Raw genomic sequence first — 107,335 nt, forward strand, 5'->3', positions numbered from 1 at the left:
TCATGGAGTGTCAAATTCCTATCTTCTTGTTCAATTCCATATTTGTCTCTTTTTGTCTGTATGGAATTTCATAGTTGTAATCTTGCTCATGTAGGACTACAGATTTGTTAAGTCAACTACGTGTCATCCGTTGTCAAAGCGCCCTCTATTATCAAGGTATCATGAATTGCACTTCATTTCTATAAGACTTGACGGGTTAGAACTTCACCAATTGGCACATCAACATGGCTTCATCAATAGCAGGCCCTCGTAGACTTTCTATGGTCCGGGGTCTCTAGGTCCAGAGCTTTGTTGGCTTTTGGGTTTGAGGTCTCTTAGATTTAGGGGTTAGCCTGCATAAATATTATTCACCAGAGTCACAACATGTAGAGCTTCATCGGCAACATGCCCTTGCAATCTTTCAATGGTTTGAGGTCTCTAAGTCTAGAGCTTCGTTGGCTTTCGTGTTTGAGATCTCTTGGACTTAGGGATTAGCTTGCATAGAGATTCTTCACCGAAGAGTTGTAGCATGCCATGCTTCATCAGCAACAGGCCCTCGTAGACCTTCAATGGTCTGGAGTCCTTGGGTCCAGAGCTTCGTAGACTTTTGGGCTTAAAGTCTCTTTGGTTAGTGATTATCTTGCATAGAGCTTCTTCACCAAAGAGTGTCATAAATATCTTGTTTTTTTAGTTTAAAATGAATATTTCATATGGTATTACACTCATATGGAAAAGTTATTTACCCACCTAGGAGATGGGTATCACTTACCCAAGAAAATAATGGGAATCAAAATCCCATTAATCTGAAAAAATAAACATGATATCTTCCCCCCCCCCCCCCGCCAGGGAAAATAAACTTTCCTTGGTCCCTACATTAATTTGAAAAAGAACATGATATTCTTGGTTAATGGGAACTAAAGTCCCATTGACCAACTATCTTCCCTCTCAAAATCAAAAAAAAAAAAAAAAAAAGAAATGCCTCCTAATGTTATTTGGTTTCTTCATTAGAAAAAGATTTGAACAAAATAGGAAGAAGAAACCCTTCTAACCCCTGTTTTTTATTTGTTTTAAAATTTTATAAAATTTAATATATTAAAAATAGGATGAGAGAATAATTGTAAAATATATTACACTCACTTTCACTCGGGAGATTTAAGTATGAGAGAGTGCTCATATAGCACTATTTGATTTGATGTATGAGAAGCTCTTGGACGGATATAAGGAGATCTGGACTCGTACAATTCAGCCATTTGTAACTGGACAAAATTTTGGACATCACTCCTTGTGTCATCCTTTGCCGTCTCTCATCCTTTTCACCTTTTTTGAACCAGTTGGGCTACGTTTCTAAATTGAGTTTCGATAAAAATCGGCATGAATGGATGAGATTGTTGCTTTTGCATACATATACCAGTTCGGTCATCTATCTCCACACAATCTCAATCCATCTCTCTCGACACGAACACCCCACCGAATGGGCCAGGACTCAGGATGATAAAGATATATATGGTGGTCTGGACTGCTTGGTCCAATAGCCAATAGTCTTGAGGAGTTTGGAGCACTGAAAGTGAAAATGGTGGGAACGTCGACGTGTTAATAAATTACAGGTTTGCGTGTATAAGGAGCAATGGTTATCTACGTGTCTAAATGAGAATTGGCAATCGGCTGATGGGAATTTCTTTGTTCACAATTGGCACTTGAGGTGTTAAAGCATTTTGTTTTGGAAAAGGATAAAGTATGATTTATAAAATGAAGAAAAAAAAAGAAGGTATACAAGGAGTACACGCTGGGAGATCCTACGACTCCCCAACCCACAAAATGCAAATACAGGCTCCTGTCATTGGGAGTGCAAATGATTTAAGTGTAAATTCTGAGTTATTTATGTTTTAAACTTTAATTTATTTTGTTTGATTGCAATACAAATGTAGTAAATTAAGATATGAAGCAGAATAAAGTAAAACCCAAAATAAAATTAAATAAAAATTTGTATTTTTTACATTTGCACTTTCATGCATTTGTACTACTATAAATAAAGGACTGCAACCGTACACAGCTTTACTCTCATTTTGAATGTACACGTCTTGGAATTTGTGTTTTGTTGTCATGTTCAACGCACAAATGCATCGTTCCTAAACAGCTGGGAAACTAAATTAGAGTGCATATATGAAAGGGACTAGTGTTTGCACTCTTCCCAAATAGACCCTAAAACTCAAAGAAAAAGCATGCTCTTTAATTTCTAGTTTGAAGAACATCTTTTTGTTTTAAATCATACAACATGTCTCATAATCTTTCATAAATCATACGATATATGCATTCCAACTTTTCTTTTATTCAAAAAGAAAAATCATTTTGGTGGATTTAAAAACATGAATTGTTTTTTTTTTAAAGAAACCCAACTCGTTTTTGCTTCTCAAAACAAAAACATGGTTAGGTTAATTGCTTCCTTATGAGAACATACAACATAGACTTTGTAAGGTGGCTACGAGCCGAGGTTTTTACTTACTATTTGAGCTCAGCTCATAAAAAACTTGATTCGGCTTGATCTAAACTGAGTTTCGAGCCTAAGGCTAAGGCTCATCCCATTCCTACCACACAAGAAAAAACAAGGAGGGCTTATTTTGCATTGCAATTTTGGTTTCTTAGATATTCTGTTAGTTTCCTTAAGCTTGCATGCAATATATACATAAGTTCATAGGCATGTTCGTCTAGTTTGCTGAATTTAATATGACTCTAAGTAAGGTGCCAAATGCTAGGTGCGATGAATTTGCAAGTCATTGAGATTAGTACAACTGAGCTTTTGTTTTCTTCTTCCATATGCAAATTTCAAATATATCCTATTAAAGTTTTATGTGCTTCCAAACTTTTATTAAGTTGCAATGTCATCTCATGTTCTTGGCATGGTTAAACTGTTGATGCAGATATGTTGCATCTGAGCTGGCAATAGACATTGTTTTAAATGTTGGGGAGGTAAAGTTTTTTTCCTGCATAATGTAAGACTTCTACTTTCTATCTTAGAACAAATTGAATCTTTATGATCCAAGTCAATACCTTTTTTATCTAAAGTTAACCTGATACTTTTGAAAATGGAATAAACTCTTTCATGCATGGAAATATAGAAATTTGACCTGTGGAAGCTAGAACCTGATGGTTTCTATGAAGCTAATGTAACTTGTCCTCTGAAAATAGCCATAATCTGATGTTTTTGGAACATGTTGTTTTGATTTTTAAGTGGCAATTCATTTACATGCACCACAAATGTTGAATTTAAAAGAAAAAATAACATTTCTGCATTTTCGTTCTTACCGGTTGTAGTTGTACTTATGGTTGTCAAGGTGTCTAGACAACATCTAGGGAATAAGGTATTTTTCTTGGGTTTGCTTTATGCCTAATCATGGTGATTTTAGTCTGTATTATTCAAAGCATATCCTGATATGTCTCTTAGAATTGTCTTTCTGATACACTTTGTGATTTGGATACTTTAAACTTTGATTCCATGAGAAAAATAATAAAACTCATAACATCATTTATTGCACAATACATGTAACATTACTTCAATATCAACCTTTTGGTTCAACCATTGTCTTTCCATGACAAAAATAAAATAGTCAAAATCTGATTGGTCCCATACCTCTTAATTTATAACCTACTTGGACATCACTCAAGGCTTTTTCCTATATGTATGTTGATGTTGTTCGATCCAATGTATCCCGAACTAAGGTCACAGCCAAATAATCTTGCCAACTGGTGAGGCCAAGGTGGAAGGACGAAGCCATGTAGTAAGTTCTAAAACAAGAAGTGATAAGAGGCCCGACTTTATATTCCCTAGGTAGACACTTTGATGCTCAAGTCAATAAGAAGAATAGGTGGTCGGGTCAAGCAATTAAGAGAAATTTGTTGGTCGGAGCAAAGGCAAAGTAACAATGTGAAGGCTGGAGAGTCCAAAGTCCCTTATCTTGAGCAGAGGTTACCAAATTATAGCTAAAGATCCATGTCTGATTCGGATGAATCTTCTAGGGTTGTCGGGATGAGGTTGTTTGTCGAGGTCTTCGGGATCAGACCTAATCCCAGGCAAAGTTGCCCTCCCTGTACGGGGTTCTCCTTTCTTGGTTGCACTTATCCATCTTACGTGGTGCCCACATGGCCAAAGAGATAAGACGGCCGCGGAGGTGACACGTGGCACCTAGGGCCAACTTAACCAAAACCCAAACTCCACTCCCCTAGTTCTGAAGGCAAGGAGTGTGGTGATCGGTCGTGGTGTGGCATGGAAAAGCTCTAAAGTCTTTGGTTGAGGAACTCCTTAAGTGTATTTCTCTGATCTGAATGACCCAGGGTGCAATCGGTTTTGGGTGAATCGAGCAATATGGAGCTCATACCGTTTTTGAGATGAGTTAGTGGAAGCGTCGTTTCGTCTCCCGAGAGCATGCGCGTGCATAGGGCGGTGGAGTCATTTCGTCTTCCCGAGCTATCAGAGGGCGGCGCCTAATCTACGCCGTTGGTTTGCCTCGATCTGGATCACTGGGATCGATTGAGTGCACCTCATAAAGCATCGCAACATGTCGATCGACAGGATGCTACTTCATGACACAAGCCCAACATTGTTTAGGTAACTAAGGATCAAAGTATTGGTATCGAGTATCATATTGGATAAGTTGGATAGAGATATGAATACGGATACGGATATGGATATACGCATGGATACGAACGAAAGATATAAAAATGCTTGGATACGCTAATGAAATACATACAAATCACATAAATACATTAATCATACTAAACCAAAAGCTGAATTATCTATGAATAAGATATAAACACATGATACTTCAATAGGTTATATGAAGAGAAATATTACAATAAACAATATCGGGACTCTAGAACATTCAAACATTGTACAATAATTATCACTCTTTCAATTTTATAATTATAATTTTCAATTTTTATTATTATTTTTGGAATATTTATTAATTTAGTATTTTATTTAAATAACAACTATTTTTGAAATAATAAATATGGTTTCATTTTTAACGTATAATGTTTTTATTTTACACATAATTGTAAAATAAAACAAATAAACCATTTAAGGTAGATAACATAAATTATATTTAATTTTTTTATTAAATTATTTTGAAAAATTAAATCTTAAATTATTCATTTCAGTTTTTATATTTATAATTTTCTGTTTTCCATTATTTATCTAGTATCTTTATATAATAACTCTATTTTTTCAAATAATAACTATGTTTTCATTTTTAACATATAATTATGTGTAAAATAAAATATACAAATAAGCTAAGGTAGATGAAATATATTATTTTTATAACATTTAGTTTTTATTAAATTTTTTGGAAAAATTAAATCTTAAATTATTTATTTCAGTTTTCATATTACTATTTTTTAACTTGTATTAAAGATAAAAAACAATCCAAAAGTACTCAATATACAATTTTACCAAATTAGACACGGATTCACCTCCATATCGATGTGTATCAGATCATATCCACCGATATGATGCAATACAACCGCCCCATACCGGGAGTATCATCGATACCTTAATCATTGTATGTAAGCTTATTTAAATTCTAAGTACAATCATGCTTTTATTTCTAATTTTTCACGCTAAGAAAATCAATTGTACAAACCAAACAGAAAGCATGTCAATTAATTTGTGTGGTCAATGTGGAACATGCTGCCCTAAAAAGGCTGGGACAAACTGATTAAATCAACTCTATGGAATCAAGTATTTTTCAACTATGTTAATCATCACTCTCATCTATCCCTTGTGGGTACTTATCACATGGATGATGAAAAAGACGTATGTTGACCCATCAGTGGCCAATGTTTTCCTTCATGGGTCCCATTCTTAAGGTCTGATCTGTTAGGAATTATTTATTAATTTCTTCACTTGCAAAAGTATCCCCATGGGCATGATTGACGTGGTCAGTTGATCATTAAAAAGGGGATCAACACTCACCCCAGAACAGACAAGTCCATGTGAACAGAACCAATTGGTTTTCAAACCCATAACCAAAAACTCACACATACAGAAGAATGTAAATATAGGTGTATGTATTGCAAAGTATGAAAGTTTATTTTAGATTATGTTTCATTTGAAGGAAAACCTTATAAATCTTGTATACATTTTTTTTACTTTTTTTTTTATTTTTTCCTTAAAGCCAAACACAGCCTAAATGAAAAACCTCAAGTAATGAAAAGATAAAAAGAGAAAGAAAAGAAGTTTAGGCTTAGTTTGGAAGGAATATATACAAATATGTAAAATGAAAAACCTTAAATTTCGTATTATTTTATAGATATTTGCACTATACAAATTTGTATTTATATTCATTCTAAACTTGCCTTAAGAATAAAACAACATCTGAGTGCCGCCAGTGTAATAATTCCGAATGATAATTGATGAGGGTGGATTTGGCCCTCCATTGACATTATGACACATGGCACCTCGACAAATAGGTGCAGCCCGGCACATCACAGGCAGCTTGCCACCAAGTAGATTGGCACTTCACTGGCAGCCCGACACTTCATAGGTAGCTCGCCACCAAGCAGCTTGGCACCTCACAGGCAGCTCGCCACCAAGCAGCCCGACACTTCACAGGCAGTTTGCCACTAGGCAGCTCGCCACCAAGCAGTTGGACAACTCATAGGTAGCTCGCCACTAGGCAGCTCGCCAACGTGCAACCCGACACCTTACGGGCAACTCGCTTCCCAATCAGATCGATCGCCACGTGGTGATTCCAAGGATCTCACCATCGTACCCCGCGTCTTACGGGATTGTACCTTGTAACGGCTATATTAGCTCATCCACTCCCTGATTTAGGTGGAAATGGGCAACCTTACCGGTTGGTGGCGTTATCCCCAACTAACACGGAAATAAATCCCATCACAACGGGGATACAAGAACTACTCCACCAAACCCGCGAGGACTCCAGTATATAAAGACCTCACCCCCTAGGGGCGAAGGTATGCGTGATCTCTGCTCTTTAGCTCTCTCACAATCCATTATCATCTTCAAGCTCGCAACTAAGTGCTAACTTAAGCATCAGAGCGACCCCGCCTGGTAAACAACCCCGAGTTCTCTGATTCATCTCTTGTAGGTCCATCTATCCTGTCGTTGCTGGTAGCCAGATCATCTCCTACAGGAAGTAGCCGGATTATGCTACATCATTTGGTGCCGTCTGTGGGAAACTACTACTAAAAGCCCTTGTCTCCATTCAAAAATCTCAAGCTCAGAAACAAATCCATGGCTTCCTTCAGCAACGACCGGACAAAACAATGAAGTGAATGTCTCCGAGGGGCAACCTCAGTTCCTCTCTGTCCGCATAGGTCAGTACACCATACCGCTTACTGCGGCTGGGGTTCCAGCGCTGACGATGCCCCAAGTGACTGCACAAGTGAACACGCCACTCCCTCCTGTAGTCAGCGCAACATTTGTTGAACCCTCTATGGTTATGTGGGATACGCTTAAGTTCTCATCTTCTGAACGATGAAATCCTCTTCGTCTAGAAAGCTAAGTTCTCACCTTTTAGAAACTAAAGCTCTCACTTTCTAGTTTTCATTTTTTATGAACTCAAAGACTATGCAGGAAGCTAACAGACTAAGCAGCTCTACCGACTTTACTTTCAATTTAGATAAAACCTCGTCAGTCCTCTTCGTGATGTCCCATCTACAAAGATGAGCTCTTTGTGGCTTCCATGGGAGTTGGTGGCCAACGGACTGCATGGGTGCCCTTGCTGGTTGAGCCTTCCAAGGCTCTCGTGCGAGCTGGCGACCTAAAGTTAGTAGTGCTGCCCTCGAAGGTCGAGCTCCTAGTAGCTTCTTGTAGGAGTGGGTGACTGGCATCACGAGGCTGATGCAGTGCAATCATAGCTCTAAGGCGCCCATCCGGTGGCCTGGCGCAGCCTGGTGACCTGCGCGCGGCCTGGCAGCATGGCAGCCTGGCATATGCGCTGACCTGGCGGCCTGGCCCAGGTGCGAACTGACAACTGATAAAAGACTTCCTCATCACATAAGTCCCAGTCACCTCTTCGGCATGGGCGAACTAGTCCTAGTTGCCTCCTTGGCATGGGCATATAAGACCCGGTTGCCTCTTCGGCATGGGTGAACTAGTCTCAGTCGCCTCCTTGGCATGGGCACATAAGACCCAGTCACCTTTTCGGCATGGGAAAAATCAAGGAGAGTGGATTAGAAGTCGCTCCCAGCGCCTAAGGGCTAAAGTACCGAACTGGCAGAGACCTTAGCACCACATAAAACCCAGTCGCCTCTTTGGCATGGGCAAAATCCAGGAGTGGACTGTGAGTCGCTCCCAGAGCCTAAGGAATTGAATCAGCGCTTACGAGCTCATCGGATTCCGAGCCAAAAGGAGAAATCTACTCCCTTTGTTGAATTACTTTCAGCTCGGGAGTGGGGGGCAAATGATGAGGGCAGATTTGGCCCTCCAATGACATTGTGACACATGGCACCTCATGACAACTAGGTGCAGCCCGACACATCATAGGCAGCTCGCCACCAAGCAGCCCGACACTTCACAGGCAGCTCGCCACTAGGCAGCTCGCCACCAAGTAGCCCGACACTTCACAGGCAGCTTGCCACCAAGCAGCCTGACACTTCACAGGCAGCTCGCCACCAAGCAGCTTGTCACTAGGTAGCTCACCACCATGCAGCCTGGCACCTTACGGGCAGCTCGCTTCCTAGCCAGACCAACCGCCGCGTGGTAATTCCAAGGATCTCGCCATCATACCCCGCATCTTATGGGATCGTACCTTGTAACGGCTATATTAGCTCACCCATTCTCTGGTTCAGGTGGAAATGGGCAACCTTACCGGTTGGTGGCATTATCCCCAACTAACACGAAAACAGATCCCGTCACAACGTGGATCCAGGAACTACTCCACCAAACCCGCGAGGACTCCAGTATATAAAGACCTCACCCCCAATGGACGAAGGTATGCGTGATCTCTGCTCTCTAGCTCTCTCACAATCTATTATCATCTTCAAACTTGCAACTAAGTGCTAACTTAAGCATCAGAGCGACTCCGCTGGATAAACAACCCTGATTGTGAGATCATCTCTTGCAGGTCCATCTAGTCCATAGTTACTGATAGCCAGATCATCTCTTAGAAGGAGCAGCCGGATTGCGTTACATCAATAATCACGCAATCAGGCTAGTTGTTCAACTCCCCACAATACAGTAAGAACTCTTCTCTCCCTCTGTTCCAAAATCTTTTTTTTTTTTTTATTACATGTTGGACGGAGAAGGAAAATAATTCAATTGTAAACTAACAAACAGCACGAGAAGGCAAAAAAAATCCGGAATTGAAACCAGCTCAAATTTCAACCTACATCAATCAAACTCTCCCACCCGTAAACAGAAAACAACAAATAGAATAGCCCTCCTTCCTTCCCTTTCACCCAACTTATATAGGGGGTAGTTGAGTGCAAATGATTAATATTTACATAAAAAAAAAAGTGAAAAAAACTTCTAAACGAGACTCATCTCGAGAGAAGTTTGGCGAGGATCAACACTCACCACAGAAAAATGAAATTTAGAAAAAAGAAAGAGCAGCAATTGAATTGGCTATGTTAGGAGATAGGACCACCGCTCCAAAGTGTGCTTATTTTGGTTGGTGTAGCTTTCTTGCTCCTTGTGTAAGTCAATTAGGGTAAAATGTGCCTATGATGGCAAATTTTCAGGCTTATTTCGAAAAAAAAAATTAGGGTAATATGGCTCTCCAGGGGATATTTTCATTTTTGGAAACCCAAGAAAAGTGCACTTATTTTCCTGTTTGTATTTGTAGCATGGTTTTCAAAATTGGATTGGACTGGACAGTCGGATTGGAAAAATTGAGAACCGATAAGGTGACTGGTTCTATTTTTCTTTAAAACTGGATTTTTGTCAAAAACATTGATTTGGTCAATAAATCATTGACCCCGAGTGGTTGAACCGTTTGAATCATTCAATGATTTTGACCATTTTTTATTTTTTATTTTTTTGTCAAAACGAATCGACCATTCAACTCGTGAACTGGACCCTGACCGGTTCATTGTCCGAATTGATTTTAAAAACCTTAGTTTGTTGTAAAGTGGTAAGTGTTGCCAACTATTTGGAAGACATTAGAGAGCGCTCGATAGAATTCGAGCAAAAATGTTGAAAATCATTCAGATCTAAAAGCCTAACTAAAGAGGGGTGAGGGAAATCAATAAGCCATGGCTGCTGCAAGAGGAACATCCACGAAGACAACTATATATGTATCAACGTTTATTAAACAGTTCTACTTAATACATTTTTATAAAATAATTAAGATAATATTGTGTGTAATGTAATCTTTGAATCATTATTTCATAATGGAGCATGGATTCTCATGTTTCATACTTCACCTGACGTTATCATGGCAGATGACCATGAATTTAAACTAGGTTTTTATGAACTGTTTCTTGTTTTTTTTTTCTTTTGTTATTTACATAAAAATGTTGATTTATTTCTGTTTTTATTTACATTTGTGATGCTTAATTTGCTGTCTCTAGCAACTTATATCTAATACTTTTTGCTACATTTAAGTTTTTAATTAAATACCCATTCATGTACAAATATCTTTGGTTAAATAGTGGTATTTGTTCATATCATTCTTCATTATCTTTTGGTTTTAATAATATTCTATTGCTTTTTTATTTTATATCTCCTTGTAAAATCTGAAGTGTAATTCTTTTTCATTCCTCATTCAGTTCTTTATACTATACTTGTTGGAGGAGGCATTGAACCCTGAACAATTTATCATCTTGTTATTTGGGTATAGGCAAATGTTTGACTTTTAAATCTTTACCATTTTACTTAAATATGTGCTTTGATAGCTTATTTATGCCCTTTTATTGTTAACTTTGATAGCTTTTTTATGGTTTTCTATGTAAATTTATTTATTATTGTTTTCATCCTTTGTGCAGGTATTCATCTTCCTTGGATTTTGGGAGAAGTTTTTGAAAATCAAGTATTTTGAATTTTGAGAATTGATGATGGAATTTGTATTCAAGGGTTTATCAATTTGAAACTAAGATGTATTTGTAATTCAAATGTTTTGAATGTAGAATGGACTTTTAAATTTTATTTCGAATTGATGTTTTGATTTTTATATTTCATTTCAATTTAGATAAATGTAAAGAAAACAGGTTATTCGAAGCAAATTAGAAATAATTGAAAATAATTATAGGTTATATGAAAAAAATATAGAATTAGCGGCAATCACAGCTACCACTATATATAACCTTTGCAAAAAATCAAAGAGAATTTGTGGTAGTCATGACTGTCGTTAAAAAAAATGTGCCAAGAAAAGCGCACCAAACTTATATAGCGGCAGTCGATTCATCCCTTTACCGGGACTACTTAAAGATAAAATTGTCACTTGGAAGTTGGTCTTTAGTGGAAGTTTACGACTACCGCTAAATGCCCCCTAATTTTAGCGGCAATTTTTTTTTACCGACAACCGCAAAAACTGACGTTAGAATTATTAGGGAATAGGGACACCTGTTTTAACGGCATTTTTTAACTGCCAATAAAGCTTCTAGCGGCAGTTCTGGGGACCTTTAGCCGCAATTTCGACTGTGCTAAAAGTCATTTTTCCTACGGTACCCATTGAAGTGGCCTTTTTGACAGTTCTCAAAGTATTAAACTACTTAGTTAATTAATGATAACATAATTAAGCCATTAATTACATAATTCTTCAATTAGGTCATTTCAAAAATAAATAAGTTTTAATTCAATTTATTGCATTGACTTGCTAAAAGTCATTACGTCAATTGAATTAAATTAAATTAATTAACTAAGATTAATTAATTTGTTAACTTTATATATGCCTAACGTGTACATGGTTATTTAGTCAATTACTTTTATTTAGTTAACTTATTTTTATTAATTAAAGTAGGAAATTTAAAATTAAGTTTCTTATTTACATTAATTAACTTAACAAATTTAGTTAACTTAGAAAATGATTATATAATTAACTAATTATAACTTAATTACTAAAGCATATTTAATTTGTTAACTAATTAATTAATAACATAATAAATTAGTTAACTAATTAAGTTAATAATGTAATAAAAATTATAGATAAAAAATAATATAAATTAACAAAAAATATTTTAATAATTTGTTTATTAATACAAGTTTTTGTTTAAAAATAAAGTTATTACAACATAATACCTGTTTATTAACAAAACAACAAAAAAGTAAGAAAATATTAGTTTCAATATTAAATCTTGTAATTTGATATCCATTTGAAATTCATTAAGAATAAAACGATACTAAAAATTTGTTGATAAAATTAAAAAGTTAACAATATTATTAGTTTTAAACTTAATTATTATAAATTTAAAATCCCCTAATCCCTTTAAAAGTAACAAAAATAAACACTAAATCAAAATATAATAAAAACTAAAACAATTTATAAAAAATAAAAACTAATACAATTAAGAATGTTACAATGCTCCTTAGGGATGTATCTTGAGTCGGTTGAGTCAGGTTAAAGGTTAACCCAAACCCAACCCTAAGTTTCAAACCTCAAGTTCAAGCTTGGCCCGTCTCAAGGTTAGTCCCAAGCTTACCAACTTAGGCCTAACCCGAGCTTAATCCAACATTTCAGGCTAGGCTTGGGCTTGGGCGTGTTGATCTATAGCCCAATTTCTAGGTAGAATAGACTGATAACATGTAAATATGTATATCATAAGATGTTGAAGAGGCTCAATTCAAACCCAACCTTTATTTAAATTAGGATTGTTTATTTGGCCTAAACCCAACTTGAATTTTAAAAACTCAAGTCCAACCTATGTAAAAACTTTGGTTGAGCTAGATTGTGGTCGGGTTAGGTCCACCCGAGTATTTGGCTACTTTCGCCTAGAGATATAAAACGGGTTGTCCTGGGCTTTGCCTCCCTCTCCTGGGATATTTTTGGGGTCAGCCTAACACGACCAATGGCTTGAACCCACATGGGCCTGTGCCATGGGCTATACTGGTATGTGGGTTGAGCCTTGAATTAGACCAGACCATGAACCGAGCCAAAGCTATGTATAGAATAATTAAATAAAATAATATATATAATAAAATAAAAAACAATTATTTATTATATATATAGGGTCCCACCGACTGTTCCGTACCATACTAACCCACGGACCTAAAGCTCCCAACACAGCATGTCGCACATAATCGTGCCGTACCTGACACGACCCCCGGCACGCCCCGATTTACACAATTACACCTATTCTTTTAACAAAGCCTCACGAGGAACCCTTCATGGCACGCGGTGGGACCCAGTAGTGATGACGATGCTTTACCAACACAATATCATGATGACGGACGTGTGGTCTCAACTCTCAATGTCATGGTTTTTCCAAATTTCTGCATACCAACTGGCATTTGCTGAAATTCGAAAACCTTCCAACTTTTCTTTAGGAAAGCCTACAGTACGACATATTACTATAAAACATTATAAGAGTAGCACACACAGAAGCCCAAATAATGAGGTCAGCCAAGAGTTAGCTACTCTCTTTTACGGTCATGGCCAATCTCATCTCTCTTCCCCTCCAACACAGAATCCCTCGCAAGAACATTCTGCAGAGAGTCAAAGATCTCATCATCTTCTTCCTCTTGCTTTCCCTCCTCCTATATCGGTTTCTAACGCTCAGAAACCATGGAGTCCCTTGGCTTCTTGCTTTCCTCTGTGAATCTTGGTTTACCTTCATCTGGGTCCTTAATATGAACATCAAATGGAATCAATTCGAATACAGAACTTATCCTGAGCGCCTCTTACAAAGGTACTAAGTAATATTTCAATAATTTCATTTATATTTATCATTTCATCATTACTAAAGTGTGCAGGCAGGAGCAGGTTAGTACTTAGAACTTAGTAGTATGTTATGTTTTTGCTTTGGCTGAGACCTGAGAGCTAAAGCTAAGCCACTCTTTTTGCTGCGACGAACTAATATCTATGTCATGCCTCAATAGGGGCGTTGAGCTTCTTCCTCCGGTAGATATTTTTGTTACAACAGCAGATCCTGTGCTTGAACCGCCTATCATCACTGTAAACACTGTACTCTCCTTGTTGGCTCTCGATTACCCAGCTAACAAGCTTGCCTGCTATATCTCGGATGATGGTGCGTCTCCACTCACCTTCTTTGCTCTCGTTGAAGCATCTAAGTTTGCCAAGCTCTGGGTTCCTTTCTGTAAGAAGTATGACATTCGAGTACGAGCCCCTTCTGTATATTTTTCCGGCAAGCCTGAGGCATCACCCGTTGATCTTTCATCAGATTTCGGGGGCGACTGGAAGAGGATGAAGGTATGTGTGTATCACCACTTCACACAGCAGCACCATGAATGTTTCGATTAGGTTTTTTTTTTTTTTGTGGATTCTGTTTTTATTTGATTTTTTTTTTTATTTTAAAGGATGATTATTATCCTTTTGAGTCGACTGAGGTTGCGTGCTCTTCATGGATACTTCCAAGTGCTAACAGTAATCTTTCAATCAAGGTTCTCATGGAACCATTTTAGGTCGGGTTGGGTTGGGTTTTATACTTTTATAAAAAAAAAAGTTTGGGTTGGGTCAAAAATCTCTCTCGGGTCAAGAATTATAACCACACCTACACACAAGACATTGGTGCCTAGTGGGCGTAGGTGTGGGTAGAGTTCTTGTGTGCAGGAGATCCATTGCTCCAAAATCTGCAGGTTTATACTTTTCTAACTTTGATCCATTAACCCGATTTTCAATCAAATCCGAAACGCTTTCAGGTTTTTGGCAAACCTGGCTAATGATGTTGCACTTGCATCTTTAATTTCAGCAAACGGTGTATAAAGGGGTCAATTGGGATAAGCAAAAGGGAAAAAAAAAGGCTGTCTGTTAAGAGAACAAGTTAACGTGGTTTTTATCTTCACATGTGTAGATTGAATATGAACAACTTAAGCAAAGAATTGAAGAGGTAGTTGAAAGCCCCATTCCATGCGATCTAGCAGGGGAATTTGCAGCTTTCTCTAAAATAGATCGCAGAAACCATCCAAGCATAGTGAAGGTAAATCTTTTTATGTATGTTCTCCTGTGGTCATCAAATTCTGTAGTAAATTATATATTCTTGAGATATATATATATATAGGTGGCCCTTACCTGGTAGATCGTTTATAGGTTATATGGGAGAATAAGGGAAATCTTCCGGATGGGTTACCACATCTCGTTTATGTGTCCAGAGAGAAGCGGCCAAAGCATCCTCATCACTACAAAGCAGGAGCTATGAATGTATTGGTAAGATGAAATAAGTTGGATCTCCCTCTCAAGATGAATAGCCAAAGGACCTTGACGCACGTTTAAACATAAAATTAATAAGAAATTTATTCATCTGGTGAATTGTTTTGGTTTTATATTTGTTGCCCAATAATTTGGATTTTAAGAATCAGAGCTTAATTAATCCTTAATTGCTAGAAATCTAGCTAGGATGATCCTGAATTCCTGATCGAGGTGCATAAATAATTCTTTCGGATATGGGTTTCTTTAGCCATCTTATTTACATATATATGAGCAGACTAGAGTATCGGGAGTCATGACGAACTCCCCTTTCATGCTGAACGTCGACTGTGACATGTTCGCCAACGACCCCCAGACTGTTCTTCATGCAATCTGCCTACTGTTCGGTTTCCAACAAGAAAAAGAAAGTGCATACGTTCAGTTTCCGCAGGTGTTCTATGGTACCTTAAAGGATGACCCATTTGGAAATCAACTCATAGTCTTACAAGAAGTGAGTAACTAAATTTCAACTTCAACCTTCCTAATTACCTGAACTAACATAACAACAAGCTCAGCTGAAAATGCATTTGTTAATTTCTCATTACTTAATTGATTTATTGCCGGAAATTGCTCTAAATACGTACATTGTTATATATGCTTGTGACATGCATGCAGTTTGCTGGGCGTGGAATAGCAGGAATTCAAGGAGCCCTCTATGGTGGAACAGGATGCTTTCATAGAAGAAAAGTAATATATGGACTATCACCGGATGAAGCAGACATTAACCTAGGAAGAAAGCTTAGTCGTCTATTATTGAATGGTAGAAAAGAAGCCCTCCCATCCCGTTTTCATCTATGAAAACCATTTTCTTTTGTGTCATTAATTACACTTGATTATTTGGACATTTCGATCGTTTTGGTAGAGAAATCACTCAAGGCAAACTTTGGGAATTCAGTGGAATTCATGAAGTCGGCATCTGAGATACTGGCGGGGGTCAAAGAAAAGATGGATGATCCTCCAGCACTCGATGATTCGACCACACTTGAGGCAGCAATTCAAGTTGCTAGTTGCGGCTATGAGCGTGACACCTACTGGGGCACAAAGGTGAACCAACGGCACGCCAAAGACATCCTCACTACACACTAGACAGTATGAAAATTAATGTGAACGGTGGTGGTCCTCTCTTTTGTTTTGTTTTATGCAGGTAGGTTGGGTATACGGTTCCACAACTGAAGACGTCCTCACTGGACTCAAAATCCATTCAAATGGTTGGAACTCCGCCTACATGACGCCGGACCCACCCGCATTCCTGGGCAGGGCACCCTCCGGTGGGCCCGCATGCATGACTCAGCAGAAGAGATGGGCCACCGGTCTTTTAGAGGTTCTCTTCAACAACTATAGTCCCATTCTCCCCTTCAGAACGACAAGACTCATGTTTCGGCAACGTCTAGCCTATCTCTACTTAAACGTGTGGCCTATTCGCTCTGTCCCTGAGCTATGCTACGCACTTCTGCCCTCCTATGCTATCTTCGCCAACAAACGATTCCTGCCCACGGTATACATATATATAGCTCTTTTACTTACTGTCTCAAATTTATATACTACTCAACCAATCAACCATCTCATTTCAACTTTATACTAATGGTATGTTTGGTTTGAAGTAAAATGTAGGAAAAAAAAAAAAAAAGGAAAAATCGGGTAACCTTTACAAACCTTGTATAAGTTTCCTGTCTTTCTTCTCCTTTTCCTGCTTTTTCCTTCAAACCAAATATAGCATAATTTCCTAAGATCTAGATTCAAAAATGGATCGGACTTTGGACTAACCCACTCTGGTACCACCCGTCTCATTCTAACAATAACTTGAAGAGGCCATTTGATACTGGCTGAAATGGCTGGACTGAATGATTTATTGCTTTGCTTTTTAGTGGATTACTTATTAATTAGGTTGTTGCAAGCTACTTAATTAATGGCTTAAAGACTTTAAGCTGAAGTTGGATTGACTATAAAGCCTTACAATATTTTGTTAAATAATTATTTTATTTATTAGGTAATTTACTAAAACACCACTATAGGGATTTACTAAAACTTACCTTATAGTAGTTTACAATCAATTTACTTAATCAACCTTCCATTAAGTGATTATAGAAAATGATAATTTTCAATTAAATAAATTTAATTAAAAGGAACTAAAAATATCATTTTGCCCCTAATAAGACACAAGAAACCACTCTATTTGGTTCTCTTTGGTCTTTTTTTTTTTGTACGAAGAAGTGTTAAGGGTGATTTTGGAATAAACAATCATAGGCTCATGTTCATGAGCATTTTTCACTCAGTTACTATTTCTAGATGGCAAAACAAACACCTCTTAGTGTAAAGGTTGATTAAGTAAATAGGTTGCAAACTATAGGGTGTGTTTTAATAAAAATGAAAACTATAGGATAGGTTTAAGTAAATCCATAAAACTGTAGCAGGTGTTCTATTAAATGACCCTTATTTATCAAAAGGAAAAACAATAAAACATTTTCACAACTTCAGCCATCATCAAACAGATTCTAACATCTCCAAGAGTAATTGAAATTCCTATACACGTATCATTGAAAACTATTACATGAATGCAGGTCTCTGAAGCAGCATTTCTTCTCCCTGTTGCTCTTTTTATCACCTTCAACCTCTACACTCTATCCGAGTTCCTCCGCTGTGGCCTGACCATCCGTGCTTGGTGGAACAATCAGAGAATGGCGAGGATAATATCTGCAACTGCATGGCTATTTGGTTTCTTAGGTGTCATTTTGAAGCTCTTAGGGTTATCAGAGACCACCTTTGAAATTACACGTAAAGACCAGGATACCCCCAACGATAGTGACACAGAGGTCGATGCCGGTGTGTTTACCTTCGACGAGTCACCAATCTTCGTGCCTGGCACGGCCCTTTTGTTGGTGCACATGACTGCACTTGCGGTTGGTTTGCTAAGGGTGCAGTCATGGCTCAATATTAATGGGTCAGCTGGGTATGGGCTAGGAGAGATCATTTGCAGCATATGGGTGGTGCTTTCTTTCTTGCCATTCTTGAAAGGTCTCTTCAGGAAGGGAATCTATGGAATTCCCACCTCTACCATATACAAATCAGCTGCTTTGGCATTACTGTTCGTGCACTTATCTTTGGGGGCTTATATTCATACTTTGTGCAATTGCCTACTATTTCTACCCGCTCCAAGATAAATTATTCATGTATTTCTCAAGGACAATGAAATCATGATTTCACGGCAAGGACCTATTGATTAATCAGAAAATTAAATCATGATTTTGTTTCTTGTTGATACCTACCCATACAGCTCTCTTTCTCCCCGTGGGTTTTGTCAGCTTTCCCATTTTACATCTGATAGGAAGAAAATACTTATATATGAACACTTGGCATAGTTTTGGTTTATTAAATAAATGTTTGTACTGGATTTGTCTTAAAAAAAATGGTTGGTAAAATTTTTTTTTTCTAAATAACTATGTATCACATAAGTGGAACAGTGAACAAATGCTTAACCTTGGGAGAAGTATTAAAATGAAACTTCCTCCAATGATTGGCGTGGATGCACATAAATAAAGACCAACTTTTATCAAAACCTATGCCTATGAATGAACATATATGATAGGATAAATACTGATTTGACGATAACATGGCACCATTTATCAAATAAATGGAAGCCATATAAAAAACCACTAGTACTTGTTTACATTAGATTTCTGTTTCGGCTATGATCTATTAAACTTCAGTTGGGAATTTCCATCCTGACGAATTCCTTTCCGATGGGTAAATATAAGTTGGTGGGGCCGTGGGGGGAAGCTGGCAGTTGACCTCAAGGCAACGAGTGAAGACATATAAGCTGTTGGTACATCTGATATCTGCATTTGGTAGCTGATGTGTTTATACTAAGTAGATGAAAACAAAGGGCCATCTTTGGAACCAATGCTGTTTCCTTGGAAGTGTTTATTGAAAAAATGGTACTGTTGTATTGGTATGCCATTTAAATCAGAAATTCATTTTGGGCCTTTGTTGCCACATAGGCTTTTTTCAGTGCCACATCAACATACTATCGCTAGCAACAGTAAAAATTTGAGAAAACACCAAATCAGAATGATGTTTTCTCATAACACACATTTTTTTATTTATAAGGTATGGTTTGAGAAAATGTTTTTCTTAAAAATGTGTAACCAGACTTTCTTAGACACTCCCCATCCCTCCAAAAACCCCTATCCCCATCTTTGTCACCACCCCTTTCACTGCATGATCACTGTTTCCACTAAAATACAACAAACAAGTCAATTCAGCCCAATTCAACAGTTAAGACATGGAGTTCGGACATGATCCCAACAAAACGTCCAACAACAAGAACGTTTCCCTGTCCTTTATGGCGAAATATTCCCGATGTACGACTGCAAATCTGCAATGGGGGAGACATGCTCCCATTTTCCGAAAACATAGAAGGAAAATGAAATGCCGGGCGAGTCATGACTCATGAACCAACTCGTTCAGCACTTCAGTCTTCAGGTGTGTTAAGTGTAACTCGTATACAGTATAAGGAAGGTGGCCCCCACACTTATCCAAACTCCAAAGTTTCCTCTGCTATGACAGTAAATGCAGGTCACATCATTTAAACGTTTTAACTGATTCCCCGGTCCTCCCATACGTACTACGTAGGCCCCGCCTCCTCCTCGGCGCCTCCCTTGGAAATAATAAACCGGACTCGGGAAGCGAAGGCGGAAGAGATCCTCGATACTGGTTTTAGGTTCTAACTAACTCCTCATCTTCAAGATTTTTTTTTTTCTTTTTTGGTATTAACATGAGAGGCATAAGAGGAAAAGGAAAAAGTAATAAAGAGCATCGTCATCTCTCGTCTTTCTCCCTCCTCCGGCTCCGAGAAGAAACACAAGTATCAGAAACGATACACGACCGCTGATGGCGAATCTGCCCCCAGCACTTTCGCTCAACCCTCCTTATGGCGGTCCCAGCGCTTCTTCCATTAACGCAAACGCTGTTCAGGCCAGCAAAGACCGGAAGATGGCCTCGGCCGAGCAGTTGGTGCTTGAGCTCAGTAACCCTGATCTCAGAGAAAATGCTCTTCTTGATCTCTCCAAGGTAAGCTCCGTTTATTGGGTTTGTTCATTTTTGCATCCACTAGTGTTTGCTCTGTTTTGATATAAGAAGAAAAGGATCAGCCTTTATTTTCGGTTGTCGAAATTCCCTTTTTTTTATCTGCCAAGAATGGGATTTTATTTTGAATTTTTATGATGACCGAGTTGCTTCGAGGGAAATTGAATAAAGGATTTACAAAGCTATATTTTATGGCAATAGAAGGTTTACATTTATATTTCATGTCAATTAGTATATACTTAATGCAAACAAAGTAACAAAATATGTCTACAGATCTTATCTTCTTATTGTTAAATTCACGAGATAAAATTTGTTTATTTTTAACATACAAATTGTCATGAATCGCTATAAGAAAATTTGGTTGGTATAGTTTTTCCGATTGCTTTTAGGTTTTATAGCAATAAAACGACCTTATATTGCCAAATTTGGGTAATGAGATGGTTACTAGGTGAAAAAATTAAAAGAAAATCTGTTGGATAAGATCAATAATAATATCCCCTGAGCCATTAAATCACAAGAAGGATTGGCTTCTATTGGATAAGAGCACTGCACTAGTATCACAAGATGCCAGTGCTTACTGCTAGATGCGTGATATGTCTTATTACAAAATCACGCATGCGGGAAATTCCTTTTACATTGTCATTCAGCACAAAATATTGCATTTAGAGTTTCTCCTTTTGAGAACTAGAGGTGCTGTATTTTTTTAGGGGTGCTATATTTTTTGGTGTCAATTCTGTTAGCATTGTTCTTTCATGTTTTTGTACCATTGGAGATGTTTCAAGTCATAAGATTTAGGGAATGTAAATACCAAAAAAAGTCCTAGGATTTATGTGAAACAACCATGAATGTGTTCTCTCTCTCTCTCTCTTGATGAGTAACAAGTTTCCTTTTTCAATTTATAGAAGAGGGAAATATTTCAAGATTTAGCACCATTATTATGGAATTCTTTTGGTACCATTGCTGCACTCTTACAGGTAAATATATATCCCTTCACTAATGCTGGTTGTGCCATAGATATTATGTGGATAGCATTTACCCATTGTATTAAAACAAATCTTGTTGAAGCCAGTTTTTGGAGGTTTTCAATTATTTTTTCCCTTCTCAGTTTATATTACCTTTTCTTTTCTCTTTCATATTGTTTTGTTTGAACATGCTTGTTTCTCTAAAACTGAAAAGGGAAAACAAAACGTTTTTTTTTCCCTTCTCAATTTTATGCTACATCCAGCTTAACACAACTTTTGAATCCCTTTCAATCACTATCTTCATGATGTTTTTTTATCAATAACAAGAATTTTCATTAATCAATTAGAAAAAATAAGTACAAAGAGGGGGAGATAAACTATCTTAACTCCCCTAGCAGAGGCTAAAGCCCGCAAAAAGAAAAGAAAGCAGAATTACAACTGAGCCCAGAACAGAGATTCCCTAATCATCCCTTGCTTGGCTAATCCATTAGCAAATGATTTAGCAAATCTCTTCACCCAACTGTACTTTACTTCCATATCCTTAAGCCACTTGAATTCTTTTTCTTTTCATTGATGTAGCTCCACAACCAGTCTTATCTTCTTTCAATCACCCTACTACCACCTCCGAATCACCTTCAATTACAAGCGTCCTTATGTTCATTTCTTTCGCCCTTTAGACTCCTTCCAAGGCCGCAAGAATCTCAGCCCTGAGGGAAAATCACATACACCAATTGGGCCTGAGAACATGACTGAAACAGCCCCATTCTCAACCCTGAATACTCCCCCAATGCCAGATTGCCCTGGGTTCCCATTACTACTGCCATCAAAGTTTAGCTTTACAAAACTAGTGGGGGGAGGGATCCAAGAAGGACTTAGGCCCATTTCTCAGCAAATCATCCTAAGTGAAATTCTGTGAATAATTCCAAGGATTTTAACCAATGTGCCACCCTTATGTGGATTAGTTCTATTACATTTTCAATGCTCCTCTCCTTTTCCGAGAAGATTCTTGAGTTTCTTTCTTCCCACAAAGACTAGCATACAACAACCCTTAAGCATCTCCACATAATTCAACCTCCTTTAAAATGCCAACTAAAGAAGGAGAAAGAAAATAAACTTTGCACATTCAATGGGGGATTCCACCTACACCCAGAAAGGGAGAAGAGCCATTCCCAAATAGTTTTAGCAAAATGGCAAGTAACTAAAAGGTGAAAACCAGTCTCCCCATCATCTTTGCAAAGAATGCACCTATGTGTGGCTAACTAATAGGTGCAAAGAATGCACCTAGGAAAGTTTACCAACAAAAATTCCCAACCTTAGGAGGAATTGGCTTACACTAAATCTCTTTAACATGGAAGGAAAATCCAATGGGGCCGGGTGGTTGAGCTAAGATTTTAAAGAATGAGGCACAAGAGAATGAGCCCGAGGGGGAGGGAGTCCAAATTCTGGTATCTTCTTTTGTAGGGTCTAAGAACGCATTATCAAGAATACCTAGTGTTTGCTGGAGAGCAGTTGCAAAAGAGGAGAGAACAGATCTGAGAATGAGCGGCAATAATGTCTCAGTTGGCCTTAGAAGCTAATATAAATATTTACAATAAGAAAATACATGAAAGGACTAGAATGCCCTTGATTAGTGATGGGACACCTAGACATAATAAAGATAAATAAAACATAAAACAGGTTTAGGCCCATTAACAAAGGCCCATAAAAGACTAAGAAACTTAAACATAAGAGTTGAACTAAGCCCATTAACACTTAACCACTCGAACCAACACTCCCCCTCAAGCTAAGTATGGATGTCAGTCATGTTTAGTTTGCCAACTAAGCCTAAGAACTTCACTGAAGATAGTTCTTTTGTCAAGACATCTGCAACGTGCATCTCTGAAGGAGTATAAGGAATGCAAAGTTCACCTGAGACAATCCTCTCTCTAACAAAGTGTCGGTCAATCTCAATATGCTTAGTCCTATCATGTTGCACTGGGTTATTTGCAATGTTAATGGCAGTCTTGTTGTCACAATACAGCTTGAGAGGACATTCAACCTTTATCCCGAGCTCACCAAGGAGAGTCTTAAGCCACAATAGTTCAGCAACACCATGAGCCATAGCCCAATATTAAGCTTTTGCACTTGATCTAGCTACTACATTATGTTTTTTACTTCGCCATGTAACCAAATTCCCTTCAATTTTATTGTGCTTTTTGAACAAAATTCCTTTTCCCGGGCGTGTTTTCAAATATCTGAGGATCCTTTCCACTGTTTTCATATGAGGAATTTTTGGAGAGTGCATGAACTGGCTGACAAAATGCACTGCATAAGCAATGTTAGGTCGAGTAAGAGATAGATAAATCAATTTTCCCACTAGCTTTTGGTATCTTTCTTTACCAGGGTAGTCCTCTCCAATCGATTCCTGTAGACAATGATTATGCTCTATTGGAGTATCAGCATGTTTACTCCCCATCATACCTGTCTCCTCCAGAAGATCAAGGACATACTTCCTTTGACATATATAAATGCCCTCTTGTGACCTTGCAACCTCGATTCTAAGGAAGTATCTCAGATGGCCTAAATCTTTGATATCAAATTTAGATGCCAAGAACTTCTTCAATCTTCTTATCTCTTTTGGATCATTTCCGGTAATCACCATGTCATCCACATAGACAATAAGTGTTGTAAGTCTGCTATCCTGTTTCCTTATGAACAAGGTATGATCTGCACCACTCTGAGTGTACCCCACTTTCTTCATGGCCCCTTAGAGCCTTTCAAACCAAGCTCGAGGGAATTGCTTAAGACCATATAGTGTTGTCCTCAGTCTACAAACTTTCCAATCAAAATCATAACCGGGTGGAGGATTCATGAATACCTCCTCATGTAGATCACCATTCAGGAAAGGGGTGTCAGATAGTACAAGAACGGGTAGGCTTACGAAGAGCAATGGGAAGATCCAACGGGTAGGCTTACGAGTCTGATTGGTTATTGCCATGAGTTGGAGGATCTTTTTTTCTTCTTTTCTAAGGAATTCTCATATCTCTTTGTGGCCTATTGGTGTTATCAGTCACATCCTCAACATCAGTAGCGATAGTAGGTTCAATGGGAGTCCCACTGGATTCACCTGGGTATTCAGGAGCAATAATAGGTCCAATGGGAGTCTCACTAGATTCACTTGGGTTGCTAGAAATGGGAGGATCAGGGGAAGAAGATGGAAGACCCGAGGCTGAAAGAGGCACAAAAAAGGAGGGAGAAGAGGAATACTCTTCCATCCCACTAGTCTCCCCCTGAAGAGGATCCCTGGAAGAATGAAAATAGGACTGAGACTCGAAAAACACCACATCCTTGGTGACATATTTTTTCTTGTTAATAGAATCATAGCACTTATAGCCTTTTTGTGTGGAAGAATACCCTAGAAAGACCCCTTTTGCTGCCCTTGGATCCAACTTAGTCTTCTTAGGATCCTTGACATGAATGAAACACACACAACCAAAGACCTTAGTAGGTAGAGCAAAATCTGAAAGGTTCGGACAAAGAACAGAGAAAGGAGTTCTCATACCCAACACCCTAGATGGCATCCGATTCATTATATACGATGCTGTAAGGACTACTTAAGGCCAATAGTGCTTGGGAACCTTGTGCTGAAATAGTAAGGCTCAAGCTGTCTCCAATAGATATCAGTTCTTGCGCTCAGCAACCCATTCTTTTGAGGGGTACTAGCACAAGATGACTGATGCAACATGCCTGCATCCTCCATGAACAGATTCAAGGAGCTTTCAAAGTATTCAGCAGCATTATCTGAACAAAATTGCTTAATTTTCTTGCCAAACTGAGTTTCAATCATTTTACAAAATGCCATGGTTATCCGTGGTACTTCATCACGTCCTTTTAACAAGTAGATCCAAGTGCACCATGAATAATGATCAATGAAACTGATGAAGTAACAAAAGCCATCTATAGAATCAATATGAGAAGGGCCCCAAACATCAGAATGAACCAAATCAAAAGAAGCTTGAATTTCATTACTTGAAATTGGATAAAGAGTTCTACATTGTTTTGACAACTAACACACTTCGCAAATTAAACTTTGACTCAAAACAAACTTGAACAACTCAGGAAACAATCCTTGCATTGACGAAAAAGGTAAATGACCTAGCTAGCATGCCACAAATGTAACCTAGCTATTCACTCCTCATTATCTTGACCATTGACAGTAGATGATTGTAAGGTTGAATCGATATCTGCATCAAAATAATAGAGGCCTCCAGACTCATGACCGCTCCCAATCGTTCTTTTTGTCAATTTTTTCCTAAAAGACAAAATGAGTAGGAAAGAAAGTTATGCTACAGTTTAAATTATTAGTAAGCTTAGAAATAGATAAGAAGTTGGAAGCAAGATTGGGAACATGTAGAAGAGATTTAAGAGAGAGATATTTACTTAGGTCAACCTCCCCTTTCCCAGAGATGGTGGAGAGGGAGCCATCAACAATTGTCATCTTATCTAGGCTAGACATCAAGTGATAAGAAGAAAATAAAGAAGACACGTGTGTCATGTGGTCAATAGCACTGGAATCAATAATCCACGAATTAGACTCTATAGGACTAGTTACACTGTGAGCAATGACAGTACTTGATTTGGCAAGAGAGGTGGAAGCAAGGGTGTTGTTCCTTAGACGAGCCATGGCCCGACTAAGGACTTTTACCTCATCAGCAGTGAAATCAAAGGACCCAGATGTGTGAGAATTAGTAGTCTGTCCCATAGGAGGAGGTGCAACTATAGATGTGTTCTTTGGGGTCTCACTGTTGTTGCTTATGACAACATTCCCGCTTGCTATTTGACTCCTCCGAGGTTTCTTGTCTTTCCTTAATGCAGTTGGTTTCAGATGAGGATAGAGACTCCAGCAAGTCTCTTTCAAATGTCTATCACCTCCACAATGGGAGCACTTATGATGCTTCTTGTCTGAATGCTTGCTCCCTTTTTGGGTTGAAGTAGTCAAGGCTGAATGCTCATTGTGTGTCAACTTGCATTTCTTTCCTTCTAACCTCTTCCTTCCTTACAAGATAATAGACATGATGTGAATATGGAACTTCATCCCTTTCCAAGATTTGGGATCTTATGCTCTTATACATCGGGTCTAGGCTGGCCAAGAACTTAAAAGCTCTATCTTCTTCAATTTGTTTATCATGCCTCTCCTTATCTCTAATGTTTTTTTAGTCAAGTATAAGATGATGGTCAAGTTCTTCCCACAGTCCTTCTAGAGTTGCAAAATAAGTTGCAACAGACATATCTCCTTGTATCAATGCAACAATATCTTGGGTTAGCCTATAGATTCATGCATTGTTTTTTCTCTGTCCATAGGTTTTAGACACTTTCTCCCAAATCTTTGAGGCAGTAGGGAAGTGCTGAACAGTCCTAGCCACTCTTGGAGTCATTGATGCAAGCAGCCAGGACATAACAATAGCATTTTCCTTATACCAAACTGAGTATTCAGCATCATCCTCTTTAGGTTCTTTTTTCTGTCCATCTAAATAACCCATAAATTCCCGGGAAGTAATGAAAAGATTGGCTGAAACAGACCATTCTCTGAAGTTGTATTCGTCTAACAACACACTGGTTATCTGCAAGCTATGCAGATTTGGGTTTTTTAGGTTTGAAGACCTCCCACCAGTCCTATTGTCTTTAGAAGACCCTTCACCTGATATCGAGGACATATTCCTTCTCTTACAGAAATCACAGCTGAAACCTCAACACAAGAAACTAGATTTCACACTTACCGGAGCTGTTGCAAGGCAAAAAACCACCCTCTAAGACTGCACTGAAGCTCTTATGGGCTGAAAAAACAACACCACTTATGGCTGAGAGCAAATTCTGGACTGAAGAAACAACACTACTTCTGGAGGTCGAACCTGGACTGTGTCCACCAAGTAGAAAGCAGATTCTGGACTGAAAGAAAAAAACACCCTTTCTGGAAGTCGAACATGGACTGTGACCACTCCTACGGTCTGTTTAAGCACCTAGAAAGCAACTAGGACTGTCTACTCAGTCCTTCAGACTAGATCTGTTCTACACAGATCTCTCTAGCTGCCGAATGGCTACTCACTGCTGCAGAACCACTAGTAGGTTATAAGCTTCTGAGAAAAAAACTCCTCTTGGGCCCTACATCCAAGAGACCCCTTGATACAGACCTTGCTGTTGTCTACAGTCAGTCCTAGGGTTTCTTCACAGTATCAGAAAAAAAGAGAATGAAAAGAGAGTAGAAAAGAAGGAAAAAAAGATGAGAGACGCTAGCTGTAACCAGTCAGGCTGAATGGAGCTCTGATACCATGTTTGCTGGAGAGCAGTTGCAGAAGAGGAAGAAGAGGAGAGAACAGATCTGAGAATGGGCGGCAATAATGTCTCATCCGGCCCTAGAAGCTAATATAAATATTTACAATAAGAAGATACATGAAAGGACTAGAATGCCCCTGATTAGTGATGGGACGCCTAGACATAATAAAGATAAATAAAACATAAAACAGGTTTAGGCCCATTAACAAAGGCCCATAAAAGACTAAGAAACTTAAACATAAGAGTTAAACTAAGCCCATTAACACTTAATCACTCGAACCGACACCTAGAAGAGTCAAGGTGCTGCTTAGATCTGTATCCCATTTACCAGCACTGAGTAGTGACAATTCCTGACACATCCTGATCCATTTACACCATCTTTCCTCAAACCCAAAATTAACCAATATCTTCATGATGTTTAATGACTTGAATAGCCTCAATCCTTGTAGTGCTGCTGATAACTCAGTTCTTAGGGAGTCTCCTTGATCAATTGAGCTAGTGTAAACTGCTATTATACTAGCACTGCCATTTTTTAATAGATAATATTAATAGAATTGCCATCTCTAAGGACTCCGTCATTATGAAAACCCTTGGATTATCAATGCATCTTCCATCAATGTTTAACACCATTTAGTCATTGCTTGGTGATATCCTATGCATTTGAGTTGCAAATGTTGTGGTTGATGAATTATCCACCATTTACCATTCTCTGAAAATGTTATCCATGGAATACAGAACACATATATCCATGTTCTTTATCCAACATCACTTTCATTGTTATGCTCTATGACTACCTCTCCTTCCATAGAATTTGTCCATTAAAAATCCTTGTATTGCTTATATAGTCTATGGAACTGCTGCCCTAGTGCATTTTCACATAATTCTCTCATTTCCTCCGTATTGTGAAAGTAACTAGGTTGAATAAACTAGCCATATTTGTTGGTGGTGTCGACCTGCATCAAGAGAGAAAGAAAGAGTAGATAGTGATAGGTAGTCTCCTCTTCCCAAATACTAGAAACAAACAAACAAGAGATTAGTAAATGATAAGTAGTCTCTCCATATGTATTGAAAAAAATGCACATGTGAGGGGATGGGCACCAGTTCAGTCTCCTCTTCTGAAGAGTATCAGAAGTGTTAGTTTTCTCATGAACACCCTTTAAGCAAAAAATCCTTGTATCTGGGGGCATAGTTCTCCTCCATATTTTATGTAATTGAAATAGGCTGCAAAGAGATAGGGGATGAGGAAAGAGCATGAAGGGAGGAGGCTCAAGGGGAAAATCCTATCTATATATTCTTTATGCTCTGGGTTGTGGTTGTCATGGGAGTTCCATTTGTGCTCTTCTACCTCCTTCAAAGTTTAAATTATGTACATCTTGCCATTTTTTTAAAAGGTGCACCATGGGACTATCTAGGGTTACAAGCAGAGCTTATTTTGTGGGATGAATCAACTTGTTACCATGTTCTGATAAATTAACCTTGAATTTGATGGTGATTAGATACTATAGTGTAGTTTGTACCTGTAACTTTTTAAATCTAAACAGTTTAGCGCATGTGGGACTTTGACATACAAGTCTACAACCTTCATTTCAATAACACAATGCTTTAACCAATTGAGCCAGAGAGCTTTTTTGAAATATTTTATTTCTTTTAGAATTCAGATTTGCATATTCTCAAAAGTGGCACCTTACTTTGTTTTGGTGCACATTGCACCATGTGACTTGTACCTCAATTCTAGGAACCCCTTGTGTAATAATTGCACTTCATGCTTTTAAAATACTCTCATAGATGTAATTTATGTGTTAGTAGAATGTAAATCTTTTTCTTATTGTTTGTTGTTATTTTGTGCATTTGTATCTTGTTGTCTTGTGGACCACTCTTTAGATTTTTCACCTAGCTTCCATTAATTTTCCTATTCTTAATGGTTATATTACTAAGCAAGAATTGTATATACTCTAACCTGGTTCAGCGACTGATGATTAGTGCTGGAACTTGTCATTATTTGCAGGAAATAGTGTCCATATATCCTGTTTTATCACCACCAACCCTTACTCCAGTTGCATCAAACCGAGTTTGCAATGCACTTGCTCTTCTTCAGGTCAGTGAAGAGTTTGTTAGTCCCTTTTCTTTTTGCATTTATTTGTTGAGGTATAAGAATATCAGAAGGTGGGATAGGAAAACAAAGACAAAGAGACATTTTAAGAGCTTCCATAGGAAGACAGAAAATTTCACAAGAATAAAAGTTTGAAGGTGTGTTCCATTAACCATCCTATAGCCTTTCTTACAGTGCTCCATTTTCTTGAAAAGTAAAAGAAAAAAATTATTAAAAAGGAAAGAAAAGAGCTAATTACAAACAACAAATAGGGTGCTAAGATAGCACCCACGCCAGCAACCAAACAGAGAAACTTCAAAAACACAAAACACAAAGAAACAGATAAACCTCCCCAGCCAAAAGCAACTTAGTCATCTCCTTCAAACACTTCATCTTTCTTGTCTCATTCCTCACCCCACTCCTGTCCATACTCCCCCTACAGTGGTCTTCTTCAAACTCTCTTCCCTCTTGCTCCTTTCAAATGTTTCAAAAGCCCTTCTGGCAAATTTGTCTCCTGACAAAAACAAGCCTAAGCTCCTGCCAATCCTAACATCTATTTCAGCCAATCTCCACTTTCTCCCCCTTCTCCACGCAGACTGACTAAGCCTCAATTATATTCTTGTCAAAATCTCTACCACTGTCCTTTTTTTCCTCTGGCCCTGACCCTGCCTCCAATCCTTTCTCATTAGAAGGCAACTGTTGAGTCTCCCCTGCTTTGAAACTTGGGAATTGACTACCTCAACAACCCTCTTCTTTGAGCCTTTGACCTTTGTTCCTCTCTTCTTTTAAACCTTCTTAAATTTATTTGTGGGGCCAACACCAATCAAACCATCTTTTAATCTTGAAAAAAAACTTTAGAAACATGAACAATATGGAGCTTACTTGAATCTTTGACTTTCTTCAACACCTTTGAAATGTCATATTCCCCTTCTTTGCTCACTGAATTTATCTTTGACCTATCTCAACTCTAAGCCTTCCAATTTTAGAAAATCCTCACAAACTCCTTGAAGACCACTCTCCACATTGTTGTCCGCAGCCTCAACAATAGCTCTCTTCCAAACTCTTGTTTTTGCTCTCTTCTAAGTCCTCTCCCTCCTCTCCTTCCTTCACACTTCCCCCCCTATAATTTCCTCCTCTCATTCCCCAAGCATGCCTTCTTTCCTTCCCTTTCTCCCCTTAACTGATTAAAACCTTGGTCAGACAAAACCAACCTTCTCTCCTGAGCCGATTCCGAAGGAACCTCGACCATGAAAGAACCAAAACAAATCAACTTACCTGCCTGCCGGTTAAGTACTGTCCTCTCTCTCTCTCTCTCCAATCTCCCATCTCTCTTATCCCTTTGATTAGACTTAACCTCGTAGATACCAAAGTATTGATGCACTTCAGAACCAACATCAACTATCTCATCCTTCAGGCACACACTCTTCTTTGCATAGCTGTCATATTTGGCAACCCCAAACCCATTCCTCTTCCTTACCTTTTTGAGAATAGAGTATCTCTTTTTCCTTTATGTTTAAATGGCTTAAGCCTGAAACCTCTACGTTTGAAAACCTTTATCTTATTAAACTGAATACCACTTTTAAACACTCCTAAGCCTCTTTATTGGGCCATGGTCCCCACTCACACAGCTAGGCACATCTTTAACCGCTTGCGATCCTTTGGTAGCCTCAACTAACTGCCTGCCCTCTAGGACACAATTTCCAAGTTAACATAAATATCCTCAACGTCCATCAAAATTCTTTTAAAATCTATTTTCTCCCAACTCTTATTCCTATCGTCAACTTTCAGGAACTTTTACCACTAGATACCATGATCCCTTTAAAAGAGAATAGGCACTATGCATGCAAAGGGATTCCCAAAACCACAATCCACGTTGCTCTCCTCCTTCGGCCTTCTTGAATAAGACCAGCCACGATATCACCAGCTTAACTGTAAGTCACATCCCCTACTCATCTTACCTTTGAACTGTAGAACCCATTGTGCCTTCTTTTTACACTGAAACATGAACGAAAACAAGTCCCCATTCAGCCTTTTTATTCTGAAGACTCTTTCACCCCATTCAAATGCCACCTAAGCTGTCATTTTCTCCTCCAAATCCAATCCAAGAAACCTTCCAGCCAAACTTGCATTAAAACCTTCATCTTCTCATCAAATTTCCCCGTTTGCCTGGATTCAATCTGAATCTCACTGCTTCGGGCCATGGTGCATTGGGAGGTGCCTGATAAGCTGAAATTGTCCCATGAACACAGCACAATGAGAGAGGGAGATTTATATGGAAGTGCATAAGAGTTGCTTTGTTGCGGACAGTTTGGGAAGAAATAAACATCGGAATCTTTTGTGAAAAAGAAAGGAGCTTCTTGGAAGTCAAAGAATGTATTTTGACAAGGGCAATTCAGTGGCTGAAAACTCTAAAGATCTTTGATGCATACTCTTTTGATGACCTATGGAGAAGTTGGTTAGCAGCGGCTAATTCTTCTACCAGGAAGGACAGAATGGGGTTGAATGGATGCCACCAGGGGAGGAGTTTATCAAGCTGAACGTCAATGGAAGTAGCCGAGGAAATCCAGGACCTTCAGGCATAGGAGGAGTGCTGAGAAACAAAGATAGTAACGCGATATCTTTGTACTCAGGTCCAGCGGGTGTAAGAGATTCTTTAAGGACTGAATTACTGGCTGCTGTACAAGGAATCTAACTTGCAAATCAGCTAGGCATAGAGCATATGATTATTGAAGGGGATTCACAGGTGATAGTGGGTTGGCTGAAGGATCCAAACACTGTGATTTGGGGTTTTAGAGATCTTCTCAAAAAGGTTAAATGGTTAACAAGGAATATGACAATCAGAGTTCAGTAAGTAGGCAGATCAGCAAACTCATTGGCTGATTCACTTGCAAAACAAGGGGTTTCCCGGGATACTTTATTTTGGGCTTCAGTGTAATTTCTTTTGTACTTATGATTCTGTAATTAGCTTTAAAGGAAAGGTCTCACCTTGTGCCTTTCCAGGGGTTGCATGTAACTCTTATTTGCTGGTTTAATAAAATTTCACTCATTTATCAAAAAAAAAAAAACACAGCACAATGAGAGGATCTTCTTACAGTGCTCCATTATAACCATATTACCATAAAGAGGTTAGATAATGAATGCTTATATATTTTATTGCTTATAAAAATGCTTATATCTTTTATTTTTTTCTTGATAAGTGGTGATGCTTTTACAAGTGAGAAACCATTTGATCAATTGTTTCTTTTTTATGTGATATTTGTGTAACTTTAGTACTAATTATTTTCCAATTTAAATAAACTCTTAGGATTTTAGAAATGGATTTATGAATTCTGCAAATTCTCTATTGATAAAAAAATTGCTGCTGTTGAGAGATATATTGTATTTGTTATATTGATAAGTTATGAGGACCTATATGTAATTAGGTTAGAAAAAGGGGCTTATGTGTTATTATGATGTATTTTGGTATGCTTATTTAAGCAAGTGGTTGTGTGAGATTAGGGGGAGATAGAGAGAAAGAGTTGTATCTTTTGCTCTTGTAGTGGATATGCTTCCTCTCCTCCCGTGGATGTATGCTAGCAAGCCGAACCATGTTAAACCTTTGTGTTTCTCTATTCCTTCTTCTTGTTTCCTCCTTGAGTTCCTATTCTATTTTATGTTAGTTGACATGGTGTCAGAGCTATTTTATGTTGTTTAATAGTTGCGAATTCTCTATTTTGCTTGTGTTGCTCATTTTTCCTTTATCTATATTTATTTGTTTTTGCAGTGTGTGGCTTCTCATCCAGATACCAGAACTCTATTCTTGAATGGTACTTTTCATAATCACCTTTGACATATAAGGGTGCTCCATTTGGAGTTGGATGGAAAGCTTAGTTTATATTTTTATTCAGATTATAGAAAGGAAGATATTCTTATGTTGTGAATTGATGCATCTTAAATACAATTTATGGATTCAATTGATAAAAAAATCATTAATGGATTCTAAGGTAACGTTTTGGAGTTTCTGTTCTTTGTTGCATATTGTATGTTTTATTTTCCTTGGAGTAATTTAATATTCTCTTACATGTATAATTTTCTGATCAATGTAGTTGAGATATATCATACAAGAAAGTGTAATTTATCCATTTTGTAAAGATTTCTTTTTTCTTTAATGCAAGAATCTTTGAAAACAAGGAACGATAATAAACATGATTTGATTGAGCTTATCATGGTGACTGATGTGACACTATTAGTAGACAAGAAAAAATGGTGGAATGGGTGGCTCCAGACCAAGGTGGGAGGACATTAATCTTTGATGGTGCAGCCCAAGTAACCCAATTGCATAATGTTTTTGATGGGTGGTAAGAGATGATAAAGAAAACGTTATTCTTAGCTTTTTTGGGCATGTTGGGATTGGAAATTCTTTGAAAGCAGAATTTTGGCCCTTTCAAAGTGCTAAAGTTAGTCTGGGCAACTGGTTGAGAGATATACAGGTGGAAATGGACTGCTAAATAGTGATAAACTAGATGACATTGGGCGAAGAAGTGCCTTTATTACTAAGATGTTTTGTTGGAGAAGTGAGAACTCTGACTACTAACCTGAATTGCTCATTCAGGTGGTGGAAATAAGGCTGGGACAGACCTGGGAATCACCACAACATCTCCCAATTCTAGTTTGGATAAAGCTTTTGGGACAGACCTAGGAATCACATGTATAAAAATAGAGGCAAGAAAGGAATAATAGGGAGATCAAGGTCTGGGAAGGTATCAGAAGTGGTGGAGGAGAGCTCTGTTACCTCAATAGTGATGGGAGGAGCAAGAGGCTCAATTGAAGGTGTGGAAACAAATTGCTCATACACGTGTCTTTGTCTTTGGCACCACCTTTGGACAATTGGATGGGAAACAAATGTGGGAGATGAGTTGGAGGAGGAAGGGGAGTAGGAACACGTGAAGGAGACCCAATAGAAGACTCGATGAGAGGAGACCCAATAGGAGACTCAAGAGGAACCAAAAGAGGAACAATCAGTGGCATAGCAAATAACTTCTCTGAATGCTCCCCCTCATGAGAAGTACTAAAGAAAGGAACAAACTTAGTAAAAAAGGAGACTCCCAGCAACCTCAACCACATGTCAATTCTTCCTTTCCGCCACTCCATTTTTTTGTAGAGTGTAGAAACAAGAGCTCTAATGAATAGCCCCAAAAGTATCAAAGTAGGAGGAAAGGCTCTTCTTAAAATATTCCTTAGCATTATCAGATCGGAATGTTTTGATCCATGTGTTAAAGTAGGTAAGACTAAGTTCATGAAATTTTTGCACAATTGTTGGCACTTCATCCTTGGACCTCATAAGGTAAATCCAATTAAAACGAGAGAATTCATCAATGAAAAGGATAAAATTCTTGTAACCCCCTATAATAGATAAATGATATGGCCCCCACACATTAGAGTGCACAATATGAAAAAGAGAAAATGATATTTTTTACTCACCGAAAAAAATAGTCTACAATGTTTTGCAAGTTCACATAGCTCACAATGAAGACTCGATAGAGACATTCCCTCGAACATTTATGGAAACAAATAACTCAATGCAGAAAAAGACAAATGACCAAATCTTAAATGACATAACATGACTCTATCAACTGACTCTGATATAGACTCTAAAGCTACTCCACTAGGTGGTCCAAAGCTTCAATAAGAGGTATCCAACAAATATATTCCATTCACCTCATGGCCACTCCCAATCGTTCTCTGAGTTTTCAGGTCCTAAAAAACACAATGAGTAGGAAAGAAGGTTACACTACAATTCATTGATTTAGTCAAGCTACTAACAAATAAAAGGTTTGTGTTAAGTTTGGGAACATGAAGGACAACGGACAAAACAAAGGAGTCAGAGGCTCTAATATTCCCTTTTCCAAAGATGGGAGCAAGAAACCCATCGGTCTGATGCACTGGAATGGTTACTGTTAAAGTTCGGCTTGCCCTAGAGGTCTGTTTTGTTTGATAGCTGAAAGGTAAAGTAAACACCAAGAAGGAAGAGAGAAAAGAAGAAGGAAGGAGGAAGAAGAGAAAAAGTCTGGTTCGAAATTAGGAAAAGTCATCCCTAGTTTCGGCCAGACCTGCTATTATATTATTAATGTAATTGGAAAAGACATAAGTGCCCTCATTTAAGTAAGAGGCACTCGAACTAACATAATAGTACACATCAGCACTCTCAACAGGTACAAAGACCAAAATACCCCTTCACTAACTCCCCCTCAAGCTGGTGAGTATATATCATATAATCCCAGCTTGTTACATATGTAGTTCACTCTCCCCCGACTCAAACCTTTTGTAAACAAGTCTGCTCACTGATTTCCTGTATTAACATATGCAGTCTCTATCACTCCATTCAACACATTCTCTCTCACAAAATGACAGTCAACTTCGATGTGCTTGGTTCTTTCATGAAACACCGGATTGGAAGAGATATAAACCGCTGCCTGATTGTCACAATAGAGCTTCATTGGAGTACTGATGTCATATCCTATCTCCTATAGAAGGTTCCTTAGACACACTAATTCACAAGCAGTATGTGCCATGGCCCTATATTCTGCTTCTGCACTGCTTCTCGCCACAACTGTTTGCTTCTTACTTTTTCACGTTACCAGGTTACCCCCCAGGAAGGTGCAATAGCCTGTGGTAGACCGACTATCAGACATAGAACCTGCCCAATCAGCATCGGTGTATCCTTCTACTTCCAGTTTCCGCCACTTTTATACAGCAAACCACGACCAGGAGCTCCTTTCAAATACCTCACAATCTTTAGTACTGCATTCCAATGTGGGACCAAAGGTTTCTGCATGAACTGACTCACCACACTAACCGCAAATGAAATATCTGGCTGAGTAATGGTTAGGTAGTTTAGTTTGCCTACAAGATGTCGGTATCTGCTAAGGTCTTCAAATACTTCACCTATATCACTGCTCAACCTCGTATTTGTTTCCATAGGTGTCTCAGTCGGTTTAGTACCCAACAAACTTGTTTCTTCTAGTAAATCAAGCACATATTTCCTCTAACACAAATTAATGCCATGCTTAGATCTTGCTACGTCTATGCCCAAAAAGTATTTCAATTTGCCAAGGTCCTTTTTCTGAAAGTGTTCTTGTAGGAATGCCTTCAATCTGTCAATGCCCATTTACCTGCTACCTCTTAGCATTGCATTCCCAGTCACAACGATATCATCTACATACACCACCAGTAGTATTTTACCTGCCGAAGAGTCATGACTAAAGACAAAGTGATCAACTTGGCACTGTTTCATACCAAACTTCTTGACCACCTCACTAAACCTACCAAACCATGCTCAAGGGGACTGTTTCCATTTATAGCCTTCTTAAGTCTGCTTACCTTACCATCCTCCCCCTGAGCAATGAACCCTGGTGGTTGCTCCATGTAGACCTCCTCAAGCAAATCACCATGCAAAAAGGCATTTTTGATATCTAGTTGATGTAGAGGCCAATCATACATAGCTACAAGGGAGATGACAACACGAACTGACCCTATCTTAGCAACTGGGGAGAATGTCTCTGTGTAGTCAATGCCATAGGTTTGGGAGTACCCTTTTGCAACCAGTCGCGCCTTCAGGTGCTCAACACGACCATCTGGCAAGTACTTAATGGTATACACCCACCTACAACCGACAGCCTACTTCCCAGGAGAAAGAGCGGTGAAGTCCCAAGTGTGATTATGATGTAGGGCAGAGGGCTCTTCTTCCATAGCACGACACCACTCTAGAGAGGTAAGGGATTCCTGGACATCCTTAGGGATAACCACCGAGGATAACAAGGAGATGAACTGGCGATGGGAGACGGAGAGGTGAGTAAGGGAAACAAAATTGGAAATAGGGTGAAGGGTGCGGGTGTGTTTACCTTTCCGTAAGGCAATAGGAAGATCAAAGTCGGAGGTTGGTGTCGGATCTGTCGACAGTGATGAAGTCGGAGGAGGCGCAGCTGGTACACGTGGGCGATGTGTATAATACACATGATAGATAGGTGGACGGTCAATGGACGGTGGCACCGGAGGCAAGGACGTAGGCACGACTGGAACCAGAGGAGGAGGATCAGCTACAGGAAGGGGAAGAGGAGGAGGTGATGTGGAGGAAGCAACATCATCGGACCCCACGAAGAACGGAGTAGACTTGAAGAAAGTGACATCAGCACATACCAAAGAACGACGAGAACTGGGATGGTAACACTTGTACCCTTTCTGAGTCCGGGAATAGCCAAGGAAGATACACTTAAGGGATCGTGCATCAAACTTGTCAGTCTTGGGACCCAGATTATGGACGAAGCAGACACACCCAAATACCCGAGGAGGAAGCGGAAATGGAGACATGTTGGGGAACAAGACACTAAAAGGAGAACGACTTTCAAGAATAGACGTGGGCATCCGATTATTTAAGAAACAAGAGGTGAGCATTGCATCACTCCAAAAGGGTTTGGGAACATTCATGTGGTGCATGAGTGAGCGTGCCATTTTTACAAGATGTTGGTTCTTTCTCTCAGCAACCCCATTTTGTTGTGGGGTGTAGGTACATGAAGTTTGGTGTATAATGCCATGTTGGTCCAAGTATTCTTGAAAATATGAAGACAAGTATTCACGACCATTATTAGAACGGAAAGTTTGGATGTGAACGCCAAATTGATTGCGGATCTCAGCATAAAATTTTTGGAAGATGGCAAATAATTTACTTCTTTCTTTAATTAAATAGAGCCACATCATTTTTGAAAAGTCATCAACAAAAATAACAAAATATCTGTGTCCTTTATATGACATCACTTTATAATGACCCCAAACATCTGAATGAATTAAAGGAAAAGGACTCGACACACGGTTATCAACCCTAGAACTAAAGGGAACACGATGGTGTTTTCCAAATTGACATGACTCACAATCAAGAACAGACAGTTGACTCAATGAAGGGACCAAGGACTTCAACACTTTCAGCGAGGGATGGCCAAATCTACAATGCCACTGGAGAGGAGAAATAGAGGACTGAAGGGCCGTTGATGTTCTTCCACCACCATCAAGATAATACAGTCTACCGGCTTCATACCCTCCACCAATCTTCATCCCCGTCTTGAGATCCTAAAAAACACACATATAGGGGTAAAATGTAATGAAGCAATTAAGGGACTTGGTCAGCTTACTAACAGACATAAGATTAAATGGAAGCTTAAGTACATATAAAACAGAGGATAGGGACACAAGGTCTAGGTCAACATTACCAACACTACAAATAGATGATGTGGAGCCATTAGCAAGGGCAACGGATTGTGATGTTGAGCAATGAGTGAGAGATGAAAACACACCTGGAGTTCCCGTCATGTGATCGGAGGCTCCAGAGTCAATAATCCAGGGGTTGGGTGTGGATGCCAAACAAGCCATACCTGAGTGTGCAAAGGTAGTTGTGTTTTTCTTTGACATGGATTGAACAAACCTTTCATACTCATCACGAGGAACACTCACCATCTCCTTGCTTGGACCATCTGGAGAGGTAGAAGGCATTTGGTTAGCTGACCGGTTCTCCTGTCTAAAGCTAGAACTGGTGTCACTAGTCATGGCATGGTTGGCCCAAGTCGAGGGTGGACCATGTAAGTCATAGCAGTAGTTAATAGTATGTCCATCCAAACGACAATGAGTACACCTCCGTGGACCCGAGCCACGTCCTCTACCACGAGCTCCCCCTGAATCTCTGCCTCCAGTACGATCACCACCACGAATATGTGTAGATCCACTACTACCACTCCGGTCATACACTGGACCACTACTGCCACCACGGCCAGGCAGGGCTCCTCGAGCCCCACTTCTGCCACCTCGTCCTCTCGACACTGCAAATTCTAATTTATTAGAGATATTAGAGTTTTCCATAGATCCAATGGAAGTCCTCTTAAGACGAGCAAACACCTCCTCTAAAGATGGAAGGGTAGATCCTCCTAGTATCTGGCTCGTACTGGTTCATACTCAGACTTCAGCCCCACTAGAAACCGAGTCACATCAAGCTGCTCTCATTGTTGCTGTTGAACCTTAAGACATCAGAAGTGAGAGGGTGATAGACATTTAGCTCATTACGGATATTTCTCATACTGGCATAGTACTCCTCAAGGCTCTGATTTCCCTGTTGCAGATTGAAGAATTCCTGATACAGTTGATATACCCTAGTTGTATTATCCTGACCAGAATACAATTTCTTAGCATGATCCCACACCTCTTTGGCTGTGTCAAGGAACATGAAGTTCACACTGATTCTGGTTCCATACTGATGAAGGAAGATTTGGCCCGACCTCTTTATTATGAGACACGTGGCAGAAACGACAGCTCGGCAAAAGGGGCCAAGCCTAGGCGGGAATTAGGGGACACACTTCGCCGAACTAACCCACCTTGTAACTGCTCGGGATAGACTTCGCCGAACTGCCACCTTGTAACAGCTCGGGATAGACTTCGCCGAATTGCCACCTTGTAATAGCTCGGGATAAACTCCGCCCGTACTTCCAGGCTCACACCGTCATCGTCCTAACTGACAAACCTCTTCGACAAGTTTTACTCAAACCCGAAGTCTCCGGTCGACTGACGAAATGGGCCATCGAACTCAGCGAGTACGACCTCCAGTACAAACCGAGAACCGCTATCAAGGCCCAAGCTTTGGCAGATTTTACCGCCAAGTGCACTTTCAGCCACGAAGCTCCATAGGTCGAGCCCGAGATCCCCATTTGCGGCGAACCCGGAGCTCCTGAGCCCGTAGAGTTCGAACCCCGTGAAGTAGCACCCAGTGTGGCCTCTCTCCTGATCAGGCGAAGAGCGAATTGGGATGAGGAGCCCTGGATCCTTCACGTGGATGGTTCCTCGAACCGGCAAGGCAGCGAAGCTGGAATAGTCTTGTGCGGCCCGAGCGGCACAAAAGTAGAGTACGCGCTACGCTTTGAGTTCGCAGCATCCAACGAGGCAGAGTACGAAGCGCTAATCGCCGGGCTGGACCTAGCGCGAAAGGTTAAGGCAAAACACTTGGTCATCTGCAGCGATTCTCAGCTCGTGGTAAACCAAGTTACCGGCGAATACGAAGCACGCGATCTCTCCATGATCGCATATTTGGCCAAAGTAAAAGAAGCCCTGCTCAACTTCCGGTCACACATCATCAGGCATTTCCCGAGGTCCGAAAACACTGAGGCCGACACCCTGTCCCGGTTAGCTAGCACGAGTCACAACAATATGAGAACTGTGTACATAGAGGACTTACCTCGGCCTAGTATTCTCGGGGGGACAGAGGAGGTCGCTCCCATCTTAGAAGCAAAGCCGAGCTGGATCGATCCACTCGCGAGCTTCCTGATAGACGGAACCCTCCCTGTAGAACACAATGCCGCCAAGAGGGTGCAGCGCCAAGCGGCCAAATATGTCATAATAGACGAACGGTTATACCGACGGTCGTACACGCTCCCCTATTTGCGGTGCTTGCGACCTACCGAAGCCGAGTTTGTACTCCACGACACTCATGAAGGCCTGTGCGGCGGACACTTGGGGGTAGAGCACTAGCCCAAAAGGTACTTCGACAAGGATACTACTGGCCACCGATGAAGGCAGAAGCTGTCGAGCTCGTCAGAAAATGCGACAAGTGTCAGAAGCACGCTAACATCCACCATCAACCTGCCTCCGACCTCAAATACCTCGCCAGTCCGTGGCCCTTTGCACAATGGGGCATCGACCTCCTTGAGCCATTCCCACCAGCAACAGGCAGAAGAAAATTCTTAGTTGTTGCGGTAGATTATTTTACGAAGTGGATAGAAGCTGAACCTCTGGCAACTGTTATGGCCCGAAACATACAGAACTTCTTTTGGAAGAACATAGTATGTCGGTTCGGATTACCTCGGGTTCTAATTTCCGACAACGGCAAACAGTTCGAGGATATCAAGTTCCAAGAGTGGTGCCAGGACATGGGGATTCGGCAAAATTGTCAGTCGCGCACCCACAGGCAAACGGTCAGACGGAAGTAATGAACAGAGCCATCCTACGCGGACTGAAAGCATGTCTGGATCGAGCTAAGGGATTGTGGGCCGAAGAGCTACCAAGTGTCTTATGGGCTCACCGAACGACCGAAAAAGCAGCCACGGGAGAAACCCCCTTCAACCTCACCTACGACACTGCAGCGGTGATCCCGGCGGAAATCGAAATACCAACGTTGCGATTAGAAACATACGACGATCGGACGAACGGAGACAAGTTACGCACCAACCTCGACCTACTGGACGAGGTAAGGGACCTCGCGCACATCCGTACAGTGGCATACCAGCAGCAGGTAGCTCGCTACTACAATAGCCGAGTAAAGCGACGAAGCTTCCGAGTTGGCGACCTGGTCCTCCGGAAGATTATGGTGCCCGAACCCGACGTCGGCAAGCTTGGACCTAATTGGGAAGGGCCCTATAAAGTAAAAACAGCGCTCGGGGGCGCATACGAACTCGAAACCTTGGAAGGCAAACGAGTACCCCGAACGTGGAACATCGTGAACTTGAGGCGATACTACCTATAAACCACCTAGCGAAGTGGACAAAATCAGGCCATGTGCCACAAGGCAAGCCGAGGAACTTCAGCACATTATCAGCTCGACAAAAATCAGTTCGCGGCATAAAAGGCCACGGAAATTTAAAAAACCCGGCAAAGAAACAACTCGGGGAAGATGAGCAAGGGGAAAAAGACTCCATTGCAAGAAACAGTACACTGGCAAAAAAAAAATTTACATGCCCGGAGCCACTTCTTCGCCATCGGAAGGCACTTCAACAACACCCGAAGGCCTTGCCTCTCCTTCAGAGTCTGGCTCGCCATCAGCAACATTGGCCATCTCCTGAGTTATGCGCGAAGTGGTTATGGCACTTACATCGAGGTCGGGGTATGTATTCCGGATCATCCACCGGCTCAACTTGAACCCCCTCCTGTAAGAGTCCACAATCAGATCGTCAAAACGCGGGGAGGCAATGTAGTCTTCAACTGCCTTCTTTTTGGCGTCTTCAATGCCTTGGGAAAAAATCTGTGTTCTCTCCCTAATGTCCTCCTGAAGATACTCGACTTGATGCTGCAAATCCAACTTCAAGTCCGCCATGTGCTTGACAACTACACCCATGGCCTCGGCGTCACGCTGAGACCTCGCCTGTTTGGCCATCGCGACGTGAGCAGCCTTTTCAGCAGCATAAGCAGCCGCCTCAGCAGCCCGGGTATTTGCCTCTGCAGCACGGAAGGCTTCTTCAGCAGCATGAGCTCCACTTGGGCCGCCAAGGCATGAATCGAAGAATTCACCTACCAAAAGAAACAAGTGAGCAAAAAGACAACAGAAGCAACGGAATTAAATAAGACAGAATCTTACTTACCACCATGGCATGTGTTACGGCGCGGCAAGCGACCTGATTCAAGGGAAGATCGGTCCACGCCGTGACCTCCTTGGGGAAAGTAGCGTCCCTACTCTTTTGAAGAGCGTAGTTCGGCATCAACACGCTCCTAAACTCCCCTTGAGCTCCCGAGCCTGAGGGCCCAGCCCGCGTATGAGCAGACCCGGAGTGAGGAGCACTTGAGTACGCAGGAGCGCCCGTATGAGTGGTTTCAGCGAAAGGCGCCCCGGCAGTCTCGTGCACCGGTGGAGTCACTTCGGGCTCCCTGGGCAGATCCTCTGTCGTATGGTCTGGGGCTTTGGGCTCCTCATCCAAGGGCAGCTCGTTACGAGTTTGCTTGGCGACCCGCTTCCTCCTCTTCATACCTTGGAACAAATGCCCGCCACGAGTTCTCTCCGCATCCATCACACCTACAGAAACGAGTTCGACATCAAAAAAAAAAAAGGGCCGCATAGCCAGAAACCTACCCGAACTCAGGCCGGCTGCAAAAAGCTTAGCCTCCGTTAAGTAGTGGTGGCACTTTAAGCCTTGCCGTGCCCACTGCCAGAGACCCTTCACCGTCTCTTTATCAAGAGTTACGCCCAAGTCTGGAGCGGCCTCACCCCACCCGGTCTGAAAGGACCATCCTTGTGCACTTCGCACGCCGAAGTAGTCCCGCTTCCACGCCGGGACCTTGTTAGGAAGATCGTGCAGAAGCTTAAAACCCTGGCGAGGAGTAAGGTAATACGCCCGTCTCCCCCCAGGAAGAGGACCCGCCTGTCTCTTGAGCATCAAGATAGAGGAGAATATCTCTAAGTCCAAGGGGAAGTTCTGCTCGCAAAAAAGGGATATTGTCCCCACCAGGTTCCGAATAGAGTTCGGATGAAGCTGGCCAATGGTGACACCGAAGTGGTTTATGACTTCGACGAGAAGGGGATGGAAAGGAAGTCGCAACCCTGCAGCGAGCTGCTCTCGGAAAATCACAATCTCGTCGGGACCGTGTTCCCAAGGAAAGCTACCCGAAGGAATGAAATATGTGTACCCCTCAGGAAGATTGTAGGACAGAAGTATGGATTGAAGCCCCTCAGGCGTCATGGTCGAAGGACCAAACCTGTCTAGCATCCGACCTTGGCGGGAGGTAGACGCCAAACTGCCCGAAGCAACTCGGCCCACTGGTTCATAGTCTTCAAGCTCCACCTCAGGATCACTGAGGCAGTCTGGGGACACGGCTCGGTTGGTGGAACCTACGTCAGCCCTACTCGAAGAATCGTCTGAGCTATCAAAGCTAGACATTGGGGGAAAGATAGATTCAAGAAAGTACTCACCGGAAAGTTTGAAGAGCAAGCCAAAGAACCGTGAAGACTGTATAACCAGCCTTGACGCGAGCTGGAAAAGATTTGGACGCGAGTTGAAAGGTTGGATGCGAACTCAGTAGACAAACCGCAGAAGTGACAAATCAACCGGGGTCCCCCACTATTTATAGCTACAGTAACCAAGAATCGACCCTGAAGACTGAAGACGATCCGACGGCCCACGTTCTTACCGACCGCACAACCCTTAAAGTCGAGACGTGATTGGCGCACGTCTTTCCAATAAAAGCGAAACGTCAGCACGTCTTTTTGAAACCGACGTCGCTTCGACACACGTCTTTTCGAAGCTGACGCGCCGCACGTCTCCCTGACAGTCGACGGCGCACATACAACAGTGGCGTGCCTTTTTGAAACGACCCGCTGTCACGTCCCAGCGGCGCGAGTTGGTTTGAAATTTAAAACGCACGGTCACAACCACCAGCGCTCTTGAGTAAGCACGTTTCCAGCCTTCTCGAAAACCGAAAAAACCCTAGCAAAAGCGTCTCGTACAGTGAAGGTTTGAAGGACAGGACAAATCTACAACCACCTCGTGAAAACTCCCCGCACCATGGCAAGGCCCTTGACGCAAGGAGTGAGGGGCAATTGATGAAGGAAGATTTGGCCCGACCTCTTTATTATGAGACACGTGGCAGAAACGACAGCTCGGCAAAAGGGGCCAAGCCTAGGCGGGAACAAGGGGACACACTTCGCCGAACTAACCCACTTTGTAATAGCTCGGGATGGACTTCGCCGAACTGCCACCTTGTAACAGCTCGGGATAGACTTCGCCGAACTGCCACCTTGTAACAACTCGGTATAGACTTCGTCGAACTGCCACCTTGTAACAGCTCGGGATTGACTTTGCCGAACTGCCACCTTGTAACAGTTCGGGATAGACTTCGCCGAACTACCACGTTGTAACAGCTCGGGATAGACTTCGCCGAACTGCCACCTTGTAACAGCTCGGGATAGACTTTGCCGAACTGCCACCTTGTAACAGTTCGGGATAGACTTCGCCGAACTAACCCTTGTAACAGCACGGGATAGACTTCGCCGAACTGCCACCTTGTAACAGCTCGGGATAGACTTCGCCGAACTGCCACCTTGTAACAGCTCGGGATAGACTTCGCCGAACTACCTTGTAACAGCTCGGGATACACTTCACCGAACTGACCCACCTTGTAACAGTTCGGGATACCTCCGAGCTTAAGACCGCCTCGCCCAACACTTCGCATCATCTTCTGGGCACCAATGCCAAACAGGTCGTACCATGCCTGACACCAGGGAAGTCCGTGCTCGAGGGCGCCTCGCCTGACTGACTTGGGATCTGGCGTTTGGCAGCAGCACTCTAAACGACCACTTGCCACCGCCACTGACGCCGCCATCTCCGGTTAGACTGTTAGGCAGTGACGGTTCTGTCTCGGCAGAAGGGATGACAGCCGAGTTGACAAGCGCAAGGGTAATCATACCCGATCTGACAAGGGCCTCGGGACGAGTACACGAAGTGACTATAAGAGCCCCCTGCCCCCCGACAATGGAGGTATGCAAACTTTGCGCTATCTGGTATTACCTTGCTTTTGAAGGATTCTAACTTGAGCTTCGGAGCCTCTACACCGGGTTCCCCCCGGAGCTTTCCCATCTCTTCCGTTTCAGGTTCCCTGCTACCCCGAATTCAGAAGCAAGGCAGCGGACAGCTAAGACTAGCCGGATCACGCTCCATCACATACTGTTCCACAACCATGTGATAATTTGTGCATCTTCCTGTTCCCAGTCTTCATACTTCTGAGAATTAGTGGGGGGTTTCTCCTCTCTTATGTGCTTTACCTTCTTCGCCTTCAGAAAAACCTCTACAGACTTGGCCCAAGGGACATAATTTTCTCCATTCAGTTTAATGGAGGTCATTTGGACATTCAGGTAGTCAGTAGATATCATCACACTAGGTTTACTATCACTGCTATCTGCCATTGCCGAATTCCCTTATCAGTGAATCCTGAGCACTACACACTGCACATTGCACACAGACACTTCACCGAAATCTGCACACTGATTTCAGCAATAACAAAGGCTGAAAGCCATACTTGTAACACCACAAACCCTACTCTACAGCTATCGGAAGTTTCACCATTAAGTAAACACTACTTCCCTTTGAATCACACACAAACCAGCATAAACCTTAGCATACTGCAATCTGAAAACCCATCATGCAATCTGTACCACACCTCTCATGTGTTCCATAACAGAAAAAATGCATAAAAAAACTCCTTACCTCATTGCATGAAGGCCAACCACACGAAGGAATGAAACACCACTGCACCACACGCACCAGCCCTACATTAATTAGGGGAGGGCTTAGAAACCACAACAACCAATCACCAACGACACCACTGTAGGCATAGAAACCTCCAAGGGAAGAGGGCGTTCACTCCTTTTCAGCCCTTTTCCTAAGCTCCAACCAACGGCTGAGAAATCCAAGAGAAACCCTAGTAAACAACAAGACGGAAGAGAGAAAAGAAGGAAGAAAGAGGAAGGAGAAGAGAAAAAGTCTGGTTCGAAATTAGGAAAAGTCATCCCTAGTTTCGGCCAGACCTGTTATTATATTATTAATGTAATTGGAAAAGACATAAGTGCCCTTTTTTAAGTAAGAGGCACTCGAACTAACATAATAGTACACATCAACACTCTCAACAGGTACAAAGACCAAAATACCCCTTCACTAACAGTTTCATATGTTGGTTATATGGTATGATGCACCAGAATCAATAATCCAAGGGATTTTATGATTACCTGAAGTCATAGCATGATTTGTAGAAGCACGAGTACCTGAGTGGGCAAATGCAGATGAAGAGGTGCTGCCTGAGGAGGAAGTTGCAACAGTAGTCTCCAAATGATTAATTAACCTCCCATATCTCTCAAATTCTGCCTTCACTATTGCCAGCTGCTCTATAGTAGATTTTTCTTCTTCGCTTTCTCTATTTCCTTCTTTAGATGCTGTTGCAACATTTGCATTCTTGGGCTTTCCAAGCTGACCATTTTTCTTAAAGTTGTTCTGAATCCTTTCTAGAAGAAGATCTGGATGAAGTTTCCAATAAGTATCCTTAGTATGTTTCGGTTTCTTGTAGTACTCACATATCACCTCTTTCTTCTCAGTCGACACCTTTGGTTTTATTCTAGCATGTGCAAAGTGTTTCGAAGTTGGTCCCTGTACCTGTACTTGCCGCCTACTCTCTTTACTGCTCACCATAGAATATGCTTGAGCAAGTGTTACTTCATCCTTGGCCAGAATATTTTGTCTCATAATATCAAACTTAGATTAAGTCTTATAAGAAACTCAAATGCCCTGTTTCTTTCCACTAATTTTCTGAATGTCTCTACATCCTTGGTGCTCTTCCATACAACTGTTTGCATAACATCAATCTCTTGCCATAGTGACTTCAACATTGAGTAGTAGACAACTAGACTCTTTTCCCATGTCTCAGTTTGTTCACATCATTAGCTTATAGGCCCTTGCAACATTCAATTTTTGATAATGCGTTTCTGTAGCACTATCCCAAATCTCCTTGGCTGAAGTCATCAAGAGATAATGTTGGCTTATGTGATTCTCTAGCTAAGCAAGGGGTAACGAGGGATTAGATGCACTGAGCCCATTTTTAAATCTATTGTATTCCTTTGTTAAAGAGTGAGGCTGCACCTCACGCCTCCCATTGGGATGCTTGTAACAGATATTATCCTTTTGTTCTTGTTGTAAGGCTTAAGTGCTCCTTGTTACTGATGTTAGTGGGACAATTTAAGCTACTAGTCCTTTCTTTCTTTTTTTTTCTTATTGTTCTTATCCTAGGATATGCCACTAGGGGCATGCTTGTAATTTTGTCTTTTTTATAAAGATTAATATAAGTAGAAGACTGGCGGCTGCCAGTACTGAGTTTGCTTTTCTTTCTATCATCTAAACCTTTCTGTCTTTCTCTCTCTCTCTCTCTCTTAATCACCACAAGCAACATGGTATCCGAGCGGAATTTTGGGGCTGGAGAAGACCTACGATCCTAGCATCAACCTTTCTAAAGAGGATTGGACATGGCTACTTTTCTATCAAAAAAAAAAAAAACTAGCTGCGACTGGTCTCAGTTCTCTCTGGCGGCTGCACTTACAGAAACCCTAGCGGCAGCTTGTGTTTTCAATCTTTTTTGGCAGCTGTACTTCTGCTGAAACCCTAGTGGCCCCAAGCGACAATTACTGAAAAACCCTAGCTGTGTCTAGCCGTGGGATGGTGCTGGTCTGCTAAAACCCTAATCGAAGGAGGGTGTTGATGGTGCAATGAAGCCCTAGCAGGTTTTGATCTAGTGCTGAACAGGTGTGGTTTTGTTTCAGTTTATCTCAGTATTCTTTATCCAATGGTGCATAGGTCTTATGCCTTGATTATATGATTATTTGTTTGAATATTGGTGGTGCTGAACCGATGACCGGACTATTTGTTGTTTTGTTTGGACGTTGTAGTGACTGATCTCTTATTCTCAGCAGTTGTTCTTGTGCTCTCAACAATATTCAATAGTTTGTTACTCACATTCTAGAAGTAAACCCTGAGTTGCCACATTCCAGTTGTGGCGACTGTGCTGTTAGGTGGCATTTGGACTGGTTGGTTGTAATATTCAATGGCAAGTCATGAACTGACCTCACGGGGAACACCCCAACCCGCAACACAGCAAGTATGGGAGGTGAAACCATGGTTTTTTCCATGCCAATTACCCCCTTGAACGGTCTGAACTACCTGGAGTGGGCTAAGAGTGTAAAACTCTATGTAACGGCAAGGGGTAAGGCCGACTACATCAATGGAAAGGTGAAAGAACCCAAGGGTGAGACGACTGAACATGATAGGTGGGACCAAGAAAATAGTATGGTGATGTCTTGGCTCCTCGCATCCATGGAATCTAATGTGAAAAAGAATTTTATGTGGGCAGACACTACCATTGAGATCTGGGAACAGACTAGAATTACCTATTCTAAGCAAAGGCATTATGCCAAGATTTACCAACTACAAGCTGAGTCCTCAACATGTAAATAAGGAAACCATAGAGTGGAAGCACGATGATGATGTTAAGGCCTACAGGAAGCTGATCTCTCAGCAATGGGTGTTTGCTTTCTTGTTAGGGCTGAACCCTGTATATGAACCATTAAGGGTGCAGATCCTAGGAAGCAAAGAATTGCCTACAGTACATGAAGTATACTCCCTTGTCCAATCTGAAGAAAGCAGGTGAAGTGTGATGGTTATAGCTAAGGGGGAGCAACAAGTTGCCTTGGCTGCGGTAAATAACAGCTCAATAGGGAAGAAAAGTGATCCTAAGAAGGCAGATTATAAAGATAAACTCTTTTGTACCCGCTGTAGAAGGTCATGACATACACGTGACACCTGTTGGGACATCCACGGGAAACCCAAGTGGGCAGCAAAGAATCAAGAATAGGGTAAACGTCACTTGAAAAGAACGAGTGCAGCACATGTGGCAACCCAAGACACTCATGTTGTCGGTAGTACCCGGGACACTCCTAATAAGCTTGACCCCAAGGAGGATATAATGAATTCATTCAGAGAGCATCTGGAATCTTATGGTAGGGCATTGCGGCAATTGGACAGCTCAGTCACTGGTACTCCCTCTACCTCTTTTGCATCTACTTCAGGTAATGTGGCTTTTGCATTCCATGTCACTCCCACAGATTCCCCTTGGATTATTGATTCAGGGGCCTCACATCACATGACCGGTAAGCCTAACCTATTCCATTCTTATAGCCTTTTGTTAGGAAGGGATAGAGTGAGACTTGCAGATGGTTCCTTTTCTTCCATTGTAGGTCAAGGATCGATATCCCTTCCCCATGGCCTTAACCTGAATTGTGTATGGCATGTCCCACAACTTCCCAAAAATTTGCTTTCAATTAGTAGCATTACAAGTTCTTTAAACTGTAGTGTAACCTTTTTTGCTGACTCATGTGTTTTTCTGGGAGGACGATTGGTAGAGGAAGCCTGTTGGACGGTCTCTACATTCTCGACAACAAAGCTGGTCTCTCCATGTCATCCTCAGAGTCACATAGTCAGTCAAATAAGAGTCAAATTTTGTTGTGGCACAGTCGTTTAGGTCATGTTTCTTTCGAAGTAATAAAATGTTTGTTCCCACTTTTATTTAAGTCGTGTTCAGTGTTAGAGTTCATGTGTCAAATGTGTCAGTTGAGTAAACAATGTAGAACAACCTTTCATTCAAGCTTTCATGTTGTGTATTCTGATGTATGGGGGGCTACAAATGTAATCTTTGAGGGTGGATATACGTTTTTTATTACATTGATTGATGATTACTCTCGCTATACATGGGTAATCCCTATGCGTAGCAGAGACGAGGTTCCAAAGATAGTGAAAGACTTCCAGAGGATGGTGTTTACACAGTTCCATGTTGAAATACAGATCTTCCAATCCGATATTGCGAAGGAATGCTTCCATGGGGAGCTAAATGAGTTCTTCGCCTCCCATAGGTCTATTCATAAAGGCTCATGCACCAGAACACCACAGCAAAATGGGGTTGCAGAAAGAAAAAACAAACACCTCCTTGAGGTAGCGCGTGGGATGATGTTACACATGAATGTCCCTCAGTCACCTTGATTTTCCATCCCCATGAGAGTCTTTGGTTGTTGGGCCTTTGTCCATGATTTGTCTCCATCCAGAGGTATCGGTCCATTCCTTGTGCCTTTGTCCGATATTGTTGAAATACATGAATGTCCATTCCTTGTGTCTTCTTGGGGTATCAGTGTTTTGACCCAGTTGTAAATATTTTGTGTCTATGGATGTGTCCTTCTTCGAGTCTGAGCCGTTCTTCTCTCCTTCTCCTTAGGGGGAGAGTTGTAGTGTGGAAGAGGAGAAGTAGGTTCAGGTGTCTCTTCCTTCTATTCCGGACCTCACTCCCTTCCGTGTCTTCCAACGTACTCGTCGGAGAGATCAGCAGTGTGATAGAAATGTGGAGTAGCCAAACACTGAGCAACTGACATCATCAGAATCCCAGGAGGTAAGTCCAACCCCTAACCCTACTCCCACTGTGGACGACCTAGACATCCCTATTGCTCAACGAAAGGGAGTCAGGTCTTGCACTACCAAACACCCCATTATCCACTTTGTTTCCTATGACCACATCTCTCCTTCGTACCGAGCCTTCCTATCAGCAGTTGATTGCATCCCTGTTCCCAAGAATGTTGCAGAAGCCTTAAAATACCTTGCATGGATAGATGCCATGAATGAGGAGATTGATGCCCTCCACAAAAATCAGACTTAGGAATTGGTGGATCGTCCAGAGGGGAAAGGACCCGTGGGGTGCAAATGGGTGTTCACAGTTAATCACAAGGTAGATGGAACAGTTGAAAGGTACAAAGCAAGACTAGTAGCCAAAGGGTACACAGGTATGTGGAGTTGACTATGATGAGACTTTTGCTCTAGTGGCTAAGATGAACTCGATTAGGGTTCTCCTATCCTTAGCTGCTAACTTTGACTGGGAATTGCATCAACTGGACATAAAGAATGCCTTCCTGAATGGTGACTTGGAAGAAGAGGTATACATGGTTCAACCTCCTAGATTCTCTGCCAAGGGAAGTGAAAACAAGGTGTGCAAGCTACAGAAGTCTCTCTACGGCTTAAAACAGTCTCCAGAGCTTGGTTCAGTAAGTTTCACATGGCAGTTCAAGAGATGGGGTTCCAACAGTGCCAGTTTGATCATACACTTTTTGTGAAGAGATGTCAGGAACAGGTTGCCGTATTGATAGTGTATGTAGACGATATCATCATTACAGGGAGTTGGAGTTTAGAGATACAGAAATTGAAACAATTCCTTGCATCCAAATTTGAAGTGAAAGATCTAGGACTCCTAAAGTATTTCCTTGGATCGAAGTTGCCCATTCAAAAAGGGGTATCTTTGTCTCTTAAAGGAAATACACCCTTGATCTTTTACGAGATACAAGTAAATTAGGTGCAAGGCCGGCAGACACTCCTATGGATGCAAACCACAAGCTAGGTGATTGTATTGGTGAACCTCTGAAAGATGTAAAGCAGTTCCAAAGGTTAATGGGAAAGCTGATTTATCTATCCATCACCTGCCCAAATATTGCCTATTCAGTTGGAGTTCTGAGCCAGTTCTGAGTCCTTAGATACCTGAAGAAACATCCAGGAACAGGTCTACTATTCAGTAAACACAATCACCAAAAGGTGGAAGTCTTTATAGATGCTGATTGGGCAGGAGCCGTGGATGATAGAAAGTCCACTAGTGGGTATTGCACATTTGTGGGAGGAAATCTGGTGACCTGGAAGAGCAAGAAGCAAAATGTGGTAGCAAGATCAAGTGCAGAAGCTGAGTATAGAGCTGTGGCACATGGGGTGGCTGAAGTCCTTTGGCTAAAAAACCTCCTAGGTGAGCTTGGAGTTACTGCTCATAATCCTATGTCTCTTTACTGTGACAACAAGGCTGCAATAAACATCGCCAGCAACCCGGTCTTACATGAGAGGACTAAGCATATTGAGGTGGATAAGCACTTCATAAGAGAGAAACTGGAAAAAAGGGAAATTTGTATCCCTTATGTCAACTCCAAGGAACAACTTGCTGATGTCCTCACAAAAGGACTTCCGTGTTCGCGGCACAATGAGCTCTTCGACAAGCTAGGCATGATAGACATCTTCAGCCCAACTTGAGGGGGAGTGTTGTAAGGCTTAAGTGTTCCTTATAACTGATGTTAGTGGGACAGTTTCAGCTACTAGTCCTTTCTTTCTTTTTTTTTTTTCTTATTGTTCTTATCCTAGGATATGCCGCCAGGGGCATACTTGTGATTTTGTCTTTTTATAAAGATTATTATAAATAGAAGACTGGCGGCTGCCAGTACCACAAGCAACAACAGTTCTAATGAAAATAATGAGTTTTATTTATAAAAAAACATCCTATTGGTTTTCAGGACCTTCATGGATAGGAGGGATCTTAAAGAATAGGACAGCAACATCCTATCCCTGTTTTCAGGTCCAGTGGGAGTTGGTGATTCTACAAGGGTTGAGGTACTGGCTTTGGGTTCACCAACCAACCAGGAGTGGAAAATTTGATAGTCGAGGGAGAATCTAAGGTGGTAGTCCGCTGGCTGTCGAATCCAGATACAATCTTCTAGGCATACAGGGATCTTCGCAAGAAAGTTAAGTGTTTCACAAGGAACATGTCAGTCTGCAGTGGGTTAGCAGATCGGCAAATGCTATGACTGATTCTTTGGCTAAACAAGGGGTCTCAAGGGCTGAATTATTTTGTGCTACCTTATGATTGTATCCTGTTAAGAGTATGGTTATGTTCTCTTCTCTAAGGGGGGTTACATCTAGTGCCTCTTCTTAGGGAGAATTTATACTTCTTTTATTAATTTGTCAAAAAAATCAGGTTCTATTAGTTTCTCTTAGTTTTTTAGGAGAGTTCAATGCAAATAGGGCCAGTCAATTTCTTAGTTTCTCTTGGATATATCAAGTGATTTTTCTTATTATTCTAAATCTAACATCTCAGATATGTTATTTTTCTCATTTCTTTTCCTAATGGATATATATATATATATATATATATATATATAAATATATAAATTAACTAAGTTATGTTCTTTCTTCTAAACTACTGAATGACCATAAATCTAATATTCAATTATATGGATGATTCTTCATATGTTTCCTTTCTTCTAAACTGGTCATTTGAATTATCTGAGAACTTTACATTTTGAAAAGTGAAATGTAAAATGTTTATAATTGTTAGCTGATTCCTTATTATTTTATTTAAGGCTTAATTAATTTGATTCTTAAGCTTTGAGGCTTACACCTTGCAACATCTTGCGGCTTACGCCTCAACTACACCTTTAACCTTTTAAAACCCTCTGTTTTGCTACTGGGCCTAAGCCTTCATGGGCTGGGTGGGTCTCAACAGGTATAGTGGTCCTTTTTTTGCACAAGGTGACTGCTCTTAGATTTTAAGTAGAAAGACCATAATGATCATTTGCCTAATTCAGTTAAGCTCTAAATTATAGATGCTAGTTAACCTTATTCAATTTCCCTTCTCTCCTATATCACTTTACATATATGGTTTTAATGTTAGAAATATTTAGGAGTTCCAATTTTAATTTATTGTTAGTGTAGCGAAGCAAGTCCATATGTTCCGGAATATAAAAAGATAATTAAAAAGTTTTGAATTAGTTGTGCCTTTTGAGTTGCTTTAATTGATAATATCCTATTGCTTGGATTGACAAATTGTAGATATTCATTTTGTTCTTTTGGTGGTTTCCTCTAAGTAACACTAGAGGAAGAACTTTACATGATATGTTTTATGGTTGGAAATTATCAAATTATCGAATTCATTTACTTTTAACTTTAATGGTTTTTATTTTGTTATTATGATTAATGATATTATGTTACCTATCAATTATTCTTTGAAGTTTGTTCCATGAAGATACATGTATTATAGCTAGTCAGGCTGGGAGTTTATTAATATAGGAAAATTCCATCCTTTTGCAGCACATATTCCTTTATATCTATATCCTTTCCTTAACACTACAAGCAAAACAAGACCTTTTGAATATTTGAGGCTTACCAGTTTGGGTGTTATTGGTGCACTTGTAAAGGTACAGTTTTGCATTTTAAAGTTTCATGCATAGTTAAGGTTTCTGTGCATATCTATGTATTTAAATCACATGTAAGCAACCATTTGCATGGAAAATAGTGGTGGTTTTTGGCACTGTAATGTTGCATGTGTTTCTGGTTAGAATGCTGCCAAGGTGGCACAGCCAAAGGGGATTCAAAACTAGTAATTTGTTGGATGAATGAAAACTCTCCAGGGATTTGGTTGTACAAGAACGTTTAAAGGGAAATTAATTGCTAGCTAAGGAAATTAATTTTACATCCAAATGGGTGAGAAGGACCGCATATGGATGCCAGATTCCTTAACAAAGCAAGAGGTTAATAGGGAGCAACTGTCCTGGGCAGAGTTGCAATTGATCTGTTTTATTTTGGTTGTTGGATTCTTCCCAACTTGTATATATAATTCACATGATTTAAGTTTCATTAATAAAGCTTCCTTTCCTGATCAAAAAATGCTACCAGGTTGGCACCACATTGGCATTCTGAGTTTAATGTCATCTGAACTAGAGACTGATGACATCTGACATGACCTTCTCAGGAATCTCACTGTTTGAAAGTTAATGGCTAGTGGTGTTTACATAGCTGTTCAGCCTAATGCTGCTCAACTATGCAACACCACACTGACAAATACTTCTATTGTGTTTTTATCATAAGGATGATATTTATGATCAAAGATTGTAGTCAAAATCATACATCAACTAGGGAAGGGTGGGACTTTACAGTTTATCTGATTTGCGTATAGGTTAATGGGTTATCTTGGGTTAATTTGGCTCATGCAATTTTTATCTATTTTTATCTATTTAATATGCATCATGTTACCTACTCCGAGCTGCTGTTGTGTGGACAATATGGGAAGAAAGAAATAATAGAATCTTCAATGAAAAGAGCAGATTAAAGGAGGAACTGTTGGAAGTTATCCTACTCCGAGCCGCACACTGGGTAAAAACTTTGGAGACTTTCAGAATCTTTTCATTCAATGATATTATCAGATCCTGGCCTGAAGTTGCACAAACTGAAAGCCACCCTGAAAAGGTAAGACAGGATTGGAAGCCATCAACTGAAAGTAAACTAAAACTGAACTTTGATGGTAGCTCTTTGGCTAACCTGGGAAGAGCTTGTATTGAGGGATTGATTAGAAACCATCAATGCTTGGTGGTTGTGATGTATTCAGGCTCAGCAGGTATAGGAGATTCAGTCGTGGCAGAAACAATGGCACTGCTACAAGGGTTGATATTAGCACAACAGCATGGTCTCAGAAATGTGGAAGTTGAAGGTTTCACAGCTAGTAATTCATTTGGCAAAGCACCTCAAAGAAGCACCATGGAAATTCAGACATGCATTTAGGGAGATTGATGTGATTGCAAAGAATTTGAATGCAAACTTCAGCTGGGTGAGAAGAACTGCAAACGGGGTAGCAGATGCATTAGCTAAACAGGGAGTAAATAGGCAAAGTATTTTCTGGGCATACTTGTAAACGTGTACTGATGAGTATTGGATTTTGCCAATAGTTGTATCAAGTTTAAATTTTTACTTATTAATGAAATCCTTTTTCTTATAAAAAAACATGCATCATGTTACCTATTGCTCTGCATGCCAGTGTATTCTGCATTTCCTATAATTTCATCATCAACCTATCAAATCTTATGGCACTCCTTGGTTCAAACTTATCTCATTTTGGTCCTAGAATTCTGTTATCTCTCTAAAATCTCTTTACTGAGAAAAACCACTCCTAATCCATGGAAAGTGTAATTGTAGAGCAGTAAATGATAGCTACAACAGGCAGCAGATCAAATCACCTCTTTCTTTTTTTTTTTATCAGTAACGACCAATGTTTTAAAATGCGGAGGTGTGACGCGAGGCGTGCCTCTGGCATACACCTCAGGGCGTTTTGGGAGCACCTCAACTGGAGGCGCGCCTCCAAGCGTATGCCTCCCACGCCTTTTAAAACACTGGTAACGACAAAACTTATTAAGAATAAGAAACTTTAATTACAAGAGAGGGGGATGTAAACTTTCTTAACTCCCCCATTTTAGCAAAACAGAAAATACAAGACTAGAAATGAGCCCAAAAGAAAGATCCCATATTCACCCCTTGCTTGGCTAACCCATCAACAAGTGAGTTAGCAGTTCTCTTTATCCAACTGTATTTCACCTCAATGTCCCTAGTCAGCCACTTAATATTTTTCTTTTCATTGCTGTAGTTCTTGATACCAGAGTTATCTTCCTTTAGCCATCTCACCACCACCTATGAGCCACCTTCAAAAACCAGTTTTCTTAGTTCATCTCCCTTTCTCTTTAGGCACCTTCCAGAGCCGTAAGGATCTCAGCCCTAAAAGAGTCTCCTTCTCCAATAGGGCCTGAGAACATGGCTATAATAAGCCCCTCTTCATTCTTGAACATTCCCCCTATACTAGAGAGCCTTGGGTTCCTTAAACTATTTCCATCAAAATTCAGCTTGATAAATCCAGGTGGGGAGAGGTCCAAGAGGGAGAAGAAACCATATTAACCTGGGCAGAATTAGCTATCTCTGACCAATTTCTCATCAAGTCATCCAAGGAAAAAACTGTGAATAGGTTCGGAGAATTCAGCCAGTGAGCCACCCTTAAATGCATCAACTCTATTACTTTCTCAATGGTTCTTTCCTTTTTTGAGAAGGTACATGGGTTTCTTTCTTCCCAGATAGACCAGCAGACTGCAGCCCTCATACATCTCCACTAACTCTCCCTCTTTTTAAAGGCCAACTAAAGTAAGAAGGAGAGAAGAGGCTTTGCACATTCAAGGGAGGGATCCATCTGCACCCAAAAAGGGAGAAAACTCATTCCTAAATAGCCCCCTCATACATCTCCACATAACCAGTTTCCCCTTTAACTTTGCAAAGAATACACCTATGTAGGAATAGACAGGATTGGGTCTCTTTCTTTGTAGGTCACCTGTGTTAATTCTTTTTAGGAATGCTTCCCAACAAAAACTACCAACCCGAGGAGGAATGGGATCCAAATTCTGATATCTTCCTGAGAGGGATCCAAGAAAACATTCTCAAGAATGGTTAACAAGATTGAAGTACTCCCAAGGTGTATGTCCCTGACTGCCCTTCTCAGTAGGGGTGTAAACGGTATTCGGAAATCCGATTTTGAATTCAATATTCGATATAATCAAAATGAATTCGGATAATTCGAATATCTAATTGGTCGAATTCGGATATCCTATTCATACCGAGTAGTTAATTAGATTCGAATTTGGATGACCTGATTCGATTCGATAAATATATGAATTCGACCAACTATTTACTTCTTATATATAACATATAAAATATTTTATAAATTATATATATTATAATTAATCTATATAAATAATTTATATATTTATATACTTATATCCATAAAATATTTATTTTATATATTTATTAATTATCCAAAATAATTAATTAATCAAATTCGAATCGAATCAAATATTCGAATATTTAATCGGATTTGAATTCGGATATTGCCTGACCCCTACATCTCAGGCACAGGTTCCACCCATACCTCTTTCTCTTCTCTCTCTTAGACACAAATACATGGAACATTTAATTGCTCCTAGGTTTTCTCTTCCCTTCATCTCTCTCTTTTGCCTCTTTCTCTTCTCTCTCTTAGACACAAATACATGGAACATTTAATTGCTCCTAGGTTTTCTCTTCCCTTCATCTCTCTCTTTGGCTTCTTTTGCTTTTGTGTTCATAGCCCTTTTTTTATCTCTCTGATTCCAAACCACATCCATTTCCTGACCTTAATTGCTCCTGATTTTTCTGGGTCAAAAGTGTCAAGCCTGTGTCATGTGCAAAATGAGTTCAAAAGAGCTCCCATGCCCTATCATGATGGCAATTGGGCATTATACTCTCATAGTGGCTATGTCTATTAAAAACTCTTTTACTTTTATTATCATATAAAAGCCACCTTTCCTAGGTAACAGCACTTTGAAATGAAAACCTCCTAAATTTTCAACCATGAGGAGGTTGGGTCCTAGGTAACAGCACTTTGAAATGAAAACCTCCTAAACTTTCAGCAGCCAAGAAAAGGTGTGCATGTCAGGCTGGATTTAGGTCCACCCTAACCCAACCTGACTTTTAAAGTCATGATCAGGTTGGGCTAGATTGGGTTTGGGTTGTCCTGGTTTCTTCATTACATTTTGTTAAAATGTTCTTATTTCTTAGACTTAAGATTAATGGAATAAGGTTAACTGGCTTTACCATTATTATATGGACAGGAACAAAGTTAAGGTACTTTTGGAGTACATTTGTTTCAACTAGATTTGTCTTTTTTTTCATTCAAAGTAAAATTGTTTAATATATGTTTATAAACATGTATTCATAGATGCATAGTTACATTTTAATACATACATACAAATTTACACACTCACACACACACACACACACACACACACATATATATATAATAATTTATACATACAAATATGAATAAATGTTGGGTTTGGGTTGCTCAATACCTCAACCCCATCCCAACTCAAAGTTAAATTGGGTTCATACTTTTCAATCCTAACCGTAACTGGAACTTTTATCCAACCAAACCTTTTCAGGTTGTTTCTGGCTAACCCAGCCCAAGTTGCAACCCTATCCAAGAAGCTCCCTTTCCAAGTTTTCCAATTATCCAATTGGCTAGTCTGGTTCAGGTTCCGAACCACCACATTTCTAGAGATTATGTTCAAAGGATCCCTGTTAGTCATTTTCAGTAGTCCTTCAGAAAGTCTTATTGTATCCATAAGTAATTCAAGGGAAAAAGAAATTTTGGATGGTGGAGTCAATTTTTTTTGTCAGTATTATTTGGTTTCTTTTGTATAACTTTGCCCCAAAAAGTTCTTTTTCTTTTTTATAACATTGTGAGGACATATAGATAAAATATATGTAGTTTTGTTCTGGTGGAACTCATATTCGCTGTTTTCAATCCAAAAAAAATAGCCCATATTCACTGTCTTTGCTTTGTATAGTCTTATGTTTTAGTGGTATCCTTTTTGTTCATTACCAATTAAAGAAAGCCTTTTACCAATAAAAAAATAGACAAAGTTTTTAAATTTGGATATATTGTTTATCAGCATTCATGATGATCAAGATATCATTCAGGAGAAATAATGTTATTTGGGAACAGAAATGTAAGATGTAAAGCTGTAGATGAGGTGGGGTTCTAATGCGATTTCTCCCACACTTGATCATTATGTCTGAAACAATCAATAGCAACTTAACAAGGGCAACCAGGTTTAGGGAAATATCCCTCCCTCTATTCCAGAAACCTTATTTGGGAATATAATCTGGATAAAAATAACTATTAAGGGATTTTTATCTGCAGTTATAGTGCATTGGCTCCTTAAGACTGAAACCAAGTTATGGAGGTAATGGAAGTTTCTGACACTCTATCCATAATCCATCTGATTCGGCAGTTATAACAACTTAGCAAGGGAAAATAGGTATTGGGAGATATCCCTCCTGCTGATCAGCAACTGAGTTTGAGAATATGTTATGGACAATAGTTTAACCATTGAAGGATTTGGACACTATCCATAATCCATCTGATTCAGCAGTTATAACAACTTAGCAAGGGAAAATAGGTATTGGGAGATATCCCTCCTGCTGATCAGCAACTGAGTTTGAGAATATGTTATGGACAATAGTTTAACCATTGAAGGATTTGGTATTGCAGTTTTAGTGCATTAGCCCTTTGACTGAAATTAAGTTCTGGAAGTAAAGGAAGTTTTGGACACTATGCATCTGATTTAGAACTTTTCTATTGATAACTTTTTTTGTCCCTTTCATTTCTTGCCTTTGAGCAATTAGCATCACATACTCTACTACAGATCCCATTGCATCACAAAAGGACTAAGTGTCAATAGGGGCTTTTGTGTAAACACTTTTGATTACAGGAGCGTTGTTTCTTATCCATTTGTGAATTAAGGCCTCCATGCCCTTTGGCACTCATTGCTATCAACTAGGGATGCTGTGACATGGTCAATTTGGGAAGAAAGGAGTGCAAGAATCTTCAAGGAGGTGGATCATTCATAAGAAGCTTTAATTGAAAACATAACATTGAGAGTGGTTCCTTGGGTCAAAGTGAAAATTCTATTTGAGCCTTGGGTAGATGGCATTCTTAGATATTAGCAATAGGTTGCATCGTCATTCTCATTGAGTAGCATAATGCTATGTAACTGGTCTCAACCACCATTAAACTTCATAAAACTAAATTGTGATGGGTAGGGGTGGCAATTTTTCACCCAACCCGCTGAACCCACCCAACCCACGCAGAATCTAACCCGCCCATTTACTTAGCGGGTTGTGTGATCAACCTGCCCATTTAAATGGGTTGGGTTGTGGATAACCGTTGGGTTAACCATTATAAACATTAGTATTAATTCCTTAGCCTTTTTTTATTTTCTTCATTTGAATCACATAATTTATAATTAATGCATTAATTTTTTATTAGTTATTGACGAAATTTAGTTGTCTTGAATCAACACACTTCACCCAACATAAATCCAAATCAATTTGACCCAAGTCCGGACCAATTCAACACTGTCTGACCCGATCCAACATATACCGATCCGGGTCGACCCGAATTCAAAATAGACCTCAAACGGGATGGCTTGGCACCACTTGCTTTGCCCGGTTCGGGTCGTCCGGTCCAACCATTATTCACACAGCCCTACTTGACCCAGCACAAGCTGATCCGGGTCGACCCGAATCCGAAACGGCCCGGACCAGGTGGGGTCCAAACCCTAAACCGCCCCGCTTGCTTTGCTCGGTTTGGATCATCAAATTTGGTTCATATTCGTACTACCCGATCCGAATCTTGCCCGGTCCGGTTTACTTCTTTTGGCCCGCTTTGGGTCAATCGGTTCGGCTCAAATCTGTGCACAAACCTGATATGATCTGACCCAAGTCAATCCACCATCTGGCTGAACTGGTCCGGTCTGGTTCGACCAGATCAAACCGGCCTGGTCGGGGTCTAGTCCGATCGGACTGTATCAGTCCGATCGGGCGGGTTGAGGGATGAGGAGGCTAATCATTTATCAGAGCTTCTCCTTTTCCTTGATAAAGTTTGCTTAGAGCCTTCTAATCCTGATAGACGACTTTGGTGCCTAAGTCCTAAAGGCCTCTTTTCATGTGCATCCTTTTCTAAAGCTCTTTGTCAGGCCCCCTCCTCTTTGTCCTTTTCTTGGAAAGAAATTTGGGTTCAGCCGATTCCCCCTAAAATTAAGGCTTTTTGTTGGGAAGTGTCTCTTGGGAGAATTAACACTCTGGATTCATTACAAAAGAAAAGACCTTGTCTATGTATTTCCCCAAATCGGTGCTCTCTATGTAAATCCGACGGTGAATCTTGCTTTCATCTACTAATCTCTTGCTCATTTTCTAAGAAATCTGGAATTGGTTTTCTCCTTGTTTTGGGTGTAGGTGGAATATGCCAACAGAGATTAAAATGTTGTTTTGATTCATAAACCTTTGGATTTCTGAAGAGAAGGGGAAGAATATTGTGGAGATGCACTAGAGCAGCAGTGATCTGGACATTATGGGAAGAAAGAAATGCAAGAATCTTCAAAGAGAAGGAAAGAAGTAAACAACAAATTATGGAGTGTGTTATGACCAGGATTATACATTGGTTGCGAACATTGGACCTCTTCAAATATTTCTCCTTTGATGATATCTGGAGGAATTGGAGCTTCATAGCCTTTGGTGCAGTACAAAAAATTAAAGCAGGGTCAGTTTGGAATCTTCCCATTGAAGATTGACTGAAACTAAACTTTGATGGGAGCAGCCAAGGCAACCCAAGTCCATCTGGCATAGGAGGGGCTGTAAGAGACAAGGAAGGAAATTTTAGAGCCATCTTCTCAGGACCAATGGGACATGGAGACTCTTTAAAGGCAGAACTATATGCAGCCCTACAAGGCATTCAGATTGCAAAAGATGAAATAAAGAAGTTGGCTAAAGAACCTAGATTCAGTGATTTGGTGTTACAGAAATGAAATGAAGAAGTTCAAATGGCCCACACAACAAAGGGAGGCCAATGAATTGGCTGATTCTCTAGATAAGCAGGGGGTAACTAGGGATCAGATGTACTGGGTCCATTTGTAAATCTGCAATATTTTTTTGTTGAAGAGTGAGGCTGCAAATCGTGCCTTACACTGTGATGCTTGTAACAGATGTAATCCTTTGATTCTAATGATAAATGAAAGTTAATTATCAAAAAAAACATGAGGGGACAAACACTTATCTTATGAAAATTATGGATGATTAAGGAAACATAAGAAATATGTTTTTTGCTTAAAAAAATCCCTTGCCTAGGTGACACCTAGGTGACTAGGTGACAAAGCGCCCCTTGTCGACTTGGCAACTTGAAAACTATGTCTCCAACTTCTTATGATGTGATTAGTTGTATAGGAAGTGAAAAAGCTCCATGGTTCTGACTCAATGTGCCACCTTGATGGAGATAGCTGCTCTTCTTCCCACACACACCATAAGATAGCCGCTCCTATTTTTTTACTTGTACGGTTCATGCATGCATGCTGGGGACAAACACATCCACCCACATATACTTGGTTCTGTAATGCCCATAAGATTAGTTTTAATTTCTACTAATTATAATTCATTTTTCATTATTTATGGGACTTCTACCCCCAAGATAATCTTTTATTAATGAATTTAAATTTGAAACATTCTTTTGCAGGTTGATGATACAGAAGTTATCAGCTTTCTTCTCTCAACTGAAATAATTCCCTTGTGTTTGCGCACGATGGAGATGGGTAGTGAACTTTCGAAAACAGTAAGTGATTGACTTTTCCTGTATGACTTTTTTAGTAATGAGAATTCCCAAGTTCATATCATTTGATTCTGTGGCACATTGAACAGAAAACTATCTTGCCGTTTTTGTATTGGGAGCCATTTCCTCTGTCAACTACATCAACCATGTCCTTTGTCCTTCCTCTAGCTTTTTCTTGAACCTTCAATGGATTATTTGATTTCAATGAATTCACATGGTTACAACACTTTCTTTTAACCTTTCAATAAGCCATGAACATGCTAATATTCAAATTTAAAACCAAATCACCATGTGAGTGCATGCTAAGTGATTTGATTCGGTTTTTGCTGACACCCTAGCAAAACAAGGGACTGTAAGGGAGAGGCTTTACTGGGCAGTGCTGTAATGTTTGTTGTTTATTGAATCAACCTTTTCTAGTAAGGGATGACTTCTGTATTTCAGTTTTAAATTATTTGTAATGGAAGTTATCGTTTCTGATAAAAAAAAGTGATTTGATTCGATTAGACCACATGGTCACAACACTTTTTTTTGCAACCCTCCTATAAAAGAAACATTCCGTCAAACAAATGAAAGATAAAATTACCTAGTGAATGCATACCTACTGTTGCTAGCCAAAGTGATACATGAACTACCCGCTATCATATGATAAAATGGAGACTACCTCTAGGATCTACTACATTAGTAGGAATATCAAGAAATACTACCTCATAAAGGTGTTCAAATCCGACAATGCTAGGGAATATTTTGAAAGACATCTTGCCTCATATTTGTTGGAATATGGTGTTGTCCATCATAGCAGTTGTCCCTACAGTCCACAGCAGAATGGTGTTGCAGAAAGGAAGAATAGACACATTGTTGAGATGCAAGAAACATGATGATCACATCTACAGTTCCAATTCGGTTTTGGGGTGATGCAGATCTCATAGCAGTATATCTGATTAACAGGGTGCCCTCTCGTATACTTGGATTCATCACCCATTTAGTCTCCTTTTTCCTCAGGGGGAGATGTTTCATATTCCTCTCAGGGTGTTTGGGTGTGTCTGCTTTGCACATATCCTTGGTCCTCACCGCTCAAAGCTTGATCCCAAGGCAAAGAAGTGTGTCTTTCTTGAATATGTAGAGAATCAAAAAGGGTACTACTGCTATGATCCAGTCTCTGGGAGCCGGTATTATTACCATGGATGTCACATTTTTTGAATCCACATACTTCTTCTCAAAAGATCCTTCTCAGGGGGAGTGTTTGGGGGAAGTGAGTCAGCAGTCTATTCCTCTCCCAATTCCAGTCCCTGTCTACTCCTATGCTTGACCACCACCCTGTGTCACCTACCTTGCCACCTCCTTTGCGTTCTGCTTCTCAGCATTACTTACGACAGAGACTTCACAAGGAGGTTGATTCCACTACAATGGAACTCACATCCTTGGAGACTCCAGATTCGGCTGACATGGATTCAGGTATTCCTCTTGGTCCCCCTACTGTTTCAGTTCCCATTGATTCTACTAACCCTGTTACAGATAACCTTGATCTCCCTATTGCTCTCAGAAAAGGGAAGAGAAAGTGTACTGCTCATTGTATTTCATAATACTTATCCTACAGTGGACTTTCTCCTTCCTACCGTGTTTTTCTTTCCTCTCTTAACTCAGTGTCTATACCCAAGGGTGTTAGTGAGGCTCTCTCTAAACCTAAGTGGAAGACAGCTATGCAGGAAGAGATGACAGCTTTGATTAAGAATCAGACATGGGACATTGTGGATCTATCAGAAGGCAAGGAGACAGTTGGATGCAAATGGGTTTACACAGTAAAATATAAGGCAGGTGGAAGTATAGAAAGGTACAAGGCAAGACTTGTTGCAAAAGGGTACACACAGACCTATGGCATTGATTACCTAGAGACCTTTGCACCAGTTGCAAAGATGACCTCTGTTCGGATACTTCTTTCTCTTGTTGCCTCATACTCTTGGCCCTTGTTTCAATTTGATGTGAAGAATGCTTTCCTAAATGGGGATCTGCAAGAGGAAGTGTATATAGATCTTCCTACTGGCTTTTACAATGATACTGAAAAGGGAAAGGTATGCAGGCTTAAGAAGTCACTTTATGGCTTGAAACAATCTCACGGAGCATGGTTTGACAGATTCAGAAAGGCTTTGATTGCTTTTGGCTACACTATCTAAGATTATAACAATGAAACAAACAATAGTAAACTAAATTATTCAGTTTGAGTTAAAATATTAGTTTCTTTTAATTATTTTTCTTATTTGTTAGGGACCATTCAAGATGTATACTGCCTCGAACCCTTGAAGTCTTCAAAACCATCTAATGGTTTTAGAAAAGTTGCCTATCAAAATAATTCAACCCCCATTGTGCAGTCTATTTGCCTAGAAAAAATAGTATAATTATTTCTCACAGAAAAAGCTCTTCATGACATACACGTACTGCATGTCTCCTAACTCTGTAAATTCTATCTTATACAAAGAGATTATCGTATTTAAATATTATTCATTGCGAGTGGGAAGGCAGGATTGACCTTTGGAGGGGGGAACTGGGCGGGGCAGGGCAGGTAGGGTTTAAAGTTCAATTCATGAGCTTCAGCAAACCATCACTTGTCAGTTGCATCCTCTGTTATCATTTCTTATGTATCATATTCCTTTGGTTTTGTGAGATAGGGCTAGCTTGGATCTATACATGTGCTATTTCCATGGAAGCTTTTGTTAATTTGTTTGCCAAAGCAGGTGGCTACATTTATTGTTCAAAAAATACTGTTGGATGATGTGGGGCTGCGTTATATTTGTGCTACAGCAGAGAGGTTTTTTGCTGTAGGCCGTGTGTTGGGATCCATGGTTAACTCACTTGCTGAACAACCCTCATCTCGGCTACTAAAGCATATCATTCGGTGTTACCTTAGACTATCTGATAACCCAAGGTTTGTTAATCAAATCATTTGAGATACAAATTCTAATTTATCAATGCCAACCTTTCTGGTTTTTCTTTCCTTTCCTTTTCCTCTGCTCCTTGTTAGCAGTTTTCCTTTATGTTTATATGTAGCATTTAGTAATGCGATTCTGCTATTGGGTTTTCATGTTACAGAGCTTGTGAAGCATTAAGAAATTGTCTGCCTGAAATGCTAAGAGATGCAACCTTCAGTAGTTGTCTTCGTGTAAGTATTACATGAGAAATATGTAACTGCTTCTTGCTTCTATCATTCTTGGCAATTTTCCAGCTTCCTACCAGGTCTTTTTAAGTCATTTGATCATCTTGTTGGGTATCTTTCTGGTTTGTTACATATAAAAATCTTGGATTGCAAATGATTTGTCTGTCCTTTCCATTTCCAGGTAGTTGGGCCTAACTGCGATATCATGGCCTAGGCTCGATTTAGGCCTCCAAACTCCTAAATTTATCTCGACGACTTTTGGCCAAACCTAGAGTTGCATACTTGAACCAAACTGGGCAAAGCTTACTATCAGTTGATTCCTTGGCAAACTTTAGTCAGAATTCCATTTCTCCAAGGCAATGGGATCCACCTAGAGCCCATAAAATCCCTGTTTGGTTACTTCTAAAATTCAGTGATTTAGTATCTTTTGAATTGATCAGTTTATGGGATTTCATATTATGAAGTTCCTCAGTGTATGTTACCACCCATTACTGTGTCTTCCAGTCCCAGGTTGTTTTGATCCTTTATTGTTCTAGCCAGTCTGTTCTTTCCAGATACATAATTCATATAATTCCTTCAGAGTAATCCTGTATCACAGATACCTTCTATGAAGTGCACTTTTTGTGATCATAAAATTAAAGTCCCCCATGACTTCTAATCTTCGTGCAGTATTTGGTTCTTGCTACTGTATATAGAAAACTAAATGTGGAGAGGTTGGGGAAAGGACTTAAAAAGTATCTAATAACCCTGAGAGAATTGAACAGAATAGCCTGGCAACTCTCTAGAGTTGGCACATAAGAACAGAATCTTCTATTATCTTCTCAGATCTAATATTATTGTAGTACCAATACTACTAGACAAATTCATAGCCTGCCATGTTTATTTTTGAACTTATTTCATGTTCTCTATTTCCATACAGGAAGATCCAACAACAAAGCGTTGGCTGCAACAACTGATTAATAATGTGGCAGGAGGAAACCGGACTGCAGCATATCAAACTGGAGGACTGGAACATATGCTAGGAAATTAGATAAGTTTAGCAACATTGTTCTAACTGCATTTCTTATTGCTTCTGGCAGACCTCAACTGTGTTGACTATACAGGGAAGGCAGAGTACCATATGAAGACTCCAAGTATTACCTCTTTTTTATTTATAGATCTATCTGTTGTAAGCTTTGACATATTGGCACAGTTTCCATATTTGTAAGTTTGATCCCCTCATGTAATTCTGTATTTGCTGCTTACAAGTTGTATTGATTGATACTCAAAAAGATGGTTTATGGTTATTTATCCCTGCCGTTCCTTGGACAATTCCTATGCGGAATGTATGTTCCATCTATTCTTTGCTGTCTATTTCCATTTACCTCCCTAAACTCTCCTTATTCTAGGTCATTATAGATGGGCTGCTTTTCTTTCGTTTTGAATCTTCTATGCTTTTACCGCTAAGGTGTTGGTACTTTTCGTGAGCGCTCAGCACTCTATTACTTAATATTGTGGTGATTGGATGGGAACACTATCATGATTAGAATTTAGAACCCTTCGTTGTGTTTGTCATTCATTTTCTTGAAAATTCAACATGTCTGTCATCCTCTTATCTTATCGGTCTTGAAACCATTTTGAGAAAGATATAGTAGCTGGTTTCTCGGTAGGCGTCTATCTTATCATCACTCTATTTACTTTGTCATTGAATCACGTCTCATGGGACGGTTTTTATATACATCCTGCTAAATGGGTAGTTGTAGACCTGTAACTTGGCTAGATTACTTATTTCTGTCATTTGGAGAAATTTAGCTCAGGCCTTTCTGGTGATGATTTTTGGGATTATTATCTGTCTTTTCTCAAGCGTTGCTGGCCACTGAGTTTTAAGTCATCGTTAGGCTTTAAATATCGGGGTGTTAACAAGAAATCTGTAGTAGGAGCTTCCTCATGCATGAGACCACTTACTAAGTTGGTATAAATTTGGACATGCTGCTCCCTGATTAGAGCCAGATGTGCCGAGTACGCGTTCTGTGTATGGATAGGGTTCGGTGGAAGGAGAAGCTCCCCAGGGGAAACAAAATCGAAGAAAGGCCATTTTTGTCTGTGTTCTAGACCGGACACGAACTGGTTCATGGACGCGTGAATCGTCTGATTGTACTGGCCAGGCCACGTTAACGCTCAAAACGCGCGTTTGGCCTGGTCGACGTATCGTTTTGCCATTTGTGGGTTCACGCGTCTAATGCATCCATGGGTGCACAGAACGCGGACTCAGATGTGCCATCTCCAATTCCAACTGTTGCCCAGATGAGGACCCTCTGGACTTGCTACTTTATTGATGCCTAGCGCCGGATTCATTTGCCTTGAGTTGTATTGCTTTTTTTTCCCTCTCTCTATCTCTCTCTCTCAAACCATTGTACGGGGGTCATTGCTTGTTGAATTAAAATGGAAGTATGCGGATTTCAGGTGGCGTTTGGTAAATCTAAAGTCTGGTTTTTGAAAAGTAAAAAAAAAATTGAGAAAGCCCTAAAATTTTTATTTAAATAACAATAAATGAAAATGATTAAGAAATTATTATAAAATAATAAAAATTATAAAGTTTTAAGAAATGACGTTAAAGTAATTGATAAATAATAATAAATTACTCTTCCCACCACTTCATGATCATGGGGCTTCTCCTCCCAATGGTTTTCTTTCACCAAAGGGAATCGTCTTAAGCTCATTCCACATTACTCTCTGCGTAAGTTTATCCCTCTGTTATCAACATCAATGCGTCTTCAATTCTGTTAATTTTATTCAATTTACCCTAAGGCTCAGTTTGGAAAGAGTACAAATGCAAATATATACAACATAAATACATATAAAATATAAGGTTTTGCATTCTATATATTTGTATTTACATTCATTCCAAACTGAGCTTGGATGTCCTCATCCATCCAAAGGTTGAATGTCCGAACTCGGAAGCAAACATAATCTTACTTTGATCCTTGGAATCCAAACCAAAACTAGAATAAGAATAATCGTCCCACTGTTCAGCAATCGAACACCTATCAAACGCCCACCTCGTCACTCCTTGAACATGATGCCAGTAGTAACCAAACCTCTTGTTTCTATTCCAATCTGCACCCTCAGACTCTGATTCCTTTTAATCCACTCCTCTCAGAAATCAGAACCCCCTTCATTCAAAACCTTACACTTCTCACTCTCTTCTTCCACATCATCTAGTTCATAGATCTGATCGTCATTTCTGTTATTAGCTCCATTGCCGTCTACATCTTTTGGTAACGGATTGGCAACGAGTTCATCAAGGTTGCTGGAGGAATCTTGTGAAAAATCTAGATTTGGAATAGGAGGAAATCCTAACCCTAGTCTTGAAGAGGAGAATGGGTGTACCTGGGACCATCGATCAAAGCTTCTACTTTAGAGAACTGAGACTGAAAGGAGGAAGAGCGCAACGATGACGGTGCAGAGATGAGTACTGTAATCAGTGTAATGGGGGCGTAAGGTTCTGACCAATTTAGGGGTTTTAAAGCTTAAAGAAGGATACAGCCAAAGAAATGAGATTTCGTCCTCTACCTTCAACCTCCATCCATTAAAAAAAGCAACATTTTCAGAGTTCCATCCATTACCCAGAGATTGTCTAGGTAATCGGTTCCATTCTACCCTTGACCTGTTTTTGGGCAAAAAATTGTTGATTTGGTCAAAGAACTACTGACCCAGGCAGTCAAACTGTTGACCCATTCGACCCAAACAATGGTTCTTCATTTAATAACAAAAATAAGGTTAAACCATGGAGAGAGACTCTCGTATCAGAATTCAGAGATCACCAAGATCCAGAGAGAGAGAGAGAGACTAGAAAAAAGATTGGAGTGGAGGGATCTCAGATCTCATATCTGAGACGAGAGAGAAGAATGGACATCTACTTGTTGCTGCACTTTTACTGTCACCGCCATCTCCGTCATCATCACCATCATCGCTGAATGTCAGATCCTCCTCCTCCTTCCCTCCTCTCCTTTATTTCTTTTCCTTTCTCTCCTTTCTTTTTCTTTCTTTCCTTTCTCTCCTTTCTTTCTTTCTTGGTCACTCATTTTTGGGTCGGTTTTTAAAACCTTGGTCTAATGGTCATGGTTTATTAGTTTAAAATATCGACACATTTGCATTTTTTTTAATTACACGACCCATTAAGTACAATATGGATCAATATGTTGCAATATTTTGAACCTTGCAAATAAATTGGTAAGTTCAATTAAAGGTTGAGTATAGATAAGCAACAAATTACAAGGTAAAAAAAAGGAGTAATTACCTATACGTAGGGATGTCTACCAAAATCTTAGAAAAAATAATTATTCTTTTAATGAGGTCAGAGACCAGAGGACCTAACAGTTAGTCCACAAAAATTTTGTTGAGATTGAGGGTGGAGAATCAAAATTGGCATATGCTCCTGACAAAGCACTCCTCACACTGACCTTATAGCCATAGTGGGGAACATCTCCCCATGGGTAAATTACAAAGACCCCCTTGTACTATGGCGCTAGATACAAAGTCCCCCCTGTACTTTTTTTGTGACAAAGGCCCCCTGAACTTTAGCCATTAGACAAAAACCCCCTCGACCGTTAAGTCAGATGATATAAGCATTAAATTACCAAAATACCCCACTAAAGCTTCTCTATTTTTCTTTTTTCTTTCCCTTTTTCTCTTAAAACCTACTAACTTGAAAATACCTCTATGATGGATATTTGGTGTTGTGAAGTGGTTTTGTTTGTTTTGATGGCTGGTTATCTTCCCTTCCATGATAAGAACATCATAGCCACGTACAAGAAGATTTATAAAGGGCAAGTTCTAGTGCTCTCGCTAGTTCACCCCTAAGCTTATTCATTTCCTCTCCCGTCTTTTGGACACAAACCCTATGACCAAAATATCAATTCTGAAAATCATGGAGAATCATTGGCTCAAGAAAGGATTCAAGCACATTAAGCGATGTTTGGTTCACTACTTTGGTCCTCATTCTTTTAATTTTTTTTTCTCATAAGCAAAAAATGCACAATAATGAATAACATTAAAGTGTTTGGTTACAAAAGTCTTGCCATGGGCCTCATTCTTTTATAATGAAAAACCAACTTATTGCACAAAAATTGAGCTAGCTTGCAACATGAAAAATAATCATGTCCCATCTTGCTCATTTTCACTCTTTAAATAAACTCTACAAAATTGTGGCTATAAATGTTTATTGGTGGACTGCCATGGAAACTTATGCCAATGAATATTGGCCATCAGCCATCCACCAATAAACATCTATGCTAATGGTTTTGAAGACCTAGGCCGACAATTTATGACTATTGACACATAATATTTTTTTGTAGAATAAAATGAGCAATATATTATATGACACTTGTCAGTCTGAAAAAAAAATTATTATTTAAGAAAAAACTTTTGATTCATTCTACCTATTTTTATCCATTCTTATTCATTTTAATGTTTCTAAATAAAAAATGAGAATTCAAGCAAACATGGGCTTAGATAGGGCTGTTCATAAGAAGACCCAACCCGACCAAACCGACCAACTTGGTCTGACCCAACTCGAGTCAGCCAGGTTTTCTTCAGCACCGGTTGGTTTCGGGTTATAAAAAATCATAAATCGATCACACGAAAACCGAAACCAACCCGACCCAAACCGACTTAGTAGTTAGTTCCTAGTTAGTATAACCTACTTAGTTCTTCACTACCAAGTTCATTAGGAGGTATGTTGTAAACATTAAAGATGACCCAAGACTCATCACTCCATCAGTGAATAAAAAAAGAGTACATGAATAAATGTTTGCCTTAAATTATAGTATTTCACCACTACTTATCTACAGTATCAGAGAGCATCTTCTTAGCTTTTGTTGGATCTGGCCAGCTTTGATAGTTTGATCCATCCATTATATAGTTTTCTGCAGATTGAAATCTTACTCCAACAAATAGTACTCTCAAACTTTGCTCCCTCCACAAAATTTGGATCCATAGATGGGCCACAAGACATTAAGGAAATGCCAGTTTCCTTTGGGAATGTAGAGCCAGAAATGAACATCAATTGAGTCACCACTACGTAGAGCTGAAACTGACCCAAACCGACTTAAACCGATCAGGTCGGTTTTGCTTAACACAGGGTCGGTTTCGGTTTCAATTTTAGGTAACCCGACTAGGTCGGGTTGGTTGAAAAAACATCAGTAAATCGACCCAATCCCGACCCATGAACAGCCATAGGCTTAGATTCTACATTGAAAATGACTAGTTCTACGGTGTCAAGGATAATGACAATGTCAAATACTTGAATCCAATGCATCAATGTTGGAAACTAAGTTAGAGCTAGAGGAGGTGTAGAGGCAACTAGAATCCGAATTGCCTAGTTATACTGGGGGTTCGACCTCTCTAGTCTGTTCAAAGAGAGATGGGAGGAAACCGAGTTTATATATAGCGCACCGATGTCAAGTATAATATCAAAATTGGAGGATAGGACTGTTCACGGGTCGGGTTGGGTCGATTTACTGGCGTTTTTCCAACCGATCTGACCTGGTTGGTTTACTTAGAAATGAAACCGAAACCGACCCTGTACTAAGTAAAATTGACTTGATCGGTTTGAGTCGGTTTGGGTCGATTTTGTGAATGATTCTCTCGGTGTGAACGATAAAAGATTCAAGTCTAAGAAGCGATATATATATATATATATATATATATATATATATATATATATATATATATATATATATATATTCACAAATATATATCTGAAATATATATTAAAACTGAAATATATATAATATATATCTAAGTTGGTTTGGGTCGATTTGATTTCAGTTTTCATACATGAAAACCGAAACCGAACTGAACCATCAGTTTATGCTCTTTTATAACCCGAAACTGATTGATAGTAAAGAAAACCAACCAACTCGGATTGAATTGGACCGGATTGATTGGTTTGGGTGTTGTTATGAACAGCCCTATAGGAGGAAATTGCCAAGGTGGTTAAGCTTCACAAAGAAGAATTGCAGAATAAATTTAAAAGCATGCACTATGAGCTATTTAAGGAAAAATATTTCACTTAAATAATGATATCGATCGTGACAGAATGGAAGGCGAATGGTTGGTTTCTTGATTATGTGAACCAGATGTCATATCTCAAAAGAGGGGATACTGCAAGCACGAAGTCCATCGATATGGCAACTAGTCATTCAGCTCTGGGAATGGTGAGCCCGAAGACATCGTTCATGTCGAGGTCGCTGGGTTTCATCCCACCTGGTAGTTCCCACACAAAGCAATGAACTGACGAAGCAAATGAGCCATGGCTAACTCTAATGTGTAGACGGTGGAGTCCCATCCAGTTGCATACCAGGGCAAGAACACTGAACACCGACCCAATCCAAATGGTATGAACTCGAAGTTGCTTACTCTGAAATCTGGTGTTGATGTTTCCATTTTCCGGTTCGTCCCAGGCTTCTGGGACGCAAGTCTTCTAATTATGGTCTTGATGTTGTCTCTGTTGCGCAAGTCTACCGTATGAAAGTATACCCATGTTTTTATAATCTGCGGTTCTACCGTATGAAAGCATGTGATCTCTCTGTCAACGAGCAGATCCGGACTCGGAGAATCGTGTCTACGTATACCCATGTTTTTATAGTCGGGCGGTTTTACCCTATGAAAGTACGTATGAAAATGAAACGAACCAAGCTGGCATTTGTCCATTTGGGCATTCCAATGGACTTGGGACACTTGGGTGTCCTCTCTCTGAAGCAGTAGAAGTGTAGAACAAGACAAGCTGAAAGCCCGGAACCAAGTTCTCTGCTTCTTCTGTTGTATGAGATTGATCCGTCGATGAAGATGACGGAGCCTTACGAGATCGTCGATTTGACATGCGCCGTGGGCGACGGCGAGTCCGAAGACGCAGGAGCAGTGGACATGAACATGAAAGCCTCTATTTTGGCCGTGGAAGACCTCCTTGGCTACCGATTCAAGAATAAGGATCTCCTAGAGGAAGCTTTGACTCACTCGTCTTGCAACCGGTCGCCTTCCTATCAACGTCTCGAGTTCGTTGGGGACGCCGCTTTGGGTCTCGCTCTCACCAACTTTTTCTTTATTTCGTACCCGGATCTCGACCCGGGTCAACTCTCTGTCCTCCGCGCTGCCAACATTAGCACGGAGAAGCTCGCCCGCGTCGCTGTTAGGCACGGCCTCTATCGCTATGTCCGACATAATGCTCCTTCTCTTGATGTCAAGGTACTGAGCTTGTTGATCCACTTCGATTATTGTTTCTTTTTTTTTCTTCTTTCTAGTATATCTGTTTAAATTTAAAACTCGAGTTTCCGTTTAAGGTTGAGGAGTTCACTCGTGTGGTTCAAGAAGAAGATGGTGCTGTTCCTTATGGTGGAATGGTAAAAGCGCCTAAGGTTTTAGCAGACATTGTTGAGTCCATCGCTGCAGCTATTTACGTCGATTGTGATTTTGATTTGAAAGCTTTGTGGATGGTACCTTCTTATTTTTTTTTTCTCTTATTCTGATCGAAATTCTTTATTTTTCTTTTTAATTTTGTTCGTTTCTCTGTTTTTTCAGGTCTTTAGGGGTCTTTTGGAGCCCATTATTACGCAAGGGACATTACAGCAGCAACCGCAGCCTGTGACTACGCTTTTCGAGCTCTGCCAGAAGCGGGGGAAGCAAGTTGACATCAAGCATTGGAGGAAGGGATCGAGTAATATCGCTAGTGTTTTTGTGGACGGAAAGCTCATTGCCTCGGGTTCTTCGGATCAGAAGGAGATTGCGAAGCTTAATGCGGCAAAGGTAGCTGTGGAGAAGTTGGTGCGTATGGAGCCAACTAACATGGAGATAGAAGGTCCTGGAGTTGAGGAAATCGAGGGGGCCAAACAGAAGTTGAGTGAGCTTTGTAGCAAGAGGCGGTGGCATCCGCCGAAATACAGGTATTAATTTCCTCGTTGTACAAATCATAATCTTGTTAACTGATACTTGCTTCTAAATTACTTCTTTCTAAAGATGTGCATTCCATTTTTCATATGCTGAGAATCCTCATCTTTATATATATAAAATCTACAGCAGAAAATTAGCAGAATACATTGTCTATTATATATTTCCTTGGTTGTTTATACTAGTACTTGGTTTTTTATGTACAATTGCACCTTTACACATAGCACATAGATTAAAATCCATAGAGTTGTCAGATGTAGCACTATATGATAGCCTAAGGAATATGCATTTACTATCTCCTTAGGTTCAAGATGGCCCTTCTATAGAGAGGAATTATTGTGTTCCAATCCTGTATGTAGCTATAGTACCTGGATACCGCTACAAGGGTACAAGGGTAACATATGGATACTTAAATTCTTACTGAAAACTCAGGTTTTGATACCTTGTCAAGCTATATCCTTGTCATATCCAAGTGACATAGGCTTGGCTATCACAAAAGCTTCAGTGGAATACCCAAACAAGTGTATTGGATGAAATTCTTACAGAGTAACACTAAGGGGGTGTTTGGTTCAGTATAGATAAGTAGCCTTTCTACTGATATCAACTGACAATCAGAAGAAAAATAAAAGGGTAAAAGACTTAAACATACCCTGAATTTTCATTAATTGACTTAATATACCCTGGGTTTTTCAAGAGGACTTAAACATACCTTGTTACTCTTTTGTCCTTCATATCCTTTCAAAATTTCAATAAGAACCAAACATAAAACAAACTCATGTGTTCAAAATTCTATTTTGCCTTAAACCAAAAGAGTAAAAACTAGTGATTCCTCCCAAGAGACCAAGCCTGACAAAGGATACTTAAACATGACAATATAGGATTCAGTTAAGATTAACTGTTTTTTGAGTTTTTGTTCCACAAGCCAGACTTACTTCAATCTATTTGACTGGATTAGATTGAAAACATGGTTTCATCAAATCAGATATGGCCCACCACCTGTACTGTTCATTCCAATTTGAGACACCAAATTTGGCTTTTTGTCTAATTGACTAAAGATTAAGATCCACGGGTGGATGGTCCTGTGCTGTTCTCTCCGGCAAAGATCATACATATTAATTCACCTACTGGGTTAACTTGCTTATAGTATATGGCCCACCACCTGTACTGTTCATTCCAATTGACACACCAAATTTGGCTTTTCGTCTAATTGACCAAAGATTAGGATCCACGGGTGGATGGTCCTGTGCTACTCTCTCCGGCGAAGATCATACATATTAATTCACCCACCAGGTTAACTTGTTCATAGTATTTTCAACACTTGGTGAAATGAAGTAACAACGAGAGAGGAGGGAGAAAAAGAAAGAAAAAGAAAAAGAATCCACAGGCAATTGATTTGAGTGAGTAAACAAAGTATTATGATACTTTGCTCTAATCTGAAACTACAGTTTCAGATTTTCAAAACAAGTATCATTGAGTATAGGAGGGCATAATAGGATTTTAAAATTTTTTTATGACTGTAAATGTGACTTTAGGGTATGTTTAAGTCCTGTGGGGCCAGCCCACAAGGTATATTTAAGTCGATTTTAAAACTATAGCATATGTTTAAGTCAATTTCTAAAACTCAGGGTATATTTAAGTCTTTTACCCTAAATAAAATAGTGCATTTGGTTTCCCATCTATAAAATAGCTTTGATAAGTAAGCTTAAGTAAATCAGGTTTAAGGAACTTACTTATAACTAAGGATAAGCAACTTATGTGATAAGTTAGTTTTTGACAAGTAACCTACTGTAGATCTACTGATGAACCAAATACCACCCAAGAAAGTGATTTAGTAGTAAAATTAGTTGAATAAGACCGAAAATGGATTTTTGTTTCTTGTTTGCATATGAAATAGGAATATTTAACATATTATAAGGCCCCTTAATTTAATCATGTTTATTGGAAACATGCTTGACAAGAGATTTCAGGCTTGCTCTTAAACCAGAGGTTAAGAGCAATTGGTATATAGTGGCTTTGTATATTCCCAATGTACACTCGTTGTACCACATGGGTGTGGTTTTCGATTAATTAAAGTTTACTTGATCTTGTCTTAAAAAAATGCATCTATAATTCTATATGTTTTGGTTCACAATTAGTTCTGTCTGGGCTTAAGAATTGCTCCTTTTGGTCTCAAGTTTTCTGACTTATAATGTTTGTGACAGTAGTTTTATCTTTGCAGTTTGTCAAAAAGTAATGTGGAGCATTTTAAATCCATTTATGACAGTCCCAGTAGAGCAAGAGAGACTCTAACCGACTTTGAGTGGCATGTTGGAGAAAGGAAAATGTTGGAACCCCTGAAAAGACCATTTGAGGTTCAAGAAATAAATGAAGCAGTTTTCTCTATGGAAAGATCAAAAGCCCCGGGCCTGGAAGGATTCACTATGGATTTTTATTAAGACTGTTGGGATATCTTAGGTGATGACCTAGTCGAGGTCTTCTTGGAATTCTGAAAGAGGAAAAATAAATGCGGGTGCAAATGCTATTTTCATAGCTTTGATCCCTAAGAAGGTGCCTGCAATTCAACCCAAGGATTTTAGATCGATCAGTCTGATTGGGTGCCTATATAAGATCATTTCTAATGTTCTTGCACTAAGACTCAAGAAAATCCTTCCTTCCTTAATCTCACCGAATCAAGGGGCCTTTGTGAAATGGAGGCAAATTATTGATTAGATTTTAATAGCCAATGAATGTGTGGATTACAAGGGTCTGATGTGTAAACTTGACTTAGAAAAGGCTTATGATTTGGTGGATTGAGATTTCTTGCTAGAAGTGTTGAAGAATAGAGGTTTTGGGGAAAGATGGTGTAAGTGGATGAAGGGTTGTATTACCTCTTGTCACTTCTCAATCTTAGTGAATGGAGTAGCTAGGGACTTCTTTCTTGCAAAGAGAGGGCTTAGACAAGGAGACCCTTTGTCACCATTCCTCTTCACCTTATTAGTGGATGTCCTAAGTGTCCTGATTTCTAGGGCTGATTCAAGAAATCTACTAAAATGATGGAGAGTGGGGAGGCAACAAGTGATTGTCACTCACCTACAATTTGCGGATGATATCATTCTCTTTTGTGAAGGGGAAATTTAGGAGATGGATAATTTGAGATTGGTGGTGATGCATTTTGAGAGAGTCTCCAATTTGAAAATCAATTGGAACAAGAGTTGTGTAGCCGGGGTGAATTTACGGGATGATGAAGTGTAGTTGGTGGCTAGGGCTTTAGGTTGTGAGGTAAGTGGTTGGCCTCTAGTATATTTAGGTCTGCCCTTGGGGGGAAATCCTAGAACAGAAAATTTTTGGTACCTAGTTTTAGAAAGATTCACTAAGAAGTTAGCAGAGTGGAAAAGAAATTATATCTCACTAGGGGGTAGAATCACTTTAATCAAGTTCACTCTGACCAGCCTTCCGGTGTATTTTCTGTCTACCTTTAAGCTTCCTACCAAGGTTGCTAATAAGTTAGAATATCTATGGGAACCGGGTGACTCAAAAAAGGACCATTTAGTGAAGTGGGAAGTAATTTCTAGGAAAAAGGAAGCGAGAGGTCTAGGGATTGGCAATATCAGATTAATAAATGTAGCTTTGTTAGGAAAGTGGTTGTGGAAATTTTGTTTGGAGAAGGACAATTTGTGGCTCTTGGTGGTGGAAAGTATTCATGGGATGGCATCTAATGGATGGGATGCTGGTGTTGACCCTAGGGCTTCTTATTTCTCCCCTTAGAAAGCAATTGCTAGAGTCTCGTCTTCCTTTCAGCCTTTCATCAGATTTGATGTGTGTTTAGGTAATAAAATTTTGTTTTAGGAGGACCTTTGGCTTGGGAACACCCCCCTTAAGGATAGATTCCTAGTAATGTATTCTCTTTCCCTAAATAAATTCAAAACCATCTGCTCACTTCGTGTGTCTGAGGGGACTTAGGATTTGGGTTTGAGAAGAGGGTTGAGGGATTCAGAGTTGGCTTTTGCAGATGAGTTATTCACTGTGTTGAATTCAGTTTTCCTAGATCTTTCCTGCCCGGATAGTAGAATTTGAAAAGAGTCTTCTTTAGGGACTTTCTCTTGTTCATCTTTCTTCAACACCTTAGTCCAGTCTTCTTTTGTGTCTGTCTCTTTTCCTGCTAAAGAAATCTGGTATTCTCTTGTGCCGCTAAAAGTTAGGGCTTTTTGTTGGGAAGTGGCTCTTCAAAAGATCAATACTATTGGAGCCTTTCCCCACATGTCTATTACCTTTGCTTAAGAAATGGTGAGACAGCGACTCATCTTTTGATTTCTTGTCCTTTTGCTTATTATTTGTGGAATTGGTTCTCTTTTTTGTTTGGTTACAGATGGAACCCCCCCCCCCCCCCCAGGTGTGCTGAACCTTTTTGACTCTAGCTTCTTCTGACAGCCAAGGAAAAGGGGTAGGGTAATGTGGAGAATAACAAGAGCTGCCATCCTATGGTCAATTTGGGAAGAGAGAAACAATAGGATCTTCCTAGGGCAAGAAAAATCCAATGAAGCACTTGTGGAGGTTGTCACCATCAAGGTTATGCACCGTTGAAAGTACATCATCTCTTCAAGGATTTCTCCTCAGCGTACTTAATTAGAAATTGGAGTATTATAGCCATATCCTCGCCTTCCTTCCTTGTGGTACAGGATTGTTGGGTACCACCGCCTCAGTTCAAGGTGAAGCTAAACTTTGATGGAAGCTCCTTGGGTAATCCAGGTCAGTTGGGAGTTGGGGGTGTGTATAGAAACGAGGAAGGAAAAGTCTTGGCCTTTTACTCTTGCCTAATTGGTGTGGGAGATTCATTAAGGGCAGAAGTAATGGCCTTACTTCAAGGTTTGAAACTGGTGAAACAATGGGGCATGCAACAATTAGAAGTGGAAGGAGACTCCAAGTTGGTAATAGGGTGGATGCAAACTGGAAACCTGGGAGTGCAGTCTCTTAGACAGCCTCTAAGAGATTATTAGCTTAACAAGGGAGATTGGGGTGCACTTTAATTGGGTAAGAAGGTTAGCAAATGGAATGGCTGACACTTGAGCTAAGAAGGAGTTACTAGGGAGGCTTTGTTTTGGGCCTGTTTGTAAGTTTTTTATTTTCTTTTGCCATCCATTTTGTGGGTGGTAAGCCTGTAATCTTTTCAATTGTTTAATGAAAGTTACTGTTTCCTATAAAAAAAGTTATCGTCTTTGTTGCTTGCAGATTTACCTATATGTACATGTACATTATGGGAGTTGTAGTTTGCCAATGGATGTTTATGAAACTGAAGGACAAAAATAGAATTTTTAATTATGGAATTGGCAGATACATTTACTTTTGAATAGCTTAATAGAAATAAAAGCATAGGTCCTGTTAAGTAAATCAACTAAGAAAAAAAATCTGTTCTCGTTGTGCTTCCATAAATTCTGTCCTTAATTGAAAGCAACATAATGATGACTATTAAATTTCCATCATGCACCATTTCCTTGAAACTCAATAAATATGGATGCTAGTGTGGGGTGCCTTTGAGAATATATTCTGTACTCCTAACTTATTGTTATCTTTCATTTAAGGGTTTATAATTTCAACCATGAAAACAAAAAAGTTGAAGCTAAAACTTGGTATGATTGTATATGCATAATTTTATCAAGTCTTATCAACCTTGGTGTGTAAGGTTCTGAAATCTGAAGTAATTCTTCAACTTTGTATAGTCAGAGGAATCATTGAAAATTTGGAGTGCCAACTAGATTATTTTGTAGTCCTTTATTTTTTTTTTGGTTGGGGTGTTTTTTGAACCCTAAACCAAGGTTTAAAATGCCAGTGTTGATGGAAATATCAGTCATCCAAATATATGCAAAATGTTGGAAATGTCAGATGGAAACATTATAAAAAGTATAGAATGCTGGAAACATTTTGAAATATGCAAAAATCATATAATGATATATTATGAAATGATAAAAGAAGCAAGGTACACCTTTTTAAATTATTATCTTGTTCCCAACCATCAAATAAATCTAAGGAATAAGGTTAATAGAGAAAATAATATGCTACAAAGTTGTGTTATAAACTTAGGAGTCAAACTACATGATTGAGATTTAAGTTAAACAAAACGTAAACTCATAGGAAGTGCAAATGATTCTAATATAGAAACCAAATAATCTATTGCACAAACAAAAACTAAGATTTAACTTCATATATGAAAAGAATTTTGAGTTGGCTCAAAGTTGTAATCATGTCTATTAGGAATCTGTAGACATTTTAAATCATGCCCCAGACATGGGATTTTGTCCAACCTTGAGCAAACAAAGAACAGACAGAGAACAGGAAAACTAAAGCACCAAATTTAAAAATTTCTGAAGAGCAAGAAAGTCTTCAAAGCAATGTATGTGTGTGTGTGTGTGTTTCTACTTAAGTTAATAGCAATGTATTTTATATAACTGATTGAAAAAAAAAAACAATGCATTTTATCTACAAAGAAGAGAGAGTTTTTTTTTTAGTCTTTTGATAACAGAGGTACCTGTGGTTTCTGTTAATAGGACTTCACAGTTCACACATGGTATTGGAAAATAGATGTTAGGAGAAAAGATGTTGTTTAGGTTAGGTAGTACATATAATAAATAAAAGTTGCAGGGACCCACTTAAAGTTAACTTTGTCACAAGACCAAAATGCCATCGGTTGGAAAAAGAACTGCAATTGAACTTTTTTCTCAGCGGCAACATGGTTAGAGCATACTACAAGTTGCAATATAAAACTTAGAAAGTGTACAAACAAGTTTTTCTCTCTACCTGTAAACCTGTGTCCCAAACACCAATTTGTCATTACCATCCCATGGATTGGGGCACTAAGGTCCCTTCTTCAGCAACCTTGCTGCTGACCACTAACCACCCATGCCTTTCTGTATAGGATTTGGTTATTGAAAGATTTGGGAGGAAGTTAGTAGTTTGGAAACAAGGAATTCTCTCCAAAGAAAGTAACCTAACACTCATCAGAATTGCATTTTCAAACCTGCCTATTTATTACCTGTCACTGTTTTCCTTACCAGCATCAGTGGCTAAAGTCATATAAAAGAAAGAAGTACTTTTTTTTGTTGGATGGACTGAATGAGGAGATGAAATTTTATCTAATGGAATGGGACAAGATTCATACGGTCGGGTTGAAGACTCCTTAAATTTAGGGTAAATTACAAAGACCCCCCTGTACTATGGGGTCTGTGACAAAGACCCCCTTGTACTTTTGTTAGATAACTGCCTAACTCAGGGCTTTTTGAGGAAGCCTGCCTCCTGAAACGAGAGAGAGAGAGAGAGAGACTGAATTTCCAGAATCAATGTCTTCCCTTCTGGACTTCCTTTCTTTATTTATAACACTCAGTTACAATTCTGTTATCCCAGCCTCTCCACTTGTCCAGTTTGTTATGTAGTTTGTTCGAGTGTTTGGCTTTCAGTCACATTATTTAAAGGCTGATGTGGTCTTTTCTTGTACACTTGTCCCTCTGTTCCACTTATTTGTGTCTTGACAGTCCCTCCTCCCTTGAAAGAGACCTTGCCCTCAAGGTCAAGATGTGGGAATCTATTCTGTAAGTCCAAGTAAGGTTCCCAAGTTGCATCTTCAAGTGGGAGACCTGACCATACCACCAAGGCACCAATGCCTCTGGTTCGATGTGATGCCCTTTGCGTATCCACTTGAAATCTGTTATCTGGGTGGGTTCAGTTTGAACTTGGCCATCTTCCGAAAATGATGGGAGGGTTTTTGTTGTTATTGCTCTCGTTTTCGGCCATTTCTTTAATAGAGATACATGAAATACGGGGTGCAATTTTGATGTCGCTGGAAGGTCAAGTATGCATGCCGCGGACCCAATGCGTTCCACAATCCGAAATGGACTGAAGTACCTTGGGCTCAGTTTGTTCCACCCGTGGCCTACTACTGAAACTTGCTTGTATGGTTGTAGTTTAAGGAAGACTTGATCCCCAACCCGGTATTGGATGGGCCTATGCTTTCTGTTGTAAGAGTCTGCCATCCATTGTTGGGCTCAACGGAGGTGGGATTTGAGCTCTTGTAACACCATATCCCATTGGAGGAGTTGGTCTTCCACTGCTGCTATTGCTGTAGACCCTTTCTCATATGGGAGTAGGGTAGGTGGGTCCCGTCCATATAGAGCCCTGAATGGAGTCATTCCTACTGCATGTGATGCGTGGTATTGTACCACCACTCCGCCCAATGAAGCCACTTGAGCAACTGACATGGCCTATCCCTTGCATAGCACCTTAGATAGGTTTCCAAACTCCGGTTGACCACCTTAGTTTGCCCATCTGTCTGAGGATGGTAGTTGGTAGATTTGAAGAGTTTCACTCCCTGTAACCGGAAAAATTCTGCCCAGAAACGACTCATAAAAATTGGGTCACGGTCTGAGACAATGGAGTTAGGGGTACCATGCAGTCATGTCACCTCCTTAGTAAAAACCTCAGCCACCATTGAAGCTGTAAAGGGGTGGGAGAGAGGGAGAAAATGGTAGTATTTGGTGAATCCGTCAACAACTATGAGAATGATAGACTTGCCATAGGAAAGGAGGAGCCCCGTTATGAAGTCCATGGATATATCAGCCCACACTTGTGTGTAGGAATTGGAAGTGGTTGTAGCAGACCTGCTGGACATTGGGTATCAACCTTATTTTTCTGCCAAGTGACACATTCAGCTATGAATTTTTGGACCGAATTCCGCATGCCTTTCCAATGGAATTGGGTGGCTAGTCTCTTGTAAGTGCGCAAAATTCCCGAGTGTCCTCCTGCTGGTGATGAGTGGAACAATTCAAGAAGCTGCTAAATATGGGCTGAATCCTGTGGTATCACCAATCGATGTTTATACAACAGCAAGTTATTCTCTACTGTGTACCCTGGGTGGCTGGTAGGGTCCTCTTGGACCTGTGAACGTAGATTGCTCAGTTGTGGGTGTCTTTCAGCTTCTTCCTTTAACTGATTCATGAGGGAACACATTGGGGCCGTGAGAAGTAATGGAAATAGTTGTGGTTGGCGTGACTATACATTTGCTACTTTGTTAGTGTGCCCTGCCTTGTATTCAATGACATAATCGTAGCCGAGTAGTTTGGCTATCCATCACTGCTGTTCTGGGGATAATACTGACTGCTCCAACAAAAATTTCAGGCTATGGTGGTCAGTTTGTATGATGAATCTCCTCCCTATAAGGTACTGTCACCACTACTGAACTACGAGAACAATTGCTATCAGTTCTCGTTCGTATACTGACTTGGCCCATTTTTGTGCTGTCAATGCTTTGCTGAAGAACACTAGTGGCCTTCCTTCTTGCATGAGAACCACACCCATTCCTTGGCTTGATGCATCACATTCAATGATGAAGTCCTTTGAGAAATCTGGAAGTGCGAGTGTCGGTGGGGACGAGACAGTTGTTTTGAGCGTCTCGAAGGCCAGTTGGGCCTCCCTAGTCCAACAGAATCCATTCTACTTGAGTAAACTTGTCAAGGGGGTAGCAATCAGTCCATACCCTTTGATGAATCGCCGGTAGTACCCTGTTAAACCCAAGAAGGCCCATAGCTCCTTAACATTTTGAGGTTGGGGCCAATTTATCATGCTTGAGATCTTTTCCGGGTCTGCCGCTGCAGTGCCGTTTTCGACTACGTGCCCCAAGTAGTGTACTTGAGTCTGTCCAAATGTGCACTTTGACTCCTTTGCAAAGAGTTTATGAGTCCTTAGTAGTTTCAAAGTGATTTGTAGATGCACTAGGTGTTCGTCCCATGTAGCGCTATATACAAGTATATCATAAAAAAAAACTAGTATAAACTTGTGCATATGGGGTCGAAATATGTCATTCATAAGTTCTTGGAACGTAGCTGGCGCATTGGTCAACCCAAATAGCATGACCAAAAACTCATAATGCCCATTGTGTTTACGAAAGGCGGTCTTGTGGATGTCACCCTCATGGACCCGAATTTGATGATATCCCGATCTCAGGTCTAGTTTGGAGAATATTGTGGCCCGGCCGAGTTCATCTAGTAGTTCATCGATTACCGGTATGGGAAATCGATCTTTATAGTAATGTTGATCAAGGCTTTATAGTCTATACAAAACTGCCATGTCCCATCCTTCTTTTTCACAAGTAATATTGGTGAGGAGAATGGGCTATGGTTGGGTTGTATAATTTTTCTATCAAGCATATCTTGCACTTGTCTCTCAATTTCTAGTTTCTGAAAATAGGGGTAGCGATAGGGCCTTACATTTGTGGGTTCTGTTCTGGGTAGCTAGGGAATGCAATGATCATGGGAACATTTCGGTGGTAGTTCCTTGGGCTCTTGGAAGATCACTGAAAACTTCTGAAGTAACTGCTGTAATTGTATGTGGGCTTCTTCAAATCTGCTAGAGTTACTTCCTTGGGCTAATGGGCCTTGGATCCTTGGACATTTGCCCTTGAATATGCACCTGCGATTTGCCGACTTGAAAGTCCATTGTGAGTCGGGCCCAGTCACATATCACCGGCCCTAGTTGCCTTAACCATTGGACTCCGAGAACTACATTTGCTCCACTGATTTCTAGGGGATGTAGATCTACCTCGAACTCATGTCCTTGTATCTTCAGTTTTAATCTTGTGCATGTACGTGCACCCAGAATGCTGTATATGGTTGGAATGGAACCCCTAGTTGTCTGACCAATGTTTACCCAAGATACAAGGTTCTGGATTTGGTATACCTGGTTTGACCGCAGCTCCCAGGGGTCGATTAATCCTTCTTGCCCGATTCAGCTTGTCTTCATGGAGTCGGGCTAAGGCTGTTGCGTCAAGAATGGTGGTGGGTTGCATGGCTTTAACCTCCAGCCACAGTTCTTCTTTAAGTCCACCAAAAAAGCTGTCGACCAATGCGTTTTCTGGCCACCCTTGCACGCGCACAGCTAACCTCTCGAATGCCATTTGATAATATTGGACGGAGCCAATCTATCGTAGCTTGGCGAGGCTTTCATCATAGTTTTCGAAAGCCGAGACACCAAATCTCATGGTTAAGGCATCTGTGAAGTCCACCCATGTGGCTCTTGGGTGCCATTGCCGGTACCACTGGTACCAGACAATCGCCTCTCCTTCCAGGTGCGCGGAAGCTAGTGGAACACGATCAGGTCCAAGTGTATCGTGGTAATCGAAGTACCTTTCGGTTCGTAGAAACCAGGACGTGGGATCCCCCCTGCGAAGACGGGAAACTCGATTCTTGCCGTTCTGGTGGTTCCTAATCCGCTTCGATGAATGGTGTCACTGCGTTCTTCTTGCCCTTCTCGATTCGGAACCGGTGGTGTCTATTCCAGTCGCCCGAGCAAGGATGCGGAGCTCTCTTTTATTTCTTTAATGTCCGCTGATAATCTTTGCATTTCTCCTTCCATGTTGTTAACTCTGTGCTCCATCGTGGACGACCTTGTGCTCAACATCTTGGCTCTGATACCAACTTGTTAGGTAACTGCCTAACTCAGGGCTTTTCGAGGAAGCCTGCCTTCTGAATTCCCAGAATCAATGTCTTCCCTTCTGGATTTCCTTTCTTTATTTATAACACTCGGTTACAATTTTGTTATCCCAGCCTCTCCACTTGTCCAGTTTGTTATGTAGTCTGTTCGAGTGGTCGGCTTTCAGTCACATCACTTAAAGGTTGACGTGGCCTTTTCTTGTACACTCGTCCCTCCGTTCCACTTATTTGTGTCTTAACAACTTTGTTTTGTGACAAAGACACCCCTGTACTATGACCATGAGACAAAGACCCCCTTTCGTTAGCTTTCTGTTAAAATCCGCCATTACAATATTTTTTAATCCCCATACTACCCTTGTAATAACTATTTAGACAATTAAGAGAAAAACACTGTTCATCTTCCCGACCTCACGATACATGAACAACAGAGGTGATAATCCCCTCTACCTCAGACTCCTTCACATTTCTCTCTCTCTCTCTTCCCCAATCTCTCTTCTTCCCCTTTCCCTTTCTCTCCTCTTTCTTCTTTCCGATTTCCTCTATTTTCCGGCCATAGCCACCACAACTTGTTTTTTTTTGACAAGTGAAATGTTTAAACCAACATTAAACATTTAGTGAGTGCATGCATGGCTCCACCAACTAGGTTGTTTTTTCTCCTCCCTCTCCTCGGAAATCAGTTCCTTGTTATTCTACTTCTGGTTTTGGTTGTTCTTGACTTCTTTCTCCCTCCTTGTGCTCTGTCAAACAATTAATAAGGACAGAGCTTTAACGGCAAGATTTTCAGAAACCCAGAACCCCAATTCTTGAGATGCAGAGACAAAATAGTAGAACAAAGACAAAGATCAATAAAAAAAGGAGAAAAAAAAACCTCAGACTCCTTCACATTTCTCTCTCTCTCTTCCCCAATCTCTCTTCTTCCCCTTTCCCTTTCCTCTTTCTTCTTCCTGATTTCCTCTATTTTCCGGCCATAGCCACCACAACTTGTTTTTTTTTTTGACAAGTGAAATATTTAAACCAACATTAAACATTTAGTGAGTGCATGCATGGCTCCACCAACTAGGTTGTTGTTTTTTCTCCTCCCTCTCCTCGGAAATCATTTCCTTGTTATTCTACTTCTGGTTTTGGTTGTTCTTGACTTCTTTCCCCCTCCCTGTGCTCTGTCAAACAATTAATAAGGATAGAGCTTTAACGGCAAGAATTTCAGAAACCCAGAACCCCAATTCTTGAGATGCAGAGACAGAACAGTAGAACAAAGACAAAGATCAATAAAAAAAGGAGAAAAAAAACACGTTAACCCATCTTTGAAATGTTGGATGGAGAAGTTCTTGGGTGGGTCAAGAGTCAGACAAGACAACTGGAAGGGAAAAAGAGTCGTGGTGGTCTTTGTTCTTGCGCGGTTGCTTGGGAATTTTGTGGTGGTTGGGTAGGCGGTAATAAATGGTAGTTTTAATGCTTTTTCTAATGCTTGTACTGATTAAATATATAGAAAGAGGAGTAGGGGAAGCACGTGGTTCTTCTGTTGCTCGCAAATCGCAATGGTGAATGAGGATTTAATTTTGAAGGCTGTAATTAAATTGGTTCTCACCCGCTCTCTTTCTCTATTCCTTCTCTGGCAATGCACATCTAGCTGGCAATAGTGACCTTGAACTGGTGTCTCTTCTGGTTGAAGACTTGAGAGCTCTGGGGCTTGGCTTGGATTCTCCTCTCTCTCTCTCTCTCCTCTCAAACTAGCCTCTTGAAGCTCTGAAGCTTTGAACAAGGAAAAGAAAAAGTTGCCGGATCTTTGTTTTTTCTTTCTTTTTTCTCACAGACCCAAGAAGATTCTCTACCACTGTGGGTTGTCAGCTTTGTGCCAATCGGAGGTTCAGTTTCTGCGCTTGAAAGATGCCACACTTCTGAGGTAAGGAGAGAGAGCCTTGATGGGTTCCTGTGCTTTTCCACTTTCAAAGCTTCTCACCATTGTTTCTTGAAGGAGGGAGGTTGTTTTTTTTTTTTTTTTGGTTGAAAAGGAGGGAGGTTGTTGGGAGCATAGTTAGGACAATGTTGTTTTGTAGTGATCGTGGTCATTTTCTCATTCTCGAAGTTTATTTGTTAAGATCTCTTGAAGCTTAGCTGCCTGGACTCTTTCCCTCTTTTTCAATTCTTTCTTTCCTGTCAGTGCTCTTCTTGCGACAAAAGCAAAGGAGAGAGGAATCCGGCTTCAGTTCAGGCAGCTTCAGTTAGGAGGAAAACATCAAGGCCATAATCATGGCATGTGAAGTGAAACTCAAAAGAAGGAAAACAATAGGTTTTAAGAGAAAAAAGGGCAAAAAAAGAAAATAGAAAAAGTTTAATGGGGTATTTTGGTATTTTAACGCTTTCCGTCATCTAACTTAACGGCCAAGGGGGGTCTTTGTCTAATGGCTAAAGTTCAGGGGGGTCTTTGTCGCAAAAAAAAGTACAGGGGGGACTTTGTAACTGACCCCATAGTACAAGAGGGGTCAGTTGACAAACAGTCCTAGAAGTAGGGACTGTGCTAGAAAACAAAGAAAACTAACAAGAGAAGATTAGAGAAGATTAGAGAAGAAGAGAGAGAGAGAGAGAATTGCAGCAAGAAGGGTTAGAGGATGAGGAGTTCGAACTTAACCTCCCTCTAACACTCTAATACTCTTTTATTAAGTTACTCTTTTAGTAATTACAAGAGAGGTCCTTAGTTGGACAAGAAATTACAAAAAAAAGAACATAGAAGAGTATGGGCCCAGAATAAGGCCCATTACAGAGAAGAACATAAAGATAATATACAGTAACAGCCTATGGGCCATTCGGCCCATCTTATCTACACTCCCCCTCAAGCTGAGCATAGATGTCAATCATGCCCAACTTGCTAGTGTCATGATGATGAAAGAATGGTAGGATCCATCTAATGGATGCCATAAAGGTTGCGGAATGGGTGGGCGAATTTCAAAAATTTTCCTACCTTCTCCCAACTGGGAATCATATTCCCTAAATTTAGAATACAATATTCAAGGATCCTACTTGAACCATAATCAAACCAGATCTGTACCAAAAGACAAATGGGAGGAATATACCTGATCCGGAGAAGCACTATCTCCCAAAGTTGGTGTTCACGCCCAAAGAATGCTCCAAGATCCGTTCCTGCTGAAGATGACACAGCTGTGAATGGAATAGAACTAGCAGGGTGCGTCCTACACACTGGATCCTTCACAAGAATCCTCTGGAAACACTAAACACTGAATCCTTTTAGTCTTTGTTGCAAGACTAATGTCAAGAACAGATTTCTTGACTTTCTTTTTCTGCAAAGATCTAATCTTGCAAAAAAAGATGGTGGCGGCAGGAGGAGAACTCTAAAGGCTAAAAGGCTGAACTGCCTTTTTCTTTTTCTGGAGTATGAATGAGATCTGATCTAAATTCGCAGGAACCTTTCTTGTGATTTTTCTTATTCGAAATCTATTGTATTTCTCTCCTTTTTTTGGTTAGGGTTTCTCCTCCTTTCTTCTTGATTAAGAAACCTCCTAATTAGGAGTTATCCCAATCCAAATCAGTATTTGGATAGGGGATAATCTTAATCCTATCTGCAGATAAAGTTAGCTTACTCCTGATCTTATCAGGAGGTTACCAGATTCAAATCTAATTTGAATTTGGTCTCCAAGAGTGGATAAGGCTAAATGCCCAATCCTTTCACTAACATTAATCTCAGATTCGCCCCAAGGATGGGTGATCATATCAGCACCTCGAAATGGGCTTCTGGCCCATTAAGTGTTCAGTGTCTAATTACTTTCCAATCTGCTACCCAGTTGGGCTTCTTTGTATGGCGTGGGACCCAAGCATTGATCTACACACTAGCCACATGGGTTCGGCCCAGCCTTTAATACAAGGCCCAGCCGAATTCACTGAAAAACTCAATGAACCCCTTGAGTCCATCATATGGACCCTATGGGCCCAACACTTACATTAAGTGGTCCCTGGGCCAAGCCATCTTATAAAAACCCAGGGACTGTGGGCAGGTGCAAGATTAGCCCATCAGGTATTATCCTCAATGGTCTTACACTTAACCTCTCAGCCCTTAATGATCAAGCACTGCCCGACAAGAGAGGACCTCTCCCTCGGCTGCAAGGAACAGTGCCGCACTCTCCTCTCACATGGATCCCGGGAATTAAAACCATTTGCAAACAATTTGAAACCGTACATATATATATAAATATATTAATTTTGCAAAACAAAATTCCAACGATTGAAATCAACTACCGGCAGTTTGGTTTCCATCAGAGAGAGTGTAGTCCCGATCATTACCCTTTGCCCGACAAAGTGGCTGATTTTGTCACTATGATCACCCACTCAGATGAATTCTCAAACTGCCCCAACATACCCAGGTTTTGATCCCCGCTAAGGATCTCACTGATTGGCATATCAAAGGCAGCTTGATCCAACACCTAGTGAAGTGTCATAATCGAGTCTAGGGGTCAGGTGTAACTTTCCAGTTTTGCCCATCTATCTCCAAGGTCCAGGGCAAGACTAGAAATCTGGTCCGGTTCAAGGATTCAAGTAATCCCATACTGCATGTGCCTCGGGTCTTACCCTGGTGGCTGAGACAAGCCATCCCAACACTTGGTGGCACACCAGTATCAGCCTTGGCAGGATAAATTTCCCCAGACTTATCCAACGGCTGTGAACATTTAAAACTAACACGAGTCTCTATAAATGTCCAGTTTTAGGGTTTTACACAGAATTAAACCAAACAACATGAATCAAACATGCACTTTATTTATTTCCACTAAATAACAAAAGCACATCAAATCAGATTGAAGCTAAGGGCATACAAAAACTGTCTAACAGATGAAGCCTTGCCTTGGAAATGCCCTTGGTGAGAAAGTCTGCCAATTGTCCTTCAGAAGTAACGAATGGAAGACACACTTCTCCGGAGGAGACTCTTTCTCGAATAAAGTGTATCAACTTCAATATGTTTGGTTCGATCATGTTGTACCGGGTTGTGAGCAATGTTGATGGCAGCCTGATTGTCACAATACAACATCATGGGTTTGTCATGATCAATCCCAAGTTCTTCTATTAAGGACCTTAGCCACAACAATTTTGAGACTCCATGTGCCATGGCTCTATACTCTGCTTCTGCGGAGGATCTGGCCACAACAGTTTGTTTCTTACTCCTCCAAGAGACAACATTACCAGCCACCAGACTGTAATATCCTGAAGTAGATCTTCTGTCATCAATATTTCCAGCCCAATTAGCATCAGTATAGGCTTCAAGTTTCAGATGACCATGCTTGGTAAATAGGATTCCTTTCCCTGGAGAGCCTTTCAGATAGCACAAAATCCGTTCTACTGCTGCCATATGAGTATCTCTAGGAGCATGCATGAACTGGCTAATGCAACTGACAGCATACGCAATATCTGGTCTAGTCATGCACAGGTACAGAAGCTTCCCAAGAAGTCTCTGAAAAACCCCTTTGTCTTCCAATAAAGTTTCATCTGTAGCTGAAAGTTTGTGACTCATATCAATGGGAGTTGCAGCTGGTCTTGCACCCAGTTTTCCAGTTTCAGACAACAAATCAAGAACATATTTCCTTTGGGAAATAAGAATCCCATCCTTGGATCTGGCAACTTCTATGCCAAGGAAGTATCTCAACTCCCCCAGATCCTTAATCTCAAATTCTGTACGGAGGAAAGACTTAAGAGCCAGAATGCCTGAGGCATCGTCACCAGTCACTATAATGTCATCAACATACACAATGAGATACACTGCTAGAGATCTACTTTTCTTTACAAACAAAGTATGATCTGACTGTGTCTGAACATAGCCGAATTTAACAAGTGCAGCTCTAAATCTCTCAAACCAGGCTCTAGGAGATTGTTTAAGACCATAAAGAGATTTCTTCAATTTACATACCTTTCCTTGCATATCTTTCCCATATATCCCTGGAGGAAGACACATGTAGACCTCATCATGTAAGTCACCATTCAGAAATGCATTCTTTACATCTAACTGATAGAGAGGCCAATCAAAGTGAACTGCCAGAGATAAAAGAACCCTCACAGATGTCATCTTGGCAACAGGGGCAAAAGTCTCCAGGTAGTCAATCCCATATGTCTGTGTGTAGCCTTTTGCAACAAGTCTGGCCTTATACCTCTCAATAATTCCATCAACCCTGTATTTAATGGTAAAAACCCACTTGCACCCAATTGGATCCTTCCCTTCAGGCAAATCCACCACCTCCCAAGTACCATTTGCATGTAGAGCATCCATTTCGGTCTCCATGGCATCTCTCCATTCTGGAATCCCAAGAGCTTCTGAGACAGACCTAGGAATGGGGTTAGAAGCAACAGAAGAGAGATAGGCAAAGTATGAAGGAGAAAGCAGGTCATAAGAAAGGTGTTTGGAAATGCAATGTGCAGTACACTTCCGCTTCCCTTTCCTAACAGCAATGGGGACATCAAGGTCTGGGAAGGATGATTCCAAAGGAGCTGAATCAATACCTGTTATCTCATCTGTGATTGGGAATGTATGAGCTTCATCTGTTGTAAAGGAAACTACTTGCTCATTCCTAGATCTCTGCCTTTGATACACTTTGGGATTATGGATAGGACGAGGGGGTAAAGAAATAGGGGCACTAGGACAAGAGGTATGAAGTGATTGATCATCGTTTGACTCATTTGGTGAGGATACAGGTTTGTCAAGAGACTCAACTGGGATAGAAAGAGGAAGAGCAAAAACTTGTGACAGAGTCTCCCCTTGTGGACAATGTCCATCCTGAGAGGAGCCATAAAAAGGAGAAAGTTCATCAAAGGTAACATCCATAGAGACATGTCAGGTGCCAGTTTTTGGATCAAAACAACAATAACCCTTTTGTGTGGGGGAGTAACCAAGGAAGATGCATTTGTGGGCTTTCGGTTCAAACTTATGTCTTTGCACACTTGGAATGTGAACATAGCAGGTACAGCCAAACACACGAAGAGGAATTGGGAAGAGATCCTTGTTTGGATGAAGAAGACAGAAGGGGGATTTAAACCCTAAAACCCTGGATGGCATACGGTTTATGAGATAGGTAGCAGTAAGTACAGCATCACCCCAAAATCTTGTGGGAACATGTGAGGCAAACAAAAGGCTCCTTGCAAATTCAACAATATGTCTATTTTTTCTCTCAGCAACTCCATTTTGTTCAGGGGTTCTAACACAGGAGCTTTGATGAATAACCCCCATGTCAGAGAGATACAAGGATAAACTCTTCTCAAAATACTCTTTTGCATTGTCAGATCTGAAAACCTTAATTCTGGTATCAAATTGAGTTAAAACAAGCTCATGAAATTGCCTCACAAGTCTTGGGACTTCATCCCGGGATTTCATTAAGTATATCCAAGTGAATCTAGAGAAGTCATCAATAAACAAGATAAAATATCTGTAACCCCCCATAGAGGATAAGTGGTATGCCCCCCACACATCAGATTGCACAATATGAAAAGGAAAAGAGGATCTTTTATTGCTCACAGGGTAATTTTTTCTACAATGCTTTGACAACTGATAGGACTCACAATTGAGACTGGACACACTGACTCCCTTAAACAGTTTTGGAAACAAATGGTTTAAAGCAGAAAAAGGTAAATGACCCAACCGACAATGACTCAACATAATTTGACTAACAGACTCTGAAAAAGTAGAACCAAAAGCAACATTCTTGGGATGATCAAAGCATTGGCCAGGGGTGTCGAGCAAGTATATTCCATTCGCTTCATGGCCACTCCCAATCACCTTCTGAGATTTCAGGTCCTGAAACACACAGCGAGAAGGGAAAAATGTTACACAACAATTCAATGACTTGGTCAGGCTACTTACAGATAATAAGTTGGTATTTAATTTAGGCACATGAAGAATGGAAGATAAGAGTAAGGAGTCTGTAGCCTTGACAGTTCCCTTGCCGGAAATAGGGGCAAGAGAACCATCAACTAAGGTGATTTTGTCACGGCTAGGAAGTAAATCATATGAAACAAACAAAGTGGAAAGGTTGGTCATGTGATCAGAAGCACCTGAGTCTATGATCCAAGGGGTTTTGTGTTTACCCGAGGTGGATGCATGGTTAGCGGAAGCCCTTATACCTGAGTGAGCAAATGCAATGGTGGCTGGACTTCCAGAAGGGATGGATGATGAAGATACACCTTCAAGCTGATTGATCATCTTTCCAAACTTCTCGTATTCAGCTTTCATGGCTGCCAACTGTGCACTGGTAGATTCAACCTCTGTATCTGTGCTTGTGGCTGCATGTGCACTTCCTGTCTTTCTACTATCATTCTTCTTCTGGAATCTGATAGGTACAAGATTGGGATGCAATTTCCAACACTTGTCCTTTGTGTGTTTCGGCTTCTTACAATATTCACACCACCTCCTTCCTTCCTGTGCCACTGTGAGCTTCTGTAACCCCTTTAGGTTTAATTCCCATATTTGCAAAATGATCATTGATACCGACTCCTTGAACCTGCACTTGCCTCCTACTTTCAACCAACTTTCTGTTAGCAATGATTTCAACCAACTTCGGTCGTAGTTCTTTCTTTACTGTTTCAGCCTTCAAAGGACACCCAACAAACCTCCAATCACAAGGTATTTTAGGTTCCCAACAGCCGTTGTCCCAAAGAGAAGAAAAAAGAGCCATAGTCCTTAAGAGACCTTTTGTTGAACACTCAGTGTGCAGTACTTAACAGCCTACTGTTAACTAGAAGAAACCACTTCAAAGTGTTCAGTCTAGGTCCAAGAAGAGGCTGGGATGAAGATGAGACTAGTATGACTTAGTTTTAGATCAGTTTCAGCAGCTTCCCAGTCCAATAATCAGCCGAATAGCACTTCCAAAACAACCCATAAATTTCTGAGTAGAATCAGTCCAGCAACAGTGGGCCGAATGGAGGTGGGCTTTAAATGCTTTAACAGTCCTCCCAAACAACAAAAAATAACCCAGCAAAGGACTGAGAAAAGACTTACAGTAAGAGAGTCTCTGGTTTGAACTATAAACCAGGCCGAACACTTGTTCTCTGAGATAACTTCGAAATCCTTTTTCTCTGATTTCAAATCAGGCCAAACAACTTGTTCTCTGATTCTTCCTGGTCACCGAACCCTTCTCCAAGTGTATAGAAACTTGGGCACCCTCCAATGACCTCCAAGAACCAGGCGGATGACTGTAAACTTTCAGCCCTAGAACCTCCTCATGTAGTTGGTTGAACTAAAACCACATGAGGGACACGCCAAGCAATGGCCTGCTCTGATACCAAGTTGAAAAACAGTCCTAGAAGTAGGGACTGTGCTAGAAAACAAAGAAAACTAACAAGAGAAGATTAGAGAAGAAGAGAGAGAGAGAGAACTGCGGCAAGAAGGGTTAGAGGATGTGGAGTTCGAACTTAACCTCCTTCTAACACTCTAATACTCTTTTATTAAGTTACTCTTTTAGTAATTACAAGAGAGGTCCTTAGTTGGACAAGAAATTACAAAAAAATGAACATAGAAGAGTATGGGCCCAGAATAAGGCCCATTATAGAGAAGAACATAAAGATGATATACAGTAATAGCCTATGGGCCATTCGGCCCATCTTCTCTACAGGGTCTTTGTAATTTACCCTTAAATTTATGAACAAGGAATTGATTTAAAAATTACTATGGAGGCAAGGAAATGAACTAAACATGTTATGGAGACAGGTCATGGCAAATAAGTATGGAAGCAGCACATTTGGATAGGATTTCAACCCTACCTAGGAACCATGTGGTTCTAGCATGTAGCATGGAATTCTGAAACATTCCATAGATTTTCAGACAAAATATCTCTTATTTGGTAGGAAATAGTTGTCAGATGTGCTTTTGTAGTGTTTCCAAGCTATATCAAATTGCTGTGAATAAGGATGAAACAGTCCAAGAGTTCTATTGAATTATTGGTAATGAAATATTTCACTGCCCTAGGTTTTGCCTCAGTGTCGATGGTTGGGAATCTGACACACTTATTGCCATATTTGACTGATTGTAACAATCAAAGGTTGGCAGTTGGAAGGGCTAATAGAAGATTATGGACCTGGATTGCAATGAGCTATTTTCACTCGAGTTCTTGTTATGCATCTCTAACAGCTGGAATGTGCCTTTCTGCCTTTCCCATAGAGGTGGATATGGTCCCTGCACATTCCAACAAAGAGCTACTTAATATGGACTGCCTTCTCCAGCAAGTTTTTTATTTTTTGATAAGTACAGTACTTCAATAAATAATGACCTCAACAAAATTTTTGACTCTAGGTGACCTGATTATGAAGGGGATTGGATATTAGAATTGTATGTGCTCTTTGTGATAATTCTCTAGAATTGGCATCCTTCTCTTGGTACATTGTAGTTCCTCCATTCAGATATAGGTTCATTTTGTAAAGCTGCTCAGGAGGCAATGGGTTATCCAAATCAATCTAGTTAGCCTTCCGGATGCTTAGCCCATGGGAGGGAGAAAATAAAGTAACATCCTGTGGAATTTGAACCTGTTTTTATATGTTGAGGGCATATTGAGAAAAAGGAATAGCAGAACTTTTATTAGAAGTTTTGTGAGGCTGTACTAGTGATTGGCAGGATAGAATGCACAAAATTTCATTGTGCTTCTGTTTTAGATGATTTTGAAGAATACCTTTCTATAATTTTTGAAATAGTTAGGAATATGGATATAAGGGGGTCTTTGGGCTTAATCTGTGTTGGTGGTTTTGGGATCTTATGTAATTGGCTTCAGTACACTCTCACTGTAGTGATGCTCAATCTATTCAGTATCCTGTGTTTTGATTTACATTAACTTTTCAAAAAAAAAAAAGTGCAGTACTTGGAAAATAACTACTCTTGTTGCTCAGATTGGCACTAGTTGTGGATCTTGTATATGAGTTAAAAAAGTCTACACATGTATCTGCTGTATAGGGGGAATAACCTTGGTATACTTTTTTGTATATAATACAAACAGATCATACATTACTTCAAAAAAAATTGTGACACTTAATTTACTTAAGAATAATCAATATTTTTCCTACTTGTGGCTTTATAGAAATCCTTTGCATGGTTAGTTAATTACCTAAATAAGAAGAAAACTTTCCAAAGGTGAACCTCATTCGCAACCTCAATTGATGTAGTAAATTGTTTACAAACAATACGTATTGCCAATGTTGATGCATGTATGGAAGCCCTGATATACTTATTGTTACAAGGTTTTACCATTTCTGGTAAGGTCAGAGATATCGGAAAGGTAAGCAAAGCAGTTTAGGCAGGGCTTCTAGGTAGTCTTGATTGGAACTTTAGAATCCTAAGAAGTTACCAAAGAAAAGTGCAGTATGGATTAAGTTGAGCTGCTCTGAAGGTTGTTTCTCCAGCCTGTAAATTTGGATGTCTATTCTTTTATTTTATTTTATTTACTTCTCCAGATTACTTGTTAATCTAATCCATCCATGATATTAAAATTCTATTTTGTTACACAATTGAATTCATAAAAGGATATCAAAGTTTACTACCTGCTTCCAACCTGAACAATCCTCCATATTGATCTTGGCCTTGGGACTAGAAGTGAATTGTGGATGTTCCTATTGGCATTTTCACTGAAAAGTCATACTGAAGAGAAACACTTTATAAGCTGAACAGAAAACAATACCTGCTTTATGGAATAATCCTCCATTGGTTGAATGTAGTTGAGATGATGAGAATATTCTGTTCTTTTTCTTTTTAATAGTAACAGTAGAGTTACAGAACAGGAAAAGGTACTGGGGGGAGGTTCAATTCAAGAAAAGTGTTGCAAAAAATGGAATAACCATTACCAATACCGGTCCCAGGCATCAGTCTCGGGAGGACGGACTGGATACAGAATTACAGACCTAACCTCCTACTTATTTTACATAAAGTGGCTTCTCTAGGTCTTTGGACCTGCATTCTCATACTTCTTCAACACAAGATTTTACCCTCACCAAGCAATGGACCCTTGCTCCCTATACAGAAGGCTTCCAAAAAATCCCAAACCCAGTATATCAAAAGAAATGCTGAATGTGCCAAATAAAAATTACATGAAAAGGGACAGAGAAAGAAACAGAAACTAGTGTAGCTAGGATAAGGATGCCAAGATGGGTAAGTTGCAAGATAAAGAACTGACAGTACAATGAGAAACAAATGCACTCAGAGAACTTGTGGTAGCCCCAATGAGATCCATTGAGTGATGACTTCTTGATGTCTGATCTTGTGAAAGTGAAACCAATCCCTTGTGAGGAGTGATATGGTGCAAATTAAAGAACTTGAGAAGGAAAGGAGAAATGACTATAGAACAGGTTAGTAAGAAAAGATGTTACGACTTAGACTTCCAAGTGAGCTATGCCCACATATTAGAATGGCATGGTAGAATTCATTTAGGTGATATTGGATAAATACGTAATGCTTGTATGTTGTTGATGATGATCCTTACATTTGAATAAATGTTGTCTGGTTGAATTCACATCCATATTGTTTGCACAAAGCAATTGCTTTTTCTTTGATAAAATTTACCCCTAGTCTAGTTCTTTATTTTTTGTTTAAGGTTAATTTTTAATTGGATGCTTGCTATAAGTTAGACCTGTTCATGGGTCAGGTTGGACTCGAGCCGAGCTTTCACCTGTTGTGAACATAAAACATTCAGGCCCGAGCCCAACCCAACCCATCGGGGCTAGATCTTAGGCCTGAGCTCGACCCTCATAAAAGCCTGAGGCCTAGGGGTGAGAAAAAAAAGAAACAGAAAAAATGACCGAAACCGAACCGAATTTTATATATTATAAATTAATAAATATGCATTATATATAAATATATATTTATAATATATGATATATTATTTATAATTTTTTATTATATATTTATATATATTGTAAAAATTAAAAAATCAAAAAACCGACGAATCGAATCGAGAGTTAACTAAACCGGTCAACCAGTTAATTGATTGGCTTCGGTTCGGCTTCGGTTACCAGTTTTCCAAAAATTGGTAGTACCAGTTTGGTTACAAAAAAAAAAGGCCCACGGTTTGGTTAACCGAACTGTGAGCATCTCTACCGAGGCTTGAGCCCAAGGACGAAGCCCGAAACACCTATTTAATCCCAACTCTAAATAGGATTGTTTTGCTGCCGACCACTATTGGGGATGGGGATGCCACCTCTGACTCTGTTAATGTATATCAGGTTCAAAGAATGGACGTGGGGCGCCGTCTTACCGAAGAGATGAGTCCGCTGCTTCGCCAGTTGTTGGTCACTGCTAATGCGCTTAGGCCAGGTTTGGTTCACTACTTTGGGCCTCATTCTTTTAATTCTTGCTCATTATGGGCAAGAATGGGCAAGAATGAATAACATTAGGGTGTTTGGTTATAAAATTCTTGCCATGGGGGTCACATTCTTTTTAGTATGAAAAATCATCCCCATAGTAGAAAAATTAAGTAGCTTGCAGCATGAAAAATAATCATGCCCCATCTTGCTCATTTTCATTCTTTGAGGAAACTTTGCCTACAAAACTCTGCCAAACCTTGTCCAATTTGAAGCCGATCAAAACTGAAAACACTTCTATGGAAGTACTTTTATGAAAGCATTTTTATAAAAGCACATTTACAAAAGCACTTCATACAAGTAATTTTATGAAAAGCACTTTTATGAAATTTAAGTACTTTTACAAAAGCACTTTTACATGAAAGCACTTTTATGAAAGCACTTTTACAAAAGTACTTTTGCGAAAGCACAAAACTTTTTTGAAAAAACATAAAAGCACTTTTAAGAAAGTACTTTTACTAAAGCACTTTTAAGAAAGTACTTTTACTAAAGCACTTTTATGAAAGTACTTTTATTAAAGCACTTTTATGAAAGTACTTTCATAAAAGCGCTTTTACGGAAGTACCTTTATAAAAGCACTTTTATGAACACAAAAGCACTTTTACAAGAGCACTTTTATGAAAGTACTTTTAGCAAAGTACTTTTATCAAAGCACTTTTAGCAAAGTACTTTTATGAAAGCACTTTTACAAAAGTTTTTTTATTCATTCAGTTTGGATTGGATTGGACCAAATCCAATTAGTTTGCATTTTAATTGGACTAGATTGGATTGCAGTAGGTGTTGTAGTTTTTATAAATGTTTTCTAGATTTCTCATGTTATTTTGGTGTTTGATTCAATTTGGATTGGATTGGACCCAATTTGGTCCATTTGCATTTTATTTGGATTGGATTGGACTTGGTTTGTATGGATTTCGTCCACTCCATTTGTAAATGGACCAATATTGGATTGGACCAGATTTGGACCAAATCCAGTCCAATTGGCAGCCCTATTTAGTAGTGGACTACTGTCGAAACTCACCTTGACAGACATTAAATGCCGGCCATCCACCGATAACCATCTATGCCAACAGTTTTGAAGACATAGGCTGGCGGTTTATGAATACCGCCACAGTGTTTTTTTTTTTTTTAAGAATGAAAATGAGCAACATAGGACACTTGTTAGTTTGAAAATAATTCATTTTTAGGATAAAATTGTTTGGTTTATAGCAATATTTTCTCATTCATCCTATTTTTACCCATTCTTGCCCATTTTTAAAATTTCATCTTGGGTAAGAATGAGAATTGAACCAAACATGGCCTTAGTCACTCACTGGTATCTACCGCCGGTTGTGATGTGGAAGGGTTGAGGAGGGAGAGTCTATCGAATGAAACAGGTTGGGGGAGAGTATTGAATGAAAATTAGGGTTAGAATTTAGAAAATATGTATATTATTATATTTTTAATAATATATATAATATTGTTGGGCCAGGCTTTCATGTAAAATCCCGAGCCTGGCTTGAAACTAAGTCAGGCTTAGATCACTGGGCCCAAGCCCAGGCCCGTGGGCCTGATAATATGTCCAAGCCCATCCAGAGCTGGGCTGGGCCGTCGGGCTATTATGGGCCCGGGCGTAGGATCTCGTCACGGGTCGGTCCACGGGAAGAAAGCCCTACTTTCCCTTGCGCCTTCCCTTGCGTGCAGACCCTATTGTGGAAAACCGAATGGGTGATTTGTCCAAGAGACCACCTGAACTCTCCTCACTCTTCTCTTGACTGGAAAACTGAATGCCTTTACTTCAACTCGTAGCTCCTTAAATAGGAGATTACAGAAGGGAATTCCTTGTTGGATTCGGCTAGACTAGGGTAATCCAACTCAAACTCAAACTCGTACTTCTAAATAAATTACCTACTTCTAATGGTAACACAACGCTTACTTCTAGTGGCAAACCGAACTCTTACTAAGAAGATAGATAAGATAATGATAAGGGATGAGGGATAATGCAGAGCTGTTGTGGCAAGATAAGTGGGCCCCTGATGGGTTGTCGTGTGGCCCCCCCCTACTGCTGCTGCCAGGCAGTGCACGCGTCTCACAGTGCTGCTGCCGTGTGGTGCGTGCTGCTGCCGTGCGGAGCGTGCTGCTGTCGTGCGGAGTGTGCTGCTGCCGCGCGGTGCGTGCTGCGCGCTGCCGGGCGGTGCGTGCTGCTGTGCGTGGTGGCGCGCGCTGCTGCCCTTCACTGCTGCTGCCGGCCGCGGTGGTTAGGCTTGCCTACGAGTGTGTCTACTGCTTCTGTGTCTGCAACACGGGCCACCCGACCCATGAACAGGTCTACTACAAGTTACTGTTTCCATTTATTCTGGTGCATCTTTGGTTTCATTTTGTGCATATTTTTTCATATTGCCTTAAATATATTATATTTGGACATTTTCTGTTAGCACATGACTGCTGTTTTAATTATGATCCATTAATAAGATAAGCAATTGTTCCAGCATTCATTTAACTTAATGTCCATGATAATATATGTCCAGTATTTGAGAGGGTGGTGTGTGCATTACTTCATATGTAATGGTAAAATCCCATGTCTGACAAGTGTGAGAATATGGGGCCATGGGCACTTAAGGTTAGGACCATATCCAACCCACCCCTCCCAAGACCCCAAAGTGCTGCGACCAACATTAGGTAATGGCCTTCTTTACACGCAATACTTCATATGTAACATGGGATTTGGGAGTGGAATTGGTTAGAGAGAGGGAGTGTGTGTGGATGGGGGGACTGCTTCTTGAGTAAGGATAATAAATGAAAAATGTTGGCAAATTGTGTATACAGACTCACCAAAAGGGGAAAATTGCTTCACTTAAGATAGTAGCATAGGTTGCATATCTCTTTGTTTATTAGCAATTAAAACAAAACTGTGTTGAATTTATGCTTTCAAATTTATAGATTTTCAATATTTTTAGCGTGTACTAGTATAATGAAATGGATACCATTAAAAAGATAAAATGCACATGGATCTAGAAAGAGATATTTATGCATATATGACTTTGTCCTGGATCTGTGCATGTTTGTCAAAAATATTGAAATTTCCAAAAGATATATCTGTGTGTGAATATGCAAATGGATTCTGCTGGATATTAGTCACCCATTTTGGTGGTCTTAACATTACCATAATGAAATTTCCTATAATGCTTATTTAATATTTAATATATCCATTTGGAACTTAGAGATTCACATGCAGATATGGTCAATAATTGGAGTCTGTCTTTTCAAATCCTAATTAAAATATTATGTACTAGTCATTCTATTTATTTGTAGAATTCAATTTTCGCCATGTCTGTTCCAAATGTTTTAGTGAACTGAACATTATTAAAGGTTGAAGCTTGTCTGTCTAATTAAATGATTCCATCTTCGTGCTTTTAATTTATCTCTGTGGTAGCAGTTTTTATTAGCTTTACATGGCATCAAGAATGTTGAAATTCATTAGACACATTGGATAAATGGATAAGCATATTGTAAGATACTGCATTGTCTGTATGTTGACTCGGAGAACTTAAAATATGACATGCTAAGCATTTGTTAATGTCGAAATGCCTTCTTTCTCAACTTGCTGGGACTTCTGATATTCTCAACATACACCTGACTCTGACTTGATGTCTTGATGATGTTTCGCTTTTCCTTCTAAATTTTATAGTATACTGATTCACAGGTGAATCAACTCAACAACTAGAGTTCATTGGTTGAAATAAATGAATCCTTTTTTAAGGATAAATTGCTCAAATCTCCCGTGTTTTCTGACAATTGCTTTAACCTCCTACATTTCACGTGTGGTAAAAACATGCCCTTCAGTTTTCAACGTTAGTAGCATATATATATACCCCTTTGGTGTGATGTTAAGATCTTAGCCAAAATCGATGAAATATTTTGATAAGTTGGGATATGCTGTACAGCCTTCTAAACTTTGAGATAAAAAACATACACAGCATCTCTGATGAAATATTTGTAGGGACAACCCATGGGAGTGAAGAGTTTGTAAGCGTAGCTGAGGTTCTTGAGGTGGAGGGTTTTGATAGAATCAGGGTCCATATAGTATATGGGTTTTATCTAAAGGTATTTCTCTTCCTAGGTTCATGGTGGGGATTATTTGTTCTTAAAATGAGAATGTTTTATCTGCTGCCAAAAAATTGGCAATGTGAGAGCCTGCTTTGTCGAAATACGACGTGAAGAAAGAGTAGAGTGATTTGCGGGGTAACTTTGAAAATTGAAAATGTAACGTACTAAACAAATAATCAAAATTCAAAAGGTATGGATGCTACTTGTAGAGATTGAATCTAGTCGCAGGGCTATTTTTTTGTACTTTTTCCTTTGTCGTATAACTATTATTTGTAGTCTCTCTCTTTTGTACATTAAGGGAAGTTATGTCCTTTTACCATTTAATATAAATATATTTTTTAGGGTGTCCATTGAAACAAGGTGTCACACCCACTATTCGGCTGTGTTCTATTCTCTCTCTCTCTCTCTCTTTTTCTGACTTTTCCATCTGACCCCTGAAAACAGAAGGGACCTTTTTACCATCCATGAAACACAAGGAGGTTTAAGCAATTTACCCTTTTAATCCCCATCTTTTTGGGTGTGCGTTTCTTTCGCTAGTTTTTTGCTTGCTTATTTCATTTTCTGGTCATACAAGAAATAACAGTTGGTAGTTGGTTCTTGTTTCTTATTTGGTTGAACTTGCAGCATCGAGAAGGTAGTTGGTCCTGCCCATGATAGGAGATTCATCTGTTCCGTCCAAGTCGAAACTGCCGATGGCGTGTTTGTTACATCAGGTGATGAAAAGACAAGAGTAAAGGATGCAGAGAATTCTGCAGCTTCAATGTTGCTCCACGGTTTAGAATATGCCAAACAGGGGGTGGGACAAGTCATCTGAGACCTTCAACCATTTTGCCTGTATGTTGTGTTTGTTTGTCTTGAAATATGAACTGCTAGGTACTTTTGAGGTCTCCCATGATGACTCACCATGATGTTCTCTGCATTGTAGACATTGATTAGCTTTTTGATGGTAGGACTGTTTTGTGCCTTAGGAGAACTCACCCTTAAAAGCTAACTGTTAGAGGGAGGGAACCCAAGCACATATACCCCACAACAGCATCCCATTCTACCGATGTGGAATACCTCACATTAGCATCCCATACTACCAACATGGGACAAATGGATCGTAACATCCCACTATGCTTTCGCAGTCCCAGTGCCCATGCAGGCTGGCTTTGCACTAGTCCACCTAGTCCTGGCTGAGCATTACAATACCAATGTCACCACCTGCGCTGCACGATTGCAACTGGGATTCATAGTATAGGCCCTGATACCATTTGTTATGTGCATTAAGAGAGTTCACCCTTAAAAGTTAACTATTAGAGGGAGGGAACCCAAGTACATATATACCCCACAACAGCATCTCATTCTACCGATGTGGGATACCTTACATTAGCATCCCATACTACTAACATGGGACAAATGGATTGTAACAAGGACTTCCAATGGATTGAATTTCAATTACAATTATCCAATCCATTCCCAGTTTTGTATTGGAAAATCAAATCCTGTTTGTTTTAGTATTGGATTCAATTTAGTATCAAGCTAACATTGTTATTATTGTTAGATAATGATCATTAGAGTAGAAAGAAATTCATGGTGGGACCTACCAAGTTGAGAACAGCATGGTAGGTAATTATCAGTAGAGTAATCAAGTTTTATACATCACAATTGTATTTGTTATTTTATTAGATAAAGAAAAACCATACATCAGCTACCAAAACCTTCTATTTGTTGTATTTGATGGTTATGGGTTATCAAATTCAATCCAACAGTGCGTTTCTTTTAAATCAAATCATGGTGTCCAAATTCGACCTAATTGAATACAAATACATACAAAATAATACAACATACAAGACTTTGCTCTCTACATATTTGTATTTGTACTCCTTCCAAACTGAGCCTTAAATAAAATTAAGAAAAAAAAAGCCAACTTAATCTTCCAAGGTTTGTTACGTGAATAGCAATGTCAAATAGAAAATGTATTCACATGCTACAGTTGCCATGTAAATGGGTTATTAGGGATGCAAATGGATCATATCAAATTCGAATCAGGGTATATTCGAATCCGGTCTGACACTGTTAAATGTAGATCCAATCTGATCTGAAGATCTAATTGAATCTGATAAGCATGGAACTGGATTAGAAATTGATGAGGAAGTTGGATTTTTGGATCTGATTCGATTCAATTTGATTTAAAAAAATATATAAATTATTAAAAGAAAAATAAAATATAACAATTTAAATAAAAAAACAAATAAATAATATAACAAATCCCTATGGGTTATTAACTAGTTGTTAGGATCAGACTAGTGCTGTCTAAATGTGCTTACTGTCAAATAAACAATCCTTCGCTAACTGTACCTTGCCAATATGAGAGATTCTTTAACAAAATGCAAGAGGAAAAAAAAAATGGAAAAAAAAGCACACTAGGGGAAAAAAAATGGAAAAGTAAAAACGTCCAAATCTACTGAGTTTGGAAGTTATTAATACACAGTGCCAACAACATCCCATTTGCAATCATACATTGAGAATATCTTCCCATGAATAACAAA

General features: G+C 40.0%; 3 protein-coding genes across 6 annotated transcripts; all 3 read left to right on the plus strand.

The window, feature by feature from the left end:
• The first annotated feature begins 13,345 nt into the window (after positions 1-13,345).
• LOC148878306 (cellulose synthase-like protein H1) lies at positions 13,346-18,700 on the plus strand. Of its 2 annotated transcripts, none has more exons than XM_088952659.1 (9): positions 13,346-13,782; positions 13,973-14,303; positions 14,905-15,030; positions 15,141-15,257; positions 15,535-15,747; positions 15,912-16,056; positions 16,159-16,340; positions 16,441-16,791; positions 17,855-18,700. In XM_088952659.1, exons 1-9 carry the CDS (start codon positions 13,526-13,528, stop codon positions 18,452-18,454), a joined length of 2,322 nt encoding a protein of 773 aa, XP_088808785.1. In that variant the 5' UTR covers positions 13,346-13,525; the 3' UTR covers positions 18,455-18,700. The 2 variants fall into 2 exon arrangements, with proteins under 2 accessions (XP_088808785.1, XP_088808786.1); XM_088952660.1 differs by having other exon boundaries at positions 13,352-13,782; positions 16,192-16,340.
• Positions 18,701-19,878: 1,178 nt separating this feature from the next.
• Positions 19,879-68,346, plus strand: LOC148878307 (uncharacterized). 2 transcript variants are annotated; one of them, XM_088952661.1, is made up of 9 exons: positions 19,879-20,363; positions 21,281-21,352; positions 29,655-29,744; positions 33,502-33,544; positions 54,974-55,080; positions 63,798-63,893; positions 66,617-66,807; positions 66,972-67,041; positions 67,955-68,346. In XM_088952661.1, the coding sequence occupies exons 1-9, from the start codon at positions 20,184-20,186 to the stop codon at positions 68,063-68,065; spliced, it is 960 nt and encodes a 319-aa protein (XP_088808787.1). In that variant the 5' UTR covers positions 19,879-20,183; the 3' UTR covers positions 68,066-68,346. The 2 variants fall into 2 exon arrangements, with proteins under 2 accessions (XP_088808787.1, XP_088808788.1); XM_088952662.1 differs by lacking the exon at positions 21,281-21,352 and having other exon boundaries at positions 19,909-20,363.
• A 5,828-nt stretch (positions 68,347-74,174) lies between these two features.
• Positions 74,175-105,777, plus strand: LOC148878308 (ribonuclease 3-like protein 2). 2 transcript variants are annotated; one of them, XM_088952664.1, is made up of 5 exons: positions 74,442-75,261; positions 75,357-75,509; positions 75,595-75,956; positions 100,584-100,674; positions 105,429-105,777. In XM_088952664.1, exons 1-4 carry the CDS (start codon positions 74,860-74,862, stop codon positions 100,624-100,626), a joined length of 960 nt encoding a protein of 319 aa, XP_088808790.1. In that variant the 5' UTR covers positions 74,442-74,859; the 3' UTR covers positions 100,627-100,674; positions 105,429-105,777. The 2 variants fall into 2 exon arrangements, with proteins under 2 accessions (XP_088808789.1, XP_088808790.1); XM_088952663.1 differs by lacking the exon at positions 100,584-100,674 and having other exon boundaries at positions 74,175-75,261.
• The last annotated feature ends 1,558 nt before the right edge of the window (positions 105,778-107,335 follow it).

This window comes from Nelumbo lutea, chromosome 1, assembly GCF_056320005.1.
Source record: "Nelumbo lutea isolate HS-2025 chromosome 1, American lotus-T2T, whole genome shotgun sequence".
Taxonomy (NCBI): domain Eukaryota; kingdom Viridiplantae; phylum Streptophyta; class Magnoliopsida; order Proteales; family Nelumbonaceae; genus Nelumbo; species Nelumbo lutea.

Bases quoted from the DNA above. Each gene is read 5' to 3' on its own strand.
- LOC148878306 (XM_088952659.1), top strand. From the start codon at position 13,526: ATGGCCAATCTCATCTCTCTTCCCCTCCAACACAGAATCCCTCGCAAG. The intron at 13,783-13,972 runs GTACTAAGTAAT...ATGCCTCAATAG, and splicing joins CCTGAGCGCCTCTTACAAAG to GGGCGTTGAGCTTCTTCCTC. The intron at 16,057-16,158 runs GTAGAAAAGAAG...TCGTTTTGGTAG, and splicing joins TAGTCGTCTATTATTGAATG to AGAAATCACTCAAGGCAAAC.
- LOC148878307 (XM_088952661.1), top strand. From the start codon at position 20,184: ATGGCGAATCTGCCCCCAGCACTTTCGCTCAACCCTCCTTATGGCGGT. The intron at 66,808-66,971 runs GTTTGTTAATCA...TTCATGTTACAG, and splicing joins AGACTATCTGATAACCCAAG to AGCTTGTGAAGCATTAAGAA. The intron at 67,042-67,954 runs GTAAGTATTACA...ATTTCCATACAG, and splicing joins CCTTCAGTAGTTGTCTTCGT to GAAGATCCAACAACAAAGCG.
- LOC148878308 (XM_088952663.1), top strand. From the start codon at position 74,860: ATGAAGATGACGGAGCCTTACGAGATCGTCGATTTGACATGCGCCGTG. The intron at 75,510-75,594 runs GTACCTTCTTAT...CTGTTTTTTCAG, and splicing joins ATTTGAAAGCTTTGTGGATG to GTCTTTAGGGGTCTTTTGGA. The intron at 75,957-105,428 runs GTATTAATTTCC...TTGAACTTGCAG, and splicing joins TGGCATCCGCCGAAATACAG to CATCGAGAAGGTAGTTGGTC.